This window comes from Notamacropus eugenii, chromosome 3 (genome assembly GCF_028372415.1).
Source record: "Notamacropus eugenii isolate mMacEug1 chromosome 3, mMacEug1.pri_v2, whole genome shotgun sequence".
Lineage (NCBI taxonomy): Eukaryota > Metazoa > Chordata > Mammalia > Diprotodontia > Macropodidae > Notamacropus > Notamacropus eugenii.
The window spans coordinates 489,040,023-489,180,324 of NC_092874.1; the positions used below are offsets into that span (position 1 = coordinate 489,040,023).

General features: G+C 50.6%; 3 protein-coding genes and 1 long non-coding RNA gene across 10 annotated transcripts in view; 2 read left to right on the forward strand and 2 right to left on the reverse strand.

The window, feature by feature from the left end:
- Window positions 1-10,475: 10,475 nt before the first annotated feature.
- Window positions 10,476-37,668, reverse strand: HEPACAM2 (HEPACAM family member 2). Of its 2 annotated transcripts, XM_072599299.1 has the most exons (9): window positions 37,474-37,668; window positions 29,527-29,883; window positions 28,679-28,963; window positions 21,733-22,026; window positions 14,361-14,480; window positions 14,228-14,252; window positions 14,095-14,132; window positions 11,144-11,217; window positions 10,476-10,686 (listed from the first exon to the last, which is right to left on the reverse strand). In XM_072599299.1, exons 1-9 carry the CDS (start codon window positions 37,559-37,561, stop codon window positions 10,570-10,572), a joined length of 1,398 nt encoding a protein of 465 aa, XP_072455400.1. In that variant the 5' UTR covers window positions 37,562-37,668; the 3' UTR covers window positions 10,476-10,569. The 2 variants fall into 2 exon arrangements, with proteins under 2 accessions (XP_072455400.1, XP_072455399.1); XM_072599298.1 differs by lacking the exon at window positions 37,474-37,668 and having other exon boundaries at window positions 29,527-30,031.
- Window positions 30,394-34,380, forward strand: LOC140497843 (uncharacterized). 2 transcript variants are annotated; one of them, XR_011964865.1, is made up of 3 exons: window positions 30,395-30,483; window positions 30,979-31,114; window positions 33,411-34,380. It is a non-coding gene; the product is annotated as an uncharacterized lncRNA (long non-coding RNA). The 2 variants fall into 2 exon arrangements; XR_011964866.1 differs by lacking the exon at window positions 30,979-31,114 and having other exon boundaries at window positions 30,394-30,483.
- A 4,187-nt stretch (window positions 37,669-41,855) lies between the features above and the next one.
- On the forward strand, window positions 41,856-96,311 carry VPS50 (VPS50 subunit of EARP/GARPII complex). 5 transcript variants are annotated; one of them, XM_072599300.1, is made up of 28 exons: window positions 41,856-42,051; window positions 42,353-42,421; window positions 47,007-47,129; window positions 50,190-50,261; window positions 51,083-51,136; window positions 51,893-51,963; window positions 52,389-52,506; window positions 52,584-52,619; window positions 53,278-53,360; window positions 56,509-56,551; window positions 57,673-57,771; window positions 57,915-58,055; window positions 69,582-69,714; window positions 72,374-72,465; window positions 75,110-75,204; window positions 78,373-78,471; window positions 78,841-78,931; window positions 79,137-79,316; window positions 79,618-79,736; window positions 80,193-80,299; window positions 84,310-84,431; window positions 85,047-85,127; window positions 90,478-90,626; window positions 91,414-91,510; window positions 91,956-92,114; window positions 93,131-93,252; window positions 93,971-94,160; window positions 95,744-96,311. In XM_072599300.1, exons 1-28 carry the CDS (start codon window positions 42,019-42,021, stop codon window positions 95,861-95,863), a joined length of 2,898 nt encoding a protein of 965 aa, XP_072455401.1. In that variant the 5' UTR covers window positions 41,856-42,018; the 3' UTR covers window positions 95,864-96,311. The 5 variants fall into 5 exon arrangements, 4 of the variants coding, with proteins under 4 accessions (XP_072455401.1, XP_072455402.1, XP_072455404.1 ...); XR_011964867.1 differs by having other exon boundaries at window positions 41,861-42,051; window positions 93,592-94,160; XM_072599301.1 differs by lacking the exon at window positions 57,673-57,771 and having other exon boundaries at window positions 41,883-42,051.
- An 8,476-nt stretch (window positions 96,312-104,787) lies between these two features.
- CALCR (calcitonin receptor) overlaps window positions 104,788-140,302 on the reverse strand; it is a 137,077-nt gene continuing 101,562 nt past the window's right edge. The window contains exons 7-14 of the mRNA XM_072599304.1: window positions 140,202-140,293; window positions 126,672-126,798; window positions 116,599-116,752; window positions 114,797-114,857; window positions 114,644-114,710; window positions 111,338-111,556; window positions 109,919-109,960; window positions 104,788-107,711 (exon numbers count right to left, since the gene is read on the reverse strand). Coding sequence (XP_072455405.1) covers window positions 107,487-107,711; window positions 109,919-109,960; window positions 111,338-111,556; window positions 114,644-114,710; window positions 114,797-114,857; window positions 116,599-116,752; window positions 126,672-126,798; window positions 140,202-140,293 — 987 coding nt within the window. The 3' untranslated portion in view covers window positions 104,788-107,486. The remainder of the gene's footprint in view (window positions 107,712-109,918; window positions 109,961-111,337; window positions 111,557-114,643; window positions 114,711-114,796; window positions 114,858-116,598; window positions 116,753-126,671; window positions 126,799-140,201; window positions 140,294-140,302) is intronic.

Genomic DNA, 140,302 nt, shown 5'->3' on the forward strand with positions numbered 1-140,302 from the left:
GTACATTTTGCATTCGAACAATGTGGCCAGCCCATCGGAGTTGCGCTCTCTGAAGCATAGTTTGAATACTTGGCAGTTCAGCTCAAGCAAGGACTTCAGTGTCTGGTACCTTATCCTGCCAGGTGATCCTCAGAATCTTCCTAAGACAGTTCAAATGGAAGTGATTCAGTTTCCTGGCATGGCGCCAGTAGACTGTCCATGTTTCTCAAGCATGTAACAATGAGGTCAGCACAACAGCTCTGTAGACCTTCAGTTTGGTAGTCACTCTAATACCTCTTCTCTCCCAAACCTTTTTTCGGAGCCTCTCAAACACTGAGCTAGCTCTGGCAATGTGTGCATCAACCTCATTGTCAATGTGTACATCCCTGGAAAGTACACTACCAAGGTAAGTGAACTTATCCATAGCATTCAAAACTTCTCCATTTGTTGTAACTGATGGTTCCACATATGGATGGTGTGGTGGTGGCTGATGGAGCGCCTGTGGGTTTTGTTTTGGTTTTTTTTGGTGTTAATTATTAGGCCAAAATTAGCACAGGAAGCAGAGAATTGATCCATACTTTGTTGCATCTCAGCTTCAGAGGCTGCATTGAGTGCACAATCCTCTGCAAACAGAAAATCATGCACCAACACTCCCTCCACTTTGGTCTTGGCTTGTAACCTTTTCAAATTGAAGAACTTACCATCAGTGTGGTAGTTGACCTTGATGCCATGTTCATCCTTATTGAAAGCATTTGTCAACATGGCTGAAAACATCATGCTAAAAAGCATGAGAGCAAGCACACAACCCTGTTTCACTCCATGGGTGACTGGGAAGCATGAGAGCATTGTCCATTATCCAGAACCCGGGCAAACATGCCAACGTGAAATGGATGTACAGTACTGATGAACTTCTCTGGGCAACCAAATTTTGACATAATTTTCCATAAGCCCTCACGACTAACAGTGTCAAAGGCCTTGGTCAGGTCTGCAAACATTGTGTACAGACCTCTGTTCTGCTCCTGGCATTTCTCCTGGAGTTGTCGGGCAACAAACACCATGTTGACTGTTCCTCATCCCTTTCTGAAGCCACTTACACTCTCAGGTAGATGACCATCCTCCAGGTGAGGGATCAACCTATTAAGGAGGACTCTAGCAAGAATTTTGCCAGCATTGCCTAAGAGACAGACCCCCCCTGTGATTGTCACAGGATGATCTATTCCCCTTACCCTTATAGAGATGGACAGTGGAGGCATCCTTGAACTCCTGAGGGATAACTTCTTTGGGCCATGTAACCTGCAATATTTCAGTCAGCTTTTGTATGAGCAATGGTCCCCCTACCTTGTAAATCTCAGCTGGAATAGAATCAGCACCAGGTGCTTTGCCACATAAAAGGAGCCTAATGGCCCTCAAAACCTCTTCAGTTGGAAGTTCAGCTAAGGAGGGATTGACTTCAACCTGAGGTAAATGGTCAGTGGCCTCAGCATTGATTGATGATGGTCTGTTGAGAACACTATGGAAGTGTTCAGCCCATCTCTCTAGGATCATGTCCTTATCACTCATCAATGTGGCTCCATCAGCACTGAGTAGTTGTGAAGCACCATAGGTTTTTGATCCATAAATAGCTTTCAGGGAATCCTAAAAGTGCTTTGGATCGTTACTCCCAGCATAAAACTGAATTTCATCTGCCTTCTTACTGAGCCAGGAATCCTGCATCTCTCTAAGCTTTGCTTGTTTTTCTTTTGATGGAATTAAATGCTGCCTCCTTAGAGGTGGATGAACTCTCCTGCTGGTAAATCCTATAGAGTTCTTGTTTTTCATTTAGCAGCTTCTGAATTTCCCCATTATTTTCATCAAACCAGTCTTGGTGTTTGCAAATGTTCTGACCCAGATGAGCAAATGCAGTGCTGTGCACCAAATCTCTGAAAGCTGCCGACTCCTTTTCTGCTACACTGTTACCAACTGTGTGTTGGCTCAACTTTCCCTCCAAGTTAGCAACAAATTGTTCACGCTCAGAGAAGAGCTCTAATTTGTTGACATTAATTCTTCTGGTAGTCATTTTGCCTTGGGGGAGGCACTTTTGATGAATGCGAAAATTTAGCTTAGAAAGGATAAGTCTGATCAGTCCAGCACTCTACACCACACGTTGCCTTTGTCACTCTCATATCTTGTCTGGCTCTTCTTACAATCACATACAGCATAGGCATATAGCACAGTCAGTGGCTCTTTAGACCTTCAGTTTGGAAGTTAGTCTAACATCTCTCCCACACTTTCCTTTGGAACTTTCCAAACACTGAACTAGCTCTGGCAATGTGTGCGTTTACCTCTATCAATGTGTTCATCCCTGGAAAGTATATTGCCAAGGTAAGTGAACTTATCTACAACATTCAATATTTCTCCATTTGCTCTAACGGATGGTTATGTATGGCTGGTGGAGCACTTGTGTTTTCTTGGTGTTAATTGTTAGGCCAGAATTAGCATAAGCAGCAGAGAATTGACTCATATTTTGTTCCATCTCACCTTGAGAGACTGCATTGAGTGCATAATTATCCACAAACAAAAAACCATCACCACCACTCCCTTCACTCTGGTCTTGGCTTGTAGCCTTTTCAAATTGAAAAATTTACCATCAGTGTAATAGCTAACCTTGCGGCTGTGTGTATCCTCACTGAAGACATCTGACAACATGGCTGAAGACATTCTAAAAAGCATGAGAGCCAGCACACAGCCTTGTTTCACTCTATTGGTGACTGGGAAAGCGTGAGAACCTTGTCCATTATGTAGAACGTGCTGTCATAAAGTAATTGTACAGTGCTGATGAACTTCTCCAGGCAACCACATTTTGGTGTAATTTTCCTTAAGTTGTTATGTTTGACTATCAAAGACCTGGTCAGGAATACAAACATTGTGTACAGACCTTTGTTCTGCTCCTGGAGTTGTTTGGCAGCAAACACCATATTGACCATTCCTCGGCTCTTTTCTGAAGTCACACTGGCTCTCAGGTAGATGACCATCTTCTAGGTGAAGGTTCTGCCTCTTAAGGAGGACTCTGGCAAAAATCTTGCCAGCAATGACTAAGAGGGAGACACTCCCCCCACCCCACCCCGTGATTGTCACAGAACAATCAGTTTCCCTTTATCTTTGTAGAGATGGACAGTGGAGGCATCCTTGTACTCCTGGGGGTAACCTCCTCTTGCCGTATAACCTGGAAAATTTCAATCAACTTTTGTATGAGCAATGGTCCCCCTACTTTGTAAATCTCAGCTGGAGTAGAATCAGCATCAGGTGCTTTGCCACACAAAAGGAGCCTAATGGTGTTCAAAACATCTTCAGCTGGAACTTCAGCTAGGGAGAGATTGTCTTCAATCTGAGGTAAAGTCAGTGGTTTTAGCATTGATTGATGATGGTCTATTGAGAAGTAGAGTCCGTCTCTAGGATCATGTCCTTGTCACTAATCAAGGTGGCTCCAACAGCACTGAGATGCACCATAGGTCTTTGGCCCATAGTCTTCAGGACATCATAAAAACACTTTGGATCATTACTATCAGGATAAAACTGAATTTCAACTGACTTCTTACTGAGTCAAGAATACTGCATCTCTGTAAGCTTCACTTGTACTTTACTTTTGATGGAATTAAATGCTGCTTTCTTAGAGACAGATGTTCTGTCCTGCTGGTAAACCCTGTGGAGTTCTCATTTTTCGTTTAGCAGCTTCTGAATTTCCCCTGTCATTTTCATCAAACCAGTCTTGATGTTTGCAAGCGTTCTAGCCCAGATGAGCAACTGCAGTGCTGTACACCAAATCTCTGAAAACCACCTATTTCCTTTTCCACTCCACTGTTACCAACTGTGTGTTGACTCCAAGCTAGCAACAAACTATTCCCGCTCAGAGAAATGCTGTAGTCTGTAAACATTAATTCTGGTAGTCATTTTGCCGCTTTTGTTGAATGACAATATTTAGCTTGGAGAGGATAAGTCTGTGATCAGTCCAGCGCTCTGCGCCACACAGTGCCTTTGTCACTCTCACATCTTGTCTGTCTCTTCTTAGAATCACATGGTCCGTTAAATGCCAGTGTTTGCTGTGAGAATGCATCTATGACATCTTATTGTGTTTAGGTAAATGGAAGACATTGTTGGTGATGAGACGAGATGAGATGCACAAGTCTTCAGTAGTAAGTGACTGTTGCTCTTGTTTCTGGCTCCATTTTTCCCAAGAACTGCCTGCCAAGTCTGGTAGTCTGAGCCTACTCTAGCATTTAAATTACCCAGAATTATAAGCTTGTCCTCTTTTGTCCCATTGATGATGAAGGTCTCTAGGTCTTCATGAAATTTTTCTTTGACCTCATCAGGGTTCATCATGGTGGAAGTATAGGCAGTTATGATGATGGTGTGGTGCTTTCCTGCAAGTGGCAATTATATTGTCATGAGCCTGTCATTCACTCCTTTTGGGAGACATACCAGCTTGTTGATGAGATTAGTTTTGATTACAAAACCTATGCTAGCTTCACGGGGCGTCTCTTCACTGCAGTTACTCCAGAAAACCACATATCCAGCTCTAACCTCAGTAATCTGGCCTTCATTTGCCAGCCTTGTTTCACTCAAGGCTGCTGTTTAGATGCGATACTTGCCAGGCTGTCTCAGCAAAAGCTGTTCATCCTTCAGGTCTATCGATTTTATGTTGTCTATGAGTGTGCACACATTCCATATGCCCTGATGGTGAGTGGAATCGTTTTTACAGAGGTTTTTGTACATTTTTTTGTTTTCACTGCAGGGTGGGATCCCTGACTGCTGTGGTAATCAGACCATGGTTGAGTATGCATACTGTTTTAGGGCACGTTTTCTAGTCCCTTCCACACACCAGGTGGTATGCAGTGTGGTCCTTAAAAAGCCACTTGGAAACACAGAAGATTGTCAAATCCCACTGCTGCTTCCAGTGAGAGGACAACCCTATGGCCCAGACTGCCTGTGTGCAGGATTGTGACTACAGCTCCCAGTATATCCTCACCTGCTGCTTCATCACTTGCCTCTCACCACAGGACTTTGAGGTCAGTTTAAGAAAATGGTAAAAAAAAGATTAGGGTGATGTCTTTTGATTCGTGTGGAAATTGGATTTAAGTAAGACAGAGTTGCACAGCAATATCAGCTTCTCTCTTCCAATGTCATTAAAGTCCAGTGGCAGGACAGAGTCAAGATGACTAGTGATAGCTTGAGATGCAGTGGATGACCTTAGCGTCTCCCATGTCTAACCAAGCTCTAAGCACTTCACAGTGTCTGCTTCAGCCACCATCATGACATTTGGAACAAATTCCTCTCATCCGCCCATTCCTCCTGGGGAAGTCTTCATACAATTGGAGTAGATACCTCCCTAACACACCAATGAGTGTGAGACCCGTGTGTGACCCTCAGCCTGGTTTAGCCCATTTGCCAAAACAATGTGTGTGGCCGCTGCATGTGCTACAGCTTCTTGGAGCCGCAGGTGAGAATTAGGTGGATATCAAAGGTGGAAAGCAGCCCTGAAAAGGGCTCAGCAGCCTTCCTATCATAGGTAGTAGTCTTCCTGGAGCACACTATATACTCCAAGACCTACTGAAGGAGACAAGACCAGGGATAAATGGTCAGAGGATGTGGAGAGAAAGTATTCAAAGAAGAAATCTAAGCTCTCGATAGTCATGTGAAAAAAGGGGCTCAGTCACTAATAATTGGAGAAATGGTCATTGAAGTGGTGAGTCCACTATGTGCCAGAAAAGGGACTTGAAGGCAGTCCTTCCCAACACCCAGGATATCTGCTAAAGGATAAAAGCTCCCTCGACTTGTTGGGGAATCCGTGATCACGAAGGAGGTGAGGTATTCCCTCAGTTAGAAAGTAGGAGAAACTAGTTTTGGTTTCAAGCTATCCCTGGGAGGTCTTGTCTGCTCACGCAGCCCCTTCCTTTTCCCACTCCTACTCCCACTGCCAGGTTGGATCCCTGGGGTGCTGGCTGCATTTCTCCTCTGGTTCTAGGAGTAATCACAAAGGCTTGGGATGCCCTGATACAATTGGCTGGAGCCCCCATTCTGGTGTGTTCGCTCCCTCTGTACCAATCTCACTATCATGTATTGGCAATCATCATCCATTCCCTTTTTTTTTTCTTTTACAAAGAGATATTTACTAAGGAGATGATATAGAGAGGCATGTCACTCCTGGGGGGAGCATGAGCACCTTTACCATCAGTATCCCTGACCACTCTGAGTGAATGCCACAGTGCACATCGCCCCACCCGAGGCAGAATACAGGATCTTGTCCAGGTCTGGTCCCTGCTGAGTCAGATCCTCTCTCAGGTAGTTCCTGCTCAGTCAGCTCCGCATCCTCATTTACCAGAGGTGGCAAACAGGGAGACACATGGTCAATGTGGAAATTGTAATCGTGACTTTTCTTTTTTGGAGAGAGGTGTGGAGATAAAAATGGATTTTTGCTAATTAGAAACAAAATTTTAAATGAAGCCTACAGAAATGTGTGTGGTGTGCTTGTGGCTTTGGGTCAGCCACAGAAGACTGGTAGTGCTCTCCACCCAGAGGCTAACAGCAGTGTTTGCCTCACCCCCCAGGAAAGAGACACCCACTGAGCCAGTCAGGGTCTTCCTTAGGCACCCTGAGTCCCAGCTCAGCAGCAAACCAAAAGGCTTTTGTTTACTGGAGCTCAGTGTATGATCTTCCTCCTTTAAAACAGGAACTCCTGGAAGGCAGGTCTTTTTGCCCACTGCCTGGCATGGGGCACGTGGTTAGGTAGCTTTTCACTGATGGTGTTCTGTGTGTGTGTGTGTGTTTGCAAGATCCTGCAAGACCCCATCAGCCTTAGTCCTTTTACCTCATCACTACCCTGTGCCCCTCTGATCTGGAGGGTAGAACCATGAACTCCCAAACCTCCATTCATGAAGGAGGCTCAGGCTAGCCCTTTCTTCATTTCCCACTGACTCCTTTGGATTCTGTTCCCCACCCCCCCACATCAGGCACCTTCTCCCTGCTCCGTCTTCCCCCGTCAGACTGGAAACTCCCTGAGGACAATGTCTAGCTTTCTTTTTGTATTTCTTTTCATGTTCCCAGCACAGCTCCTGGCACATAGGGTGCACCTGATCAATGTTTCTTGAGGAATTGTGTTATTGAAACTCTTTCCCCCATTTTCTCAAAAGCTATCAAGCTCCAATGTCTAAAACCTTAATATTCCATCTGGTTCTTAAAGCTACAGTACCAGTAACTCCACCCTCTGTCTGGACTTTGTGAGACAGATGTTACACACCATTTCCCTGAACTTCAAGTCTTGGTAATGTGTCAAAAGAAGAAATGAGGTTTGTCTAGTATGACTTGCTCTTAGTGAGCACTGTTTGGCTTTCTAAATGTTTACTAACCATTCCTTTAATCATTAATTCTAGAATTTGGCAGGAGTCAAATTCTCTGTGACCATGTGAGTCTACTATGAAAACTGGAAAGAGCCTTGAGATTTCCCTCTCTGAGCTGAATCCTGAGAGATTCAGTTTTCCATGGTTTTCAAAGGTTTCTATTCACTGGGCACTGCAATCACACCAATCAACAGATTTTATGGGCCAGCATCTCTCACCCGGTGTGTGGAGCACCTGATAAGGTAGTTCAGTGACCCTGGCCACTCTTTCCACATCGATCTCTGAACCCTACCTGCCATTTCTGGCCTGCCCTTCGAATCATGGTCACACTCCTTGGAAGAGAAAGCAGGAACAAAGCAAGTGTGTCATTTCACCTTCCGTGTCATTTTCCCGTTCACCCTGAGCCGCCAGCGGAGCATGCCCCGCATGTTAAAAAGTCCATATGCTCGTCTCAGCATGTCTCAAATGTGAGTTTGTCCGAGGCCCTTGATGACCTGGCCTCACTTCCATCTTCTCTCAGTTGGTTAGTAAGCTCCCTATGCAGCCACATCAGTCTCTTTCTAGAACTACCCTTTTCTACCTCGTTAGAATTATGTCTATGTATCTTTATGTGTATTGCGTATGTCGTGTATTTTTAGAATGTATTCCTGAAAGCTACCTACCCCATTTGTGACAACTTCCCTTGTAAAATCTTAAGCCTTGGCACTCTATATTTCCTTTGTATCTAGAAAAGTCAGCTTTGAACACATCTCTCCCATTATCCAGGGTAATGTCCCACTGTGCCCACCTGTCCTTTCCTCTACCATTAATTCTGAGATGAACCAGTCACTTCCTGCCAAGGGTCCCCTCTTTTCTGTTCCAGTGCCCTGGCTCTCCTTGTCAGTGACAATCCCAGTTTTCCTTCAGCTTCCACTCCGGCCCGCATTCCCATCTCTTCCATACCAGAAGCTTTTACTGCACCCTGGGAACCATGGTAGGCTCTGATAGCTGAGGTTTCTTTACATCACTGTTCTCAAGCCTCCCCTTTGCTTCTTGGCCTCCAGTTCCAGACTGAGGTGCTGTGTGCAGTCACACTCTCCTTCCCCTTCCTGGATTCCATTTATGTGTCTTCTCCCATGCTGAACCCATATCCCACAGCCCCCCAGACTCTGGATTAAAATGTCATGAGAAAATGTCTAACAAAATAAAGAAAACTACAGTTCAACAGAAATCATGTTAATTAGTGGTCTGCTAAGTCAGTTTGTGGCCTATAGAATTATTTTGATTGGAGTTTGTCACCCCTGTCCTAGAGGAGAGAAACTGCCTTGCTTACTTGTATTTGCATCCTAAGTGCTTGGCACATGGTAGGCCCATCTACCTATCTATCCATCCATCATCTGTCTTCCAAAGAGTGATCTTATCAGTAAGGTAAGCCATGGATGCTCTGGCTGTCCTGCTTTTGGCAGAGAGAAACTCTACCCATAAGACCTGGGAACTAAAGTCCCTGGTTTCAAATCCTGCCTGTGCCTGCTATGGTTCTGTTTCCTAATCTATAAAAGAAGACGGTTGGTCTCTGACACTCTGGTTGGATAATAGATGTGTCCTGTCACCCAGATTGGTGGTGTTCTCTGAACTCCTCATCTCTTTCCTCCTTCTGTCTATGTGGTCTATAGTCTACTCCCATGACAATGTTACTTCTGCTTCTCCTTTCATGAATCCGAGATTTCTTCTCATGAGTATGAAGCAGCATGGGGGAGATGATGTGGCACTCAGGGCTGTTCAGGAACTCCTATTTGCCCCCTCACCCTTCTCCTGATTCAATTTTTTCAGAGATTTTCCAGTAAAAATGCTCTTTCTCCACTCTGGGAAGAGGCATCAAAGACATGTCATTCCTATTTTTCTTTTTTTAGCTCTGAGCCCCCACCTAGAGACAGAATCCCATCAGTGTTAACTCTGCCTTGATCTCTTGGCTGGGTCTATTTCCCTGTTAGGTGCCCCCTTCTTACTACGTTCCTAATAAGGACACCATTGGTGTGATGTCAATAAAGACAAATCAAACTTTAAAACAACACAACAGAACTTCCCTATGTCCAGAAGAAAAGGCTTCTGGCTCCCATGAAGGAATTCAAAGAAAGGAAGGAGAAGCAGGTTTCCCTTGGGATGTGTCTTCATTGCAAAGTCCTGAGGCCAGATCAGATGTACCAGCCTGACCCTCCAGCCCTTACCAGCATTCCCTATTTCTGGCCAGAAGCTGTGATTTCTAAATTTTAAACAGAGGTCTACAAATGCAAATTCCATTATTAGAAACTTTCTTGACTTCCCCAACTTCCATTCTCTTTAGAAAACATGACTTTTAATTGACCAGGGTGATGAAAACATTGGCTGTGCCCTTGGACATCGGTCTTGGTTTTTTCCACAAGCCTTAGTAATTGCTGGCTATGTTTTCTTGGTTCTCCATGTGAATCGTTGGAAGTAATGAGTGGAGGGCAGAGAAAGAGAGAGTTGTCACTCCAATATTCTCTCAGACAACAGGAGCAGCTTTTGGGGAGTGGAGAGAGAAAGGAAGGAGAAAGAAGAATGTGTGGGGAGGGTAAATGAAGTGGACTTCTAGGAAGGAGGAAGGCTTGACACTAGACCAGGAAGGAGTAAGGGGCTCTCACCCCCCTTGTGTTGGGGCTTGGGGTCCAGGAGCCAGTTCAAGAGGTACTATCCATCTACCTCAGAGTTCCTACCCTAGAAGGACTGCAGATTAAAGCTTTCCTGCCATACAGGATGGTATCTGCAACCTTGGGACAATGAAGTTTCTCCTTCCCACCTAACAGTGATGGTTCCCTGCCCACCATGCTAAAACTCTCAAGTATCTCAAACCAGGAAGAGATTAGCTGTCCACTCCCCTGGCATTTCCAGGCATGGATTACTCAGCACAACTGAGCATCAAAGCAAGGGGAGTGACAGGCATGGTAGCTGTGCCTCCCCCCAGCATAGATGGATGTCTGAGGGGGACAGATGAGTCTGGTCTGTTCCAGGAAGTCCTGTTCAGGAGGATAGAGACATGGGTGTTAAAGTCTAGGGGTGGGGCATATGGCCTCCAGGATCAAGGCCCCAAATACCCCAAAACTGTTTGCACTGGGTCTTCTCCCAATGCCATGGCTGGGATGTACCCCTTGCAAGAAATGATTTCCTGGGGCAGGGGATGGCTGTGGGCTGTGGCTGCTTTTTGTGACTGAACCTTGGCTCCCAGTTACTCTGGACAGCCTTGCTGCTCTTGCCCAGGGACGTGCTGGATAACTTCGTAAATTGTGCCGTGCACCTCCTGCCTGGGGCCCCACTCAGAGTCACACATGGGCCTGCTGGAAATCTAGAAGATAGACCAATAGAGGAAGCATTTATTAATCCCTTAGAATGGGTCAGGCTCAGGCATCATCACACACAGGTAAAGGGCAGATAAGCAGTGGCCCAGCAGGCCATGACCATGCCCAGGGTCTTATTGTGCCAGACACCATTAGGGGCTGCTTGCTAGTCTGGGCTGGCTGCTATGCTCCTGATTATGGCACCTGGGAGCTTTCTGGGGGACATGCCCCCTCAGGGTCTGGGGAAGTCAGCCTTGGCCTGACTCATACTTGGGAGCCTTGTATCCAGGCTGCCCTCAAAGGTGTCGAACACCTGTGCCCGAGCCCAGCTGCAGCTTCTGTTCATTTCCAGGGAGGAGTAAAGGCAGGTAGAATTCCACCCTCCTCCCCACTTTCCTCTGCCCTTCTGATCCCCCCCCCCATATGTACACACACACACACACACACACACACGCATGCACGCACCCTGGGAGCAGTGGAAGGTTCTGGAAAGGCAACAAATTCATAGATCCCAAAGTCAGCCAGGGCATCTTCATGGCCTGAAAGAGATAATGCATCAAGCACTGACTAAGCACCTACTGTGTGCAGGATGCTCCTGCCCTCAATCAGCTTCCATTCTACTGGGGAAGGACCAAGGTGAATGATTGGGGGAAGTGTGAAAATGAGAGCACTCACTATGGCAGATCAGGGAGTCAATGATTAAATGCCTCCTGTGTACCTGGTGCAACCCCTGCCTCTCGATAGGAGGCAGTGGGGAACAGTGGTCAGTGTACTGGACTTAGAATCAGGACCTGGGTTCAAATTCTACCTTTGACACTGACCAACTGCATGACCATCAGTAGCTTCTTTATCTATAAAATGTAGACAGACTCATTGTGAAGATCAGCTGAGGTAATGTATGCCACATACTGTAGAAATGCAAGTTCTCCTCTCCCTTACTCAGGGATACAACCTGCACATCTGTAAAGTCATATAAATGCAAGGTGAATTCTAGGCCAGGGCATTAGCAGCAGGAGAGGGCAAGGGAGGAGTGTGAGCCCTCCAGGTGTGGGGGATGGCAAGTGCAAAAACCCAGCAGTGGGAGATGGCACCTAGTAGGTGAGGAACAGCGAGTCACATGTATAGAAGAGTGATGAGGAATAAAGTGGAAAGGGTAGATTGGGGCCTGTGAACAGGTGATGGTGGCCTGAATGAGGATGGAAAGACTTTAAGCAGCAAATGGCATCTGTGGCTTTGACAGAAAATGAGGACTCTACAAGGCAGAGGTGAGGAGGGCATGCATTCCATGGTTGGTACACAGCATGTGCAAAGGTGTGGAAGTGGGAGTTCAGGGACCAAGACATTTTGACTGGGACCTCGAGTGATTGAAAGAAAATCATGGGAAAATCTGGAAGAAGACAGTGGAGAGCTTCAAAAAGCATACTAAGGTGTTTGTGTTTTATCCTAAAGGGTACGGGAGCTGCTGAAGCTTTCTTGGGAGGGGTACAGTATCAGAACTAAGAAAGGAGAGGAGAGATTGGAGGTGAGAAGGCCATGAGTCCAGAGGAGAGGAGATGGTAGTCACTCCACAAGCTTTGGCCATGAATGGGGGAAAGAGTGGAGGAAGGCTGTGAAAGGATGACTTTGAGCTTTGGACAAGGGGCAGCAGGTCTGAGATGCAAATGAAATCCTCAGGAACTGTCCAGAAGGCAAGTGCTGATGGAGCTGGTGAGAGGTAAGGGCTGGCTATTCATATTACTTGGGACTCCTTTGTGTAATGGTCATAGCTTATGAGGTCACTAAGACTCTCCCAGGGCAGATTGCTGGGGAGATGAGCATGACTCCGTAATGGAGACTGAGCAGCACGGTCATACAGGTAAGAGGAGAATCAGGACAGAACAGGGGGCAGAGGTGGTCAGAAGCCATGGGAGGAGAGACACAAATGGAATGCAGGCCATGGGATCCCATTTAATAGGTTGGGAGAGTCCAGAGGTGGAGGCCAAAGCTCTGCTGGAAGAGGCAGCCAGGGGCCTTTGGGAGGTCAGTGAAAGAGTGGTCCAGAGAGGAAAAGATCTCCTGAGGGTGTCAGGGGTTATGTCAGGAAGGCGGAGGCCTGGGCAGGTAACAGCAGGTGAAGAAACCTCCTGGAAGGAAGAGGAAGGGAAGGACCTGCCAAGAAGGATAGAATGAGTCTAAGCTGGGGATTGCAGAGGGAAGAGCAGGATGAGCTGTGGCCACAGCAGCAGAGAATCATCAGTTAGGGAGAAGGGGAAAGGCTGTTTGCCATGAGGAGAGTCCAGTGGAGATGAAACGATGCATTTGTAGTAAGTTGTGAGTCCAAGGCTGGAGGAAGAAGATGGAGTAACTCAGGGCTGGTGTTTGGCAAGATAAGCTCAGGGACAGGATGAGGGGGAGAGAATGGAGGATGGTGGGTTTGGGTTGGGCAAACTTAGGGTCCTGCCTGGGGGGAGGGGAGCTGGGCCAGAGCAGGGCAAAGGGCTGGGGTTGAGGTGAGGAGCATTAAGGTAGAGGGAGAGATGAAAGGAGAAAAGAGGAAAAGTTCAGAGTCCCTAATGGGAACAGCCATGGTGAGGGTGGCACTGAAGTTCTGACCATCCCTGTGGGTGCCTGGGGTGCAGTGGAGACAAGTCTTGGAACACTGAGAAACTATGGAGTCACCCTTGAGGAGGCACTATTAGTATGCAAGTAGAGACTGAGGGGAGTGAGGACCCAGGCAGGGAGAGTGCCCCAGCAGGGCTTCTGGGACAAATGATGCAGATGGAAGGAGCAAGGGGGAGGGACCCAGGGCTCTCCTCCTCCTCGCTCCTCTGTGTACACATCAGCCAACTCACTCCAGCAGACTAGCTTCCTGAAGGGAGGGGCTGCCTCATTTTTGTCTTTGTACGTCTTGCACACAGTAGGCACTTGATAAATATCAGTCTAATTGGATTGAACTGACTCTGAACATGCCCCCACTTGTTACTGCGCCCTGGGTGAGAAATCCTATGAGACAGGGCGCTGTCCCTCCGCGGGCATCTGCTCACCTGCACACGGGTGCAGCTCAGATGCAAAGAGCCCTCAGAGAGGCTGGGGGCGGAGATGCTTCATGACCCGACACCTCCCACCTCCCATGACTCCTCTTTCCAAGTAGAGACCACCAATACCCGTCAGCCTGACCCTCCTAGAAGACTCAGGAAGCCTCCATCCCCTCCCGAGGCCTGAGTCACAGACAGAGATAGTGCCAGGGAATGGCACAGAGCCTTCTCAAGGGCTGACTGCAGAGGGCAGCTGCCAGCAAGCCCTTTTGCCCTTTCCTCTGAGCCTGGGGCATTTGCTGCAGCCTGTGGGGCCAGAGAATCCTGCAATGGCCCAAGGGAGGCAGCCCCTGGGGCCTGGAACAACTCCAACCATCTGGAGCAGCTGGTGTGGCTGGTCACCTGAAAATGTTTGCGCTTTCCCGTATTCGAATTCTGACCTGAGGAAAAGAAATAGACACGTGTGGGATTTAGTGTCATGGGAAATATTCCCAAGGCACACTTCTGGCCCAAGACACCGTGACCAGGTCCTTACCTGCGTGCGTGCTTCTGGCAGATGACTGCAGCCGGAGCACAGAGACAGAGAGAGACACACAGAGAGAGCTCAGTGAGTCACATTGGCTGCGAGGAGCAAAGGCAGGAAAGTCTTCAAAACAAATGGGACCTACTTTGGCAGGGTCGGCATTTCTTCCACAGGAAAAAGCTGCTCATGGCTGTGATCAGGAACACGGAGATGCCCGTGATGACGGCCAGGGATGACTTCCCTCTGCCGGTGACCTTCTCTAGTCCTGGGGAAAGAGTGGACCTCAGAGGGTCTCTGAGCCCAGGGGCACATTTAGGACAGAGTGAAGGAGCTGTCCCCACTGCTGAGGACTTGGGATGGAGGAGGCGCTCTACCCAACACACTGCCACAAGAGCTTTGGTGTTAGAGTCTCATAACCCTAACCCTGACCCTAACCACTTACCTGCTTATCATTCTGGGTGTCCAAGAGATAATACCAATGGACATGCACTCTCATTGGACAGACAATGGGCCGCCTTCATCCAATTGGTTTTTCTCATGAACATGTTTAGGCCAACCTACTTCGAATGAGGGGACAAGTTTAAGCGTCTGCAGTGTTGCAGGCCTCAACACAAGCAGGACAAGTTAATCAGCTGCCCGAAGCATCTGGAAGCCAGCAGAGGGCTCCACCTGTTGGTGTCCTGGAGGCCTTCAGCAGTCAGTCTGGTGTAGCCTATGGCCCCCTTCTCAGAGTCACATTTTTAAGTGACTGAGTGGAGCACCAGATTGCAGCTAGAGGTTAATGAAAATAAAGATGTAACTGTTTTCCACCCAGGTTCCCAGACTCCCCCTTCTCTGTGGGCTCTTCTACACGAGTGGCTAATGCCTCAGTGAGCCCCGATCCGTTTCATGTTTCTGTGGATCACCAGAGGGCCAGCCAGTCAAACAGTCTCTGTTTGTCTTCCTCAGGACACTACGGTTTGGGGCATATGCACCAGAGACACTTTGCGCACAAGGACTCTGTAGGGAAGCATTGTCCTCCGCTGAGTCACATGCCTTCTGAAAGTCAACAAACCGTGAGCTCTTTTCTCTACATGTTTCAGTCCACTGCATGAATCCCTAGATGTGGTCTGCTCTAGAATCACATGGATGCTTCCTTCTTGTACCTTGGTTAAGCTATGATGGTATCGGGGGGCCCTCACAGAAGTTTTATATACGAAGGGAAAGTAGGTCTGTGATTAGGGAGGTGGGGACCCATTTTTGGTAACAATGAGGTCTGAGATCGCTTCCAAACTTCTGGTAGCCTTCCGTCTTTTAGATATCTTGAGAATGAATCTCTCAATACCCTCAAAATAATGTTGCCTTCTCTACATGGCCCAATGGATAGAGCACTGGGTCTGGTGTTAGGAAGACCCGAGTGCAAATCTGGCTTCAGATACTTACTAGCTGTGTGACCCTGAGCAAGTCACTTTACCTCTGTCTGCCTCATTTTCCTCATCTGCAAAATGTGGATAAGAATAGCGCCTATCTCACAGGGTTGTTGTGAGGATCAGCTGGCCTACTTAGAATCCTACATCCTTAGGCCCATGTAGAACTTTCACAAATTTTCCTGCTGGGACTCTATACATGTCACTGGCCTGAATATTTGACAGGAGCTCTTTGCAGTGTGGAAGGGCACCCCTCTCACCAGGGCAAGAACCAAGTTCTCTCTTTTCTCTTCCTCCTCTCTGTCTCTGTCTCTGTCTCTCTCTCTCTTTCTCTCCCCCTCTCTCCCTCTGTCTCTTTCTCTCTCATATCTCTCCACAGACCCTTGCTGTAAGGGACTTCTGAGGCCATCAGATCTAATCAGCTCATTTTACAGAGGAGGAAATTGAAACCTAGGGAGCCTGGGAGTTGTCCAAGGTCACACAGTTCTCCCCAGGTCCTCTAACTCTTAAGTTCTTGGCCCCAGGGTCTGAGGCACACAGTCCAGAGCAGAGACTTTGAGTGGACTCCTTGTCCTCTTGCTGCCAAAGGCCCTGGGGACACGTCCAATGGCCCAGAGTCGCCTCTGTCAGTGCAGTTGCCCAAGGAACCTTAGCAGGTGTGCTGGGAGTGGGCGGACCTGTGCTGGAGGAAAGCCTTCCTGGGGGCCTATATTGTGCCCTGGGCTCCAAAGGTTTTCCCTTCCCTTCTTTGACTTCTCTTGCCTCCACACTGAGTGTCTACTCCTTTCCTGGCCTTGTGTTGTGGGCCAGTCAGGGCTGCATTACTCTTGGGGTTGATATTGTCCCCAGGGTCCTGAGCTGGGACTGCATGTGGGTCCTTTGGGTTTGGGGAGAGCTCCTTGGCCACTTTAACCTCCTTGGTGTCAGCTTTTCCCTGTGCTAATCTCGTATTTAATTTCCTTGGGACTTGCTTCCACCTGGGTGCATTGGGATGGGTCTTGGGTAGACCAAGTATGTTCCAGGGTCACCACAGGCTGCATGCACAGTGCAGAGCCTCAGGTTTGGAAGGGGTCCTGGCTCTCTACCTCACTATCTCCACCCTCCCTCCCCTGGGGCTTTAGAATAAGCTGTGCCTTTCTCCCCTCCCAAAGTCCCCAGTGCAAACACTCTGTGCCTGACCTTAGTTAAACAAAATTAAATCACCTATGTAAATACAGACAAGTAAGGCTAGGGAGCCTTGCATCCAAGGAAGCCATATGGTGCAGCCTACATTTCTGGGTCACAGGGGAGCTGCTTCCCTCTCCAGATGGTCAGTCAGTCAGTCAACAAGAATTTATCACCCCCAGCCCAGTCAGTGTGAAATCCAGCAGGAGGCGGCAGAGTTCATGGCTGGAGGACACAGCTAACCACATAGGGAGGACCAGAGGATGGCAAACAGCAGCTCTTCCTGGACAACTTGCATGGAGAAGCCCCTCTGAAAATGGAGGAGACCCCCCACCCCCAACCAGGATCTCCAGGATGCTCCACATTCTGTGCAGGTCAGCACAGATTCAGAAGTACTCATCACTGGAAGAGATTTGAGTATGGCAGATGAATCCAAAGCAGGAACAAATGAATATTTCAAAGGCTTGGACTAGCTGAAGACTGGGGTTGTCCAAAGGGCATACTAGGGAAGAGCAATGGACCAAATTAAAGGAAATGTCTCAATGTGTTAAGGCATACAAGACACTGAAATGTGTAGCAGCACAGACAACTTCTCAATCATCTTCAGGAGGGAAATCAAACTCAGTCATCTTCTTTCATCATGGTGGATGCTATCTAGAGGTGAGTCCAATGGAAGAGGGCTTCCCTTGGGGGGATGGGTTTGGTGAGTTTCTCCAGATGCTCCTGGCTGCTGACTGGCCCAAGCACAGGGAGATGAAGGAGCTTCCTGGGTGAGACAAAACCCTAATCATCTACATGGGAAAAACCAAATGGATGATGAAGGTCTGTTGCCCAGACTACAAACTTCTGCTTTGCAGCCAGCACATGTTGTCCCCATGGTGGTCCAGGGGTCTGTGATGGAGAACTGGGCCTACAGGTGAGTCATCAAGGATACCATCCACAGATGCCTTTTCACACTAAGAGTTCCTCAGTGAGCCTGGGTGGCTGCAGACCACAGAATCCCAATGTCTCTGAAGTATCTCAATAGTGGGAGGTCCTGAGGATGGGAAGGAGGCCGGAACAACTCTGTGTAAGCAATGGTGTTTTGGGCAGCTTGACTGGAGTGGGGAGGGGTGGCCTCCTTCACTGAGCCCCAAGGGCAGCCCAGGGACCTCAAGGGAGGCCTCCTGCACCCAGGAAGTCCTCATCAGACTCCCACAGAAGGACAAGGAGGAGCCATGGATGGGGGAGGGCCCTCACCAAGGAGGTCACAAGCCCATGGGCATGTCATGATGTGTGTAGCATCCCACAAAAGGAGCACATGGGGAAGGCCTTCATAAGGCCTACCTGCCCTTTGGAGATGCGAGTAAGAAGGGTCCTCACCAAAGCCTCTGGACTCACCTGGAAGACCTCACTATTCATCTCTCTCTCTCTCTCCCTATCAACTGGAACCCAAGACTCCTCCCCAAAGTCACTGGGATGTGACCAGAGTAGGCTGATGGTCAGAAGGGAGAAGTGTCTCTGGTTACTTGGTTAATGGAAGCCGCCCTCAAGGTCACCTGGATCAACTTGGAGGGAGGAGTTTCAGGACCATGATTCTCCAAGGGCCTGAGCATCCTTCTTACTTGGGGTCACTGAATTTGACCCTGAGGCCTAGGACCATGCTCTGTCTGACTGAATCTTGTTGGCACTGTCCATTTTCCTAATCCACTTTTCTCTGTCGTCCCTCTCTAAGCAGGATGCTTAGATTAGAATAATCTGGGACAATTTATTAATGAGAGGTGGCTAAAGGGTCCTACAGTGCACAAGGCACCCAGCCCAGGAGTTGGGAAGACCCGAGTTCAAATCTGTCCTCAGACACTGACAAGCTGGGTGACCCCTAGCAAGACCCTTCAGTTCTCGCTGCTTCAGTTTCCTCATCTGTAAAATGGGAAACGTAACAATATCAACCTCCAGGATTTTTGTAAGGATCAAATAATACTGGAAGCCCTTCCCCCAGCTCAGCACATAGTAGGTGCTCTATAGATTCTCATTCCCTTCCCTGCCCCCTCCACAACGGAAGGGCCTTGCCGCTCTGTTCTTTGCTCTGTGGATGTTGTTGGTGAAATGGCTCCAGGAGCCTCCGAGCCTCTGCTCCCAGTCCCTCCCATCACACCCACCTGCTGTCCTTGTTTACCATCATCACAGATGGCTGATCTGGGCACAAGTCAAACAGGTTTGCTGGATTTCTCGAAAAGGTGACTGTCTGACGTGAAGGCTGCAATCATCTGGGGTCCTTGGTAATCAGACCTTAATCAAATATTAGGAGCTTGCAGCATCAGGAAAATGCTTTGGCTAAACATTGAAGGAGGATGGACAGGCAAGGGAAACGAGGCCCAGTCCGTAGATTCAGGTCATTTTTCATTCAAAGAAAAGAAAGTCAAGCTAGAATTGACATTTGGGTTATTTTACTACTGATGATGAAAAATCCCCTAAATCCATTAAACACAGAAAACAGAAGGTGTGGAAACAGTTGGGAGGCTTGACAGAGAAAACCCCAGACTTTGGGGAGGCCCTAAGGCATTGCTCTGTCCTAAATAGCCCTCACTGGGCCACTGGAACTCACAGAGAAGAGGCTACAGGACCCATCCGCTGAGCTCTGCTTCTGGCTCCGCATTCTGGGAGAGGGAACAAGTGACAGCATAGCATTCTTTTGTCCTCGTTGGGCTGCATTCCTGACTCTCCTCCAAGACCCTCTGCGATGCTCAGAATCTTCTCCAGCCCTGCATGACCTCACACATTGAAAGCCCCCCACTCCCACCCTGTGCCCCTCTCTGCATGAAGTACTGCATCCAGTTCTGGGCAGTCCCTCCTAGGAAGGAGGTCTTTGATAAGCTGGAGAGTTTGGAAGGAGAGCTGCAGGTGCCATGAAAGGCCCCAAGAACTGGAGGGCTGGTCCTCAAGGGGCCCGTGATTACTGTGTGAAAAGCTCTTACCTAGAGGACCCAAGAAGTCGGCCCTGTTTGGCCCAGAGAAGAGAATCAGAAGCAACAGGGAGAAGGAGAACATCAGCAGTTAAAAAAAAACCAAACACTGCCACCAAGACCAACTGCTCATGGCCAACTCTTGGTGACTCCATTTGGGATTTTCTTGGTAGAGATACTGGAGGGGTTTGCCATTTCCTTTTCCTTGCTCATTTGACAGGTGAAGAAACTGAGGCAAACAGGGTGAAGTGACTCGCCCAGGGTCACATAGGCAGGAAATGTCTGAGGTCAGATTTGAACTCAGGAAGATGAGTGTTCTTGATTCCAGATGCAGTGCTCTGGGCACTTTGGCACCCCCTAGCTGCCCTTCCTAACAGTTACAAGCTCTCCAAAACCAGGATGGGCTGTTTGGTCCCAGGAGCATGGGGGGAGACTGTGGAGAAGTAGGTTTAGGTTTGATATCCAGATGAACTTCCTGCTAAGTAAAGTGTTCTGAAGGGGGAGTGGCTATCTCTAGAGGCAGGGGTCTCCAAGCATCACTTTGGGCCTGGACCAGATGGCCCCTGCGATCCCCTCTAACCTCTGAGATGCAGAAAGACCATCAGGCAATTGTTTAAACATCATGGGGAGTTGAAGAGGGAGCTAGAACTCAGTGAGGGAGAATGTCCCCTGCTATGGGCCCATGAACTCTGCTCCAATCATCTTCAAAACTGGAGAATGCGCTTTGGCAGGGATACTCTGTGAGCATTTGGAGAAGCTGAATCCAGGGCAGGTCATGCCCGCCTAGCCTCATTTTCTTTTAGTAATGTGTCTTCAGCTTGTGGGACCAGGGAAATGCCCAGAGTTTCTTGGGCTGACGTGTTCAGGGAAGACCTTTGGTGTGATGGCTGCCAAGCCCTTTTTGGGGATGCTTTCCACCTTTGGTGTCCACTTGTTCCACCCAACTCTTGGGGCCACCTGTGGCTCCAAGAAACTACAGCATGCACAGTGGCCACACCCCGGTATACTGTTTCAGCAGACCAACCAAATCAGCTTGAGGGAAATCAAAGGGTCTCAAACCCATTGTTGAGTTAGGGGGATGTCTACCCCAAGCATGTGAAGACTTCCTCTGATGGAATGGGTGAATGAGAACAGTTTGTTCCAACGGCCATGAGGGCAGCTGAAGCAGGCAATGTGGAGCGCTTAGAACTTGGTTAGACACCAAAGACGCATCCTGGGCCACTGCCAGCCACCTTGACTCTATCCTGCCACTGGACTATGATGACTCTGGAGGAGAGAGTGAGTCTGACCACTTTGCGCAACTCTGCCTCACTTAAATCCAATTTATGCACTCAAAAGGCATCAGGACGGGAGGAAGAGATGCTCCCCACAAAGTTACCAACCCTGTATGCAGGCCACGGGTGCTAGAGGTATACTTGAGAGATTTTAGCCAAACCTCGGTTTCTCCTGCTGTTCTTGGGGAGAAGATGGAGAGAAGTGGGTGAGAGGACAGTACAAGCAGAGAGATTTGGGATGGGCCACCTGGTGGATCCAAAGAGAAGACATTGCTGAAATGTCACTAGTTGGAACCCACCTGCACATGGATCTTTGTTCATAATAATACATGATTAGGAGAAGGAGCACCTGGTGTAGGAACTGACCCCCTCAGGCCCATTGCAAGGTCCCAGGGAGTTTGTCCTGGGCTTAGTAACTTGCCTGAGCTGCCATGGTGATCCAGTATCAGATATGGGCACTGGGATCTGAGCTCAGGTCTCCCTGACTTCTCCCTAGTGCATGTATAAGAAAGTTTGAAATGGGCTAAGACTGACCCACCAGGACCACACTGCCCGAGCATGCCGTCCTGGGCTTCCAGGCACACGCTGTATCGGAAGGGAGGACATCAGAGTTCAAATCCCCTCCTGCACTTGCTACAGCTCTCGGGGTGCAGAGTAGGAGGTCAGAGTGGCGCCCCCGCATGCGGCTGCCTCCGAGACATTCCTACCTTCTCCAGCCCAGGGGTTCTTACCTAGAGACGTGATGATCACGGTGAAGTGCGCCTCCCCTCTCCGCCCTGTGACATTGTTGTAGGCACAGCACGTGTAATCAGTGCTCCGGCCCAGGCTCTCCGAAGCCACCTCCAGGTGGGGCCCATGCTCGATCACCTGAGTGGAATTGTCGTCCCGCTGAATCCACGAGTAAATGTTGGGGGGATTGGAGTCCGCGGAGCAGTCAAAGCGGACGGCCTCTCCAAGGTCAACAGTGAACACCTCTCCTACTCTCAGGCCTCGGTCCGAATTGACTGTGAGTCCATAAGGCCCATCTGCATTAGAGGAAGAACGGAGGAGAGGCGAGGCTCAGCTTGCCAAGCTTGGGGGCTGCTGGGTAGCAGCATTTGGGGGCCCACAGACAGGGGCTGAGGCACCCACCAGACCACCTCAGCTCACCATTCCCTTCCATTCCCGTCTCCTAGAACATTCATGGTGGAACCCATGAGCTTAGCCTCGTCTGAGTAGCTAGCGCTTCATTGGAGAGCTGACCGAACCACAGGTCAGACAGGCTTGAAATCCAGGCCTCCATGCCAGAGCCCCCAAAGCTGGCACCCAGAACTGGAGCAGGGGGAGGTAAGAACCATCCTGGCTGAGCTCTCTGCCCTGAAAGAGGCTCATCTTGGGACAAATGTCCCCTCCTAAAGAGTGAGGCTAATGGCACACCTTTATGGAGTGCCTACTCTGTGCCAGGCATTATGTTAAGCATTTTACAGATTTGATCTCATTTGATCCTCATGCAAACCCTGAGGGGAGGTTGCTATTACTGTCTCCATTTTACAGTTGAAGAAACTGAGGCAAACTGGGTAAATCACTTACCCAGGGCCACGTAGCTAGTAAGCATCCGAGGCCAGATTTTGGCCTCAGCTATTCCTGGCATCAGGCCCAGAGCTCTGCCCACTGCACTATCTCGTCGGCTGCCTCATGATTACAGGTCTGCTTTCCCCAGTCTTCCCTCCAACCGGCAAGAGCAGCGATATTGCTTGTAAGAGGGCTGGATTTCATCCACAAAAGGTGGTCCCCACGTATTCCCTAAGCTTGAGGCCCTGAGATGAGGGCAAGCATCTAGGGTGCTGAGGTCCTGCTTGCTGCTACTACTTAGCTGTGTGACTTTGGGAAAGTCCTCTCCTCTCCTGCACCTGTTTCCTCACTGGTAAAGTGAGGAGCCAGGCTGGATGACCCTTCTGATGTGCTCTGGCTCTTGGCATGCTGGCTACTCATTCTCGCTGTACCAGGGCGGTTTGTGGAAGAATGAAAGGAAGGCATATCTCACAGTGACTTTATACCAAATCTCACTGTGGACCTGACAAGGGTCTCTCTTTCACACTGTCTTAACTGCAGACCACATGCCAGTTCTCTCAGATCACAGCCCCTGACTCAGTGCAGGAGGACGGAGAAGTTTTGGTGCTGGGGGAGCCACCCAAGGCGTGGGAATTCCAGTCACTGGAGGGAATTACAAGAAGAAAAGGAAAGTCACTGGATAAAAGACGCTGAAGGCCCTCCCTGAACATCCATCCACTTAATATGTCTCTGGCAGCACCCCTTCCCCCATCCCCCATCCCTCTTATTGACCCCTCATCTTTATTGGCTGAAAGCTGCTGGTGAACTGGGGATTAGAAGGCAGAGCCTGGGAGGCTGCTGCCCTCTTTGGACCTGCCACTGTCTGACCTGTTATCCCCTGAATATGATAACACAACAAAACCAAGTCCCCTCTCCAAGGTCAAGGCAGGTCCCCTTTCAGCATCTGTACTGCCACATGCAGACAAATGAGATCACCACAGATGCCAGTGTTAGCAAATGGCTTTAGCCCTCCTGAGGGACTTTGGCTACCTGTTCACAAGTCCGAGCGATGAGCTCAGCTGCTGAACCCAAGAAGGAAAGGAAGATGAGGAGGAGGAGGCCTCACCTCTTGTTCATCCCTAGTATGGCTCCAGAGTGTCCACTGAAACAGTGATATTTGGAGCTTGGATTTCAGGAGAGGAGAGGAAAAGGTGGGGGAGAGGAGGAGAGAGAGAGAGAGAGAGAGAGAGAGAGAGAGAGAGAGAGAGAGGAGAGAGAAGACAGAGGGAGGAGGGAGGAGAGAGAGCAGGAAAAGGGAGAGAAGGATAGAGAAAGGGAGAGGGAAAGAGATTGAGAGAGAAGGAGGGAGAAAGAGGAGAGAGAAAACAGAGGGATGAGGGGAGAAAGAGGACCTGTCTGCAAGTCTTCTCATGGATACTGTCCTCCCTGGGTTTCCATGATCCTCCCCTGCACCTCCCTCTTTCCTTTCTCCTCTCTCTCTCTCTCTCTCTCTCTCTCTCTCTCTCTCTCTCTCTCTCTCTCTCTCTCTCTCTCTCTCTCTCTCTCCCTCCCTCCTCTCTCTCTCCTCTTTGTCTCTTTGTCTTTGTCTCCGTCTCCATCTCCCTTCCACTTCCCTCCTCCCTTTTTGACTGTTCCTTTTCAGTCTCCTTTGATGGCTCATTGCTGCAGTATTTCCACCAAGACTCGGCGCTGGACCCCCTTTACACCTTTGGGGAACACCTTCTGTCTCCCCCATCTGAGGCTTATGACCAAAGTTACATTGAACAAGGGTGTTTCTGTTGGGTTTTCTTCCAGGGAATATTGCCCCACAGTTGCTGGTGGCCTGGGAGAGAGTTTGTGGGAGGAGTGCTTTTGCATAGATCTGGCTGGACTGATTACATGTCTCCCCCACTCCCCCAACTATTTTGTAAGATGATGTCCTCTTGTTTGTGAGCGATGGTAGAAGCTGGCCAGTTTTCCTCTGACCCTTCATGGAGGGGCCCTTTACGTTGGATTAGAAGATTCTCCAAGGAATGAAGGGTGGGAAAACTGTCCCTTCTGGCCAGGAGTTTCGATGCTCTTGGTCACTTCTATTGGTGTGATATTAGGCGTGAATGGGGAGACGCCAATAAATATGGTGAGTTCTCTGTTCACCTTGATGACAGGGCAAGGTGTGGGAGGGTACCTTTCACGCAGGTTGTCATGTGCTTTGCCACCTCGGGAGGGGACATGGGAAAGGACTCCTGTGGCTCCCAAGGACTGACTCCCTCTGTAAAAGTGAGAAGATTGTACTTTTCTCTCGTTTTCCCTATTGGACTTCCAGAACTGAGTGTGACAGCAGAGGTAGAGGAGAGAGTGACTTTCTCCCCTTTCCCTGACAGCTTTCAGCAGAAGCGTGTGACAGAGTACTCCTGTGCCCGGGGGTGGGTGGGTGAGAATACTTCAGGATACTTCCTGAATCCCACTTCCTGTGCAGAGAAGGGGACTTTGAGGATCTTTGATTTTCCAGGCAGGGTTATTTTGGAATCACATCTAGCCTGAGAAGGGAGCTCCCCAAGGAAGCACCAGCTCTGAGAGTTGCTTCGTGGGGGTCCGCCAAGTTCAGAAATTCCTGAGTTTGACTGATGGGTTGGCAAGCTCTCCAGAACTGATCTTTTGTCCCTTTTATCCTTTATTGGAAATATCGGCTATTGGGGCAGGGAGGGGAAAGTGACAGAAAAACCAAAGGGGTCAGTGACAACTAAAAAAATTCTGGAGTCCAAGCACTTGGGCCCTGATCTCTGGGAGGACCAAGATGCTCAACAGTGCACTTGTTGGGAAGCAGAGATGCGTCACTGGAGGGGAGCTCTGTGTTCAGTGAACCAGGCATTGCTGGACACTGGGAGTCTGACTAGAAGGGGAGGCCTTGTTCAGCAGCCCAAGGACATTCACTTTTGGCGGGGAAGGGGATGGACTATTTGAGGGCTTTATGTTTATTTGTGAGCATTTGCTGAGTGCTTAGCATCCCATGCATTTTCTGCAGGGTGAAATGAATGCCACTGCATTCCCATTACTCATACTGAGTGCCTGGGCAAGACGTGGGGACCCTGCTTCCCACATTTGGGAAGCCCTAGATATTAGCTTGGACTAAGCTTTGTTTTGGAGACTTTCCTGGAATAACATTTCAGGATCAGGGCAGAGTAAAAAAAAGAGTCCTCCCCTCAGGAGGAGACCAGTCCAGGCGAATCAGTGGAGTGCCTCGGAGTAACAGATTTAAATATTCATAGTACTAATGCTAGAAATGAAACATTTATATAGTAAAGCCAGAGGTGTCTCCTCCCCTCTTTGTATCCGTCTTCCTCTGATCTCCCACCACCCACAGCGTCATGTGGCACAGAGCTCCTCTGGGTTCATCCGACCCGCTGACTTTCCCATAGTCATCGTCTTCTGCATCAATCCTGAGCTCCTGGGAGTATGTCTGACCCTGTGATGCCAGAGTCACAGTATTTGTCCTGGGGATAAAAAACAAGGCATCTTTCCTTCTTTCTCTTGAGTCAACAAGGTCCGTGCCAGGTTCTGGGCCTTAGAGGGGTCTCTTGCCCAGCTGCTTGGAATCTCTTTCCCTCCCTGCCTTCTCACTGTTGGATGAGGCGCTGTGCCCACGATTCCCCCGCCCCCAGATCTTCTGTAAGAGGATTTCCCATCTGCTCTCCCTGGGGGTGCCCATGTTTGCCACATCTCTCCACATGGTGGAATTCAGCAAGTGTGTGCTGTCCAAAGAGCAGGCCAACTCCAGATTCTCAGGTTCCAGGCTGGGGCAGCTGACTTCCCAATGGAACGTCGATCTAATAGATGCGCTCTCTGTGACCTCCATCTCCCAGATAAGCCTGGGACACTTTTGTCAAAGGGGCCGTCTGCATGGCCCATCCTGTGGGCCTTCTGATCCTTCCCAGCTGTGCCCACCTGGAATGGGATCCTTATCAGTTCCAGTTCCCTTCTATGCCTACTCTCTGTTGGTCCCAGTCACCTTGTTCCCCACATTCCCCTTCCTGGAAGGCCTCAGGTTTCCATTTCTGGGAGGGGGCCTGGTGGGAACAGCACAAGGTTGACCCCGGCCCCATATTTCTGAGGAATGATGACCAAGGACCCTGGCTCGATGCCAGCCCCTGTTCCGGACGTGGGTTGGGGCCTCCTCAGATCCCTGCCCGCAGGCTGCAGGGTTTCCATAAGGCAGATGTTACTGCCTGACACAAGGTGATTAAGACACTCTGTACCTGCCATCTGCTCCCAGCAGGGTGGTGGTGGCTGTGCCCACACAGTCACCAGAGGTTAATGGGAACAGGTGATTTATCAGCCTAGAGCCACAGAGGAAGCAAACATTTCTCTCTGGACAAAGAACTCATTTCTCCGGGAGCTTGTGATCCCCGCAGGGGCTGCCCTCTCCTTGTTAGGCACTTTCATAATCTAAGTAACCACCTCTGCGAAGAGAGAGAGTGCACATGATGCTGAGGTGCCTAAAAATGACCATAAGAAAGAGCCACACTTTAGCCTCTGGACCTTGCAGAGGGAGCCTGGGGCTGGGGGGCCATTCAGTCGCCAATTGGGGGATCCTTCTCCAATCTCGGTCTCACACCAGCCCTGGCCCTCCTGGGCCAGCCTAGCAACCTTGCTGGGAATCTCAGTGTCCTCTGAGAAGACGGATGCAATATATTGGGGAGAAGGCCTGAGGACAGCTCCCTGGCCACCCCAGAGAGCCTGTCCCAGGGAGACCCAGGCCCTCCTGGCCAAGCACCATGCTGACACTACCCTGGTCAGGTATCCCTCAGGGGGAACATGAGGGTGACAAAAGCAGCACATGGAGCCACCATCCATCTATGGGCGTGACTCCCCCCGAGACAGTGACTAGCCATGTGGTGCTGGCTGACTTATATTCTGAGCCTCAACTTCCCCATCTATAAAATGGGCTCACCCTCACAGGGAGCATGGTGGAGAGAGAATTGTCGTCATCACCGTCACTGCCATCACTGTCATCAATTATGGCCTCATGACCCCAGGAGATCCATCTAGAAGTCAGAGCAGCTTTCCCCCAACTGACCTGAGCCCAAGGTTGACCTCTGGTGATGTGGGGGGCAAGAGAGACAGCCCCAAGGAAGCTGCTGATTCTAAGGGGCACTGCTGAGGTGGCCAGACGTGGCCTCCTGGACATCTGGGCAGGCCCTGGGCCTTCTTCCCTCTGCCGCCTCTGGACAGCCCAGTCCATGGGATCCCCTGCCCTCTGTGCCCTATCCAAGAGCTCATGGCACCCCCCTACCCCTGCTACAGAATTCATGCAAACAGAGACCCTGTGGCTCACCTCGCCCTCCCTTCTCATTCGGTCTTGGATGCTCCTTCTAGGCTCCTTTTCCTCTGCCCATACCCTGCCGCAGGCCCTCATCACCTCACGCATGGATGACTGTGATAGCTGCTGTGTGTGGGGGGTAGGGGGGTAGGGGGGGGCTGCCTGCCTCCAGTCTCTCTCCCCTCCATTCAGCCTCCCTTATTCAGTATGAATTGCTGTGGCTCCCTAGGGCCTCCAGGGTCAAATATAAACCCTCTGTTTGATACCTAAAGACCTTTGCCATCTGGCCCCATTCTGCCACTCCCATTTCTCTAGACAAATGATCAGCCTCATGCCCTGAACTCAGCATCCCCTCTTCCCCAGTCCCTGATTTGGTACTAAGTACAGAGCACAATGCTTTGAGAAGCCAGGGCCCAACAGAAAGATGCAGATCGATAGGCTGTGGAAGTCCTAGGGGTCACGGGAGGGAGGTCCAAAGGCACTGAACTTGGGGTCCTAACTTGGGGTATCAAGGTGGGCTTTCTGGAGGAGGGCACCTTGGTGTGCAGTCTGAATGGCTGAGCAGGAATCCAACAGGTGGAGAGGAGAGAGGACCTCCAGGCCCATTTGCCTTTTTTATGGAGGCCAGGAGCTGGACCACCCTGCTCAGAAGATTATGAGACCCAAATTCTAGAGACAGAAGGGAGCTCAGAGGCCAGCAATTCCAACTTCGAATTTTACATAAGAGGAATTTAGAGGGGAGAGCCTGTCTGCAGGCCCCATAGGTGGGAAGGGCCCAGGAAAGCCCAGGGCCTGGTCTCCCTGTACTCCCTTGTGCCACAAACACTTACAGTAGATGGTGGGCACCAGGGCCTCACTGTACATCTCACTGACGGCATTTCTCACCAGGCAGCGGAATTCCCCCAGGTCGGCTTTTGTCACAGGGGCCATGTGGAGGATGCTGTGGTCGAGGGAGAAGCTGTGGGTGGCACTAGCCCGAACTGGCCACTCGTCTTTGAGCCAGTGGTAGGTGACCCGCGTGCCAGCTGCCACTACGCATGTCAGAGTCAGGTTACCCACATTCTCCACAGCCCCAGAGGAAGGCTGGGGGTGCACGGTGGGTTTTGTCACGGGGTCTGCAAGGCCAAGAGAGCAAGTGAGTTCTCCATGAATCTGTCCCTGCTCCTTACTCCTTACTCTTGTCCCTGAGGGGCAAGAGGTCTGTAGCGCTTCTCTGGGGAGATTGCCTTCACTTGGCCACTTTCCTTTGGGGCGCTGACTTTTGGACAGCTGTGGCCAGACTGTGTCCACTCAGTCACACTGACCAACCCCCACAATTCGAGCCAATGACAGGTGCTCAAATGTGGCCTCAGAGGCTTGCTAGCAATGTGACCCAGCCCTGCCTCAGTTTCTTCATCTGTAAAATGAGGACAGTAAGAGCATCTTGGGGAGCACATGAGATCATATGTTAAAGTGTTCAGAATGGCGCCTGTGCGCAGTAGGAGTTCTGCTGCCTGATCCTCAAGGGCCAGGAAGCTGGGGGTAAAGGGACGGGAATAAGGGCAGCCTGGGAGGCTCGGCCAGTCCCCAAGAGGCAGGGGGAGGGGTTTGTGAGCCCCAGGCAGGCCAGGTTCTGGGATTTGAGGGGTAGGGTTAGGCATGACTGGCTGAGCCACAGTGCCCATGGGAAGGCGCTCACCATCCACAGTGATGAGAATCTTCTGATGGGCAGACACAGTCCCATTTCCCTGCACATTCACATTGACCTTGACAATGTAAGTTCCCTCATCGCTGAAATGGAGTGACCGGATGTGCAAGGATGCATTGGGCGGCACCATGGTGAACTTGTGCCGGTACTCCAGATCGGGGACCACGGACCTGTTCACAGAGCCCAGCAGGTATTTGGGAGTTGTCTGAGGCCTCTGGAACAGCCATATGATCTGGACGTCTGAGGCTGGGGCCTGGAAGCTGTAGACCACCGGAAGATAAAGCGCTTGACCTTGGATGCCGTGGACTGTGGCTGAGGGCACGGTCACCATCAGCCCAGAACACATGCCTGGGGAGGAAGGGAAAAGAGGGGCAGCCACTGTGTCGAGGTGGCCTCTGAGCCACAGGGTCAGTCTCTGGCACATGTCTGGCGATGAGGAGGAAAGCCAGGCACATGGCCTCCCTCCATGCAAGTACCCTTGGGAAGGTTGATCCATTGCAATGCCCAGCACCAACCTTCTAAAAATGCAGAAACGTTAGTGAGGAGACCCGCCAGCTTACATCCAGGTGGGGTCAGAGAAGGCCACGGGCTTGTTGACTGGCTGATGGGGAACGCGATTAGGGATCTGGGCATCTGTTTGTTCCAGGGCCAACGCGAATTGGGTTCTTAGCTGTCGACATTACCTGCATCGGACTGGCCTTTCCTAGCTCTAGGACTGTCTTCTGACACCTTCCTCCCTTCCTGGACTCTGGGCTCAGTCTTCCCTCCTGGCTCTTTCCCCATGTCCCAACTCCATTCATTTCCTTTTTTTCCCCTTTAATAGCATTTTCATTTGAAGCGGTCTTAAGTCAGAGCCCAAGGAAAGCTCCTCCCCTCCCCCAAGTCAAGCAACAATCTCACGGAAGTTTGAGGAACTGGAAAAAGCCTTCGTTCCCATCAAAGGAAAAGGTAGGGGATACAAAAATAAGTATTTTAAGAATCACATTTGTACCTAAGCAACACTCTTACCTCCCTCCTATGGAGAGCAGGGACGTGCTTGCCTTTCTTTAGATCTCCAGGGCTAACCCTAACCCTAAATGGCATGCAGTAAGTGCTCAAGAAATGCTTGTTGGCTGACTGAGAGCCTGACTACAGGACACCTTGATGTAGGAAGCAGATGGCAAAGGGCCTGGAATACGGGTCAGAGGAAATTGTGCTTTATCCTGAAGACTAGAGGGAGACCCTGCCGGCCGCCAGCTACTTCCCACCTAAATGTCTGTTGTTTCTCCTAACTCTGCCTCACAGATGCTTTGAGAAGCCAGGCTCCATTGGAAAGATGCAGCCCAACATGCTGTGGGAACCCTAACCCTAACCCTAACCCTAACCCTAACCCTAACCCTAACCCTAACCTTAACCCTAACCCCCCTGGGTGGCGGGTAAGGGACCTACTTCCCTACTTTGCAGAGAAAGTGTTTCTGAGAAGCAGCCTGGGAGAGTGGAAAGATCCCTGGGTCTGGAGGCAGGAGAGCTGGAATCCTCAGTCACGGGCATGGAGACAGGGTGTGGCTGCTGTGCATGCTCTGGCTTCTAGGAGCTGCAGGTGAGAGCCAAAGGTGCACGAGCAGCCCTGAAGGGCTTGGCCTCCCTCACAGCACAGGGGCTGGTCGTCCCTGAACACTCCAGGTATGCTGTATACGTACACTTGCATGCACACAGACACAGACACAAAGACACACACACACACATAGAGACAGACACATACACAGACACACATACAAACACATACTGTATTCATCCTTTGTTGCCGAAGAAGACCATGCCATCAGAGAGATGGTGACATGACTTGCACTTGACTATTTTGAGTGAGGGAGGGCTGTGCAGGTCACCAGCCTCACTTCTCTTCCAGAGCCATCTGGATCCAGTGACCAGATATTCATCAGGATGACCCAAGATGCACTGGGTCATCTTGGGCCTTTTAGGCCAAGGTCTGTGCAGATACTCACTTAGGGTGAGGTAACGCCCATTCATTGAATAGGCCTGTTATACACACAGATAGACATATGCACATACAGACACACAGAGACACACACAAATACAGATACACACATACACAGTCACTCACACAGACACACATACACAGACGTGCACATAGTCACACACAGACACACAAACACACACACACATATAGACACACACAGACACAGACACACATACACAGATACACACATACACAGTCACTCACAGAGACACACACAGACACAGATGTGCACATAGTCACACACAGACACACACACACACACATAGACACACACAGACACAGACACACATAGACACAGACACACACATACACAGTCACTCACACAGACACACACATACACAGACGTGCACAGTCACACACAGACACACAGACACACAGACACAGACACACACAGACACAGACACACACACCCCTCTAGGAGTCGCAGGTGAGAGCTGAGAGGCAAGTGGACGAGCAGCCCTGAAGGGCTCGGCCACCCTCCCACCATCTGAAGGTCTTGGCTCAGTGCAGTGACTGGGGGGGATTGATGCCTTGAGAAGATCACTCTGCGCTCTATTTGTAATGGATTGTTGGAGTCACAAAGTGTGGCTTGTATCCTGGGGTTGGACCACAGAATGTTGTTGGCCTCCTGGGCCCTGCCCTTCTCTGCTGGTCACGCCTCCGCCTACCCCAGTTGGCTGAGCCTCATCATTTACTTGGGGAGAAGGTGTCATGGTCCTTTGTACCAACAGGAAAGACCCCTTAGTAAAAACCACTTAGTCCATCAACATTGGTCCAGGGCCTTCCTGTGCACCAGGCCCCATGCCAAGTGCTGGGGATACAGAAAGAGACAAAAGACAGCCCTTGCCCTCCAGGATCTAATGGGGAGACAAAAAACAGACCTAGACACACAGAGGAACTCTCTGCAGGACCGAGGGGAGGCCTTGGAAAGAAGAGGGCTGGGGGTGGGCTTCCTGTAGGAAGTGGGATTCTAGTTGAGACTTACAGGAAGCCTGGAGGTCGGTTGTTGGATTGAGGAGAGAAAGCGTCCCAGGCCTGGGCAACAGTGGGAGAGAATGCCCAAAGCAGAGAGTTGGAGGGTCTTGTCATGGAACAGCTGGGATCCCTGGAAAGGGAGGAGGGGGCAGGATTATGAGGGCCTTGAATGGCAAAGAAAGCACTGTGGTCGGGACAACTAAATGATTCTCAACTGTTCATTTGTGGGGGAAGCAATCTGGCCTCAAGACAGGGTGATCGCTGACCCCTCGGGGGGCCCCCCTAGAATTCCGAGGGGGCACCCAGGACTCATCTGTGAGAGCGAGAGATCCATGGGCTACAGCCCTCTGAGACCTGAGACTTGGGTGGGACTCCTCCTGTGATTTCTGAGGTAGAGGAAGAGTGGGGACCTGAGAGGTGCCTCCTCAACAGCCCTGCTCATGACCTAATGAGCTGAGCCCTGAGCCAGGAGGGAAGGATAAAAAGGGAAAGGTGAGAAGGAGGGCCCCGGATCCTCTCCAAGAAGAAGCCACTGGCTTCACCCACGGTGCTCCCGGTGCCTGTCCAGTAAAGGACATACTAGTCTCCTGGGCTCATGGCTTTTACATCTCCTCAGACACAAAGAGGCCAGGGGTCAGCAAGGGATAAACGTGTTGAAATTGGGGCAGAGTCCAGCCTTTGCCTGAATGTTAGGAATTTTCCCACTGGGGGCTCTGGGCTACGGTGACTTAGCTACCAACTTTTCATCTCATATGACTCCGGGAAGTAGAAGAGGAAACCTCTGGGCCAGACATTCTGTTGTTCCTAGGCCAGAATATGAGGTGATGGCTGTCCACGGGTGTGGCTCATGTTTGTAAAGGAGGGCTGCTCTGTGCTTACTTAGCAGGGGGCAAATATCTGGCCACTGGACCCAGATGACTCTGGAGGGGCAAGAGAGGCCGGTGACCTTGCACAGCCCTCCCTCACTCGAATCAAAGTCAACTGCAAGTCATGTCATCATCCTGATGTCGGGAAACACCACAACAGCAGGGGGCTGGCTACTGCATTGGATAAAGGACTTGGAATCGGAGAGTCTTGAGTTTAAATTCTGCCTTGGATCCTTCCTAGCTGTGTCACCCTAGGCAAGTCACTTCCCTTCCCTACTGTGTACCCCAGGGCTAATAATCACACCTACCCCCCAGAATGATTGTGTTTCTTCATAACCCTAATAATACGGCCCAGACGTATTCCCTCAGTCTCCAGCTACCCGAAGGGCTGCTGCCAGGTTGGAAGGCAGATGATGGAGACCTCCACCCAGCTCTGCCTCAGTTTGCTTTGGGGATTTGGGAAGGGTCACCACTCGACAAGCCTGGTAGCCTGTGGGCTGAGTGGTGCCCCACTGTTTGGTGCCAGTGATCAGGAAGGGGAGCAGGAAGGGGAAGAGAAGGGGTGTTCTTGAGAGTGGTTCTGAGATTGCCAGGCCTGGAGTCAGGCTCATCTTCCTGAGTTCAAATCTGGCCTCAGACACTTCCTAGTTGTCACTGGGCAAGTCACTTCACCCCATTTGTCTCAGTTTCCTAATCTGTAAAATGAGCTGGAGAGGGAAGTGGCAAACTGCAGTATCTCTGCTAAGACAGTGCCCAATGGGGTCCCAAAGAGGCTGCCAGGACTGAACAACAACTACCACAGGAAGCTCAGGGCTGTATCCAATTACATTTAATTAGATTATAGGTTTTTTCAAAATCTTAAAATAAGAATTCCTTAGATGACCTTTTAAAATGGTGTTTCCAGCAATAAATCAGCAAGTTATCTGCTGGGGTGGATTTTCCCAGGAGTAAAGAATTCCAAGCGCCCAGCTTGGGCACTGCCACTTGCATCCTGGGCACTCTGTATTTTCTCTCTCTGGGGATACCAAGAACCTGGTGCTGGAAGCCCAGAGACAGCGACTGGAAGGGCAGTCTCAGAGGAGCCAATCTGAGGCACGACTTAGGACCCTCCCTCACCTATAGGAGACACAAAGCCCACAGCCAAGGCTGAGGCTGCCGAGTCCCCGGGGGGCCCGCAGGGAGCCGTGCAGCGAGCAGGGCCTTAGGCTCCCCCACAGTCATCGCCCCCAGCATGAAGGGAGACCTGCCTTTGGGCTCCCGCTACAGACTCCGGGCGTGTGCAGAGGCATCCCTAATTGGCCTTGGCTCCCCAGTGATAACCACTTACCTACCCTCTCTAGCCAGGCAGGCAGGGGCCTCCAGCCCCTTTGGATCTCTGCCAGGGCAGGGTGGTGGGGTGGTGAGCCCAGTCAAAGCCTACCCCATGAGGTGGAGCCCAAGTCCTCTGCCCCACGGCCACTTGTTTTCCAGCACAGTTTGGAGAGCCCCTGAAGCCCTGTGTTAATTATAAACACGGTGTGGGGCCCCTCCCAAAGTGACCTCTGGGCACCTGGGGCCCCAAACACTCAGCCCTCTCCTCCCCATCTGTTGACAGAAAACAGACTGGGGTGGGGTGGGGAGAGATGTTCTCAGGAAGCTAAATTGAGACCCTGGAGCTGGGGCTATTAGGGACTTTCCTCCTCCCTCTGTTTGGAAAGAGAAAGCACCTGGAGGCCAGGGGCTGAGGCCCGCACCTCTCCTGTGGGGAGGTGGGGAGGATGAAGGAGGAAGGGTACGGCCCTCACTACCCCTCAGTGCCCCCTACCTTACCCCACCCTGCATCTCATTGTCCCCCACCTCTCGAACCAAGCTGCCCTGTGGGGAGGCCAGCCAGGGTCCTGGGACCCCACATGGTGACTGGGCTGGGGCAGCAGGAGCCTCTAAAGCTGGGGGCTGACCCAGTTCCAGGGACTGCATCAGGGGCTTCTCAGCAGCCCCTTTGACAACCTGACCAGACCAAGCCACCGCAGACCTGTTCCTGGAGGGGGAGGCCAACGGAGACTCAGAGATTGTGATCTTGGGAGGTCCGAAATGTCTGGGGACTCCAGCCTGCGCCCCCTCCCCACTTCCTCTTCAAACAAGTGCACACTCTAGGCACTTAGTGCTTGCTGATGGCTTGACTGAAGTGGGGTATCCTGGGCCTGAGGAGAAGATCTCCAGGCAAAGCCCGGTCCTGGGTTTGGGGGCCTGATGTTGGCATTCTGTGACTCTTGGGAGGTAAACTGCAGGGCCACTTTTCTGTCTGGAAAATGGATGAAGCAGGAAGGGGATTCATGTTCCATCCCTGCTTCTCAGACTTAAGGACTTACTGGCCTGTAGTAGAGTCCAGGCACAGTGTATGGGTTTCATCCAATGCACTTAGTGAGACAGCATTTGTAAAGCCCGCACACAGGCACCAGGCATTTAGTAGGTGCCTAATATGTGCCAATCCCTCCCTCAACCCCTCCTAAGGGACAGGCTCTGTGCTCAGTGATGGATCGGGCTGGGCAGTGGAGTCAAGCAAGGCACACATGGGGTGGACCTTCCTCTCCAAGACTCACAAGGAGGGGAGGAGAGACACGACGCAGACACTGGATCAGAACCCAGCTGTCTATGTGACACAAAGCCAAGAGGCACCTAAAGTGTTTTGGGATCTTCTAGCTAGGGAAATCTAGGAGGCAGTTTTGGCACCCAGCTGCAGCCAAGGTCCAGTCATACACCAGGACATCATCAATGCCCAAGCCCTCCCCGCTGCCTACCTTCCCTACGGTTGTCAAGGACCCTCCACCCTCCGGTGCCTCAGGCTTGACCCCTCAGTATCTCTCATCCCGTTTCCAATATGGTGGCCAGGCCTCTGCAGCATCTCACATACTCCCCCTTGTCATCTAGGACATGGCCACCCCCTGGTGCTGGCCTTCATGTCCTCCCACCTGGACTAGTGCAATAGCCTTGGGGGGAGGGGGCTACCTGCCTCTGGTCTCTCTCCACTCCAATTCATCTTCCATTTAGCCACCAAATTCTGCCCACAGCACACTGCCCATCACCTCACCTCCTATTTCCTCTTCAGCCATCCCTGGTGGCCTCAGGATCAATACAAAGTGCTGCTTGGCATTTGAAGACCTTCATAACCCTTTCCAGTCTTATACCTCACTCCCCAGGGGGCACTCCTCAGTCCCATGACCCTGGCTCCTGGCTGGTGCCCCCTGTGCCTGGAACCTTCCCTTCCCTCTGCCCTCCAACCTCTCTTCGCCCTCCACCCCAAGCTACAGGAAAGCAGGGAGGAGCCCAGGGTCCAGAACCAGGGAAGTGTGGCCACCCCTACCCCGCCTCCCATATCCCCAGTCCCCGATCCTTTCCCTCTAGCCTCCTGCCTGGGCCTAGAGCACTGCTGCCAAATGGGGAGCCTTGGGTACCCCAGAACCCCCAGGGTGGAAAGGCTCTTTCCCTCTCTCAAGAGTTCCAGAAGCTGGACTCCATAAAAGCAAAGCCAAAGCAAAGCCAAAGTTCCTTCAGTCCTGGAAGGAGCGTGGCCAGTGGCCCTGGGTGACCAGGGATGGGCTTTTCTAAGAATGATCTGTGGCCCTGCCAGGGGTGAGGTATGTCAGGGTCCCTCCTAAGCCCCCTGGAAACCGGCCTCAAGGAGTGAGGCCCCGCCTTTCTCAGGGATGACATCTTTGTCCACTTCATTTCCACAATGGGGACCCTGGGGGGCCAAGATGGCCGAGAGCAGCAGGAAGGAAAGGGGAACAAGAGGCTGTTGCTGTCACAGCAGAAGGGGAAGTGAGAGAGACCTTGCTGGGCCCCTCTGGGAAAGAGAACAGGCCCTAAGAAACAGCCTCTTTGCAGTGCAAGGGGCTGCTTCCCCGACTGTGCCCCACCCCAAGACCTGACTGGGGCCGGGCATCCTCCTGCCTCCAGACCCAGGCCCTGTGGCTCACTTCCAGACTGACCCTGGGCTCCAGCCCACTCTATTGACTCCTGAGAGCTGAGACAAGGAGACCAGAGAGGCCAAGGTCCCACCTGAAGCAGTCCAGGAGCAGTCTGCGGGGTGTGGGGGCTTACCTAGAAGAAGGCAGTACAGTTGGCAGGGCAGGATACCCCTCCAGTGCCTGGGTCTCTCAGTGGGCTCCATGCCAGCGGCAGGGCCCATGGAGGCAGGGCCCTGCTCCCGATGGCTCGCTGCTTGGGCTGACAGCTGCCGATTGATTTGTTAGGGAAATAAGCCCTGAGATAATCAGCCCCTCCCTCTGAGATCTGAATATGGCCTGTGTGTATACAAAGGATACAGGGGGAGGGTCGAACACCTGTCAGGTGGGAGGTGCCTGCCTCCCATGCCAGTCCGGGTTGCCCTGGGGCTGGAGGAAGCTGGGCAGCACAGTGGTCAGCCAGCTGGCATGTGTAGGCGGGTGGAGCCCTCCTCCCTGCCCGGCCTGGCCAAGCCCTTCCTCTGGAGGAACCTCAGTTTCCTTCTCTCAGGCCCTCCCAGCTCTTGGGACCCCAGTGTCCACCATCAAGAAAAGCTCGCAGGGGATCCCCATTGGGCCACCTTGTGGTTTTCTGAGTCCCATGGCTCCTGAGGAGGGTGTCAGTCTGCCCTGGGCCCCAGCCGGGGGGCCATGAGGGGCCGGAGGCAGCGGTGCAGGGGCTGGAAGAGAGCCTGGCCTAGGCCCAGGACTGCGGGAGGTTGTGCCTATGGATGGGAGTGTTGGCTGTGCATTCTCTTTAGGTGTCCCAGAGCCTGGCACGTAGGAGGCTCTTGATAAATGGTCATCGGTTGTCTTTGTCAAGGGCACTGCCGGCCTGGTGGGGGGGGGGGGGCTGGATGGTGCTGGGGGGGATGGTTTGTGTGAACACCCCAACCATTTGAAGAGCCTTATTTGTGGGCTCAGTTCCAGGCCTGGGGCTGGGAGACAGTGGATACCCACATCCTGGAAAGGGGACCCGGGCCTTGGGGGCCCAGATCTCTGGCCCAGAAAGTGAGGTCCTGGAAGTGGGTAGTCAGCGTGAGGAGGCCCCTCGGGCCCAGGCCGAGTGGGCAGTGACCTGGGGTGTGTGTGAAGCGCTGTCTGGACAGGACTGTCTGCCCTGGGTGTGTGTGCGTGTGCGAGTGCTCCTGTGTGTGTGTGCCTGTGTGTGCGTGTGCTCCTGTGTGTGTGCCTGTGTGTGTGTGCGTGTGTGTGCACCTGTGTGTCTATGTGTGTGCGTGTGTGTGTCTGTGTGTGTGCTCCTGTGTGTGTGTGCACCTGTGTGTGTGCACCTGTGTGTCTATGTGTGTGCGTGTGTGTGTCTGTGTGTGTGCGTGTGTGTGTCTCTGTGTGCATGTGCTCCTGTGTGTGTGTCTGTGTGTGTGCACCTGTGTGTCTATGTGTGTGCGTGTGTGTGTCTGTGTGTGTGCCTGTGTGTGTCTGTGTGTGTGCGCCCATGTGTGTCTGTGTGTGCGTGTGCTCCTGTGTGTGTGTCTGTGTGTGTGCACCTGTGTGTCTGTGTGTGTGCATGTGTGTCTGTGTGTGTGCTCCTGTGTGTGTGCCTGTGTGTGCGTGTGCTCCTGTGTGTCTGTGTGTGTGTCTGTGTGTGCACCTGTGTGTCTATGTGTGTGCGTGTGTCTATGTGTGCATGTGCTCCTGTGTGTGCGCGTGTGTGTCTGTGTGTGTGTGCCCATGTGTGCCTGTGTGTGCGTGTGCTCCTGTGTGTCTGTGTGTGTGTCTGTGTGTGCGCCCATGTGTGTCTGTGTGTGCGTGTGTGTCTGTGTGTGTGCTCCTGTGTGTGTGCCTGTGTGTGCGTGTGCTCCTGTGTGTCTGTGTGTGTGTCTGTGTGTGCACCTGTGTGTCTATGTGTGTGCGTGTGTCTATGTGTGCATGTGCTCCTGTGTGTGTGCCTGTGTGTGCGCGTGTGTGTCTGTGTGTGTGTGCCCGTGTGTGCCTGTGTGTGCGTGTGCTCCTGTGTGTCTGTGTGTGTGTCTGTGTGTGCGCCCATGTGTGTCTGTGTGTGCGTGTGTGTCTGTGTGTGTGCTCCTGTGTGTGTGCCTGTGTGTCTATGTGTGTGCGTGTGTCTATGTGTGCATGTGCTCCTGTGTGTGTGCCTGTGTGTGCGCGTGTGTGTCTGTGTGTGTGTGCCCATGTGTGCCTGTGTGTGCGTGTGCTCCTGTGTGTCTGTGTGTGTGTCTGTGTGTGCGCCCATGTGTGTCTGTGTGTGCGTGTGTGTCTGTGTGTGTGCTCCTGTGTGTGTGCCTGTGTGTCTATGTGTGTGCGTGTGTCTATGTGTGCATGTGCTCCTGTGTGTGTGCCTGTGTGTGCGCGTGTGTGTCTGTGTGTGTGTGCCCATGTGTGCCTGTGTGTGCGTGTGCTCCTGTGTGTCTGTGTGTGTGTCTGTGTGTGCGCCCATGTGTGTCTGTGTGTGCGTGTGTGTCTGTGTGTGTGCTCCTGTGTGTGTGTGCACCTGTGTGTGTGCACCTGTGTGTCTATGTGTGTGCGTGTGTGTGTCTGTGTGTGTGCGTGTGTGTGTCTCTGTGTGCATGTGCTCCTGTGTGTGTGTCTGTGTGTGTGCACCTGTGTGTCTATGTGTGTGCGTGTGTGTGTCTGTGTGTGTGCCTGTGTGTGCCTGTGTGTGCGCCCATGTGTGTCTGTGTGTGCGTGTGCTCCTGTGTGTGTGTGCCTGTGTGTGTCTGTGTGTGTCTGTGTGTGCGTGTGTGTCTGTGTGTGTGCTCCTGTGTGTGTGCCTGTGTGTGCGTGTGCTCCTGTGTGTCTGTGTGTGTGTCTGTGTGTGCACCTGTGTGTCTATGTGTGTGCGTGTGTCTATGTGTGCATGTGCTCCTGTGTGTGTGCCTGTGTGTGCGCGTGTGTGTCTGTGTGTGTGTGCCCATGTGTGCCTGTGTGTGCGTGTGCTCCTGTGTGTCTGTGTGTGTGTCTGTGTGTGCGCCCATGTGTGTCTGTGTGTGCGTGTGTGTCTGTGTGTGTGCTCCTGTGTGTGTGCCTGTGTGTGCGTGTGCTCCTGTGTGTCTGTGTGTGTGTCTGTGTGTGCACCTGTGTGTCTATGTGTGTGCGTGTGTCTATGTGTGCATGTGCTCCTGTGTGTGTGCCTGTGTGTGCGCGTGTGTGTCTGTGTGTGTGTGCCCATGTGTGCCTGTGTGTGCGTGTGCTCCTGTGTGTCTGTGTGTGTGTCTGTGTGTGCGCCCATGTGTGTCTGTGTGTGCGTGTGTGTCTGTGTGTGTGCTCCTGTGTGTGTGCCTGTGTGTCTATGTGTGTGCGTGTGTCTATGTGTGCATGTGCTCCTGTGTGTGTGCCTGTGTGTGCGCGTGTGTGTCTGTGTGTGTGTGCCCATGTGTGCCTGTGTGTGCGTGTGCTCCTGTGTGTCTGTGTGTGTGTCTGTGTGTGCGCCCATGTGTGTCTGTGTGTGCGTGTGTCTATGTGTGCATGTGCTCCTGTGTGTGTGCCTGTGTGTGCGCGTGTGTGTCTGTGTGTGTGTGCCTGTGTGTGCGCCCATGTGTGTCTGTGTGTGCGTGTGCTCCTGTGTGTGTGTGCCTGTGTGTGTCTGTGTGTGTCTGTGTGTGCGTGTGTGTCTGTGTGTGTGCTCCTGTGTGTGTGCCTGTGTGTGCGTGTGCTCCTGTGTGTCTGTGTGTGTGTCTGTGTGTGCACCTGTGTGTCTATGTGTGTGCGTGTGTCTATGTGTGCATGTGCTCCTGTGTGTGTGTGCCTGTGTGTGTCTGTGTGTGTCTGTGTGTGCGTGTGTGTCTGTGTGTGTGCTCCTGTGTGTGTGCCTGTGTGTGCGTGTGCTCCTGTGTGTCTGTGTGTGTGTCTGTGTGTGCACCTGTGTGTCTATGTGTGTGCGTGTGTCTCTGTGTGCATGTGCTCCTGTGTGTCTGTGTGTGCCCGTGCGCGTGCGCGCCCTTTCGGGTGGGCGGGGCAGGGCGGGGAGGGGTCGCCAACGTGGAGTTGCCCTTTGACCTCCCGGTGACAGTAACCCAGGAGCCCAGGCTCCGGGTTCGAGTGTCCGGGGCTGTCCCCTCGGTGCAGGTCAGACAGGCTCCCCTCACTCCTCACACCTCCAACCCGGCCCCCAGGTGGCGCCCTCCCACACCCAGCCGCACCCCAGGCACGGGGCGTCGCCCCGCCCCCGCCCCGCCCACGGCGCCCTCCGGCCTCGCTCTGCTGTGGTCCCGCCTCTTTTCCCTGGCTCTCCATTCTCCGAACTCTCCGATGCTTATGCCCCGCCCCCACTTCAGGTCGCAGCACTCATACCCTGGCCCCGCCTCCTCCTGGGCCTTATCCTCTTGGCGTAGCCCACGGGCCCCCTCCCCCAACCCTCCGGCTCCTCCCTCCCGGGGGCCCTGGCTTCGCCCCTCCCGTGATGCCTCTTGGGAGTTGTAGTTCGAGCTCGGGAATTACACTTCCGGCTCACGTCCCACGTGCCTGGGTGAGAACTACGCTTCCCAGCATGCCCGCGCCTTCGCTGCGGGTCACGTGAGCGTCCACCATGGCTTCCTGGTGCGGCTCGGGCTGAGGCGGGTGCGGGCCGGACCTGAGTACCCGCCCCAGGTGTCTCCCCCCTCCCCCACCCTGACCTCGGACCGCGGAGCCTCCTCCCTCTCCTTCCCTGCCCCCCGCCCCCACCATGCAGAAGATCAAGTCTCTCATGGCCCGCCAGGTGAGTCGTGGGGGGCGGGGGAGGGTTGGGCGGCGGGTGCGGAGGGGACCGAAGACGGAGGGAGGACCCGCCTGGGCAAAGGCGCGGAGGTCCACGCTGTGGACTCTGCGGGCTTCCGGCCCCGCCCTGGCTCCTGGTCCTCTCAGGGCCTCGCGCTCCAATTTTCCAGGGATGCCAGACCCCGCCTGCCTCAGTTCCCCCCCGGGGCTGCCGCGAGCATGCCCCGGAGGACCCAGACCAAGGGGTGGGGGGGAGCCGCCGCGAGGCCGCAGGTCGGATCGAGCCTCGGTCTTCGTTCCAGGGTCTCAAGAGCCCGCAGGACAGCGTCAGTGACCTGAGCCCGGTGGAGCATCTCCGGCTGCCCAGCAAGGTAACGTCGCGGGGCCCCCGCCCGGGGCACCCTCCCTCGCCCTCTCCCCGGTGGGTGGAGGAACGCGCCCATTGTGCGCCAGGCTCCTTCCCCATGTTAGCAGGGGGGAAGCCTCGGGGCCCTGGGGGAGGCACACGGCCCTGGGACCCTGAGGGTGGAGCCTGGGGGCGGGGCTCGAGCTGGGCTCCCCTTCGTGCCTGCGCCCCACTTTCCCTCTTGGTTGGCTTTAGTTCTGCGTGCGCTGCACGTGTGTGCGCGCGTGTGCTTGTGTGCAGTGCGTTTGTGCGTGTGAGTGCATGTTTGTACATACGTGTGCGTGCGCACATGCACGTGTTTGTACGTGTGTGTGCCCGCACACGTGTGCATGCTTGTGCAGTGTACAGTGTAGATGTGCATGCACATGCGTGCATGTTTGGGCGTGCATGTGTGCAGTGTGCATGTGCATGCACATGTGTGCATGTTTGTGTGTAGTGTGCATGTGCCCGCACATGTGTGCATGTTTGTGTGTAGTGTGCATGTGCGCGCACATGTGTGCATGTTTGTGTGTAGTGTGCATGTGCCCGCACATGTGTGCATGTTTGTGTACATGTACAATGTAGATGCGCATGCACATGTGTGCATGTTTGTGTGTAGTGTGCATGTGCCCGCACATGTGTGCATGTTTGTGTACATGTACAATGTAGATGCACATGCACATGTGTGCATGTTTGGGCGTGCATGTGTGCAGTGTGCATGTGCGTGCACATGTGTGCATGTTTGTGTGTAGTGTGCATGTGCCCGCACATGTGTGCATGTTTGTGCATGTTTGTGTGTAGTGTGCATGTGCCCGCACATGTGTGCATGTTTGTGTGTAGTGTGCATGTGCGCGCACATGTGTGCATGTTTGTGCATGTTTGTGTGTAGTGTGCATGTGCCCGCACATGTGTGCATGTTTGTGTGTAGTGTGCATGTGCGCGCACATGTGTGCATGTTTGTGTGTAGTGTGCATGTGCCCGCACATGTGTGCATGTTTGTGTACATGTACAATGTAGATGCGCATGCACATGTGTGCATGTTTGTGTGTAGTGTGCATGTGCCCGCACATGTGTGCATGTTTGTGTACATGTACAATGTAGATGCACATGCACATGTGTGCATGTTTGGGCGTGCATGTGTGCAGTGTGCATGTGCGTGCACATGTGTGCATGTTTGTGTGTAGTGTGCATGTGCCCGCACATGTGTGCATGTTTGTGCATGTTTGTGTGTAGTGTGCATGTGCCCGCACATGTGTGCATGTTTGTGTGTAGTGTGCATGCGCGCGCACATGTGTGCATGTTTGTGTGTAGTGTGCATGTGCCCGCACATGTGTGCATGTTTGTGTACATGTACAATGTAGATGCGCATGCACATGTGTGCATGTTTGTGTGTAGTGTGCATGTGCCCGCACATGTGTGCATGTTTGTGTACATGTACAATGTAGATGCACATGCACATGTGTGCATGTTTGTGCGTGCACGTGTGCAGTGTGCATGTGCCCGCACATGTGTGCATGCTTGTGCACGTGTACAGTGTAGATGTGCATGCATGTTTGTGCGTGTATGTGTGCGCGTGACTGTGGGCCTCTCACAGCATGGCCCTGAGGCTGGAGTCCTGACAGCAGGCTGGCCATGGACTTCTCCTCTGGACCTTGCTCCCCGGGGGTCCGGACCAGCCCTGGAGCCACCCCAGGGCCGTTGAGAGCCTGGCGGGCCTGGGGCACGGAAGCTTGTCCATGGCCGTTGAGCCCCCTTGGCCCCTTCCTCTGGGGTTGGGAATGGCAAAGGCTCCTCCCCCAGATTTACTGGGGCGGCCTGGTGACAGCGACAGGCCAGCGTGTGTGGCCTCTGCCCGTGTGCTGGTGCGTGTCTGCGCGTGGGCTCTGTCTCTGAGAGCCTGCCCTGACGTGGAGAGTTCTCTGTCTGATCGTCCTTCCTCCTGTCTGTCAGGGAAGAGGAAGGCCGCTGGTGTGTGGGGCACCAGGCCTCGAGTTAGGACGTGGCCTCAGATACTTCCTAGCGGGGTGACCCTGTTTGCCTCAGTTTCCTGATCTGTAAAATGCATCTCTGCCGAGAAACCCCCAAAGAGGGTCACGAGAGTCAGACGTGGCTGAAGTGATGGAACAGTTTTGTGTTTATTTGTGTGTGTTTTCATTGGTGCCTTTGGGTTTTTTATATCAGTTTCCCCAAGTTCTCCCAGAGAACCAGCCAACCAATAGCCTTAGTTGAAAGATTAAAAAAGAAAAGAGAAAAAATAATCACGAGCGCTAGAGGGCGCCACACCTCACGGAGAGCAGGTGCTGGACCCAGGAAACCCCGAGTTCAAATCCAGCCTCATACGCTTACCTACTGGGTTGCTTCACCTTCATCTGCCTCAGTCTTCTCACCTGTAAAATGGGAGTGATAACAGCACTGCCCTTCCAGGGTGTTGTGAGGCTCATGCATGTAAAGCGCTTACCATGTGTCTGGTGCCCAGAATGCGCTCTATAAATGCTTGCCCCCAAACCCCAGCCATGTGCTGGGTGCAAGGTGAAGCCCCAGGTGCGCCGTTCTCTTCATTCTGATGGTTTGGAGCATTTTTCATGTTGCTGTTACGAGTTTACATTTCTATATAACACAATGTATTTTTCCCCAATCCCATGTAAGAACAATTTTGTACGTTTATTTTTTAAATTTTGGATTCCAGATTCTGTCCCCCCTCCCAGAGACAGGGAGCCTTGCCCGTATGTCAGGTGTTTCCACATGATCATCTCCCTTTTGAGAACAGCCCGTGCCTGGCCCATGTACCTGCTAGGTATTGGCTCTCAGTGGGCGGGAGGTTCTAGTCAGTTCTGCGGCCCGCCGAAATCAGAGCTTTCGCAGAGAACTCTGGTCCGAGTTTCTCCCACTTGACGGCTCCCTCTGCTTCTAGATCCTCCCCACGTTTGGTTCCGAGTCCGTCCCCGCAGAGCTGTGGGAGGTTCGGCATCTGAGTATCGTGACGTTCCTGGTACCCATTCTGAATGTCATTTTAAAGGCTGTCATGAGTTTGTTAAAAAGTTAAACTTAGTTTTCAGAAGTGCTCTGAGGATGGAGTTTTGTGATTGGCAGACCCTGGTGGGTTGCGGCAGGAAGACACTGACCTGTGCCTGCCTGCTGCACACAGGGCACCCGCCGTCCAGGAGCTCCCTCCCTAACATCCCTCAGGCTGTGAGCCTCTCCCCTGTGTCCTCATTGAGGGGCTCCTCCTCCAGAGCGCACTGACCATGACCTTCCTCAGTGGCGTTTGACCTAGCCCCATCCAGCCTCGATTGTTCCCTCTGTGCTCTCAGGCACATGTGCCTTCTCACTGTTCCTCACACCTGGTGCACCTCGTCTCCCACCTGTGGTCCTTTGCACCAACAGTGTTCCTCATTCCCAGAAGGCCCTCCTTCCTCTCTTCTGCCTGTTGGAGACCAGCTCTGGAGCCAGGGTGGTGGGAGGCCTTTCCTGTTTGACCTCCCCAGCATGCACACACACATGCACACATGTATACACACATACATGCTGCCACATGCACATACACAAACAGCACATTGATGCACACATGCACCACTTTCTCTGACTTGCATGAACCTGTGCATACTGTCTCCTCAATTAAATTGTGGGGAGCCCTTAGGAGATTCTCTTGGAATTTTGTTCCAGGCATAGTGCTAGGCCTATGGAAGGTCATCATAAGTCCTGGCTGTTCTGTATATCTGTGATTTATTAAATTTCTGTGCCTCCCTATTCCTCTGTTCCTTTGTCACAAAGAGTCTGTTATGCGCACGGAGCAGAATGAATGAGGGCTGTGCAGTGACAACAGTGGCTTTTTAATCGGCCATTTTATTTTTGTGTATTTTAATTAGAGATGACTTAGGCAGAAAGTCTGTGGAGTCTGTTTCCCCAGGGATTTGTGCTGGTGACAAGAGCAGAACTGGGCAGGGAGCCTGCCAGTCTCTGCCACAGGCTTCCTCGCAGCTGGGTCAGAGGCCACCAGGTCACAGCCTTAGAGCTGGCAAGGTCTCCTGGGCCATCAGACTCTTTTCTAGTTGAAGATCCAGATGGGGACATGAATGTGCTGGGTGTGAGACAGAAATGAAGACGAAATTGGCCCTCCCTCTGGGAGCTGCCCTTCTGTTGGGGAGGAAATAGCAGGTGTATAATAAGTGCATGCAGGACATATAGAAAACAAACCCAGGGTGTTCTGGGGCCGGAGGGAGGGACTTGGGGGTCCACCAAGAGGCCGTGTTAGTGTTGCTCATGCAGGGGCCTATGGGGGGTTGCTCATTTTGTACCATTAGAAACAAAGGATGTGACTTGGCAAGCTGGAAAGGGGCTGTATCCAGTGGTCAGTGGGTGGCTGTTGGTGGTGTAAGTGGCCTGTAGCACATGGAGCTAGCCTCTGGGCCAGGCTCCCAAGCTCTAGGGCTTCTGGGGTCACCTGGGTTGACCCGGAGGCCTCTTGGTGTCTGTCATTGAGGGGAGTGAGGGTCGGCCCCTGGAGTGACTCATTGGTTAGTCAGGCTTTGGCTGCGCTTGTGGTCACCCTGGCTTTGTGGTTTTTTTTAAAGGAGGAATCGCGAGAGCTTCGGGAACAGCCCATTGACCCCCAGGCCCAACAAGAAATCATCAACAGCATCGAGGATGTCTACTTCTCGCCCGACTCGTTTGATATTGTGAAGTATGAGATGGAGGTAAGGGCTGTGGCTTCTGCAGGGATGGTGAGGGCAGAGGCCTTCAGGGGGGCCGCAGGGCTCCGGGGCCATACCTGCAGTGGACACTGGTGGGAGGAAGGGTTTCAGTGCTGCTTTGGGGGCAGGGGCGGTGGCAGCTATGGCTCTGACCAAAATCTGAGTTTTCTGACCTGGTGGGGAACCGAAAAAGGACCTGTGAGGAGACCTGGGCCCAGCCATCCATTTTACAAAGGAGGGAGTTTGGTCCAGACTGCTGTTGGCAAGGCAGTCTGCTCAGTGATAGAGGTTCAGTCAGAGGGACAGTACTAGCAGTGGGGGAGTAGAGGGACTGGGAAAGGCCTCCTACAGAAAGTGGGATTTGAAGGAAACCTGGCTGTAGAGGTGAAGGAAGGGAAAGCGTTCTAGGCATGGGGCATAGCCAGTGCAAAGGCATGGAGATGGGAGATGGAGTGAGGAACAGGAAGAAGACCAGTGTAGTTGAATGATAGAATATGTGAAGTACAGTGAGGGGTAAGGAGACTAGAAAGGAAGGAGGGGAACTAGGTAATAAAGGGCTTTGAATGCCAAACAGCATTTTGTATTTGATCCTGGAGGCCATAGGGAGTTTGTTGAGTAGGGAGGAGTGACATGATTAGACCTACATTTTAGAAAAATCACTTTGGTGGCTGAATGGAGCATAGAGTGGAGTGGGGAGAAACTTGAGGCAGACTGTCCTCCACCAAGAGGCTCTTCAGTGCTCCAGAGGAACGGCCGGCTGGAGATGCTCTAGAGATGCTCTAGAGGAGTGGCTGGCCGGAGACGCTGCAGAGGAGCGGCTGGCCAGAGACGCTGCAGAGGAGTGGCTGGCTGGAGATGCTCTAGAGGAGCAGCCGGCCAGAGATGCTGCAGAGCAGCAGCCGGCCAGAGATGCTGCAGAGGAGTAGCCAGCTGGAGACGCTCTAGAGATGCTCTAGAGGAGCAGCCGGCCAGAGATGCTGCAGTGGAGCAGCTGGCCGGAGACGCCCTAGAGATGCTGCAGAGGAGCGGCCGGCCTGGAGATGCCCTAGAGATGCTCTAGAGGAGCGGCCTGCTGGAGAGGCTCTAGAGATGTTCTAGAGGAGCGTCTGGCTGGAGACGCTGCAGAGGAGCGACCGGCCTGGAGACGCTGCAGAGCAGCAGCCGGCCAGAGATGCTGCAGAGGAGTGGCCAGCTGGAGACGCTCTAGAGATGCTCTAGAGGAGCAGCCGGCCAGAGATGCTGCAGTGGAGCAGCTGGCCGGAGACGCCCTAGAGATGCTCCAGAGGAGCGGCCGGCCAGACACGCTGCAGAGGAGCGGCCGGCTGGAGATGCCCTAGAGATGCTCTAGAGGAGTGGCCAGCTGGACACGCTGCAGAGGAGCAGCTGGCCAGAGATGCTCTAGAGATGCTCCAGAGGAGCGGCTGGCCAGACATGCTGCAGAGGAGCAGCTGGCCAGAGATGCTCTAGAGATGCTCCAGAGGAGCGGCTGGCCAGAATGCTGCAGAGGAGTGGCCAGCCTGGAGATGCTGCAGAGGAGCGGCAGCCAGAGATGCCGCGGAGGAGAAATTGAGTAGAGATGCTGCCATGATGAAATTGTCCAAAGACGGTGACTAGGTGAAATCTACCAGAGATACTGTTCCAGTGAAATGAACAGGCCTTGGTACCCTATCAGAAGGGGGTGGGGTAGACCAGGAGGAGTTGACTCAGGATGTTTCCTAGGTTGGGAGCCTGAGGCACTCGGAGGATGGGGATGCCCTCGACAGCAAGGTCAGAGGGTTTATGGGAAAGGTGATGAAGGAATTCCATTGTGTGCTTATCAGGCTTCGCCTTTGGAGAAGGCAGTGTCAGGCAGGAGGCTCAGTCACAAGGGGCAGAGATAGTCTTTGAGGCAGGAAAGGCATTGACTGTTCTCCCAGATTCTTTCTAGGGGTTTGGCAGTGAGTGGTGGAGATCAATGGGATGGCAGCTAAGAAATATCATAGCACAGAGTGCTGGGCCTGGAGTCAGGGAGAGCTGAGTTCAAATTTGGCCTCAGGTACTTCCTAGCTGGGTGACCCTGGGTCATTTAACCTCTAACTGTCCTAGTTTCATCATCGGTACAATGGGATTAATAACAGCACTGATCTCCTAGGGTTGTGATGAGGATCAAGTGAGATAATATTTATCAAGTCTCAGTGTGAGGCCTGGCTTGGGGAGCCTGGCTCTGTAAATGTGAACTATGATGGTAGCAAAGTCAAGGAAAGGTTTTCCAGGGTGGGAGAGGTCCTGGGCTGTTTCTAGCCTGAAAGTTCAGCCCCCAATAGGTTGGGACTGATTAATATAAGTAAGAGAAGGGACGATCATTGGGTCGCTGCTGATGGGGATGGGTCAGGGTGGGCGGATAGGCATTGATAAAGAGCTTAGCCCATCACTCCTGAAGGCAGAAAACTTTGGATGCCTGGGCTCCCTTCATAGCTCAATAATTCTGGTCAGGTCCACCTCCCTGGGCCTCAGTTTCCTTATTTGTAAAGTGAAGGGGCTGGATTCTGAGAGGCCTTTCAGCTTTAAATCTCTGACCCTGAGAATGTAATGGAAAGACCTTAGAATCCACCTAACACTACCTCCTTCCCCCCCCTCCCCATTTTATAGATGAGGAAACTGAGGCTTAGACTGCCCAAGGTCATGGAGTAAGAGTTATCTGTGGTAGAGTTTGAATCTGAGCCTCCCCATTTTAGTGACACCACTGCATGGGGTAATATGGTGTGTGGCCTTGCTTTCTTTTGTTAAAGAACAGGAGACAGGAGAACAGGAGGCATTGGGGCACTGCGGGGCTGGGGTGTCAGCCGCTCAGGATCGAGAGGAACATGAATTTGAAGGAGATTAAGCATGGTGCAAGGGCAGTCAGCAGTGAGAGAAGGCTGATGAGAGACTGAGCAGGGGGCTGGGGAACCTGAGCTAGGCTTGATCCACTGGGGGGGGGGGGCGGGGTGTGCATGCGGTTCATTTGGAAGGCGTACATGGCTCTGCTGACCATTGATCCCCAAACCAACATTGGTTCATCCCCATTGGTGGTTTTGCCCACAGAAGCTTCCTCCTGTCCTCAATTTGCAAGAATTGGAAGCGTACAGAGACAAGCTGAAACAGCAGCAGGCTGCTGTAAGTATAGAGAATGACTGCTGACTTCTGGGGCTGGCCTGGGGGAGATGGGGCAGGCCGAGGTGGGTCATGCTAGGCACAGCTCTGACTTCGGCTTCAGGGAGGGATGGAAAGACTCAGAGTGGTGCCTTTCACCTTGATGCAGCTTCTGCCCTGAACCCTGAGGTGGGCAGGGTTTCATCCAGGCTTCTGGGGTCACTTGTTCCTTGTGTCCAGGGACCTTCTTGGCCATAGTTGGGCCAGCGTGGACCCAGAGTCTAGTCCAGGCGTTTCACCAGAGGGCTGATTTGATGAGGCCAAGGCCTTCATGGCTTTATGCCTCAGTTTCCTCCCCTGTAACATGAGAAGTCTGAACTCCAGGATTTCTCATTTCTAATGGATCCTGGCATTGAGTCCAAGCCGCTGATTTTATAGATGAGGAAACTGAGGCCCAGGGGAGTGCAGTGAGATGTAGAGGCTGAGTGGGGCTTCCTGGGTCTTAGCTTGTTGCTTTCATTGCACCATGGCTCACTTGGTGGGAGCCCTTCTCTCATTCATTGGTCCCCAAATCCTCTGCTGGTGGTCAGGGGGTGGTGGGGCCTGGAAGGAGGAGGGAGGGCCGTTTCCTGACACTGGGCTCCCCTGGTCCTTGGTGGCAGCCATGCATGAGAACAGTCTGGAAAGCCTTTTCAACTTGGCAGGGTGACCTTGGGGAAGGGTCTTGCAGGGTGAGGGTGGCGGTGAGGGGGAGGGTGGGTGTGAAAGAAGAGGCTGGTCTTGTATTGAAAGACTATCCTTGATGTCGGCTCTCCATGTCTGTCTGTCTGTCTTTGCTTGAGCAGGTCTCTAAGAAAGTCGCAGATTTGATCCTTGAAAAGCAGCCAGCTTATGTCAAGGTAGGAGGTCCTTGGAGAACCTTGGGGGCTGGTGGGGGCGGTGCTTCAGGAGTGGGGTCTCCAGGGTGAGACCAAGGTGGGCTGGGTGGGCCTGGGAGGTCCTGGCTTTGCTATCAGCAGGATCAGGCATCCTCTTTTCACTCTGTCTCAGAGTGTTGTGACGGGGAACTTGATGATTCTAGTTCTGAGCTTGTCATGGTGAAAAGATCTTTTTTTATTTTTTTAATTTATTTTATTGATTTGGTTTGAAGGTCTTTAAGCCGTGTCTACGCTGGGGTGTTTTTTCCTGAAAGCTTTAGGGTATGTTTTTTGGTGGCTGCTCCTCCATAAGTACTTGGGCCTGGGCCATCACAGGGCAGTCTGACTCTAAATCCAGAGGGTGAGGCCTCTTGGCTGTCCAGGCCTGGCTGGGCCAGTGGCTGGCAGGGCTCATTTGTCAGGTGGGCCTTGGAGTGGGACTTGGGTCATTTTTTCTTTTCATCAGGGAGGCAGTCCTTAAATTGGAGGCAGCACAGGCTACCTGCCTTCCTCAGACAGTGGGGTCTCCGCTTGTCAGCCTGGAAGGACATGGCCTCCTTGATTAGGAATGTGAATCCTGGGGTTCATGGGGGCCCCATGGGGGCCCCTCATGGGCTGCTGGGTGAGCGGCCATCTTTGAAATTTGCTCAGCATGTTCCTCATGACTGTCGGCCCATTAGAGCTGTTGGCCAGAGAGGAGCCAGAGACAGGCAGTGACCCCCATGTACCTCCCCACAGGAGCTCGAGAGAGTAACCTCTCTGCAGACAGGCCTTCAGCTGGCTACTGTCATCTGCAGCAATGGAAGAAGGTGGGTTGCACTGCTGTAGCTTTACAGGGAGCCTAAGGGTTTCTTGTGTCCTCCTTGGACAGATGCATATCATCTGGGGTCCCTGCTTTAGAGGCCACTTTTTTACAGAGCTGGTCTGGGGTGCACCTAGGAGACTGGGAGCATAGCACAGGCCTTCCTGTTTTCTGGCCTCCTCCATGGCCTTCCCACAGTTACCTCCGGGAGCTTCCTTGGGGCATGCTCCATGTGGCCTACCCCTGGGTCAGGCTGTGTTGCCCCTGGGCTCCGTGGCCCCTCCTGGGCAGTGCCCAGTGCCCATGAACTAGCTCCCTACTTCATGTTGACGGTTGTTTCCTGGGATTGACACTGGTCTCGCTCACATCACAAAGTCTGGAGCTGGGGGCCTGGTTTAGCCTGGCCTATATCTTTGTTCTTTCTTCTTGCAGGCACCTGAATATCGCAAAGGAGGGTTTTACTCAGGCCAGTTTGGGCCTTCTCGCGAACCAGCGGAAGCGCCAGCTGCTGGTTGGCCTGCTGAAGTCCTTGAGGACTATAAAAACACTGGTGGGTCTGGGGGTTCAAGGTGTGGCTGTTGGGCTGCTCTTGGGCCACCATCTCACTACTGCTGTTTGTTTTTGCAGCAAAGAACGGACGTGCGCTTGAGTGAGATGCTGGAGGTCAGTGAGGGTTTTGAGGGTCATAGGACACCACTGAGCCCCTGCCCCCCAATATGTGTGTGGAGTGAGCCCCAGAGCAGAGGTCTCTCCATAGGTGGTCTCTCATTTTCCGCTAGGTGCTGCTGAGAGCCCTCCTCCTGATGGCCTAGTACAAGTCCTTGGGACCTGCCCTGTCTGGCTGCTCATGGCAGCGACAATGCCCATAGCTGGCCCTGGTACCCATGTGACTGGGGAAACTGAGGCACCTACTGAGGGCTGTGCATTTTCATTGTACATTAAGATGAGTTTTTTTGAAGACCTTGGTGGTCTTGTCCTGCAGAACCTGCCTCAGTAGGTGCTGTGGTGGTAGAGACCCTGTTCCCTGGTCACAGAATTGGCTGGGTCACTGCCCCCTCATGGTTATTCCCTAATGTTCTGTCTTCTCAGAAACAAGTCCATGCCCTAGCCTGCCTCATTTTCCCGTTCTGCTTCCCCTTCTGCTCTGGGTCCCCCACAAATAGCCCCCAGACCTGGGGTCATGCTCCCCAGTTGGGACATGCCCCTTCTCCTAGCTAGCACCTGTCCCATGGTGCCTCTGTTCTCTCTCCAACCTCCCTTGTCTCCCCAATGTCTCCCTGTCCCCACACAAATGCTGTGCCTGTGTTTGTTCCTCCCCAAGGAAGAAGATTATCCTGGAGCTATCCAGCTCTGCCTTGAATGTCAGCAGGCAGCCAGCACTTTCCGACATTACAGCTGTATCAGGTATGGGAGCTAGTGGCCCCAAGTGGGCAAGGTGGGTCGTTGGGGCATTTCCACAAGTGTAGAGTGTGTTGGAAAGACCAGGCACCTATACCTACCTCCCCCAAACCCACCCTGTCTGCCATGGTGCCCAAGGAAGGATCTCTTGGAAGAGGCAGCCCTGCCTCTTTCCTTATGGGCAGCATTTTTTTTTTACTGCATTGTAGAGGGTTTTATTTTTTTCCCCCAATTACATGTAAACAGTTTTTTAACATTTTAAAAAAATTTTGAGTTCCAAATTGTCTCTGTTTCAACTCACCCTTTCTCCCCCTTGGGAAGGTAAGCAGTTTGATGTAGGTTGTACAGGTGCAGTCATGCAAAACATATTTCCGTGTTAGTCATGTTGTGGAAAAAAAGCACAGACAAAAAATAAAAAACAAGGAAAATCAAGTAAAGGAGAGGGCAGCTTTGGTCTGCGTGCGGACTCTGTTCCGTCTTTCTCTGGAGGCGATAGTCTCCATCATGAGTCTTTGGGATTGTCCTGGATCATTGTATAGCTAAGGGTAGCTAAGTCATTCACAGTTCTTCATTGAACAACATGTCTGGCACTGTGTCCAACGTTTTCCTGGTCCTGCTTACTGCACTTTGCATCAATGCAAGTAAATCTCTCCTGGTTTTTCTGAAATCACCCTGCTTGCTGTTTCTTCGAGCACAGCGATATTCCAGTACAATCAGATACCACAGCTTGCTGAGCCCTTCCCCCGTTGATGTACACCCCTTTGATTTCTAACTCTTAGCCACCACAAAAAGAGCTACTGTAAATATTTTTGTACATACAGGTCCTTGTCCCTTTTTCTTTTGGTCTTTGGGATACAGACCTAGCAGTACTATTGCTGGACCAAAGGGCATGTACGATTTGATAGCCCTTTGGACATTGTTCCAGATTGCTCTCCAGAATGGTTGGATCAGCTCACCATTCCACCAACAATGCATCAGTGTCCCAGTTTTCCCATGTCCTCTCCAATATTTGATACTTTCATTTTCTGTAATATTCACTCATCTGATAGGAGTGAGGTGGTACCTCAGCGCAGTTTTAATTTGCATCTCTAGTCAATAGTGAGGTAGAGTATTTTTTCATACGACTAGAGATTTGGGTTTCTTCATCTGAAAACTGCTTATTCATATCCTTTGACCATTTGTCAGCTGAGGAATGTAGAGGCAGCATTTTCAGTTCACCAATTGGATCTAGACCTTGAGAAGTGGGAGGGAGCTCAGAGACCACTTGGGACTTCACCTTCATTTGACAGGGGAGGAAACTGAGGTGCCTCGAAAGGCAAAGTTAGAGGCAGGATTTGAATCCTGATCCTCAGACTCCACAGCCTGTACTTTGTTCCACTGGATCTGGACACTTTGACCATTTCATATCTTTCCTGCCAGAAAGTCATTGTCACAGATGAGGTGGCACACTTTTGTTTCCCAACTTGAATCAGATTTTTTTTATCATTTAAAAATGCAACTATCTAGCCCAGTGTTTCATTAGGACTCATTCTGTGAAATGGGGAGTTCAGTTTTGTCTTCATAGTCCCAGCCTGCGGTCTTGTCCAGCAGGGCCCCAGACAAAGGAACGTGGCCCAGTGGCTGCTTTTCCAGGAAAGAGGGTTTGGGGCTTGCTCCCCTGTGCTGAGTTGCTTGCTTCTCTGCCCACACAGACCTTTGGGGGTGCCAACCAGGGGCAGGAGGGAGGGGGGGAGGAGGTCCTGTCTGCTAAATAGAGACTCCTGGCTGGCTACTGTTATCATGCTCACTGTTTTTCGATGAGGGGAACTTGTGGAATGAATGATTTTGGAACTTGGGGAATGAATACCCCAAGATTCTTTGAGAAAGAGTGGGGAAACTTGCTTGTCCTGTGTCCTGTATAGGTACCACTGAGATCTGGCATTTTGCCAAGAGGTACCTCAGTAATTTTAGTGCCTTTCCCAAACTCTAGAAAAGACTTTTGAAGTCATGGTTTGGGGACCTCTGAGATACTCTTCGATCAGTCAATGGATTACTAAGCACCTACTGTGTGCCAGGCCCTTTGCTCAGTGCTGGGGGTAGAGAAAAAGGCATAAACCAGCCATTCTTCTCCAGGAGCAGCAGCATAATGGGGGAGACAGTGTGCAAAATAAGCTACAGATAGGCTGAACAGGAAAGAATTAACAGGAAGGAGGCCCTAGAATTTGGGACAGGGAAGGCTTCCTGGCAGGGGTGGGATTCTGGTGAGGTCACTGGTCAGAGCAGAATGGGGACAGTATGCCAAGCCTAGGGGGCATCCAGACAGAAGGCTCAGAGTAGAGGTGGGGGCCAAGGTCTCCGGACCGAAGAGTGTGTGTACGAAGCCTGGAGGAAGTGGGGGCACTGAGTCATCCAGGGCTTTGGGGTGCCCAGAGGAGCATTTTGGATTTGCTCCTGGAGGCCATAGGGAGCCCCTGGAGCTTGTTGAGGTGGCAGGGCTAGAGTTTGATTGGATTGGGGTGATCAGACCTGCAGTCGGCAGAGAATGAGGGAGGAGACTCCCCACTATGGCTGTGAGGTGATGAGGAACCGTGCCAGGGTGGGGGCAATGTCAGAGGAGAGAAGGAGGAGAATTGGGGGATTGCTCCAGAGGTCACGTTGACAGGCCTTAGCTCTGTCTTAGATCTGGGTGGGGAGGTGACTCCTTAGTTGTGCCCCTAGGGGGAGGAGCTTTCAGAGGGAAAGAGAACGGTTGCTTTGGACACATTGAGGTGAAGGCATCCAGTAGACCTCTGTAGGAGGCTTGCCCAGTCCAGCTCCCTGGACTGTCTCAGAGGTGTGGAAAGTGTCTGCAAGCTTTGACATGAAGGAAGGCACCTCCAATTTCCAGTCTTCCTTCCCTCTCCTCCCCGCACTGAGCTGTCCCCTCTAGGAAGGGCTCAGAGGAGGAAGGATAAAGGTTCAATCCAGCTGCCCCACATGCCAGAACTATCAGGATGGTGGGGTTCAGTCTTCCATGCCTGTGGCATTCCCTAGCCTGTGACTAGGAGCAAGGCAGGGATCTCATGCCTCTGGAGGTGCCACCTTCCCATGTCAGGCAGGGGTCCCATTGTGTCCTTCCTTCCTTGGGAGGGGCTGTGCTGAGCAGAGCTCTGAGATGTCTCCCCTTGTCCAACAGCGAGCTGGACTCCAAGCTGCAGGACACCCTGGAGCAGATTGAGGTGAGGAGGGCCTGGGCTTGGGAGAAGGCCAGAGTGGGGGGTGAAATGGATATGTGGTCAGGGGCCCAGAACCTGGGGGTTGGGGGAGCTGTCCTGGCCTCTGAGTCCTTGCTGTGATCTGTGCTTCTGGGAAGTGGTGCGGCCTCTTGGGTGGGGCTCCCCCTCACCCCCAAGGTGAGCACAACACGATGCAGCGCTGTGTCACCACACAGCAGCACCACACAACAGGCTAGCACAATACAACACAGCCCAACACAACAGTCCAACGTAACGCAGCACAACACAATCCCATACAACCAAATCCAGCACTGTAGAGCTCAGCACAATGCAGCTTGATCTGTTCTAACACAACCCAGCCTTACAGCCTTATAGCATCACACAGCAGCACTGTGGCCCTGGCCAGCCGGACAATTGGAGGCCACAGGGGGGCCACAGGCTTACCCCCTGGGCTTGCCCATGCTCCTTTCCTGACATGTTCAGGGAGGGTGTTGATGGGGGACCTTGACGTTGGCTGGGCTTATGTCCCCTTTGGGAGCTGAGACTGGTCTTCCTGAGGCTGGGGTCTGTTTTGGACCCAAGCACGGAGGACCAGCCCCGCAGTGATCCCTCCCCCCTCCCAGAAAGGCTAATCTGGGAAACGTGTTTGCCACCAGGGCATTTTGCCCTGTCTCCCACTGCAGGAGAGAAACCTGCTTTAAGTGAGAGTTCATGGATGCTCTGAGGCCAGCAGAGCCAGCCCAACTGTGGGAAGTTGTGGCCACAGCTCTCTGTGGCCTCCCCTTGATGCGGCGGGTCCGTTATCAGGGACTGGGCTTTCAGGCCCCTGCAGGCTGTGGGCTCTGGGAGTTACTTAGTTACTAAGAATCTGTCTTCAATGAATTCTGGGCTTTCTGGCCCCAGAAGGGAGCGTAGGGGCTTGCTTGTCTAAGCCATTATTTTACAGAGGGGAGGAAGTAGTTTACCCAAGACCATGCAGCCCAGGATGTGAATTCAGGCAGTAGGGCTCCAGGGCTGGTGGGTCTTTCCTCCTGCTTGGTGTGTCTAAGGCCAGTCCCACTCATCCTGTGGGCATCCCACTGGGTACTTCTTACCAGCCCCTGCTCGTGTGTGCTCCTGTTTAGGAGCAGCTGGACGTGGCACTCTCCAAAATCTGCAAGAACTTTGATGTTGCCCACTACACCAAGGTGCAGCAGGCCTACAGGCTCCTGGGAAAGACGCAGGTGTGTCTGGGGGCTGCCCAGAGCGATGGGTCTATGTGTATGTGCATGTATTTGTGTGTGTGCGCATGTGTGTGCATGCACATGTGCATGCACAGCCTGTGGGCAGCTGGCCAGCCAAATGACATGGTTCTTGTGCCTTGCAGACCGCAATGGACCAGCTGCACATGCACTTTACGCAGGCCATCCACAATACCGTGTTCCAGGTAGTCCTGGGCTACGTGGAGCTGTGCGCAGGCAACACAGACACCAAGTTCCAGAAGCTTCAGTACAAGGACCTCTGCACGGTATGTGGTGATGAGCAGTAAAAGGGGAGCTTGCAGGGAAGGGTATGGTGAGCGAGTGTGAGCTGGGTGGATGAGAGAGGGAGAGAGAAGATGGGAAGTGTGAGCAAAGAGGAGCCTAGTGGCCCGTTTACCTATCCCAGAGCTGGCCCACGAGAAGCCTTTCAAAATCCTTTTCTAGATGCTTGGCAGGGAGAGGAAGGCAGGAGATTGGATAATAGCTAGTGGAGATGCTTTCTAAGGATGGTCAAGAGAGTCAAATGTGTCTGTGGGCCATAGGGCCATAGCCCGGAGATGAGGAAGGGCTGAAGATGTGAGAGTGGGCCTGATTGAGGACCACTGTGCTGAGGAAGAAGGGAGGAGTGGGACCAAGGGCATGGACAGCGGGTCTGGCCTTCACCTGGTGCATGGTCACCTCCTTTTCCAAGCCTGGAACGCTGCTGCTCCCCCAGTGAGTGTGCACCTGGCTCAGGCTTGCTCACCTCTTGTCTGATGGCTGCCTGGACTCCTCTGGGCCGTGGTGGGCAGGCAGATGTGATAAATAAAATTGGATTTCTAAGCCCTGCCTTCCTGCAGGAAACTGAGACAAACTGGGTCAAGTGACTTGACCAGGGTCACACAGCTGGATTCAAACTCAGGTCTTCCTGACTCCCAAATTCTTCAATCTCTGCAACGCTGAGCTTGATGTCATCTGCAGAGAGATGATTATTAAATCCATTGGAGGGCATAGAGTGCAGTAGAAGAGGGTCTAGATGAAAGCCTTGGGGGACATCCATGACCTGAGTGAGGATCCAACCAAGGAGACCAAGAAGGGCAGTCAGAGAGGGAGGAGAACCAGGAGAGAGAGAAAAGGGTGTCCCAAAAACCGAGGGAGAAGAGAGTATTATGGAAGAGGAGTAACCCACGGTATCCAAGGCTGCCGAGAGGTCCAGGAGAAGGAGGACCAAGAAGAGGCCATTGGATTTGGTAATTAAGGGATCACTGGGCACTCTGGGTGGGGGCCAGACTGTAAAGGATTAGGAAGAGTGAGAAGAAAGGGGAGGTGCCTGTTGTAGGCAGTGAGGCATTAATCTATGAAAGGCAGGCGAGATTTGAGGTCATGAGGAGCCAAGGGATCATTTTTTTTATGAGTGGGGGAGCCTCAGTAGGAAGGAACCATCATCTCTAAGGAGGTTGAAAATTGGAGAAAGCAGAAGGGGTGGGTACCAGTGTGCACAGGAGGGGATGGTGGGAAAGGAAGAGGTGCACGTGGCCCTCCAGGTCAGAGATCTCTCCCCTGATCTTCCCTGACCTAGAAGGAAGAGGAGCCTTGTGGTGAGTGTCATGGGTGTTGTGGGAAGCTCTGCTTCATCTCACTCTTAGCTGTGGGTCACCTTTCCCAACCTAGAGAAGTGTTTCATTGTGTGGCTTTCCTAGCAATGGGACAGTTTGGCGGTAGCTCTGCTTTCCCCTCCTGGGTATCTTGTTTTTGTCATTTCTTTGGTAGAAGGAGGCTCTCTTTTGGGATATCACTGGATCATAGGTTATGCACAGTTTTATAGCCCTTTGGGCATAGTTCCAAATTGCTCTCCAGAATGGTTGGATCAGTTCACAGCTCTGCCAACCATGATTAGTGTTCCAGTTTTCCCATATCTTCTCCAACATTTATCATTTTCCTTTTCTGTCATATTCGCCATTCTGATAGGTGGGAGGTGGTGCCTTAGAGTTGTTTTAATTTGCATTTCTCTACAATAGTGATTTGGAGCATTTTTTATGACTATAGATAGCTTTAATCTCATCATCTGAAAACTGTCTGTTCATATCCTTTGACCATTGGGAAATGACTTGTATTCTTATAAATTGGACTCACTTCTCTATGTATTTGAGAAGTGAGGCCATAAAAGACACTTGCTATAAAAATTGTTTCTCATCTCTGCTTTTCTTCTAGTCTTGGTTGTATTAGTTTTGTCTGTGCGAAACCTCTTTAATTTAATATCATCAAAATTAATCATTTTGCCAGTTGTAATTCTGTCTCTTGTTTGATCACAACTTTTCCCCATCTTCATGGATCTGACTGGTAAACTATTCCTTGCTCTCCTAATTTGCTTGTGGTTTCACCCTTTATTTGTAAATCATTTACCCATTTTGACCTTATCTTGATATGGTGTGAGATGTTGGTCTATACCTAATTTTTGCCATACTGTTTTCCAGTTTTCCCAGCAGTTCTTATCAAAATTGAGTTCTTAACCCGGAAGTTGGAGTCTTTAGTTTTGCTCTGGTCATCCAGTACTGTTTCTCACGTACTTGATCTATTCCCCTGATCCACTTATCTGTTTTTTAGCCAGTACCGGATTGTTTTAACGATTATCTCTTTATGATATTGTTTGAGATCCGGTACAGTCAGGCCACTTCCATTCATATTTTTTTCCCCATTAATTCCCTTGACATTCTTGACCTTTTGTTCCTCCAGATGAATTTTGTAATGGTTTTTTTCTAGCTCTGTAAAGCTCTATAAAATAATTTTTTGGTAGCCATTGGTATGGCACTGAATAAGTAAATTAATTTAGGTAGAATTGTCATTTTAATGATCTTGGCTCAGCCTATCCATGAGCAATGAATATTTTCCCAGTTATTTAGATCTGCCTTTATTTGTGTGAAAATTGTTTTTTCATTGTGTTCATACGGTTTCTGGGTTTGTCCTCTTGTAGATTCCCAAGTATTTTATATTGTTTACTGTTATTTTCAATGGAATATCTCTGTCTCTTGCTCCTGGGCTTTGTTGGTTATGCTGATTATTCATGTGGGTTTACTTTATATCCTGCAACTTTGCTCACGTTATTATTTCAGCTAGTTTTTTGTTGATTCTCTATCATTCTCTAAGCACGTCCTCATGTCATCTGGGTAGAGTGAGAGTGTTTTTCCTTACTGTCTATTATATTTTTTCAGTCCTTTTTTCTTCTTTTATTGCTGTAGCGAGCATTTCTAGTACAGTATTGAATAATGGTAGTGATGATGGGCTTATTCCCATTTCAGATAATGCTTGCTGATAGTTTTAGATATTACTTATGCTTTTAAAGAAAGCTCCATTTATTCCTATGCTCTCTAGCGTTTTTAATAGGAATGGGTGCTGTATTTTGTCAGAAGCTTTTTTTGCATCTATCAAAATAATCGTTTGATTTCTGTTGATTTTGCTACTGATATAGTCATTTATACTCATAGTTCTCCTAATATTAAATCCCTGCATTTCCGGTATAAATCTCACCTACTCATAGCGTATGATCCTTGTGATACATTGCTGTAATCTCCTTGCCTAGTATTTTATTGAAATTTTTTGTATCAGTATTCATTAGGGAAATTAATTTAGAGTTTTCTTTTTTTCTGTTTTATCTCTACCTGGTTTTGGTATCAGCCCCATATCTGTGTCATAAAAGAAATTTGGCAGGACTCTGCCTATTTTTCCAAATATTTTACATAGTATTAGAATTAATTGATCTTTAAATGTTTAGTAGAATTCTCTTGTGACTCCATCTGGGCCTGGAAATTTTTCTCTTAGGGAGTTCATTGGTAACTCTTTCCTTTTTTTTTTTTTTTAAATCTGAGATGGGGTTATTTAAGTATTCTGTTTCTTCTTTTAATTTGGGCAATTCATGTTCAGTTTTGCTTAGATTGTCAGATTTATTGACATATAATTGGGCAATAATAATATTTGCTTTAATTTCCTCTTTGTGGTGGTGAATTCACCTTTTTCATCTTTTGATATTGGTAATTTGGTTTTTTCTTTCTTTTTTAAAAATCAAATTAACCAGTGGTTTATCTGATTGTTTTTTTTTTTCATAAGACCAGCTCCTAGTTTTATTTATTAGCTCAATAGTTTTCTTTCAGGTTTATTAATCTCACCTTTAGTTTTAGGATTTCTCATTTGGTGTTTAATTGGGGGTTCTCTTTCTGGTTTTTCTTAGTTGCGTGTCCAGTTCATTGACGTGCTCTTTCTCTATTTTATTGATGTCAGAGTTCAGAGATATAAAATTCCCCTCAGGAGCGCTTGGACTGCGTCCCATCAGTTTTGTTACGTGGTCTCATTGTCGTCATTCTCTTTGATGAAATTGTTGATTGTTTCTGTGTTTTGTTCTTTGACCTGCTCATTCTTTAGGATTAGATTATTCACTTTCCTGTTAACTTTTAATCTATCTTTCCACTGCCCTTTACTGAATGTAACTTTTAGAAAGGGGCCCTTTTATGGAACATGTTCCAAGACTGGAAGCCCAGGGTGGCAAGTGGGTGAGAACTAGCATTTGGAGGAAGATTTGGTCAGTGGAGGAAGGTGGACAGTCTGTCCTCAGCAGCTTCTTTCTTTCTCCTTCAGGATTCCCTCCACTCTCTGTTGGTTGTTCCAAGGTCCTACCATGTTGTTTGTTTATTTGTTTGCACTGAGCCAGGGCCCTTAGTCTGTCTTTGTGACTTCTCCTGGTCCCTGATGAAGACTTGCAGGTGAGCTGAGAACATCATCTGATTAAGAATATGAAAAGCAGACCTGTAACATTTGTCTTTGAGTCTCAGTTTTCCTTCTTTGAGAATGAGAATTGGACTCAGTGACCTGTCTGTGAAGACCCAGCTCTGTGTGCCTGGGAGGCACACATCCATTTCATCCCAATGGACAGTGTTAGACGTGGTTGCCTGATGATGCAGATACCTATGGTGTTTTTTGCTTCCTCTTTCTCAGAATGGAGATATAGCCTTATTGTATGGCTCAGGCTTCTTGTAGGGTTTTGATCCCTGCCTGTGAAAGTGGTCGTGTCTGCTGTTGAGTCTTTGGAGGCTTTGACCTTGCCAGGTGTTCACCACAGCCTTGGAACCTGGAGAAGATAAAAGCCCTGGGTTCTCCTGTGGGTCCCTGTCCTGGTTCTTCTTTCATTTCTCTTCACTCTGGTTTTCCTTGCACATTGAGATGGCCAGGATGTCTTTTGGGGTCTTGACCCAGGCATTGGTCGCTTTCCTAGTTTTTTATAAGTTTGACATTTAAGTAAAACAAAATGACAAAAGCTAGGATTACAAATTGCAGACAGAGCCTCTGTTTCATGTGGTTCTAACCTAGGAATCTTGCTATGAGTATTTTCTGAGATGGAAGATGAATTCCTAGATCTGTCCCTTCTCCCATCTTCTTCCCTGAGACATCAGCCTTAGTATTTATTGTGAGCTCACGCTTCTTAAACCAGAGGGATGCCCATCAACCAGAGAATGGCCAAACAAGCTGTGGTATATGATTGGGATGGAATACATCTGTGCTATAAGAAATGATGAGCAGGATGATTTTAGAAAAACCTGGGAAGACATACATGAACTGATGGAGAGTGAAGTGAGTGTTGTACGTAGTAATAGCAACATGAACAACCGTGAAAGACTCAGTTACACTGATCGTGACTGTGATCTGAGATGATTCCAAAGGACCCATGGTGAAAAATGCTGTCTACCTGCAGAGAGAGAACTAATGGACTCTGAGTGCTGAGTAAAGGGAGCTTTGTTCATTTTCTTGGGGGGGGTGTGTGTGTAGGTTTTCTTTTGCAACCTGGCTACCATGGAAATATTTTTTGCATGACTCTGCATGTGTAGTTGATACATTGTTTTTCTCAAAGGGTGGGGGAGAGAGAGAATTTGGAACTCAAAATTTTAAAAAATGAATATTAATTTTTTTTTTACATATAATTGGGAAGTATTTAATGAAATAAATAGAAATTTATTTAAAAAGCCCTTAGTGCTCTCTACATGCTCCTCCTGAGGGGACTTGGCATCCCCCTGCATTGGTCTGATGAAGGCATGTGGGGAATTAGGACTGGTCAGTCCTGCGGCAGGGAGCTCTTGGGTGGCAGCCCGGAGCGTGGCAGTGGTGCTTGGGGCCTGAAGTTTCATTTTCTGGTCTGTTACTCCATGACAAGTGGAAGAGAGGGAGCTGGCTGTCTGTGACATGTTTGTGCCCTCTCTTGGGATTTATTCCTTGATGAAAGTAGAATTGTGGGGCCTTCCTCTTATCTACCTGAAAGGATGGATGAGGATTAATTAAACTGAATTTATTTGCCTCATCACCATACACTAGACCTTTTAGCTGAGCCAGAGATTCTGAGCTCAGGGAGGTGAGTCCTTTCATGGGGCTGGAGCATCTGCTCAGACCTTGTGTGGGAGCCAGGGCTTGGAGTGATCGAGGCTGGGGCTGATGTTGTACACGTTAACCTTTCTGGGCCTCAGTTTCCCTGTCTCTAAAATGAGGGCCTGGATTAGCTTTTTTCTGAAGTTTCTTAACCCTAAATGAGCTCTTAACTCCTAGTCACTTTTATCAGCTTTTGTGCTGTGTGCACATCCAGGGTGAACAGAATAGGGAGGAAGTCAGTGGTCCCTTAAAGGAGAGATGGTAAGAGGAAGGGAGAAAGTTTCGTCTGAGTAGACAACTTAGAGATTCATTTAGATTAAAAAAATGACATGCTGAAATAAAAAATAAAATAAAAACATGAATATATAGTTCTTTTTTTTAAAATTTATTTATTTAACTTTTAACGTTCATTTTCACAAAATTTTGGGTTCCAAATTTTCTCCCCATTTGTCCCCTCCCCCCACCCCAAAACACCGAGCATTCTAATTGCCCCTATCACTAATCTGCCCTCTTCTATCATCCCTCCCTTCCCTTGTTCCTATCTTCTCTTTTGTCCTGTAGGGCCAGATATCTTTCTATACCCCTTTACCTGTATTTCTTATTTCCTAGTAGCAAGAACAGTACTCAACAGTTGTTCCTAACACTTTGAGTTCCAACTTCTCTTCATCCCTCCCTCCCCACCCATTCCTTTTGGAAGGCAAGCAATTCAATATAGGCCATATCTGTGTGGTTTTGCAAATGACTTCCATAATAGTCCTGTTGTATAAGACTAACTCTATTTCCCTCCATCCTATCCTGCCCCCCATTGCTTCTATTCTCTCTTTTGATCCTGTCCCTCCCCAAGTGTTGACTTCAAATTGCTCCCTCCTCCCATTGCCCTCTCTTCCCTCATCCCCCCCACCCTGCTTATCCCCTTCTCCCCCACTTACCTGTATTGTAAGATAGGTTTTCATACCAAAATGAGTGTGCATTTTATTCCTTCCTTTATTGGAATGTGATGAGAGTAAACTTCATGTTTTTTCTCTCACCTCCCCCCTTTTTTCCTCCATTGAAAAGTCTTTTACTTGCCTCTTTTATGAGATAATTTGCCCCATTCCATTTCTCCCTTTCTTCTCCCAATATATTTCTCACCCCTTAATTTCATTTTTTAAAGATATGATCCCATCCTCTTCAATTCACTCTGTGCTCTGTGTGTGTGTGTGTGTGTGTGTGTGTGTGTGTGTGTGTGTGTAATCCCACCCAGTACCCAGATACTGAAATGTTTCAAGAGTTACAAATATTATCTTTCCACGTAGGAATGTAAACAGTTCAACTTTAGTAAGTCCCTTATGACTTCTCTTTGCTGTTTACCTTTTCATGCTTCTCTTCATTCTTGTGTTTGAAAGTCAAATTTTCTTTTCAGCTCTGGTCTTTTCAACAAGAATGCTTGAAAGTCCTCTATTTCATTGTAATTCCATTTTTTCCCCCTGAAGTATTATACTCAGTTTTGCTGGGTAGGTGATTCTTGGTTTTAGTCCTAGTTCCTTTGACTTCTGGAATATCCTATTCCATGCCCTTCGATCCCTTAATGTAGAGGCTGCTAGATCTTGTGTTATCCTGATTGTATTTCCACAATACTTGAATTGTTTCTTTCTAGCTGCTTGCAGTATTTTCTCCTTGATCTGGGAACTCTGGAATTTGGCCACAATGTTCCTAGGAGTTTCTCTTTTTGGATCTCTTTCAGGCGGTGTTCTGTGGATTCCTTGAATACTTATTTTGCCCTCTGGTTCTAGAATCTCAGGGCAGTTTTCCTTGATAATTTCATGAAAGATGATGTCTAGGCTCTTTTTTTGATCATGGCTTTCAGGTAGTCCCATAATTTTTAAATTGTCTCTCCTGGATCTATTCTCCAGGTCAGTTGTTTTTCCAATGAGATATTTCACATTATCTTCCATTTTTTCATTCTTTTGGTTTTGTTTTGTGATTTCTTGGTTTCTCACAAAGTCATTAGCCTCCATCTGTTCCATTCTAATTTTGAAAGAACTATTTTCTTCAGTGAGCTTCTGAACCTCCTTTTCCATTTGGCTAATTCTGCTTTTGAAAGCATTCTTCTCCTCATTGGCTTTTTGAACCTCCTTTGCCAATTAAGTTAACCTATTTTTCAAGGTGTTATTTTCTTCAGCATTTTTTTGGGTCTCCTTTAGCAGGGTGCTGACCTGCTGTTCATGCTTTGACTGCATGTCTCTCATTTCTCTTCCCAGTTTTTCCTCCACCTCTCTAACTTGAATTTCAATATCGTTTTTGAGCTCTTCCATGGCCTGAGCCCATTGAATAGTTATTCTGGATGTTTGGGATACAGAAGCCTTGACTTCTGTGTCTTTCCCTAATGATAAGCCTTGTTCTTCCTCATCTGAAAGGAAGGGAGGAGATATCTGTTCACCAAGAAAGTAGCCTTCTATGGTCTTATTTTTTTTCCCTTTTCTGGGCATTTTCCCAGCCAGTGACTTGACTTCTGAGTGTCCTCCACACCCACCTTGCCTGCAGATCCGCCCAGCCAGCGCTTGGGGTCTGAGATTCAAATGCTGCTTCCCAGCCTCAGGGCTTTGGGTAGGGGCAGGGCTGCTATTCAGTGTGAGATTAAGTTCAGGTGCTCAGGGGCTCAGTTCCCCGAGGGGGTTTGTGCAGAAGCCTTCAACAATGAATCTGGGCTCCTGCTTGCTTGGGGAGCCCTTGTCCGCTGCTGCCTCCATTGCTGCCTCCTGAGGGGGCCTGAGCCATGGAGACACCCTTGCTCCCCTCTCCGCGAGCCAAAAAGACTCTCTCACTCACCCCTGGCGCCTATGGGTAGAGGGACCTGTGTGGCTGCTGGAGATTCTGTCCCTGAAGCCTGCTCAGATTTGCTTCTCTCAGCACCGTGTGGCCAAGGCAGGGCTGGGCTCCTCTCTGGGTCTGGTGCGGACGGACCTTTGGTATCTGTTTTCAGGGCTCTCTGGAACAGAATTCTCCTCCACTCCATTGTTCTGTGGCTTCCGCTGCTCCAGAATTTGTTGGGAGTTCTTCTTTACAGATATTTTATGGGCTGTGGGTTTGGAGCTAGCATATGTGTGCCTTTCTACTCTGCCATCTTGGCTCTTGAATATATAGTTCTTGAAAAGGTCTGTTAGCCTGTGCGTGGTCTTGGCTGGAATCCCTGCTTCCTGTCTGCTTGTTCCTTCAGCTGCAGGCGTGTGCCATGGAAGCAGTGAGTGGGTGCTTAGGATTTGCTTCCTGTGTTTCTTTTGAAGTCCTAGCAGGGGCTATGTTCTCGGGGAGGCTGGGCTGGGGAGCCACTTCTAGGACCAGTCCTGGACTCTTCCTCTTGCTTGCTCCTTGTGATCCTTTGGCTTATTCTGTACAGACATTGTTGACCGGAGGCAGCCTCATCTTTAGGATGAAGCACTTCCAGGACAGAACCTGTGATGGCATTTGTGGTCCAGGGGTATCAGTCAAGGATATACCCTGCCTGGTCATGAGCTCTCCAGAAGTGTCTGTGTGTTCTAGTGTTTGTGTCACTTTCCTGATTCTGGCTGATTCCCTGCCCAGAACGGGGCCTCACCAGCTCTGAGCTGTGCTTTTCTCATCCCAGAAATGGAGTATTTTTTAAGTGACTTCCACAGATAGCTTCCTCTTCCTCTCCCTTTATTGTGCCAGCGGGGATATTGTGCCAGCCTTCAGGATAAATTTTAAGTGGTAAAAGTTTTCAGTGGTTACACTCATTGTAGATAGTTTTATTTTTCAGCCTGGTTGTGTCTTGTCTGGCATGGGGATCACTCTCTTTGTCCGGAGTCATGCCATCCTCTTTCCTTAGCCAGCCAACTCTGGGTCTTCAGGTGACCCCACCAATTTAGATTACAAGCTAATTTGGAGAAGCGTAGCAGAAGGTGATGCATGAGATCTCCTCTGCAGACCTGGCCCAAGAATATTGTAAATGAAATCAGAAGGGTGAGTGGGCCAAGGTGGGTGAGACGTCCCACGATGCCCTTGGGGTAGTCTCCAGGAATGTCTGGGGTGGCTTGCATCTGTCTGGTGCAGTCTGTTCTTTCTGTCACTTGAAATAGCTGAGGAGATGGAGGCCACGGGATGATTGTTCTCTGACTTCCAGTTCTGGACTCTTTTCTCCACACTTCTTCCAACTGTCTCCCTCTGTCAGCCCTCTGGTGCAGGGACCTCAGGGTTAAAACAGACACCCCTTAGTGTGGCATTTAAGGATTTCCCCTCCTGCCTCTAGCCTACCTGTCCATCCTGATTTCACACTGCTCCCATGTGTTCACGCTGCATCTCAGCAAAGCAGGGTTTGTGGTGGTTCCTTGCACTTAGTTTCCCCACTCTATGCCTGGCATGTGCATACCTTCTTTCAGGGCCCAACTCAGGTGCCGCTTTCCTTTTGGGACATTCGTTCTCAGATTACCTGGGATCAGACCTCTCTACCAGTTTAGTGTCTCTCCCCTAAGCCCCCAGCGTGGAACTGGAGCCTGAGAATGGTTCTGAATGAAGTTGCAGGAGCAGAAATGGTGCCCATGCCCAGATTACCTGTTTTAGCTCAGAAGGCACCTGGTCCCAGGAAGCTGGTGCCACGGATGTTCACCTATTAAAACATCACTGGCCTTTTCTGTAAGAAGTTGCCAAGGCCCAGGCCTCTCAAGAGATACTTGGTTCATTGCTAGACTCACATGGTGGAAGGTGGATCTCCACAGGGTGCTTGTGTAATGTTAATGGAATGGGAAGATCTTTCCTACGTATGTGATCTGACTACTCTGTTGGAGCCAGAGTCACAGGGAGCTTCAGTCACATGGCATGAGTGGAGCAGGAAGAGTGAGAGTGAGGCAGAGCTGAGGAGAGGAGCTAGGAATTTTGTGTAGGGGAGCTTGTTTGTGGGGAGACCTAATGGGGGGAAGACTTGGGGATGTCAGTGCTTCCTGGATTGGTAGTGTGTATAAACTTCTTTGTCACTGTGGTGGAATTTGCTCTCTGGTATCTGAATAAATATTTTGGTTTCATGTTTGAGGAAGAGAGTTATTTATATTTTGCAAATTTATCCTGGAAATACACATGCATATTTTTACACATAGATATCGCATTGGTGTTACAACTTGCTTCAACTCAGTGAACTTTGAGTACCTTGGATTGGAGCCCTTTGGTGCCTCTCTTTTGCCAGCTCTGTAGGAATACTGTGTCCATGGGAGAACCCTTCTGTGTGGTTCTAATGAGAAGCCATAGCTGTGGGGACAGGGTCTGCAGGACCCCAGGGATCCTCTGTAGGATCTGCAGGGCCATCAAAATCCTTAGTGTGCTCTCTGGGGTTCCATAGCATGAATTGTAGGAACCTTCTGCCATGTTGTCTCTCTCCATTCAAGTCTTGCCAGCCTCTCACAGGAGTTTCTTTTCTTCTGCAGCACGTAACAGCAGACAGCTACATTCCATGCCTGGCTGACCTCTGCAAAGCCCTGTGGGAAGTCATGCTCAGCTATTACAGGACCATGGAGTGGCATGAAGCACATGACAGTGAGGACACGACTAGGGTGGCTGGTAGGACCCTCTTGTGGCTCTTCCCTGTGCCCTTGGGTCCTGGACCCCTATGCCTGCCAATCATTGCCTCCCTGCAGAGCCTGGGGAGGTTGGTCTTGCTCTCTGAGCCCCAAGCCAGTTCTCAGGCTGAGGGGCGTTACCATTGTACCAGATGACTGGCAAAACCAGCCACAGTTGTGGCTGCATCTCTCAGAGATGGTAGTGCACTTTCTGAGGGAGCCCCTGGAGGCAGGGTTTGTCCCTGCTCTGCTCAGAGTCCAGGGGTCTGGCTTTGCCTGGAGGTAGATGACTTGCCTGGTGCTGCCTGAATCAGCTGGGTGCTGAAAAAAGACTGCAGTTACCCTTTGACTCTAGGCATGTACTTTTCTTTTTTTCTTTTTTCTCTTTTAATCGCTTCTTCAAAGGTCTTCAGTCAGGTTGTTCTACTCAGGAGACTGCTTTCTCTCCTTCCCCATTCCTGCTTGTTTCCTTTAAATTTGATGTGTTTCTGCACCAAATTCATGTGTGTGTGTGTGTATGTAGGGGGGAGAGTCACCTGATGCCCTGTGTGCCACCCTTTCTTCCATGTTTTTTCACTTCTCACTCATCCCAATTATGAGACGTATTAGACTCCACCTCCAGACCTTCAGAACAAATAAATTCACTCCAGGACTTCTGCTTATCTTCTTTAACTCCTTCAATATTATTTGAAGACATTGTGGTTCTGAGGGCCGCTGGTTTCTTTTCTTCCTGTTAAAATGTTAGCACTACATCGTCCTACAGATCCTTCCAGTTGCTCAACCTCTCCCTGCATCTCTGAACTCTGATGTGTATTTGCATTTCAGAGATCCTAGAAAAGCCTGAAAGTCTTCTATTCTACTCAAGGTCATTTTTTCCCCTGAGGGAACATGCTCAGTTTTGCAGGTTAAATTGTTCTTGCTTATGAGTTCATGTCTTTTATCTTTTGCAACATTATGGTAGCTTAAGCTACCTGGTCACATGTACTGCTGCTTTCTGGATGTTTGCAATATTTTTACTTTAATGTGGGAGTCATAGATTTGAGCTAGGACATTCCTAGGACTTCTTTCTTTTGGGGTTTTCCTTCAGGGGGTCAGGAAATTCTTTCCATATCTACTGTGACCTCTGGTTCTAATAGTTTTGGGTAGTTTTCATTTGTGATTTATGGAGATAGAGTGTCCAGGATTTTGTTCTCATATCTTTTGCTGTCTTGTGGAGTCATTCGTTTTTGTTTCATCTCCTCTAGTTTTCAGGGATTCTGTTTCTTGGGGAAAGTTTATAACTTTCTCTTTTAAGCTCTTTATTTCCAGTCTAGTTCTTTCCTCCAGAGCTTTTATTTCCTGGTGATTCAGCCCAAGGGCACCTTTCTCTGCCCAGATGTCTCTGTGTCTGTCCCTCTCTCTTGCCTCAGTGACCTGGCCCAGGACCCCAGTGATCAGACCCAGGGGCCCCTCTCTTCCACTTGGTTGTTTCTGTCCTTCTCTCTTGTTCTTGCCTCAGTATCCTGGCCCAGGGCCCCTCAACTTGACTGGTGCTTTCACAGCTTTGTGGCCAGTCCTTCCCTTCCCCTTGTCTTCAGTGCCTGCTCTCCGCTCCTTCTGTGGGCCTCTTCTCTCCCTCTGCATTCCTTCCTCTTGCCTGCCGAATGTTGGCTCCCCCATTTCTGCCCTCGGTGCTGCCATGTCTTCCATGCTCCAGCCTCATGCCCGTGGCTTCTATTCTCCTTTTCCCTGGTGCTGGTTGGGCTTCTCCAAGCCCCCTCCCAGCCGATACTCTTGGTCAAGTAAAATCAGTTCTTTCATTGACCATGTCCAGAAATGTGTCTCCTGCACCTCTTTTAGGGGTGGCAGCAGGCTTCCTCACTAGTCTTGTAGAATTGGGGACAATCCTTGAGTTGATCCGATTTCTGGAGTTTTTGTACACAGTGGCTTGTTTTTCCAACATTGTGGTTCTCATGCAAACACTGCATCCACTCATACAGATCTTCCCAGGCATCTCTGAAACGGTCACTTTCATCACTTCTTTCAGTATATTTATATGTCTTCATTTGCTTAGCTGTTCCTTTTCTTTGGTCCCTTTGTGGGTATGTCTCTGGGTCGAAGGGCACACACACTAAGTGCTGATCTGTCCATCCATCCATCCATCTGTCCATACATCTGTCCGTCAGTCCATCCATCCTTTAGTGTGCATTCATTAGGAGCTTCTTATGTGCCAACACTGTAGTAGGAGCTGGAGGTGCCCAAATAAAAGAACAAACAGTAAAAAATGAGATTCAGAGGAAGAGATGTGAGCAGCCTGTGAGGAGGGACTGGGAGAGAAGAGCCACTTGAGAGACAGGGGTGAGAGGGAGGGGTGGAGGGTTGGGTGTGGCCATGGATCAGGGCAGGACTGAGGAGCTGCTGGTGTTGGTGCCAGGGAGTGGGTAGAGCCCCACATGGGCTGGGAACCAGCCTGACTTACCTCCCAGTTATGGTGGGCATCTGAGAATGTGCCCCAAGTACCTTTTCCTTGATGTTTAATCATACGGCTTCTCTGTAGGGGACAACTGGGCCACTGGTGAAAGCCCCAGGAGAGTTATTGTCTGGAAAGAGGAGGGTGTCGTTCTTGGCTCCTGTTGGCACCAACAGGCCAACCTAGGATCTCTCCCATCTTCTTGTTTCAGAAGGGGGTGGCACAACGGGGTCTGAGGAGAGCAATTTTGATCGCAACTACGTGAAGAAGAAGCTTGAACATGGACTGTCGCGAATATGGCAGGTTGGTTCTGCAAGATGGGAGAAGGATCAGTATTGACATTGTGTGCATGTGTGTATGTGTGTGTGTGTGTGTGTGTGTGGGTATATATATATATATATGTGTGTGCACGTGTGTGTGTACTTTGTGCATATGTGCTGTATGTGTGCATGTGGGATCCCTCTGATGGGGGCCCAAGGCCAAGGCTTGCTTGTCTGGTCTCCTCTCTCTGGACAAGTCTTCAGGAGCTTGTGGGCTGGTGTCTGGCAGCCTCTTTGGCATTGGTGGTCACCTCAGCGCTTCCCTGATGGCCCTCATAGAGTTGGAATGGAGGCGGCTGCGCTCTGCTTGGCCCATGCAGACTTGTGTTCTGCCTTTTGGCCTGGCTTCAGGGCCTTTATTGGTCACTGCTGCTTCTTTCTGTGTCCCAGGGTTCGCGCCCCACACTCATTCCCTCAGCATGGCTCAGCTCAGTGTGGCTCAGGCCACCACCCCTCGATAGGATCTCCCTCCAGGCCTTATTCTTGTCCTCGGTCCACCAGGGCCCTCAGACACTGGGGCTGCTGCCTTCCTCAGTTTATTCAACTGTCAAATGGGTGTGATAGTAATAGCACAGAATGTCAAATGAGATACTGATTGTAAAGCACTTAGCATGGGCCAGGCGCGGAGTAGATGCTTTATCTGTGTCAGCTGCGATCACGATTCCTGTCAGCACCATCACATGTGAATGTGCCTTTGGCCGTGTTCTTTTTTCTGCTGCTGCTTCTGCTTCTCCTGTGTGATCTGGAGTCATTGTCACTGGGGTTACCTGCACACATGTTCACATGCACGCACAGGCACACCCACATTTGTACACATGCACAGATGTACAGATGTTCACAAATACACAGACCTGCACTCGCAGATGCATTCTCTCACACGTTCACAAGTGCGTATCTGCATACAGGTGCTTGCAATACACATTCACATGAACATCCATGTGCGCATACAGCCACGTTCACATGTGCACACAGATTTCCATAGGCACACATACATGTGTACCCATTTACATACTTGCATACACATACTCATTCACATATGCACATATGCACACCTATACACACTCACATTTGCACGTAGACTTTTACATGCACACACATTCACATGCATGCACATTTGCATATGCACACTCACTCTTGCACGTGCATACATGTGCTCCCCCATTCACGCACATTCACACATGCATACGGGCACACTCACATACTTGCTTGCTCATACACATTCATGAGCACAGACATTTGCGCATGTGGTATCTCATTCACCTGTGCTTACACACATGCGTGCTCACATTTGCATTGCACACATTTGCATGCGTGCCCATGTCTATATACGTGCTCACATGCATGCACACAGGATGGGACTTGTCCAGCTGGACTCCAGGGCCAGCCAAGACCTGTGGCTGGGAGCTCCCTGACAGATTCCCCCTCTTCAGCTCCCCATGCACCTCCTGTTGGGTGGCTGTAGATTCCATAGCTCTCGCTGGAGGGCTTTGGCCTCTCTTTGCTGGAACAGTTGAAGGTATCTATGGGCCATCGCATCATCAGAGCATCATTCTGAACATTCTACTGAAAGGGAACAGAAATCACTCTGATGGCTTTCGTCCATTCGGCTGCCATCTTGTGTGCGCCTTCTGGAAGGAAGGGCCTCTCTGGCGTGGCTGTCGGAAGCATTTGCTGAGCCTCCATTTTGGGGGCTTTCCCTTCAGACTGTGGTGCCCGCATGGCTTTTGTGACCATCCTTGTGAGCATGGTGAAGATTAGGGGTCGACCTTGGGATAGGCCTTGGGACAGGACAAGAGCCAGGGGCCCTTTGGCTGGACATGAGATGCATGATTCAGAGAGTGACAGCTGGAGAGGACCTGCATGTCCTCAGGTGCCATGAGTGCTGCATTTTTCATTCTGTTTCCCCCAAACATGGCTGTGACTGGTGACCACCATAAATCCTTTCGTGCCTTTGGACGGGCTGTGCTCTCATGAAATTCAGTCATTCGTCAAGGAGGAGTGACTGAATTAGGAACAGAGCTGAAGAAGTGACGTGACTCAGAGATCGCTAAAGCCTGATGACAAGGCATTGTTCCAGTGTCTGAGGGGGAAGTTGGGGGGAGGCTTCTTTGGATTAGGTCATAGAGAACTCCTTTGTAGGAAGAACCTAAGCATCCTCACCTTTCTGATCAGTGTCGATTTTGGGGCGATGTCTCAACTTTCTCCCGTTTGTCATTCTTAATTGTTGAGAAGCAATACACCAGAGGGTTGATTAGCCAGGAGGGCCTAGGCCCACGGCCTGCCTCCTAAGCAGTCTGGTGGCGGGCGTGCCCCTGTCAGGGAGCTCTCAGTACTGCTGGGGGCCTCCAGTACAGATGCCCCACACTGGGGACGTCTCCAGCCTGGGGAAACCATGGGATGCGCCCGTGCACATAAATGCATGGGCATGCATACACGTGTGGAAGTTTCTCATCCATACATGGCCACACATGTGTACATACAAGCACGTGTGTTTGTTTTCTGAGCACACTTAGAAGTATTCTCAGAGAGGCTACCTCTTTTGCAGAGTTTGCAGACTGTTCTGTGTAAGGGCTTGCCCCTGACATCAAGGACTGGCAGCACTAACTGGGAAATGTCTTGTTTTACAGGATGTGCAACTCAAAGTGAAAACCTATCTGTTTGGGACTGACATGTCAACATTCAAGTACGATGACTTTATCTTTGTCTTGGACATAATCAGCAGGTAGAGTTGGGGACTGGATGTGTGCCACTAACTCCATCATGGTCTCTTTCTCCTGATTGAAGGGGATGGCTCTCAAAGCATGCCCAGCCATGAACTGGTGCCACACGGTTCCCCCAGCATGGGGATGGGGGGGTATGGGTCCTTCTCACTTGCTCTTTCCATGGAGGGGAGGCTGTCAGGCTGGACCAGCTGGTTTCCACTGCCCTTTGCTCTTCCTGCCCCCCTAGCCCCTGGAGGACAGCCTCCTTCACACCACTTGTCCCTCAGAATCTCTTGTCTACAGTGTGTCTTAGCCTGCTCATGCTCATGGGGTCCTACTGCACCGTGCTCCTTTGTGGGGAGTGGGGGGGGGGGGGTGTTGCTGTGTCTCTGCATCTATCCTTCAAAGCTTTTCTAGGTCTGCATTGTGTAGGTACATGCACATAGACATGGGCACACATGCACACATAGACACATGCACAGCCAGGAGAGCTGCAAAGGTGCATTTCCCTCCTTTCAGCCTTTGATTCCATGGTGCCATGCTTAGGCCTGTGTCCCACAGAGATGAGAGAAGGGAGAGAAGGATGCCTTTGATCAGATGTGTGTGGTAGCCCAGTGGTAAAGCCCTAGAGATGGAGGGGTTGCCTTCCATGGGGAGTGGCTAATCACATGATGGTCTCTGGTGGTGATGGAGTGATGGAGGGACCAAGGCTGGCCCCTCTGAGGAGGGACTTGGGGTAGACTTGTTCTGAGCTGATACTGAGGGAGAGCACTGTGAGAACAGCCTGCGTGGTGATGCCAACATTGTCATGGCTGACAGCCCGAGAAGACTGCCTCATGGCTAGTCAGGCCACCAGGAAGGAGACGTGTACCACGGCTGTGGCTGTTAGTTCTTCTGGGCTTTGTGTATTGGTACAAGGACCATCTGGGTAGGATTGGGGGGGGACCAGGAGCTAGCCACAGTGATGCCAAAAGAAGGGAAAAAAGGTGGACACTGAAGCATTTAAAAATGTGCAGGAGAGAAAAGAACGTAGCGCAGACAAAGGGGACAGCTCTGAAAGCAACATGAGAATTGATTACAGACTTAGGAGCATTTTGGAATAGTCACGGCTTCAGATGCAGTGTCTGCTTTATTTGGAAATGCTTAACAAAAGTCACATTAAAGAGTGAAGAAGGATCTGCCTCCCTCCTCCTGGCTGTTGTCTGTTCTCAGTGTCCACCTCTGTGGGCCATCTGGAGGGGATGTATGAAGGGCAGGCGTGGAGTTTCCCATACTGCTGCTGGCACAGGGCCTCATCTTGGAGGTTTGCTGTGTGTGGCAGATTACCAGAGCCAGGAGGCTCTTGCCAACTCTAAGGACTTCCTCTTGGCTCACACTCTGTCCCGGGCCTCCTCCTTGTCAGTGGGAATCACATTTGGTCAGTGTGCTTCTCCCTATTTTAGTTTTTGCTTGGCCTTAGTAATTGGAGAGACTTTAAGCCAAGTTATTTCTATCATAACTCTTCAAGTATCTTAAGTGATTTTGGCCCCGCCATGGGAGACTCTTGGGTCCTGAGGACCCTTTGCTGGGATGTCTGAGTCCACCAGATTTGGTGCTTCTTTATCTCAGAGGCCATAATGAAGGCTTTGCAGATGAGTTGGGAAGGTCTGGGTTTTAAAGCAAATAACTAGAATACGGTCACTCACAGTCATGGATTTAATAAAACGCAGTTTGGTTTATTTTTTTAAAAAATTAGAGAAAAATACAAAAATCAGTTTTTCCCTCCTCCTTACTCAAATCCTTGAACGTGTCCCTAAAAATTGTGGCTTGGCTGCCCCCTGGTGGGTGCCCTTCTCAGGAGGTGGTTCTCTGGAGCCCAAGGTGGCTGCTGCATGAATCATCATAGAAGTCATTCTGTAGTTCCATTTGCTCTATGCTGCATCCGTTCGTGTGAGTTTTCCAAGGTTTCTCTGGAACCACCCCTTTCATCACAAACTCTGAGGTTCTGGAAGACATAGATAGAGAAGGAGTGGCAGAAAGACAGGAAGTGACTCAGAAAAGCAGCAGTTCTGGAAGAAGTCGAGAAAGGAAAACTCAGAATCCAGGAGGCTTCCCCAGAACAACTGAAAAGACCCTGACCAGACAGTGTAGGAGCTGGGGGAAGATGCCTTCCAAGAAGTGCTGGAAATCAAGCACAGCTTCCCAAGAGGCCGTGTTGGTGGGGACACCCAAGGGAACGAATTTCAGATCGAGTTCATGGGCCAGAGAGTGTCCCCCAGGCTCTGTCCAACACCCTCTTCTTCTCTGCTGTTGGTGATCTGGGCTTGCACAGACCTCCTCCTCATCTCTCTGCAGAAGACTCTTGGTCCCAACTTCTCTTCTGACCTCTGGTGTCCCGTATTTGACAGCCTTTCCAAAATCTTGAACTCAACATCCAGGAGACATCTTAAAAAGAGATATCTCCAATAGCACATAAAAGAACTCCACATTTCCTCCCCAAGGGAGGGCACTCCATCTTCGCAGGACCCCAGACTCACAACGTGAGAGTCAGCCTGGACTCCACTCAGTTTCACCTCTGAGGCTCCCCCTTCTCTCTTCCTGGTCCTGCCCCCTGGTGCCCCATCACTGCATGCCTGGACTATGGCGATAGCTACTGGGGAGGGGTCTGCCTGCCTCAAGTTTCTCCCCCATCTAGTCCACCCTCCATTCAACCACCAAAGTGATTTTCCTAAAGTGCAGGTCCGGCCACATCACCTACCCCCCTCCCAATGTTTCCTTAGGGTTCTCAGGATCAGATACTTTCCTTCCCACACATACACAGTGGGGTGCTGGCCTGTGGCAGGAGGGTGATCCAGCACCCCAGGCCTCCTGCCTGCTCCATAGACTAGACTCTGCGTCCCTCTCTCCTCACAATCCCAGGCCTTCCCACCTGCTGCACGTAGTTGTCTGTGTGACTGGCCGCTTCTGAGGGGAGGTGCCTCTTCTGCCTTTCTTTGGCTCCCCAGCACTTTGCCCAGGGCCTGGCAAACAGCAGGCACGTACTCATTGTGGTTGTCTGATTATCTAAGGGCTGGGCTTTTTTCTAGGGAATTGTGAGCATCATTGAAGGTTGTGCATGCCTTTCTGACCACTGCACATTTGCTTATTTTGTGGCTGTTTATGAAAAACATGTCTTTCCAAGCTTCCTGAAATCGCTTTTCTTTGGATAGGCTGATGCAAGTGGGTGAAGAGTTTTGTGGCAGCAAGTCTGAAGTCCTACAGGAGTCCATCCGAAAGCAGAGCATCAACTACTTCAAGAATTACCACCGGTGAGCTGGGGCACCCCAGCCCTGGCTTGTGTCTCCTTTTGGTTGTCAGTGATGCTGGAGTCTATTGGGCCGGAGGCTAGCCTGGAGCCATGGGGCTGGGGGAGGCTTGGGGCCAATGGATGGGGGGAGGCCTGGCTTCCATTGGGTCTGACTGGAGCCATGGGGCTGGGGGAGGCTTGGGACCAATGGATGGGGGGAGGCCTGGCTTCCATTGGGTCAGAGGCTGGCCTAGAATCCATTGGGCCGGCCTGGGATCTGTTGGGTCAGAGGCTGTCCTGGGATCCAGTAGGCCAGGGGAGGCTTGGAGTCCACTGCACCCTCCCCATGCCTCCAGCACCACCTTGGCCTCAGCTTCAGGTTCTGTTTCAGAACACGTCTGGATGAGCTGAGGATGTTTCTGGAGAACGAGACGTGGGAGCTGTGCCCGGTCAAGTCCAGTTTCAGCATCTTGCAGCTCCATGTGAGTGTCAACCTGGCGCACGCAGATGGGGGTGCTCTTGTGATTGGGTCATGCGAGCTCACAGAATTGGGGGCACCCAGGTCCTTGGTTTAGCAAGACCCTGTGGGGTCCCTTCGCTCTGATGTGACCCCTGCAGAGAGAGGTGGGTGGGAGGGGCCAGGGAAGGCCAATAGCAGTGGTGACCAAGCTCCAGGTCCTTCCACAGGAATTCAAATTCATGGAGCAGTCCCGGTCCCCATCTGTGTCCCCGAGTAAGCAGCCCGCCTCTGCAGCGTCCTCGGCCGCCCCCACCTTGTTTGAACAATACTGCAGTGGGGGGAACCCCTTTGAGATCCAGGCCAACAGCAAGGATGAGGAAACTGAAGATGTCCTGGCTTCCAATGGGGTATGTGCGGGGCACTGGCCTGAGGTGCCTGTGGCAACCTCCCACCCCCACCCGCTGTGGTGACAGACCAGCCAGTGGTGGGGCCAGGATTCTAATTGGGGGCCTCCTCCCTCCTCCTCTCCCCTTCCTTGCTCTCCCTCCCTCTTTCATCCTTCCCACTGAGCCCTGACCCAGTGGGGCTCCCTGGGCTGGTGGGGAGGTTAGGGTCAGAGTTGGCTTTTGGGGTGGGGAGGAAGCAGCAGGGTATCTCCCAGGAGTGGCCAGAGCTCTCCCTCAGCCTCTACACTCTTTGCCCCCTTAGTATGAGTCAGATGAACCTGAGAAGAGTGCATACCAAGACTATGACAGCGACAGTGATGTCCCCGAGGAGCTGAAGCAAGACTATGTGGATGAGCAGACTGGGGACATCCCTGTGAAGAGGTAACTGGGCCTGGATGCAGATCCTGCCACAGGCACATGTCCTGGCTCTGGGACCCAGGGCTGAGCCCTCTTTCATGAGGCTCTTATTGGGCCAGGGTAAGAGAGTGTGTGTCCAGGGTCTTCCATGTGTAGGATGTGGCTGGGATGAGGGAGCCTCAAGGGGACCCCCCCCCACAAAAAACCAAGCTGCAGAAGCAGAGATCCTCACAAGAGCCCACCAGGCCTGAGATTGCTAGATGGTGTTGCCTCCTGGGCTGCCAGCTTGACATTTGGGTCCCATGGGCTCGTGTCCTGGGGTGTGGATGATTGCTGGTCAGATCTGGCTCTCTAACTGGGATGGTCCTTGTAGAGCCCTTCCTCCCTCCCTCCTCCTTTCTCTCCCTCCCTCCTCCCTTCTCTCCCTTGTCTCCTCTTGCTCTCCTAAGCCCTTCCCTTTCCCTTCTCTCTCTATCTCAGTGTTTCCCGAGAAACACTAAGGAGCCGAAAGAAATCGGATTACAGCCTGAACAAAGTCAATGCTCCGATCCTGACCAACACTACCCTGAACGTCATCCGGCTGGTTGGTGAGTCAGAGTGGGAGGCTGGGGCTGCTGCCCACCCTGACCCTCCTCCTGTGGTGGTCGGGAAGCTCAGGGATGATCCTGAAGAGCTCCAGGGGCCTAGGGGAGGCATCTTGTTGGCCTCGAGTTAGCGATGAGCTGTCTGTCCCACCAGCTGTGGCCCCCTCTTCGTCTTCTGGGGTCCTTCTGAGCATGGTGAGATCAGGTCATGGGTCAAGGGTCTCCCCTGCAGGAGGCCTGTGGCCGGGTGAGAGCCTAACTGTGGGGGTGGCCTCCTAGGGCTCAGTGTGGGCAGCTGGCCAGGCCTTGAGGAGTGGGCATTGCAGCAGTGATCCGTGGTTGTTGACCTGGGCAGGTCAGTGCCCTTGTCTTGTCCCTAACACAGCAGCACAAGGCTGCCACTTTCTGGGTTACCTGCTTGATTTCCAGACCTCAATTCCTTACCCTTGCTGGGTCTCACCCCTTGAGGGGGTGTGCCCTCATTCAAGCCTCTGGGCGCAGATGGACGGCCTTCTCAGGGATGCGGGGGCCTGTGTGGCCCCCAGCTGTTGACAGAGGCTCTGTGAGGCTGAGGGTGATGTTCCTGGTCAGTGTCATCTCCTAGGGGAGGAGTGTAATCTATGCTTGTTGATAGATTGATTGATTGGTTTTATCATTCCAAGGCCAAGAGGGGGTGGTGCATCCTCTCTGCCTCCATGCCTCCAGTGTGGTCCCACAAGGGGGGCTGTCACCCTTCTCTCCCCTGCTTTTTGCTGATGTTTCCAAAGAGTGTCACTGGCTGCTGCTGACCTCGCACCCTGCTGCCATTCCTTGGTCTGCCTTTGTCCACTTCCCCTTGACCCTTTTCTCCCTGGGGTCATCTATTTTTCTCTTTGTACATCAGAGCATCTTGTCAGGGCCTCAGAGTTCAGGACCCCTCCATTCTGTGACCTTGGAAATCCATCCTCCAGAAGTCTGGGGCTTGTGTGACCTTGGGGCCAGCCTTCTTCTCCTGGTTGGTCCCAACATCCCCAAGGCAGACTCAATTCCCAGGCCACTGTTGAAGCGCATGGAGATGCTCTGAATAGGGGAGGCCAGCCCAGCCACCAGACCTCACTACCCCCTTATTACCCAGCCTGGGTCTTTCAGGGGAGAGCAGGACCCACACAGAACTGGGTGAAAGAAAGGCATTTTGGAATGTCAGAGACTGGGACTGTAGAGGTGCTTCTCACCACCTTGGGTGTGAGTCCACCTTGGGTATGGTGGGAACGCTTCTTTGCGTCCTTGCACTTGGCCCTCAGCTGATGAGGACAGCAGAACTGCAGCTCAGTGAGGGAACCTGCTCATGTGTCTGTGGCCCTTGAGGTGGCCCCGTATTGGGCACCTTTGGTCCTTGGTACAAAGTGAGCAGAGGCAAAGCCAGGTCGCCAAAGCCATAGGGCATGCAGGCACATACCCTGTGCGCATACATTCTGTTTTCCGTCATCATACCTCTAATAGCCTGTTTAAAATGAAGCATACTGAAAGGTAACCACAAAGGAGCCCCTGTTTCCTATGCAGACCATAAGGAGACAACAGTTTCTCGTGCTCAGGCATCTCCCACCCAGCCCCCGTTATTCTGATGCCCTGTTGTTGCACTGGAAATGGTATCATCCTAGACACCCCCAGAGCTCCCCAAAGGCCATCTCTGGGCCAGCCTGGCCAGGCCTAGAGCAGCCCCACAGAAATCTGCTTTCTCCATGTCTGTTATAGACCGGGTTTTGTAAACCTTGGGGTTTGGGTGACTTTTGGGCCCAGGTGTGCTTGGGGTCAGGGCCCGAGCCCCTCGGGGTCCCCCAGGCCAACAGGTCTCTGACCAGCAGTGCCTGTCAGTCTGGGGGGAGCAAACTGTGAGCATTGAAGGAGGCGGGAGACAGGATGATAAGCAACTCCGTTTATTCAGCTGAAAGCCAGGGTTTATAAAGGCTGTAACCACAATCACATGCAGGCTGAGCTCATCCCATTACTTCACCATCTCAAGACTATCCCACGTCCTTACTCCCGCAGTAAGTAACGAAGCTTATCTTGTTTCTGAAGCTAGTTTCTGGGTTCCCAGGCCCAGTTGTAACTTTACTGTACAGAACATCAGGTTCCAGGGTCATGGAGAACTCTGCCAGGGTTTGAGTAAGCACAAGTCCCACGGGAACAGGCTTTGCCGCAGCTATGGCCTTGCTCACGGGATTCGCACCCCCCTGGGCCCTCTACACTGGTGGGCAGGTTCCCCAGGCAACCCGTGATCCTTGGGAGCTGGACATAGCAAAAGTCAGGCCTGTTGCTCCTGGGTGGGAGGCCCTCCCTTGGAGTAGGGGGGATGCTGCTGCAGCTCTCAGGCACTGGCTAGCGGGCCAGGGGAAGGTGGATGCCTGAGCATGAGACGCCGTTCCTAAAAGGGACATTTCACCTTAGTTTCTGAGCAGGTGAGGAGAGTGTGTAGAAGGGTGAGAGGAGGCAGCTTCACTGTCTCTGACCTTGGGGTCAGCTCTGTGGAGCCTCTGATGCAGTCCACTTCCTCCTTTCTGCTTTCTCATTCTGGGATCACTTTTGGAAAGGAGCCATTTGAGGAGTCTAGCTCTTGCTGGTGGTGCCCCCTCCCCCTGTCCCAAGGATTTCCATCGTCTGCCAAGCCCTCCTGGCTGGAGGACCCAAGCTCCTCAGGTCCTGCCCTGAAGGAGGGGGTGGGACGTCCTCCCAAGACTTCAGGGCTCCAAGGTCAGGATTTCTCCTTTGTGAGTAGGTAATTTGGGGGTGCTCAGGTCAAGTCAACAGCATTTATTCAGTTTTATTTTTATAAAAATAAGATTTATTGGGGCAGCTAGGTGCGGTGAATAGAGCCCTGGCCTGGAGTCAGGAGGACCTGAGTTCAAATTTGACCTCAGACACTTGACACTAGCTGTGTGATCTTGGGCAAGTCACTTAACCCTGATTGCCTCACCTCTCTCCTCCAAAAAAAAATTATTTTGAAGTTTAAAAAAAGTAAGTTTTTTAATGAACAGAAATCTCTTTTCTTTCCCTGCCACTCCCTCCCCACCCCAGATCCCATAACAGGCAGAATTGAGCAAGACCCGCTCCTTCTTTGGCCGTGTCCAAATGTGTGTCCCATTCTGCACCCAGGGGTCCAGATGCTTGGTCCTGGGCCGCAGGGCCAGAGCCGGTCGTTGCTTAGATCTTGGGGTTCTTGTCCAGACGCACCTCCCCGCCCCTGACTGGTTCTACACCTTTACCCTTCAGTGCTTTATAGAAGTCCCCAACATTCTAGTGTGAGGGGCACTCCTCTGCATCAGGCCAGGCAGTTCTTCCCAGGGCCCTTTGCTCCATCCCATTCAGGGACTACAACTCTGTGACCACTCAGGGGCCTGGGCGTCTTCTCTCTCCAGCTCTCTCCCCTGCTCTACCCATGTAAAATAGGGACACCTGGGCTCCTCCCTGCAGGGTGGTGGTGAGGCTCCTGCATGGCCAAGCACAGAGCAGGCTTCATCGATGCTTGTTTCCTTCCTCCTTGCTGCTGGTTGCACACCTGCCTGCTGGCCCCTATGGCACAGGAGGAGATACATGTTTTTACCACTCTTTTCTCCCACCAGTGGCCCTGGAATCACACTTTTCCCTGGTCCAAGGTCAGAGATTGTATCAGGCCAGTGCAGCAAGGGGCCGTGCTGCCCCAGGCCCTATCACATAGAGGAGGAAACAAGCTTATGGAGGGGGCCTTAACCCAGGCCGTGGGCAGGATCTGCTGTTGGGGGGATGTTCAGAACTGAGTCAGACCTCTCCGTACAGGGAGGCCCCTCAGGGCTCGCCGTCAGAGAGTCCATCTCCCTGTCTTTGTTCTGGGTCGTTGGGCTCTTTGGACTCCCTGGCAGGAGGCTGGTTGTGTCTTCCCACACCTCTTCCAGAGAAAGAGCTCCTCTGGATATGTGGAAAGGTGGCGGCCAGGTCAGTGTGTGGAGGGCCTGGGACCTGGCTCACAGGGGGCCTTGACCACAGCCTGGCTGTCCTTGCAGGGAAATACATGCAGATGATGAACATGCTGAAGCCCATTGCCTTCGACGTGGTCCACTTCATGTCGCAGCTCTTTGACTACTACCTCTATGCTGTCTACACCTTTTTTGGCCGCAATGACTCGGTGAGTCTGGCTGGAACAGGTGGATGATGTGGTGAGCCAGATGTGCCTGTGTGTGTGGGGGAAGGGGGTGGCCAAAGGATGGCAGCCATATCCTCCCAGGGGCTCCCCTCAGATGTGACTCTGGGGGTCCCAGAGAAGGAAGTCAGGAGGAGAAGTGATGTGTGTGCTGTGTCCTTCCTGTGATGCGGATTGGGCCACATGGTGTGTATGTGCATGCATGTGTGCATGTATGCCTGTGAGTGGGAATGTATATGTGGTGTGTGCTCGTGTGTGTGTGTGTGTGTGTGTGTGTGTGTGTGTGTGTGTGTGTGTGTGCATGTGTGTATGATGGTGGTAGCCTCTCTCCCCCCATCTCCCATCCCCCTGGTCAGCCTCACTGTGCCTCCCCCATTCTTCACCCCAGGAGTTCCATTTGTGCATGAGTATGTGTGTGTGTGGAGGAGGGCAGCATGCACACAGGACAGTGGCAGGTGTAGGACCTGTTTGGCAGTGTCCCCTAGTTCAGGGCCTCTTGGGGGTTCCACTGGAGCCTGCCTTCAGAGGGCTGTGTGTGCATCTGTGTGTGTATGCATGTGTGTCTATGTGTGATCAGTGGGACCCTGCTCTCTCTTTCAGCTGGAGTCAACAGGCCTAGGCCTCAGCAGCAGCCGCCTACGGACAACACTGAATCGAATCCAGGAGAGCTTGATTGACCTGGTAAGGGGCCCCAGGAAGCAGTGTCCACTCCCCTACTTGATGTGGGGAAGTGGGCCCTCCACCCATCTCCACAGGATTGGGAGTGGAAGTCAGTTGCTCTGGCAGACTTGCTAAACGCAACCCTCGCCTTAGCCTGGAGAGCCTTGCACCCCCAGGGTGAGCATCACCTGAACTCGAGCTGTCTTTTGGGGGCCTTCTTGAGTGCAATGCTTGCCATGATCATACCTCATGTTGCCAGAGCCCTCAGACTAAGGGAGACCAGGGGTGTTGGGCGACTGTGTCCCCATTTTACAGGTGAGAGATCTGAGGCCCAGGCTGGCAGGACCTAGGAGGAGGAGGAGTGCCGGTGTCCTCCCCACCCTGACTGGTGTTTCTCCCCTGAGATACAGCTTGGCCACGTGTGTCAGGCCAGACCTTGCCTTTGTTTGTATGGGTTGGAGTGGAGTGAGGGCTGGTTGGGTGATGCCCCTTAGATTATGAGGGCCTCTGGAGCTAGAAGCCTCCCTCCCGGACCTCAGTTTCCTTATTTGAGGAGGGTATGCATATGGAGGAGCAGTTAGTATCAGGCCTGGGATAAGGCCCTTGGGGCCAGGGCAGGAAGGGCCCAGAAGGCCACCACGAGGAGCACTTTGCAGTCTTGGGCAGGGTTGTGTTTTCTGGTCACTGTCTACAGCTGGTCAGGGCCTTTGAGGGTATCTCTGCCTCTGGACCCAGTGAGCTATGTGCTTTGGTTCTGGCCCCCCTGCTTACCTGGCACTGCACGTGGTTGGCTGGGCCACTGACTGGAGAGGGATTTCTCTATGTCCATTCTCAGTGTTGCTCCCTGGGTCAGTCCCAGGGAGTAAGCCCCCCCAGCCCCCTGCTGGGCCCTGGGCCTCCTCTTCCTCTTCTGCCTCTAGTGCCTGGCCTGTGGTGGACTGCTGGATTCCTGCTTCTCCCACTGCATCCCCTCCCAGGCTTTCAGGGCCAGACTCCTTCACACCCCTGAGGTATCTCTGAGCAGAGAGGCCTCAGGCTGTGATCTGGGGTGAGGTTGGCCTCTTGTCAAGCCTCCTGTCTAGAGAGCCTGGCCTCAGCAGAACCACAAGTTCCTTCCCCCGTCCCTGACCCTAGTGGACTGTCCCAAGCCTTTGTGCTGGCCACAACTCCGAGTCTTTCAAAGCCATTTGTCTTCTGCTGCCTCCCTGGACATCGCTTCCCAGGGCTCTCTCAGACTGTCCCTTCATCATCCTCTTCCTAGGCCACAGTTTGTTTGTCCAGCACCCTGGACATTCCTGCAGATTCTGCAAAAAGCTGCTCAATTCGGAATCAGTTCAATTCCAAGTGTTTTACACACTTAGATGGGGAAAGAAATCTGTCTTACCCTACAGGAAAATAGGAAGGGGATAAGAGAAGGTGGCAGGGGGAGTGCTGACAGAAGAGAGGGAGGATTGGGGGAGGTCCAAATCAGAAGCAGAACACTTGACTCAAGAGAATCAGATAAATGGGAGAGGGGCTAGGATGGAGAGAAATACACTTATCGTTAACTCTGAAAACATTTTACAGCAAGTTTCTCTGACAAAGGCCTCTCCCTCTGCATTTCTCAAATATGTAGAGAATGGAGTCAAATTTATAGAAATAAGAGCCATGTATGAACAGGCAGTTTTCAGATGAAGTAATCAGAGCTATCTATAGTCATAGGAGAAAGTGCTCTAAATCACTATTTTAGAGAAATGAAAATTTAAATACCTCACACCTATCAGACTGGCTAATATGACAGAAAAGGAAAATGATAAATGCTGGAGAAGATGTGGGAAAATTGGCACACTACTCATGGTTGGTGGAGTTCTGAACTGATCCAACTATTCTGTAGAGCAATTTGAAACTGTGCTCAAAGGGCTATAAAATTGTGCATACCCTTTGATCCAGCAATACCACTGCTAGCCCTGTATCCCAAAGAGATCATGAAAAAGGGAAAAGGAGCCATATGTACAAAAATATAGCAGCTTTTTTTGTGGTGGCAAAGAACTGGAAATGGAATGGATGCCCATCATGGGTGATGGCCGAACAAGTGTTATGTGATTGTGATGGAATGTTATTGTGCTGGAAGAAATGACTAACAAGATGCTCTCAGAAAAACCTGGAAAGACTTACATGAACGGATACAGAATGAAATAAGTAGAACTAAGAGAACATTATGTACAGTAACAGCAATATTATATATGATGATCAACTGTGAATGACTTAGCTCTTCTCAGCAGGGACAATTCTGAAGGACTTATGATGAAAAATGCCTTCCATCTCCAGAGAGAGAACCAATGGGGTCTGAATACAGATCAAAGCACACTTTTTCTTTATTTTTCTGGGATTTTTTTGTCTGTGTTTTCTTTCACAACATGACTAACATGGAATTATCTTTCTTGTGACTGCACATGTATAACCTATATCAAATTGCTTAATGTCTTTTGGAGGAGGGAGGTAAAAAATTTGGAAATCAAAAACTTTTTAAAAAGAATTTTAAAAATTGAGCCTCCTTCTAACCCTCCTGCCTGTCTCACCACTCCTCAGTCTTCTGGGCTAGACCTTCAGCCAGGTATGCTCCCACTGACTTGGGGGTGTCCTCCACAACTGTCCTGGGCTACAAATAGAAATGGAAGCCACCAAAGTGGACAGAAGCATCCCTGCAGGTGTATGTTGACCTAGAAAATCACATTAATGTTAGCTATGTTCTATTGCATTTTTATTTATGTTGTTAAATATTTTGTAATTAATTTTAAACTGGATGCACCTCTGCTCTATACTATTTCTCTTGGTGATCTCATCAGTTCCCGTGGATTCATTTATGCAGATGATTCCCAGGTCAATTTATTCAGCCCTAACCTCTCTGCTGACCTCCTGTCTCACATTTCCAACTGCCTTTCAGATATCTCAAACTGGATGTCCAGTATACATCTTACACTCAATATGTCCAAAATAGACCTCATTATCTTTTCCTGTAAACCTTTCCCTGCTCCTGCTTTCCCTATTACTGTCATGGACACACCCATCCTCCCAGTCCTCTAGGCTCACAACTAGGAGTCATCCTAGACTCCTCACTCTCTTTCACTCCCAGATCCAAGATGGTACCAAGGCCTGTTGATTTCACCTCTGCAGCATCTCTGGTTGATTTCACCTCTGCAGCATCTCTTGCTGATTCCACCTCTGCAGCATCTCTGATCAATTTCACCTCTTCAGCACCTCCTGCTGATTCCACCTCTGCTGCATCTCCTGCTGTTTTCACCTCTGCAGCACCTCTGGTCAATTTCACCTCTGCAACAACTCTTGCTGATTCCACCTCTGAAGCATCTCTGTTCAATTTCGCCTCTTCAGCACCTCCTGCTGATTTCACCTCTGCTGCTTTACCTCTTCAGTATCTCTCTTTGGATGCTGCCACTTCACTGGGGCAGGCACTTATCTCTTCACACCTGGATTGTTGCAATAGTTGCTGGTGGTGAGGTGGAGGTGAATGCCTGCCTACTGTCTCTTCCCTCTCCAGTTCATCTTCCCTTCAGCTACCAAAATGATTTTCCTAAAGTTCAGATCTGACCATGTTACACATATCTCTCCTCAGTCAACTCCAGGGGCTCACTGTAGCCTCTAAGGGCACATACAAATTGGGCTGCTTGTCATTTAAAGTCATTTTTAACCTTAACCCCTTCTAATTCTTTAGTCTCCTTACGCCTTCCTTCCTGACACAGTCTTTCATCCAGTGACTCTAGCGTCTTGGCTTGTCCTTACATAGCACCCTCTATATCCCAACTCTAAGCATATTCTCTGGCTGCCTGGAATGGCCTTCCTCCTCCTCTCCACCTCCTGGCGCCCCCGCTTCGTGGTCCTCCACAGTCTGGGTACCTTCCCACTGAGACTTTCCCCAGTTTGGTAGCCCGCCTGTGACCTATCTGTCCATAGATATTTGCATGACTTTTCCCCTGCTACAGGGAAAGCTCCTCACGGGCAGGGACTGTCTTCTGTCTTTCTTTGTGTCCCCAGGGCTTTGCATGGTTTCAGGCAAACACTAGGTGATTAATAGATGCCTGTGACCTGACTTCCCTTTCTGTAGACTGTGACCTTTCATCCTGAGGCCAGGTTGCCTCCCAGTCTTCTTGTCAATTCTCCCTGGATTCTTGTGGGTTATCAGTATACTTGGACTTACCAAACCCTGCTCCCCTTTTCTCCTTTTTAGGAGATTTCTTTAAAAGCTGAATCTCTTGTCTGGCTCCTCTATTTGTGGAGGTGTTGGAAGGAGTAAGTGCTTGTTGCATTGAGTCTAACATTGATTTGGAGTCAGAGGACCTGAGTTCAAATTCTGGGCTTCCCTGTTACTGAGCAGACAGCAGGCATGACCCTGGAGTTGATGAGGAGGGCTCAGGGCAGCTCAAAGCGTGTGCAGGGCTCATGACTCCCTGAGTCACCACTACCTGTTCTGGGCTTCAAAGCACTCTAGGCAACTGCTTCACCCTCCTCTTGGAGCATGACTTGGGACAGGGTGGGCCCAGGCCATCTACTGTTGGGGTGGGGTTTGGGGGCAGAGGAGTCAGCTTTGAGGTCTCAGAGTGAGACTTTATTGTTGTCCAAATGGTGTGTGTTTAAGAGAACAGATGGACTGGGTTTGTGGTAGTGTTTGATGTGTGAACTAAGTTTATTCGCCAGGGAAACTGTTCCAGACTTTGAATGTCTCTTGCGTTGGGCTCCTGCTCATCACCTCTCCTGGTGCAGTGTGGGTTAAGCAGCAGACCCCTCCCAGGGCTCACCATCTCTGCCTTCTTTCCTTTCCTAACCTAAAAGACCCAGCCCAGGCCAGTCCTGGGCTTTCCCTGGCTCTGCCCTTGACCCCTGGGCCTTCACGTAGGTCCCCCCCTCCTCCTAGGGGCTTGTGGCACTCCTCCTCCTCCAGGAAGCCTTCTTTGATCTCCCTCCCCCCCCCCCCCCCCCCACTTAGTAGGGCCTTCTCTATTTTCACATTCCAATCTTTACTGCTTGGTGTGTTTTGTGTGCCCCCTCCTAACCTGTTTCTGGCATGTGCGTGCATCCTTGTACACACAGACACACACAGACACAGATACAGATACATACACAGACATGTGCGCGTGCGCACACACACACACACACACACGCCTCCCCCCTTCCCCCCCCCCCAGCTGGTGTCTGCCTCAGGGAGTCAGGCATGGTGCTCTCTGCACTGACCCCGGGCCCTTCGTCCTGCATGGCGGCTCCTCAGGAGCATGCTGCTGTTGGGGAATTTTTGGGGACACCTTTGACTCAGGAGGGTCGGGCTGAGACTGTGGCCGGCCAGGGGGGACCCTGACGCATGGTGGGACTTGTCTTCTTTCAGGAGGTTTCCACAGACCCCTCTGGCGCCCTCACAGCGGGTGAGGAGAGGAAGGAGAAGGTGCCGAGCCCACACCTCAGTCACCTCGTGGTCCTGACATCTGGGGACACACTCTATGGACTGGCAGAGAGGGTTGTTGCCACGGAGTCCTTGTAAGTGCCTTGGGAGCTGGCTGGCTGGGCCTCCTTGCCTTGGGGCTCTAAGCCTGCCCTGTTGAGGCAAGGGTCTATTGCTAGGTCCTCCTGGAAGCCCCCCCAACCCCAAACAGACACAGAGACCTTGGCCCATTCTCCTGGCTGCAGTGCTGGCCCCCTTCCCTCTCCACATCCAGGGTCTGGCCCAGTGCATGGGTGAAAAGAATGACTTCCTGGCTGTGTTCCTGGGAGGTTTGTCCTCGGGCATGTGTCAGGGGGCAAACCCCAGAGATGTCTTTGGGCCTAGACTGGACAGGCTGGCATGCAGAGAGTGCAGGCTTCCCCCCACCAGAGGGAGTGCTCTTCTCTCCTCAGGGCAGGGCCTTGGGGCCATCAATGTGGAGAAAAACTCAATCCAAACAGCCAGGCCTGTTTTTAGTTCAGTTTTTCAGATGATGCAGAGAGGGTGCTTACAGGTGGGCGTGGCTGGGTGCTGATTCTTAGAAGCGCACATGGGGAGGGAAAGTCTCCCAGGTGTGGGGAACAGCCAGTGCAAAGGTCTGGAGGGAGGAAACAGATGTCAGGTCCAGGGACAGCCCTTGCCCAGGCCAGCAGAGTGGGGGATTTTTAGGACCCCCCTCAGGGCTTCCTGTCTGGGAATGTGGTCATTTTGCTCCCCATTTAGAGACTGGGTTCTTCCTCCCTCCTTTGTTCTTTCTTCCCTCCTGTCCACCCTTCCCCTTCCCCCTCCCTCTCCCCTCTCTCTCTTCCTCCTCCCCTTCCCCTTCATTCCCCCCGCCCCCAGGGTCTTCCTGGCTGAGCAGTTTGAGTTTTTGCAGCCGCACCTGGATGCGGTGATGCCTGCTGTCAAGAAGCCCTTCCTGCAGCAGTTTTACTCTCAGGTGAAAGGTTCTTTCCTGGATCTCCCACCCCTTGTCTTGGGGAGGGGCATCAGGGAGGTTGTGGCAGCTCACCCTTCTCCCCAAATATAAACAGGATACCCCAAGTCCAGGGTGTCCTGGTGGTTCAGCTGGTGACCCGAGGACAGGAGCCGACCCTTGTGAAGTGGATGATGGGACAACATCAACAGCAGCTACCTGCCAGCCCCTTCCTGACTGTGCCATTGGCAGTCATTGCTGGCAGAGCTTGCTGGTGGTCTCCAATACACATAGCGCCCCTAGGGCTTCCTCTGTGGAGGAGGTTTTCGGCCCCTCTACCCTCTTCCCTGGCCCACAGGAATGGCCTCCAGGCTCACCTGGAGCCCTCTGGGGTGACTGCATGTCTGGGGGGGTTGGTGAAGTCTAGGTGCTTACTGAGCCCTTCTCACTTCTGGGAGCTTGGTCTTAGACGGTGTCGACTGCCAGCGAGCTGCGCAAGCCCATCTACTGGATTGTGGCAGGGAAAGCGATTGACTATGAACAGATGCTTCTCCTGATGGCCAATGTCAAGTGGGATGTGAAGGAGATTATGTCCCAGCACAACGTCTATGTGGACACTTTACTGAAAGTGAGTACTGGGAAGGGGACTTACAATGCCTGGGCTCAGATCCCGGACGGTCATTTTAGAGCTTCCCCTTCGCCTTGTCCTGGAGGCTGAACCAGATGGAGAAGTTCTGACTGAGCCTGCTGTAAGGAGGTGGGGGAGATCCTGGTAGCCCCTGGGGAACGAAACCCAGAGCCTGGGGGCCTGGGGACTGGCCCAGAGTTTGCTTTGTTTTGTGGGGGGAGAAAAGTCTTATTACTTCCTTGGACATGGCTCTACTGAGCGCCAGTTCTGGCCAGCCAGGTAGGGCGTAGCAAAGAAGGGCCCAGGGTCTGCTGGTACCTGGCTCTGCCCCTGGGTGCTGGCCATGTATGTGAAGGGAGTCCAGCATCCAGATAGTGCTTAGATATCCCTCCCTCCCCTCCAATCCTCTCCCCTCCCCTTCACCCTATATCCTCCCTCCCATGGGGGTCAATCTCCAGGGCCTGACTGGGCTCTGTTACTGCTCCTGGGCTGCTCTTGGCTCTGAGAGTTCCTTGCCCTGGATCACTGTCAGTAAGAGTAGGACCCAGAAGGGAGGTGGCCTTGGTGCCCACCACTAGCCCTCCAGCGGCTCCTCAGCCACAGTGTTGGGATTGGGGGCGGGGGTGGTGAAGTTGGGCTTGCTGGGGCAGCCCACCTTTGGTGCCAGACAAAGCCTTGGAAGGCGGACACTTGAGCACCATCCAGTGACAGCCCCAGAGCTCTTTGTTCTTTGGGCCTTGGGCCAGGAAGCAGCTGCCTGGGGGTCCTCTCTTCTCTCCGTTGAAATGGGCTAGCTCACATGTATTAGACCCCACCTCAGGAACAGAAGTGTATGAAAATGTGTTTGAGGTCATTCTCTCAGGAAGAGCCAGAGGTTACACTGGCCCAGCTGTCTGGTGTCACCAAAGGCCACAGGCGGGGATTGGCACCAGCCCTGCCACCATGCTCCTACTCCCCAGGCCAGCCTACCTTTCTGCTCCATGGGGGTTCCAGTGTGGCCTTTGTTGTCTTGTTAGGAGTTTGAGCAGTTTAACCAGCGGCTGACTGAGGTATCAAAGAGGGTCCGAATCCCCCTGCCTGTGTCCAATATACTGTGGGAGCACTGCATCCGCCTGGCCAACAGGACCATCGTGGAGGGGTGAGCAGACTGATTGAAGGGGCCCAAGCAGCGCCCTGGGGTGGGGGCACCAGAGCCCCTCCTGGACCCTCCCCCTGGGAAAACTCCACCTTTGTCCCTGACTTGGGTGAGCCTGGGGCCCCAGAAGTGTTGGATCCTAGACTGTGCTCTGTGTGTGGCTTCCTGAGACCACTGGGGTTCCAGAAGTCTTGGTGCACTCAGCACCTTGAGAATGTTTCCGAGCAACGGCGGGGATCACATCTCATCTTAGGGACCCCCATTGAGTTGGGAACAGTTGTGCAGGATAATGGCACCAACCCCACAAGAAATCCCTGATTCCTCATGCTCTTTCCATGACAGGAGACCTGGTGGTGGCAGAGGGACCCTATGGAGAGAGTGTACTGGAGACCCAGAGCTGTGATCTGCTCCGGTGGAGGGATGGCCCACACTGGAATGACAGGCCCGGGGGGAAACTTAGGAAAAGTCACCTTTCCTAGGCTCCCTAGGGAGCTTCCCAGAAATGCATTAGGAGCAGTAGATTGCCCTCTAGGAGGCTGCTGCCCCCTGTGCCATCCTGGGCACCTGTGAACCCCAGCCATAAGACAGAGAGGCCAGGCCGAGGCTCAGGCAGGGGTCACTGCCAACTCTGGCCAGGAGGATGGGAGTCCTGGGGTGCCATTTCTTCCCTCCCCTGCCCTTCTCCATTACCATCAACACTCCATATCTGTTCTGTTACCAGTTACGCCAATGTGAAAAAGTGCAGCAACGAAGGCCGGGCCTTGATGCAGCTCGACTTCCAGCAGTTCCTCATGAAACTGGAGAAGCTGACGGATGTCAGGCCCATTCCCGACAAAGAGTTTGTGGAGACCTACATCAAAGCCTACTATCTGACCGAGAATGACATGGAGCGCTGGATCAAGGAGCACAGGGTAGAGCGAAGCAGGGCTGGGTGGGCAGTCAGGATAGAGCTGGTGGGAGGGCCAGGAGGGCCAGAGCAGAGTCAGGACGGGGCAGGGTGGTCATGATGGGGCCAGGTGGTCAGGATGGAGCCAGCGGGAGGGCCAGGATGGCCAGAGTGGTCAGCCTTGGGCCCATGCCAATCTGTTACACCAGAGGGCTGACAAGTCAGATGGGAGCCTCTGAGATGCCCCCCAGGGTGGTGCAGCGACTACTCTGGCCTCATGAGCTTGGGTGGAGGTACGGGCACAGCCTCAGAAAACGTAGGCCTGGCCATGTCCCTTGGTGCGTGCAGATGCGGTGGCTCTAGGCTGATTCTGGCTACACGGAAGATTTCTAAGGAGGGGTCTGGGCCCTTCCTCACTGGCCTGCCCTGACCCTTCACCAGTCCTCAGGAATGAGGATGGGAATGACTGACCCACTGACCTAGAACTGCTCCAGCCTCTCTCACCTACTTCTCCTAACCAACACATCTGGGGATTGGTGCTGTTTTTACCCATTTCACAGAACAGAAAACAGGCAGGCAGCAGTGAAAGGACTGGCCTGGGATCTGTATCTGAGGCAGGGCTAGAATGAGGGTCTTCCTGATCCCAAGTCTGGCGGTTTCTGTGTTAGCCTTAAGCTGGGTTCAGTTTTTGTCCCTCTCTGGGAGCGCTGGGGAAAGCTGTTTCTCATCTGAGATGTTCATTGTTTTCTGTCTCTGGACTCTTTCTTATGATGAGCTGCTTGTGGAATGTCTGAGGATGAATTTTCCCAGACTCTGGAAGTGCTTTTTCTTTGCATTGTCCCACTAAGGATGGAAGGCCCTGCATCTTGGGCAGCTCAGTCAGTCCCACTGTGGGCCCACAGACCCTGGCCGGCCTCCTCTTGGGGCCCATGCTGGGGGACTGTGTGTGTCATCCTTTTGGCTGCCAGTGCCAAGGGCACCCTTCCCTGCTCCCAGAATACCCAGGAGAGTGACCTCTGCCTTGGGTGGGAGGAAGTGACCTTCCTCCTTTGGATGGTACTGTTATGGGGGCCCTTTCCCCCTTCTCTATGCACCCCCAATATCGCTAACAGGAGAGGCGTGTTCTCTATCTGAGGTACAGTTTTAGGGCAGACCCCCCCAGACCCCTTTTAGGACACAGAGCGGAGTTAAGGCCTGGCTTGTTTGCTGCCCCACAGAGGGGCCCCTATGTTTTGGAGATATCTGTGCATGCTGGTTCGTTTTGATGCTTAAGCAGTACGTGTCCAGTGAGGATGCTTCCAGATGATGCTTTCCTGGCAGATTCTGTCAGGACAGCCGTCTATTGGGAGGGATGGATGTTCAGATGGTGGCTCCCATCATGTAGGAACCTGGCTTTTGGATCCTGTGGGGACAAACTTCCTCCAAGTCTTTGGGTGTCAGTTGTCCCTTGGAGAAGAGGGTCCTTGGGGAGCCTCAGGGGGAATGCCTGGCACAACCAGACTGGGCTCTCACAGCTCCCGCCCTCAGCCTTTGCTCTAGTCTGACCCAGGGTCCTGGGGCCCATCCTGTCTCTGAAATCTGATGCTTCTGTCCTCTCTCTCGGTCTAGGAGTACTCCTCCAAACAGCTGACCAACCTGGTGAATGTGTGCCTGGGCTCTCACATCAACAAGAAAGCGCGGCAGAAGCTCCTGGCAGCCATAGATGACATTGACCGGCCCAAGAGATAGTGAGCCAGTGGGCGTAGACCTCCCTTCTTCCTCCCTCCTTTCCCTCTTCCCTTCCTCCCTTGTGCTGATCCCCAGCAGGCATCAGGCATCCGGTGCTTTTGGGGACAATACTGGACATGTCCTTTCTGGCCAGAGGGAGGCCCCTTACTTATGCTATGCCCTCAGGGGACTGATACCCTGTGGATGCCCAGTCTCATGGTTGTGCTCCTCCCCTGAAATGATTTCACTTTGTTGTACTATTGTTACGTGGTTTCAGTTGTCTGTTTTGCAGGAGAGCACACAGGAATGCACACTTTCTCTTATCCTCGTGGGCCTGCGGGTCGGCCTGGCGGGGATGGTGGGCTCTCTGATTATGGTGCATGGCGCCCTCTGTGGGCTTGGCTCTCCAGGCTCAGCTGCAGAATGAAAGATGACCAATTATGAGCGCTAATAAATGTTGTACACTGATGCTGCTGCCTCCTGAGGCTCCTTTCCCCATCTTGAGTCTGGGAGAAGCAGATTTGGGTTTGGAGCTGCGTGTTTGTCCTTGCTTGCTTCTACTGGTGGGGAGGCTCAGGGTGCATGAGCTCTCTGGGGTGCTTGACCCCTCATCTTGAGTCTTGCTTGGGTTGCCATTGGCGCCTCTGGGCTGGTAGCCTGCCCCATTAGCTGACCAACTAGACGTATATGTCATATGTGTGTGTGTCTGTGACTCTGGCCTTGGGGCCAGTGTTGAGAGAGGGGGGCCTCAGGCCAACTCTGGATGTCAGCTCACTTCAGGTTCAGAGGGGTCACCATAGAACTGGCTATTTCTCCAGTGTTCTGCTCCAAGGTGAGAGGCAGGTATCTTTCCATTGACCTCTGACCCAGGAGGAGATGGGACATTTGGATTTCAGACTGTCCTCCTGGAATTCCTGCTGTGTGATGGATGAACGTGCTTTCCTTGGGGACTCCCCGATTCCCCTGGAGAGCCTAGTGAGCCTCTGATAGAGGTGGGAAGTGGTGGTGGAGAAGGGATACTGCTTTCCCCCTCCTCTGTCCAGGCTTGTCCTGGGGGTTATGGGCCACAGGGCCTCATTCTCCCTCCTTTCTCAGGTCTCTCCTCCCCACATCCTGGTCTTACACTATCAATCTTCAAGCTCCCCGACTTTCAGTGCCTCCTTCAGCCCTGACTCCTGGTAGGAAGCTGTTCCAGGTTAGAACTGGGCAGGGCTTGGACAGGAAGGGTCCGATGCAGGAGGGATGTTTATGGAGCCTTTGAAGATGGCCAGGGGTGCTCCAGGCAGGATCTCAGGAGAGCCTTCCAGCAACTAGGGGAGGAGGGAACCCTTGATATCTTTATCCCTGTTTTACAGATGAGGACATCAAGGTTGCTCCTCCCCTGTGGTACACAGGGCCTGTGCTGTTCTGGCTTTTTGATTGACTGTCATGATAAATGCTGGCCTGCCACCCACAGTCTGTTGATTCAAGTGAGTGTCCTGTGACCAAGAGGTCAGCAGCTGTTTTGTGGTAGCAAGATTTGATCTGCATTTCTATTCTAAACCTAAATTAGCTTCTCTTGGACTAGGCACACATTCCTTTCTTAAGCTTGAAATGGTTTCTCTATGTATGGTTTGGCCAAGAGAGAAGATTGTGAGCCCTGCATCAGCAGAAGGAGAAGATGAAGGTGGGAAAACCTGCCTGAATTTCTGGACTGATTGTCTGGAGACTAAGTGTCCTGCAAGTGCCCTGGCCCATCATTGGTACTCTGGCCTAAGGTCTCTTCCCAAACAGAGGGACAGGGCTTGTTCTCTGCAGACTGGCCATCATAAGGTGTTTTCCTGGCCTGGTCGTGTGAGGAGGGACACTATGAACTGAGGGAGTTGTGGCGACTTCCAAGTCCCCAGAATCTTCAAGGGAAGTGTGATGTTGCATCTGTGGCTGTCCCTGTAACACTCTTCACATACAGGCCTCTGGGCATGTGCATGTGTCAGAAAGCACAATAGTTCAGGAGCTTTTTCTGCCATACGACTTGAGAACGTAGTTGTACTAGGCAAAAGACATTTTAACAAAAGCCTCGGTGAAATAGGTGATAAGGAAAGTGTCACGCCACCCAGATGATGGGAGGGAAACATCTAGGGAACACTCATGATGGGGCGTGTGTGTCCAGGGTAACTCTCAGCACTAATCCTGCCGAGCCGTTGTTGTGACATCTCCCTCCTCTGGACTAGAGGCCTCTCTTTGCGCTGCTGAATCTTTACAGCTCTCTCCCTTCTTGCTTCTCCCCACCTCCCTTCCTCTTCCTTTCCCTGTCCTTCATTCTCCCTATCCCTCCCCCTTGCCCCTTTCTCCCTCCCACCTCAGTTTTCTGCTCTCTGGTGGGCGTCTCTGCCTGCTGTCATCCTCGGAGCCGCAGCTTCTTTCCCTCAACATGAGGAGTAATTTGTCAGCTCTAGCTTGTCAACACCAGAAATCATCTTTAGCATCCAGTTAACTCGTGCAGTCCTTAGGCATCTGTAAATCTCTCTTGAATGGACTCCTCTCCTACGTTTGGGAATATCTCACTCTATCATAGGAGTTGGGGTCAGACAAATTCCTTTTAAGTCATCATGCCTATGGACGAGAGTTTGACTGCAAGGGAACTGAGGGATGTGGCAGTTGACCCCACCCCTATTTTTTCCCATGCACATCCCAGAGGCTATCCTGGGCAGAGAAGACCCTGAAGGCTGGTAGGTTGTGTTTTACATCCCTGCCAACATTACCATCCCAGGTCTCCCTCTGTCTACTAGACATCGGTTTGAGTCTCATCCATCTGCCATTAGGTTAAGGAGGCAAGTCTTTCCCACCTTGGCCATTCCTGGAGTTGATGGGGGTAGGAGCTCTTCTCTGGTCCCCAGGACTGATCTAGGGTTAGTTTTTAAAAAAAAGCAACAAATCCTCTTGGAGGCACGCGGATGTGTGCCTGCTGGGTGACTTGTCCCTGTTCTATGTAGATCACTGCTGGCTTCTGTCCCCAGCCCATCATGATGTGCAAACATCACCATTGCAATGGTTCCTTCCCAAATTAAGGCTCCAGAGAGGAGAGATATTGTCCGGTAGGAGCAGGCACTCAAAGGTATCAGAGTCTGCAGACAACAAAACTGAGAATTGAGGAAAAGGCTGTTCGATGTGGCAATTGAGGGACAGCCCGTAACTTTGGAGACTGATGCACCTGGAGGCCAGTCAGAGAGGGAAAGAGAAATTGGCAGCACTGTGGAGAAGATTGTTTCAAGTCGTTTTGCTGAGAAAGGGAGGAGAGTGACAGGGTGATACCTTGTCGGGGATGAAGTGGGAGATGAGAGTTTTCTGAGGATGGGGCCTCGTGAGTGTTGGAAAGCAACGAGGACAGAACCAGGGGTTAGAGACTGAGGCGGGGGAGATGATAGAGGAGGTGGTCTGTGAGGGAAGTTGGGGGGGTCAGGGGGGCATGCAGAGAGCTTGACCTGGGCCAGGAGTGGGGCCCCTGTTGTCAGCATGTGGCCTCTGGGGAGCTGGAGAAGCAGCCTGGCCCTACTACTGCACCTATGCCACAGTTACCACGGATCACCCGAGTCCTGTCCAGCAGCTCAACCTTACCATTTTATCAGTGAAAAGAAGAGACTTGAGCCTCTGCTTTTTGGCTGCCCCTCAGGACCTTGGGACGTTAGAGGGGGAGCCCCTGGAGATTAGGGCCAGGCTTGCTTTCTGTCTGTGCCTTCAGCTTTTGGCTTCATTTATTCATTCTTTTGTTCAATCATTCATTCATGTGGCACCCACTCATCGGACATGGCATCATGACTGTCCCCAGTTCTGTTTAGCCAGACTAGAATGGGAGGGGAGGCAGCAGACGAGGGAGTAGTTTAGGATTAGTGTTTGGAAAGTGTTGGGGAAAGGCTCAAGGGTAGAGCTGAGGTGGACCCCTAAGTGTGGCCAGTGGGGAAGTGATGACCTGGGGTGGAGCACGAACAGGGCTAGGATCCTTGGCTGGAGGGCTGTAATCTGAGAAAATGTGGAAGGGGGACCTGGTGGGGGTGGGGAGGCCCATCTTTGTGTGTGGCTGACATGGAAGGGAGACGGAAGTACAGGGCTATCCTGAAGTCTCCTAGTGGGTGACTAGGACTGTGAAACAGGCTCAGGATTCATTGAGAAAAGAAGTCGATTTTCCTAGTGTGGGGGTGGTGGGAAGCAGTAGGGAAAAGCCGGAGAAAATAAGGAAAGTGTGAACTTCAGAAGGGGCAGCTGGGGGCAGGAAGACTTCTGACTCTCCCACTGAGACCTGGGTGTGGCCAGGGGTGTGGTGCCGTTCAGAAGAGGGTGGAAGGGGTGTTTAATGGTGGCACAGGAAGTCCAAGCACATATGAGAAGGGGCAGGCAGACTTGTGGTGGGGCTGGAGGAGATGGGATCCCTGGTGCTACGGAGGGGGGATGGGGTGGATAGAGGTGTGATGACTGTTTAGGGAATGAGTTCTAGGCAGAGTGGTCATGTTCATGGATAGGGCGTGCCACCTGCTTCTTCCTCCTCAGAAGTCCTGAAGGAAATGAATTTTTCTCCTCCTTTTTTGCTGGTGAACCCTAATGTCTTCCCTGCCATGTATGGGACTTTTTTTTAATGTCACTGGGAGATTTCCTGATAACATCTCTCAATGCTCTTTTAGAGAGATTTCCTTGCTAATGATTTCTCGTTGTCTCAGGAAGACAATGGAATCGTCTATTCCCCTGAACACCTGACAGCCTGCTCGGCTTTCACGTTGAAGAATGCTGGGCATTTGAAGACTGAGAGACTTGTCTGGTGTGACTGGGCAGCTGTGGGCGATGTGTCTGAGCCCTGGGCATGGCTCCTAGACTAGAAGCTGCCCTGTACGCTGCTCTGTGCCTAAGTTGGTGTATGGTGTGGATAGCCCAGACGGGTGTAGAGACAATGCCATGTGTCCTGCATGCCCCTTTGGTCCATTTGTGTCATGTTCAACATGGAGAGGGGTTACCTCTGGGTTAGAGCGTTTGAAGGGCAGGTATTGCACTGGGGGTGGGGTCACAGGCAGACCTGGGTTTGATGTCAGGAAGAGGCTCCCATCAGTGAGCCCCACTGGGCCCAGGGGCCTGGGTTGCTGGGGGCTAGGGGTGTGTGTAGACACATGCACTTGGATACACATATGGATGCATTCACTCAAGAGGGCTCCATCTTCTGTCAGATCCTTTGTTACAAACCAGGAGGGACTTTTAAAAAACAAGCAGTTTGGAGGCTGAGACAAGAAGATGGGGGTCTTCCCAGGAACACAAAGGCTAATGTGTCCAGGGAAAAATAATGAAATCTTCCTGTTGAGTGGGAAGGAGGCATCTGCCTGAAGAGGCTGCAGGCCAGAATGACAGGTCAGTTCTCAGGCAGAGAGTGTCCCCATCAACGCAGACAATGTGCTGGGGGCAAAGTGCCCAATTACTGGGCGAGGGAAGATGAGGGAGGGCACAGGTGAGTGCCAGGCAGGGCTTAGGAACTTGGAAGCTATTACATGAGATGAGACAGAGGAAAATGAGGGAGGCCAGCTGACAGGGCCTGGCTAAGAAGTTGATGGGGGCCGGGGGGTGGTAGTGGGGAGTGGGGATGGGGGCCCAGGAAAGGACATGAGTCCCCAGGAAGGTAGGTGGAGCCCAAGCCAAGAGATGATTTTGTGTAACAGGGCGTGTTGAGCTGCCTCTGATGACCTAAAGCCTGAGGAGCCGTCCTAGGCAGGCTGAGTTTGGGACCAGCCCCCGGAGAGGCCCTGCTCCCTGGTTCCAGGCTGGCCTGAAGAGCTTGGGGTCCTTCTTCAGTCTTCCCCCACCCATCGTCAGATGGCCCCCATCTCTAGGCCTTCCATTCCAAAAGGCTGTGGCCAGTGGGCAGCTTCCTCATGACCCAGAAATAAATGTGATTATGAGTTGTGTTTGGATGGTATTGTATTGAGAGAAATGTATTTCTGAAAGGATGGCCGGGGATTCAGAATTAAGAATTTTGGGAAAAGCTGTTGCTACCTTTTGTAGTTCAGTTTGATAAGTATTAAAGGAAAGCCTACTCTGTCTTAGGCACCTTGGGGGGTGCTGGAGACATGTACAGAGCTATGCTTGTCCTCAGGATTTTCTGTTCTCCTGCTCACCTTTGAGCACTGGACCTTTGGATGAAATACAAAGACCTAGCATGGTAGTTCACTCCCAAGGGCTTTTTGGAAAATTGCTTTAGAGCTGGAGACTGTCCCCATGCCTGGCTTCATGACCTGTATCATACAAGATGACCCTGATGACCAAAGCTTTACTGCTGGGAGGCAGAATGTGACTTTTAGACTCTCACAAGTGGTCCCAAGATTGCTGGGACAATTTTAAGTCTACAGGAGAGGAGGCATCATCGCACAGGGAAAAAAGACCGCATTAGTCAGGGGAATGTCTGCATCCACATCGGATGGGATATACCTGAGGTGCAAACCTGCATGGACACACCACAGGGGTTAATGACCAAGCCCAGTTCTCTAGGAGCACAGCAGGCCTGGGGGCCTGCTCGTCATTCCCCTCACCCCTGTGCTCTAGAGAGAGCCCCCAAGTCTCCTCCTGTGCCATCTTTTCACCTCGATTCTCAGCTGTATTTCATCCTTAACTCTGTAGCCAGGAGGAGAAAGTGAAATCTGATGTGGTCAGCAGGGCTGGATGAGGACCCTCGAGCCACAGGTCCAATTGCTAGGTCCTCAAGACTGCTGGCCAATTCCCGAGATTGTTACCACCGCTCATTCTCCACCTCTCCAAGGCCCCAGAGGGTCTGTCCCCCTAAGCCCTTGGAGCAGTGTCTGGCTGCCAAAGGGACCCTCTGACTGCCTTGTGCTCAGATTGACCCTCTGCCAGGGCCCTCTGGCCACTCATTTATGCCAGTTCCAGCACCCAGAGGGGCTGGAAGACCTCTGAGCCTCCTTATAGCTAGAGTCTAGATCTTGTACATTTAGGAGGCTTCTCCTGCCACATTCCTTTCTAATATTTCCCACAAGTGTCATCAGACCAGGAGCTCTTTTCCTTGAGGGAGCTGAGGGAATTCAGACAGCAAGTGGTTAATTGTGGGAATGAAGGGCAGCTCATCAACTGTGGGGCCAGCGCAGGTCCCTTTCTATTCAACTATGGGTCTGCTCCAATGTCTGCCTTGTGAGAAAACTCCAGTTGTGGGGATGGTGAGAAGACGTTATTGTGTTGTTTGAACCTGGCCTTGCATGGCTGGGAGGCCGGACCCCCTCTCCCTGCTATTGCAAGACCCTTAACCAAGGACGAAGGTTATGCTGGTCAGAACCGGGTCAGATGCAAAGATGGACACCAGGAGTTTTCTCGGTTACACATCTCAAGGAACCCATGTGTCTTATCTGAGAACTGACCGCACACTGGTCAGTCAGTTACTGCTTCTCTGTGCCTTTGATTGAATACAGGCACTTGGGGGGCACCTCTTTTTCTGATTCAGGGAATTGCTCCTGCTGACTCTCCCCTCCCATCGTAGTCCCTAATCTTTCCTCCAATTAGAGACCAGATGCCTTAGCTTGTGTCCTAGCTAATTGTTTTGTTTTAATGATCTTGATTATTTTTAACATGTGAAAATCTGTCTCCCTCTGTATTTGGGGTCTGGTGCCACGCTGAGGAAGCACAGTTTTGTCGGGGCAGTTGGCGCACGCTGCTTCATAAATCCACATGCTAGAAGCTCGAAGCCTTGTCTTTCACCCAGCGCACTGAGTCCCATTCTTGGGTTCACTTGGGTTGTTGTGAAGACCCAATGAGTATTTACAGGGTATTCAGCACAGTGGCTAGCACATAGTAGAGGCACAGATACACTCGTTCCCTTCCCTCCATCTTCAGACTGAGTTCTGGAGTGGGATGACTTCCACTTCTAACTTCTCTTGTCCACTCCACTGATCCAGTTTCAGCCGGCAATGAGCAGGTTTAACAATCGCTGCTTTATAACATGGATGGAAGTCTGGGAGGGAGTCTCTCCTTTTTATTTCCTGGAAGATTATAGATAATTGGTTCCTCTGCAGATGCTCTGTCCTCCGCCTCAGCATGGTCTTCCCTGGCAGCTCGCTTCCCAAGCCGGCTCCTGGCTTGACACTCAGGCTTTGCCCTGCAGACCTACAGGCGATGACTCCTGGTGGCCTTGTGCCCATGTGGCTCCCCTGATGCAGGTGCTGTGCCCTGCTCTGGTGAGCTCAGCTTCCAGACCCCTGAACTCTCTGTTGTCATTAGCTCGGCATCTCCCAACCTGGCCCTGCCCTGGAAGCCAAGGCCCCCTCTCTGCTTCCTCTGATGCTGCCCTCCAGACAAGGCTCAGGATTCCCCTCTGACTGTCCTCCCTCATTGGAGTTCTGCCTCTGATGTTTTGTACCTGATAATTAGGGGCATGGATAGGCACTCTGCTCCTCCCCCTCCCCCCAAACTCACTTGCCCTATGATCTTGGTGTGGGCAGGGGTTGGGGCACTAATGGCTGCTTGTTAATAGGAGATATCTTCAGGTCAGGAAGGAGACACTGACTCTACTAGGAGTAGACCTGTGGGAGCGGGATTTGGGACTGGGGGCCTTTTGGGAACATCTCATTTAGATTGGTGACTGTATGGTCCCAATTTTAACCTCTCAATTTATAAGACAATTTTATTCAATAGACACATGTAGTGCTCATCCTCAGTGGCCTTGAGCAACAGTCCCTTGGTTCCCATTTTGGCCCCATTAATCCCTTTTGATGCAGCCTTCCTGTAGCACAGGCCTCTGCCTCAAGAGCAGATCTCACCCCAATCCTCACTAACCCTAATGGGCTGCCCTCTTTCTACCCCACCTCCAAGGGTTAGATGAAAAGTCAACATGGCTGTCTCAGTGACCTTTTGGGGATCATGTCCTCGAGAGGATGAATCCCCTGACTCAATCCCCTGAGAACACATCAGACATCACAACCACCACAAACACAGCATAGGTTGTTGTTTGCTTTATCTAGCACACATACATCCCAGGCACTAGACTTGACCACAGGAATAACCAAAGCTCAGGCATGGTCACAAACACATATAGCTTCTGGACACAAGCAGTAATTGAGGTGGAGGGATGTGGTGCCTAAGGGATGACATGCATTCACCCTTTGCCCCACGAAGGACAAATTCCCATTGGGAAAACTGGCCAATGGAAGGAGTGAGAGAAAGAGAAAAAGGAGTGAGGGTGGAACCCTTCCCATGGACACAGAGGTCTGGATTGTACATCTATAGGCAGGGAGCAGAATTTGTAAACAGTGCACAGGGCACTCCCTGTCCCTGTTGCACCGGTGACCTTTCTCAGGTATCCTATTTTCCCAGGTGTCCACAGGGGGTCAGCTCAGTTTTACTAAAAGCACCAGGAGCACCCAGAGTTCAGCACATGCCACAGCATCAGCATACATTGAAGCAGTCTCACGCCCCCATCTCCCAAAGTTACTAACAAAGTGGGAGTGACACCCAGCATCACACAGAGCCCTGGGGCCTGAGAATATCCTTGTACTGCCCTGCATCCAGTGAGGGAAACACAAGCAGCTCAACTAACTCTGTCCTAAAAGATGGGGTGAATGAAGCAGTAGGTGGTGGAGTTCCATGCAGTTCAGCCCTCAGGGTCCCTCAGCATGCCCATTGAACAGGGATCAGATCACTAGTGGCTAAGTTGGATTGGCTGATTCCTTCCCAGCCCTAGTGATGTCCTGGCTCCTTCAGTTGGCTGGTCCTGCCCCAGCTCATGGTTGGTTACTGAAGGATTGGAAGGACCCAGTAGGTTCTAACCCTGAAATATGTGAGTATTGGCAAACTCTCAGTTTCTTCTAAGCATCAGTGGGCATATCTTGAGCTTAGTGGGGAAGGCAGCTCTTTCCTGTGTGTGAATCTAGGCAGGCAAAAACCAGAGTAAGAGTTCTAGCTACTAAACAATACTTCTGTTTAGCTCCAATGGGAACTGTCCAGTGCTGAATCTTCTGGAGAAGCCTTCTCTCAGAGACTTGCCTTAAGCATGGCCAAAGTCGATGGAGAATCCCATTGTGCCTCTGGTTTGTCAATCACAGGGAAGTCAGACAGAGGCTTTTCTACTAGATGGAGATCACTTTAAATGGCTCCTCCATACTTTAGGAAGATAATTTAGGAGAGTTGCAAAAACCAGCTGCTGTTAGAGGAGGGAGAATTATAAGGTACCACCTTTGGTCACAGTCTTCTAATGCACCTGGGGATCTGGACACAAGGTAGGGATGGAGAACAATGAGTCTAAAATAATGTTCATAGAAGGTGGCAACTCTGGACACAGTCCCTCGCCTCAAGGCAAGCAGGGAGCCTGGAGGCCCATCCATTAATGGAGCATGGCAGCTTTGGGCAAAGTCCTCCACTTCACCTGGGAAGCTGTTCACAAGGCAAAATATGAGCCTGGAGGCTCAGCCATTCAGAGAAGGCTGCAGTTCTGGGATCAGTGCCCTGCCATATTTGGGAAGCTGTTCACAAGGCAAACATAGTGGTTGGAGACCCATTCATTCATGGCAAATGACAACTCTAGGCACAGCCCCTTACCACAAAGCAAACATTGATCCTAGAGTCCCACCCATTGACAGAAGGTAGCTCTGGGCAAGATCCTCCACTACATCTGGGGAGCTGTCCACAGTGAGCATGGAGGTCCCTTCATTCACGGAAGGCTGGAGCTCTGGGTGCAGTATCTTGCCATACCTGGGGAGTTGTCTGCAAAGCAAGCATACATAGAGCTTGGAGACCCATTCATTCCAGAAAGGTGTCAGCTCAGTGAACAGTTCCTTACTACCTTGGGAGTTATCCACAAAGCAAGTACAGAGTTTGGAGGTCCTTCCATTCATGGAAAACTGTGGCTCTGTACACAGTCCCCCAAACCCCACCTGGGGAGCAATGAGATGGACTCTGGAGGCCCAACTTTTCATGGAAGGTGGCATCTCTGGAGGCATTTTTAGGAGGGGGTTAAAATATGTCAATCCAATGAGTTGAGCCAAGTCCTGCCCATTTGTTCCAGCCTGGTATTGACTTGCCAGAAAAGTCTTTGATTCCTAACTCCCATGTGCAGCTCATGTTTGAATGAATGAGGAGATGATGCCTAGCATTGAATGGCATGTTGTAAGGATGGCATCCCACAAACACCAACACAGCCCAGAAGACTAGATCTGCTTAGCTCTGAAACCAGTGTTGTGTTTCCAGAAAGAAAATCTGTGGTCTGGAGCCTCAAGCTGGTGAGCCATGAGAACAGAGACCCATTCTTCAGGGGTGAGTGATGTATGCATGTGGCTCAAGATGGAAGGTGAGCGTGCATCCTGTCTCCCAAACCTCTCACTCATATACACTTTCTGTGAGCTTTGTTCCTGTGGCTGTGACATGATTGTTTCTATATCCTAGATTAATTTTGGGAGAAGTCAGAAACATTGCTGTGTGTTTTTCCATTCTCAGGCCTGTTTCCTGACATGGAACTGGGGACAAAAACATGCTGCTGACTCTTCCCAAACACTCACTCTGGACAGGTGTATCTGCAAGTCAACTGAAATAGTCTTCACATAGCCACTGAACGTGTTCCCAGGTCTGTCAGGAAGAGGACAAGAGAAGAAAAGAGGCAAAAAGAAGACCCTGAAATGACCATCCGAGCCTCCTTTGTAGTCAGTCAAGTGGACGCCTCTCCAGACCTCAGGGCAGTGATCTCAGAGTCCTCCGTGGCAAACTTCCCATTGAGTTGTTCGTTGTGGGAGTCAGGAGAGTAAAGGTAAACAGGGACCTCAGTGAGTGAGGTGGCCGTGTAGGAGGTGGAGCGAGTGGAGCAGCGGTCCCTTCGCCGCTGGCCCCACTGAGTCTTACACTGTGCCCATTGTCTCTTCAGTGCTCCTTGCACCTGGAAAAGAAGGGTTGGGATTAGTGTCACTCAGGTGCATCTCTGAGCCCCCTCTCCACCTTGTAAAGCCTTTCTGGGGGAAAGATAGAGGTGAAAGGAAATGATGCCCTGAGCTCTCTGTGCTGGACCACTGCTTCAAGGAGGAGCCAATGTGTGACTCGTGTGTCCACCACCCCATGGGCCCAGAGGCTGGTGGTTTGCTGCTGCCTCACCTTGATCCCTGAGTGGATGAATGGAGTGACTCTGGATTCCCTGAATCTCACAGTTAATGCCAAGAAGCAAGTCTCAAGGCATGAGTTCAAGGGAGGAAATACATTCCACACCTTGGGGAGGTGTGTGTACCTCAGCTCAACCCATGATTTTACTGTTGACTGAGTTGCCTCTGGGATTCAGCATCCCTGGGGACCAGGGAGTCACAGACGGTCAAGTGACACACCAAGTGCTGCAGAGAGGCCAGTGATAGCAGCAGCAATGGCCCATCTGACTTTACCCCCAGGGACAGGAAGCTTCTCAGATGGCCTATTCCCTGACATTTGTTGAACTGCAATCTACCCCCATCCTCTACTATCCCCAATCCTTTCAGTTGATCTTCACATATTTTCCCTGAAGATGCTGAGAAATCTGTAGCCAGGAGGGGCCTGGGGCCCCTGGAGGCAGGGTGGGGAGGCCACAGACAGGAGCCCTGGAAGTCAAGTGGAGAGCTAGCCAGATCTTCCTTTTCCCTCATGTGGTAAGGCTGCTCAGGGAAGCATTCAAGGTCACTGGGCTGCATTTCTGAAGGGAGCTGGGCTTTGGCCCTGAAGGAAGGATTGGACAGGACCTGGAGATTGGACAAGAGGGCAGTGCTGGTGGCAGCCAAGGATTTGTCCTGGCAGTCACTTTGCAGGTTCCTAACCCTGATGACATCACCAGATCCTGGATCTGGACAGCTCCCTCACTTTCTTCGGGGGAGGCCAATGGAGGTATCCATCTAGCCTGGCCTGGCCTGGCCTGGCCTGTTAGACTGACCCCAGGGGAGACCAGCATTCCATCTTCCCTCAGGAACAGAGGGGATACCAGAGGGGATATCCCATGCTCTGAGCATCTCCTGGGCTATGCAGACCACTCTGGGTGTGCTTCTGTTCCCACAGGAGGGAAACTGGAGATGAAGAATCTTGTCTGTCTGGGATATTAGAAAATAATGCTTCCATGGAAAGAAACATGCCCTATAATAACATGGGGATTTGTCCCAAAGAGGAAGTCAGAGCGGGGATTCCCCTGGGTGTGCATTAATCATTACTTTCTCATGTCTTTCATCATGATATATTATAGACACATGGGTGGAGCAGGGGAGAGAGTGTTGGGCTTGGAGTCATTGAGACCTGAGTTCAAATCCTGCCTTAAACACTGAGTAGCAGTGGGACCCTGAGGCAGCCATTTGGTTGTTGTGAGGATCAAATGAGAAAATGTATTGAAAGCATTTTCCTGCCTTCAGTGTCTCATAAAGCCGGCTAAGATGATGATCAGGAGTGCCGGTGTTGGCTCAGGGCCTCCAGTTCTCAGGACCTCCAGCTCAGTTTCTCTATCTTGTGCTGGGGTAGGGGAGCAGGGGTTGTGACACATGTGCCCCAATGACCTAGATTATGGTGTGGAGTCACATGGCTCCTGGCTCACTTGAGTTCCCCAAACTCAGTTGTCACCTCAGTATCTCCACCTGGGCTTCGAATACATTCCTTCCTCCTCTTCTATTTGGCTTTTGAAGCCCCTTCCTCATTTCCAACCTTATTTCACATTTCCCTTCCCATACCTTCTATTCCAGACAGAAAAAGCTGCTTTGTGCCCCTGTTGTCTGTGAGCTGCTTCCCTGGGCCTCAAGTGCCCCCTTCCCCTTGCCTTGACCTTTCAGAACGCTTCTCTTCTTTAGAGGCTTAGATCCTGCCTCTTCCTTCACTGAATCTTCCCTAGTCCCTGCCTCCTCCTCCTCTTCCCCTCCCAGGCACGAGCACAGTCTCTCCTCCAATTACCTTAGATTTACCTATCTGTTCTCATAGTGTCCCCCAGTAGGATGTAATCTCCTTGAGGGCAGGCACCATCTCCTTCTTGCCTCTGTGTCCCATGCCTAGCACAGCGAGGGACACAGAGGAAGTGCTTCATCACTGTTTGCTGAATTAAATTGAATTTTTCAAGACCTCAGGCCGAGAGCCAGTGGATGGCCAGGAAATGCTCACCTCTCCATTGAAGAAGCAGAAAATAGTCGCGACAAGCAAGCCCTACGTACAAAAACAAGAGAAAAGAAGAAAAAAGGTGAGAAGTGGGGCTGTCCGTGACGGCTGGGTCATTGTATCATTTTAAAGTGATGGGGCAGGGGCTGGTTCTGGCATTAACTAGTTGTGCTGCCTTGGCTAAGTCTTGCGACCTCTCCTGCTCTCTGTTACCTCAATTGCAAAATGGGAGAGACCCTCCATTTGGTGCGCCTTCCAGTTCTAACAGTATCTGGATTTTCATTCAGTGGGACATGGATAACTTGGACAGCCCCTGGAAAACCAAGATGATGAACGAGCTGGGCTTGGTCAGCTCCCTGGATGAGAAGGAAGGGAATGGACCCAGGAGCCATGCTGGGAAGGCACAGAGTTCACTGGGCTCAACGTCAGGAAGAAATCCCAAACTTCCTTTCAATAAAAGGTTATGGGTTTCCTTTCAGGGAACGATTCAAGCAAAAGGTGGATAAGCATTTGTGGGGTATATTATGTGTGTGACTGTGAGTGTGTAAGAGTGTGAGACTCAGTGTGTATATGATTATGAGCGTGTGTATGATTGTGTGTGTGAGACTGTGTATGTTTAGGAGTGTGTGTGTGAGTGTATGTGTGAGTGAGTGTGTAAGTGTGTGTCTCTGTGTGTGTGTGTGTGTGCGCATGTGTGTTCCTGCTCAGCCTGGGCTGGCACCAGACCACCTCCCAGATTCTGTGATTGGGACAGATCTCTAACAGGCTGGTTCCAGGCAGGGTTCAAGGCTGCCTTACTGGAATGGTTAAAGGTTTGATGGTTTGCCCATAGTCACAACAGCTTGGAAGGAGGAGTTTTCAGTGTGACAAGTAAGGTGCTTGGCAGACCTTAAAGTGCCTATATGCCCAGTCGGCCTCCTCCCCCTCCCCCCCTCCCCAATTATTGCTCTGGCTTTTAAACACTGGAAATTATTCGGAGCCTAGCGCTCTTTTGTCCGCACTCTTCTGCATTCCGGCTCTCTCCTTTCTTGAATGTTGGAACTTGTTATGGACTGAGTACATGTCTACACACTCCCCCACTGACCGCCCCAGCCGTGATGAAGGCAGGACATGCCAGAGCTTCTCTGGGAAACAGCCAAGCAATTACTGAGCCCTCCCAGGAGGGATTCTGAGACGCCTTGCATTCGTCTGCTTAACAACCCATTAAGTCCCCGCCCCAGCTTCACAGAGCGTTTGCCGCCTAATGAAATGCTGTGGCCTGGAGTGGCTGAGGGTGGCAGCTACACGCTCTCAATGGCTCCCCTGTAGCACACCGGGAGGGCTGGGGACGGCTCCAAGTTCTAGCCCTCCGAGTCTCGATAGACATCCAGGGCACAGCAGAGGTTCCTGGAGCCCCAGGCCCGGGGCGCACACGCATGTCCCTACCTGGTAGTGCATGAGCACATGCATGACGTAATCATACACTTCTCCTGCCAGCTTGCTCTCGGGCCGCCAGGGGATAACGACGAATTGGATGCCCAGCAGGGGCACGAGGATCAGCGTGGCCCGCACGGCCTTCATGTACATGTTGGACTCGGCGCGGTGGGTGTCGCGGAGCTTGGTCACCAGCACTCGCACGATATTGAGGAGAAAGAAGAAATTCACCTGGAAGGTGCGGTCCTGGGATCAGTGGGAGCCAACCGACCCAGTGGGCTCTCTCGTGCTCTCCTGCATCTCCCGCCGCACCCCCTGCGCCTGCCTGGAGCCCCGAGGGTGCAGATCGGACCTCCTGCCCTTCCTACCTCTCACCCAGGGAGGTCAGCCATCAGCGCAGACGAGGGAGAGCGTGGTCTCAAGTCTGGGGGAGGCCAGAGAGAAGGCCCAGAGCCCAGAGATGGAGGCTCTTGTGGGTAGACCAGCCTTGAGGCCAGTGCCATTGGGTCAAAGAGTATGTGGTGGGGAGTAACATGTAAGAGGACTGGAAGGGGGGGGATGGGTTGTGAGGGCTTTGAAGGCCAGACAGAGCATTTTGTATTGTATCCTAGTGTGGGGATGTGTGTGACATGATCAGACCTGGGCTGCAGTGGCTGAATGGCAAATAGACTGGAGAGGGGCACTGGAGGAAGGCAGACCCCCGCCCCCACAGCACGCTATGGCAATAGGTCAGGTTGGAGGTGATGAGAGCCTGCCTGAGGGTGGGGCAGAGCCAAAGGGGAAAGGGAGCTTACTTGAGAGATGTTGCAGAAATGAGATCAACAGGCCTTGAGAACAGCTTTGGATGTGTGTGTGTGGGGGGGGGTGTGGGGGTGGGGGAGGGGTTGAGGAAAACCAGTGGAGAGCCGGTAGTTCCTTCTGTAGTAATTTAGAAGGGAGGGTGCATTTAGGGGAGACAAGCAGTTCCATTTTGGACACTGAGTGTAAGACGTCCCTTGGACACCTCAGTTCAAGATGTGTGAAAGGCAGATGTGACAAGCCTCAGCATAGAGATGGTCATTAAATCCATGGGAGCTGATGAGCTCCCCTAGGGAAGTAGGGCAGAAGGAGGAGACAAGGGGGCTCAGGACAGAGCCCTGAGGGACACCCATGGTTATAGGATGTGATCTGGAGGATGATCCATCCAAGGAGACAGAATGGGAGAGAACCAGGAGAGAGAGAGTATGCCCCCAGATCTAGAAGAGGGAGGGCATTATCATGGAGGAGAGAGTAACCCACTGTGTTCAAGGTTGCAAAGAGGCTGAGGAGAATGGGGCCTGAGAAAAGGCCATTGGATTTGGTACTTAAGGGATCACTAGTCACTTTGGGTGGAAGGATGAGGTCAGAAGCTGGATTGTAAGGGTCTATAAAGAGGGTGGGAGGGGAGCAAGAGGAGGCCCCAGCCAGGCTAGTGGGCCAGCTAACAAGCCCCCAGGGTACACATTCCAAGCAAAGTCCAGCTCTGCTCTTTCTTATCAGCATCTGAGCACAGGAGCATGGGGGAGGCCCCTGGGAGAGTCCCAGGGTAGTCCCAGGCAGATCCCAGGATCTAGGGATGTTTCCAACAGTTGTGATTGGACAAAGTTGTGGTCAGCAAATAGCCTTTGATGCCCTAACATCTTTCTAGTCAAGTGCTTATCTTCCATCTGAAGAACCCTTTCCTCCCCCATTGGGCACAGACCCTAGATTCCTTACTGAGTCTCAGCTGGCCACCGGCTAACCCTGGAGAAAACCTGTCCTCACTGTCCTGCCCCCCACTGTCACCCTGACATTCTGTGGTCCTGTTAAGGTCATCTAAGACCAGGGGGATTTCAGAGGGAGATTTGTCCAGTTTGATGACACAGAGGAAGGGCATCCTCAGTGCAGGTTGGGTGAGAATGAATGGAGCCAGGGAGTCAACCAGCAGCTACAAGAGAGAGCTGTCCATCCCCGGGGGGATGCTGTCCTACCAGGAGCCTGATGGACCATGCCTCAGGCTCTGTGTGGTGTCCCAGCGCAGAGGGTGGCCGTCCCTCTGGAAGCACCTTGGAGGTGGGGGGCTGGTCTGGGAGCACTGTCAGACCCACTGAGAGCCTCGGCATCTCCTCCCATGCTAGCCTCAGATGGGGACAAAAAAGTCAAATTGGAGCCAGGTAGACCAGAGCTCAGATCTGGCCTCAGCTGTGGAATGATGATGATGCATTTCTACAGTGCTTTGAGATTTGCAAAGCACTTTGTGAATTTTATCTCATCAGATGCTCATAACAACCCGGGGGAGGGGGGGAGGTGCTATTATTATACCCATTTCACAGAGTTAAGACAGGGTCACCCAACTAGAAAATATCTGAGGCTGAATTTGAACTCAGATCTACCTGACTCTGGGCCTGGTGCCCTGTTCACTGCTCCTGCTCCCCACCCCCACCCCCACCCCCGCCATACACAAAAACCCTTACTGGCTGTGTGACCTTGGGTAAGTCCCTTCCCCTCCTCTCACTTCAGTTTCTTTTTCTGTAAAAGGGCAGCTCCTACCTCACACACAAAGGCTGGTGGACTGACCACTTGCTGGGAATGCTCAGGAGGGTTAAGGAAGCCTCTGGTGCATGGACTGAGCTTGCCTGAGGGTCTGGCTGGGATGCTTTCCTGCCCCATCTCCCCTTTGCTGCAAGGGGCTCCCAGGACTTGATCTGTTCTGGAGCTATGGACAAAGTAGACTCTGGCCTAGGATCTTATTGATCAGCCAGGCTGGAGCTGACCACCCTCTGAAGGACTCATGGCCTCAGACCTGCTCCCTGGCCCCTCATTCCCATCTTTCCCTGCAGGCTCCTGCTCCAGAGAGGCTCATCAAGGGAGAGGGGGAAAGGCTATCTCCATAGCTCCACTATGTGCCAGGTGTTTTACAGATGTTATCTCATTTGAACCATCTGACCCAGGCTTAGGTTCCCTCCAGGGAATCTCTGGTGTCTCCCCTTCTTCGGGCTGAACAACAGGATTGGGCCCTTGGGGCTCACAGTTTCCCATGGGGAGGGGTGGAAGGACCAGACTGTCAGTCATCTCTGCAAAACTCACTGCTCCTCAGAGCTGGGCTTCACCACTAGTTCTTTGCAGACCCTTCTCTACTGAGGTCTGTGTGTGCCACTAGGACCTAACCAGGCCAGCCCCCCTTCATGGTCCAGGCAAAGTCTTGATGCTCCTAGGGGACATGCCTGGGGAAGAGAAGCCTTGGGCTGGTTGTATTGACTGGAAGGGACTCAGTGTTATACTAATTAGCCCCGCTAATAAACATAGCCAAGCTGGGCTCACCAGCAGTGCTGCCATGATGGGCGCATGTATGATGTACAGCAGGTGGGTGTCCACACTCATCCAGCAGCTGCCAAGGAAGCACAAAGTCAGTCCAGGTGTCTGGGATAGGAGGAGGCCATGGTGAACAGGGGTCAAGGTCAATAGGACTCTTACTTGTCATTGAAGAACTTGGTTCGGGAGACAGCATGAATGCAGGCTGGGATCAGTGGGAAACCTGGAAAAGAAGGGGACCCAAGGTAGCAGCAACTGTTTGCTAATCACCTGCCAGAAAGAAGGCCCTTCTGCACACATGGGGATTCAAGCACACTTTCTACACTGTGGGCCGTCATCCTTCATGGACATGTGGTGGAAGAGTTCCTTTCCAAATAATATCTCTTCCCTCCAATAGAATATAAGTCCATGGGAAGCAGCCATTAGAAGCCTCAGCTCCTACGCAGGATCTACGTAGGATCTTAGCTTTAGGGTCAGTCAATGCATACCTATTCTGTATGAGGCAAGGCCTAACCACTGGACATAAGACAAATGGGAACAGAGAGTTTCTGTTCGAACAGAGACAACATTGGCAGAGTGGAGTAGTGGACAGAATGCTGGACTTTGAGTCAGGAAGACTTTTGTTTGAATTTGGCCACAAACCCTTCCTAGCTGTATGACTCTGGGAAGTCACCTCAGCTTGGTTGGCCCCAATTTTCTCATCTGTAAAATGGGACTAATATGATTAGTTATGTATGTATTGATAATCATTTAATATCATTTTTGGACTTGAATAAGGGCCAAAACCTAAACTAATCAATCAGACTGCTTTGGTTTGCTCTAAAAATGCCCTTTCTTGTGTCAGCAACTTCAAAGATCCGTTTAGGACAGGGCATCTGCAACCAGAGCAGTGGGATTCTCCTTATCTTGTTTCACAGAGACATATGCTATATGGGAGAACCCAGATATCCTGGAATCATAAATTCCAGCCAACTCTACTTTGTCAATTGTCTCGCCTCACTGTGATTACAACTTATTCAACTAAGAAAATTCCTTTCTCCTGGTAGAGTTAAAAACACTTGGAGACCATAAGTGTGAGGGACACAGTTATGCTGGGGTTGTCCTCAGACAGACTGAAACCTGGTCATCCTCCTAGCAGACAGTCAGAACTTTAGGACCTCCCAGATAAGGAAATACCTGTTATGGTGTGTTGGTGCCTTCTCTGAAACTTATGGTCTTAGAGAGCTTTCTGGGGCAGCCAGAGGGTAGTTGACTTGTTCAGGGTCTCATAGTCAGCAAGTATCAGAAACAAGACAGGGCCAGGACTTCCTGGCTTTAGGGGAACAGTGCTCTGTCCACTTCCTGCTCCTTCTGCTCCATCCCTCTCTTCTTCTCTCTCTGAATCTCCATTTCTCTCTTCTGTCTTTTACTTCCTCCTCCATTTCCCTTCCTCCTTTTCTCTCTATGTCTGTCTGTCTGTCATTCTCTTTCTTTCTCCTTCCAAAATTAAAACAAGGTGATTTTGCGGGGGAGGGCATGAGCATCTGGAGGGATTCTGAAAGGTGGGACTTCAGCTGAGGTCTGAAGGAGAGAGCTAAGAAGTGCCTTCCACCAACATGGGGCCATCTACTTCTACATCTACTTCTACAGCGCCTTGTTCGCTAGACTTGTGGAGGGAAAGTCACATGGGGAGTGGCAGGCAGAGCTGGGATTTGAACCCAGGAACTTGGACTCCAAATCCAGATTTTGTTTCCAGTCCCATGCTGCTTCTCATTAGCTGAGGATAGTAGGTAAGACATATTTTCCACGGTGGAATTTGGATATTGTCTCAAGAGAGGGGGTACATTTTCTGTGTGCTGCTTTGGATGTGTGCTCTTCTTGTAAGCATCAGCCCCCTACTTGAAGTCCCTGCTGTACTCTGTGTGCTTGTCCAGGCCTCAGGAGGCTGCTCTATCAGAAGACCCAGGGGAGGTGGCCATACATACCCCAGCCTAGAAGGTAGTACCAGTGCAGTCTGTGCTCCTCGGCAAACACGGCCACAACGATGAGAGTGTGCAGGTAGATCCCCTCACACAGCATCCAGAAGTAATTGCAGCCCATCATATATTGGTGGAAGAACTGTAAGACCTTGCAGCTCACCTACAGGGGCAAGAGAAGGAGAATATTCAGCTGGAGAGCCCATGAAGACACCCAGCCCCTTGGAACCCATCCTCACCCACTGAAGATTGATCCTTCAGCCTCTTCTTCTTCCAGCATCCCTGATGTTCCATGCAAGTGGAACACTTGCCAAGGGCCTGGAATGTGAAACATGTCTACGAGAAGCCCAGATGTCAGAACTGGGTAATTGACCCTGTCCACTGCATAGAGGGGCCACAGACTCCCTACAGACTGTATGAGCTACAGGACACTCTTACTGCCTATTTGGGTTCGTGACAAAGGTGCCTTCTTTCCCAGATTCTTGTTCATTTGAATGGTGTTCCTGCAGTAGAGTGAGATGCCAGAGGCTTTGGGGGCTTTGGCTACTCTGCCCTACCTTCACTGATACCTCTGTGGGCACTTTTCTTAGGAGTGTTATGATTTTGACATTGGTGTTTGAAAGGTAGGAGGTCTCCATGGCCTCTACTCATGCCCTGGCTTGGAGTTCATCAGAGGGTTCTGATCTATCCTGCCTCCACCTCCACCCCCTGGCTCTTTGCAGTCAATCATTCGTTGACTTGGAGGCCTCTGTGCAACATGAATAGGCTTGACATTTAAGTGCTAAGGCTATACCAGTCAGCACAAGCCCTAGAAGGGTCTGTCATCCTGGACAGGTTCCAAGGATAGACCCCCCCTATTGTGTGAATCTATTTTCCAGGACCAGCCTAGTCAAAACAGAAATCTTTACCACCAGCATACTGGCCACTTTGGGATGAATTCTTTGGTCCTGACAGCCCATGAGGCAGAATGCAAAAGGGTCTTCTGTCCTGTTAGGCCCTGTCTGCTTCTTCAGCCACAGCGCTCATGTGGTAGAAAGTGGGCACACTAACAACCACACAATCTTTAGATCATCTCTAACCCTGAACTAAGCTGTTGGTGACTTAAATGTGAGATTCTTGTCCAACAACCATCAAGTACACTTGTTGCCAGGGGAAATGAATGGCATTCATCTTGACATTCTCAGGGGAAGGATGGCTCATAGGATTTTCTCAGAGGCAAAGAAAGGAGTTGGCAGAATTGACTTCATTGGATCTAAAAGATGACAAGAGACAGCATTGTATGGGGCCCTGCATCATCTATTGCAAGACTCATCATTAGTACTGTAGAAAGACCATCTTGAAGGCAATCATCTATGATGTGTCAGTGCCTGCTACAAAGGAGGGGAAGCAAGTAGGGAAAAATCTATGAAGAATTAGATAAGCACATATTTTAATACTCTAATGTCAATACAAAGGTGAGCACTAGAAAGGATGGGTAGAAAATATTTTGGAAAAGGTGGTCTAGGACAAAAAATGAGAAAAATTAAAGACTTGTAGACTATATATGGACAGTTCAGTCATTTCTCAGTTGTGTCTGACTCTCTGTAACCCCATTTGGAGTTGTTTCTTTGGCAAAGATACTGAAGAGGTTGCCATTTCCTTCTCCAGCTCATTTTACAGATGAGGAAACTGAGGCAGACAAGGTAAAGTGATTTGCCCAGAGTCACACAGCTAGAAAGTGTCTGAGCCTGGATTCGAACTCAGGAAGATAAGTCTTCCTGATTCCAGACCCAACGCTCTATGCCTTATGGTGCCCCCTAGCTGTCCTGGACACTTCATACCCACATATTGCCACTGAACTGGGGTAAAACCTAAAGCCCCCTGTTTTCTCCATATGTCAGTCATTGTCATTGTGGTCATCATTGTTGTTGGCATGTTGGTTATTGCTGTCATCACCGCCATCGTCGTCGTCATCATCACCATTTTCACCATCATCATCTTCATCATTGTCATCGTCATCGTCATCATCATCACCATTTTCACCATCATCTTCATCATTGTCGTTGTCACCATCCTCATCATCCTCATCGTCATCGTCATCATCATCACCGCCATCAGCATTATTACTGTCATCATCGCTGTTGTCAACATTACTGTCATTGTCAATATCATTGTCACTGTTGTCATCATTGTTGTCATCACCATCACCATCATCATCATTGTAATCATCATCATCATCGTCGTCGTCATCATCACCATTTTCACCATCATCTTCATCATCATCGTCATCATCATCATCGTCATCATCACCATTTTCACCATCATTATCTTCATCATTGTCATTGTCATCGTCATCATCATCATCACCATTTTCACCATCATCTTCATCATTGTCGTCATCGTCACCATCCTCATCCTCATCGTCATCATCATCATCATCACTGCCATCAGCATTATTGCTGTCATCATCGCTGTTGGCATGTTGGTTATTGCTGTCATCACTGCCATTGTCGTCGTCATCATCACCATTTTCACCATCACCTTCATCATTGTCGTCGTCGTCACCATCCTCATCATCATCGTCATCGTCATCACCGCCATCAGCATTATTACTGTCATCATCACTGTTGTCAGCATTACCGTCATTGTCAATATCATTGTCACTGTTGTCATCATTGTTGTCATTGTTGTCATCACCATTATCATCATCATCATCGTAATCATCATCATCGTTGTTGTCATCATCATCATCTTCATCATCATTCAAGTTTCAAGATGCCAACTGCCCAAGTAAAGCCTGGTGGAGGTGAAGCCAGACTGCCAATCACCTGGAGAAGATCTGAGGTCTGTAGTGACCTGGAAACTCAGTAAGAATGGAACCCTGGGAAAGCAAAAGTCGTGTTGGGTGAGGGCTGCAGAGGGTCTTAACACTTGGAAGGAAACAACCCCATTGTCTTTCATCCCTGAGTGTTGGTTTCAGTTCTGGAGATACCAATTTAGCAAGAATATTGCTAAGCTGCTGAGCACCCAGGCAAGAGCAGCACCTGGAATGGTGCACAGGGTTCTCAAGTTCACACTACACAAAATACTGGTTGGAGGAAATAGAGAGGCTTCACTGTAGTCACGTTATGGAAGAGAGCTTTGGAACGGACCGAGGGCTAACATTATTTGGCCTCAGTGGGGAGAAACAGAAGCAATGGGCAGGACTGGTAAAGAGGTTAGCTAAGGTGACATTTGGGAAGACTTCCCAAGAATTAGTCTGCTCAAAATGATACGAAAAGAAGAAAATTATGGCTAAGAATAGAACTTTTGGAACAGAAGATGTGATTGACTTCTGGTGATTATTGAATGACTGTCCTAAGATACGCACTTATTTTCAGCATTTCCTAGAAAATTCAGAAATAAGACAGAAGAAACACGAAAGACACTCATTAAAAACCAAAACATAACATTGTGCTCCTCCTGAGTGATAAGACCAAATGGAGCATCCCCGAGGGTAATTAAATAATGACATTGTAAAAATAAATGAGTTAAGGAACAAATCAGAGAAACAACAATTTATTATTATCTGAAAGAGAATGAGAACAAGGAGACAACAGAACAGAATCTGTGGAATGCAGTCAAAGCAATTCTTGGAGGAAATGATGTATTTCTGATTACACATGAACAAATGGGGGAGGGGGAGAACATAATCAATTTAATAGACAATTTAATAGATGAATTAATGAACTTGTTCCCTTCCAGATGACTGTGCCCTAGGACTTGCTCTCCTGATAACTGAGTGAGTCCCTGCCTGAGATCGCCATTTCCTGACGAGCCTTAGTTTTGCTACTTACTTCACTCCCAGCTTACTGTGCTGTGCAGACTCCCCTGCTGTTTGCCTACATACCTTGAATCCTTGCACTGGTGCCCTTTACTTTTCCCCTACTCCCTTATAGCTCTCCTTTTTGTTTTGTCTTTCCATATGTAACCTCCGTGACAGCAGAGGATGTCTTGTATTCTCAGCTCTTGGCACAATGCCTAGCACACAGTAAGCACTAAATAAAAGTACAAATCTTCCCTTCCCTTCCCTTCCCTTCCCTTCCCTTCCCTTCCCTTCCCTTCCCTTCCCTTCCCTCCCCTCCCCTCCCCTCCCTTCCCCTCCCCTCCCCTCTCCTCCCCTCCCCTTCCCTTCCCTTCCCTCCCCTTCCCTTCCCTTCCCTTCCCTTCCCTCCCCTCCCCTCCTCTCCCCTTCCCTCCCCTCCCCTCCCCTCCCCTCCCCTTCCCTTCCCTTCCCTTCCCTTCCCTTCCCTTCCCTTCCCTTCCCTCCCCTTCCCTCCCCTCTCCTCCCCTCCCCTTCCCTTCCTTTCCCTCCCCTTCCCTTCCCTTCCCTTCCCTTCCCTTCCCTTCCCTTCCCTTCCCTTCCCTTCCCTTCCCTTCCCTTCCCTTCCCTTCCCTCCCCTCCCCTCCCCTCCCCTCCCCTTCCCTTCCCTTCCCTTCCCTTCCCTTCCCTTCCCTTCCCTTCCCTTCCCTCCCCTCCCCTTCCCTTCCCTTCCCTTCCTTCCCTTCCCTTTCCTTCCTCTCTCATCAATAACACCAAAATATGTACAAAAGTAAAAATTTTGAGAAATCAAAGGAGGGATAAAAAATTGATAAGAAAAACTATTGAAGTGATAAACAAGATAAATAGCTCTTTGTTTTTAAAGACTTACAAAATATGCAAATTTTTAGCTAATTAGGTAAATAGAAGAGGAAAAACTAAATGATCATTTTCTCAATAATGAAAAAGCAATCCTCACAGCAAATAAAGAGGAAATAGAGAAAATCATTAGACATGATTATGACAATTATATTAAACCATGATACATTTGAAAACCTAAATGAAATACATAATAACTTTGGGAAAAACCCAGAATTTTTCTCCTATTTCCCCCCAAATCCATCCTCATTTCTGTTTGTGGCACCTCCATCCTTCCTACAAACCAGATCTCAGCTCTGACTCTTCTCTCTCCCTCAACCCCTTTACCTTCCCAGTTGCCAAGTCTTATGGATTCTGCGTCCAGCACGTTGCTCATACCCACCCCCTTCTCTCCATTCATCTCACTTTTCTCATAGTGTATATACTGATTGGACCATTTTGGCAGCCTTCTAGGTCACCTTCAGTGTGTCCAGTTCTCCCTTCACACAGATGCCAAGCTGATAGGACTTAAAACGGAGACCTGACTGCTCCAAATTCTTCAGTGGCTCTTCTTGTCCTTGGATGATCTATAAATACTCTCCATAGTCTCATTCCCAACTGCCCTTCTAGTGTCATTTCAAACAGCTACCCTTCCCACACTGTTTAAGTCCAACTGGTCTGCTAGTTCATGGTCCTCCTTCATGCCTGGAGAGCCTCCCTGCCTCACCTCTCACTCACTGAACTGGCCCAGTCCAGGGACCAGCTCTGCATAAAGCCTTCCTTTCTCCTGTTAGTAGCATTCTTGTGCTCATGTAAATACTTTGTATTACTTGGTGTGTACTTTGTATGTACCTTAAATACACTAGGTGCTATTAAACTAATAATGTTTGTTAAATGAAATAAAAAAGTACAAAACCTCAAATTAACAAAAAGAATGAAAAGAATCTAAACCATCCCATCTCAGAAAAAGAAATCAAAGAAGTTCTGAATGAATTCCCAAATACAAGCAATCTCCTGGTCCAGATGCATTTACAAGTCAATTCAATTAAACACTTAAAGAGTAACAAATCCCTATGTCATATAAGCTTCTCACAGAAACAGAGAAAGAATCACTTTCTCAGATTCCTTTTCTGAGACAAATATGATCCTGATGCACAAACTTGGTAGTGAGAGAACAGAGAAAGAAATCTTCAGACTAATGTTACTGATGAATATTGATACTAAAGTAGCACAGAAGTCATTAGCAAAAGGATATGGCTACATGTTAAAAATACTTATTATAAACACATTGCATTGGTAATTTAAGAATGCCCAATACTGATCATGAAACAGTAGAAAGAGTGCTTCATGAGAACATTCTTGATGAGAGAACATAATTTCAAATCTAAGATTACTACTTGTAGAACCTTGAGAAAGTCAGTTAACTTCGCTGGGCCTCAGTTTCCTTATTTGTAAAATTCAGAGTTTATATTAGATAACTTCTAATGTCCCCTCCCAGTTATATGTGTTTGAAATGCTCAAGAAAGCAGCACAGTATTTAATTCTATTACTGACAAGAACAAAAATCATACAACTATATCAATAGATAAAAAGGTTGACAATAGTCAATACTCGTTTATTTCAAATGCAGTCCACCCTCCACTCAGCTGCCACAGTGGTCTTTCTAAAGCACGGATCTGAGCACGTCACTACATTTCTCAAAAACCTCACGGAGCTCCCTAGTACTATCAGAACCCAGTAGAGATTCTCCTGTCTGGCTTGGAAAACCCTCCAAGCTGGCTTCTTTCCTCCTTTCTTGTATGTTACTGTCCTGCCCATGTTGCAGGTGATATTCTGTCTCCCAATTGCCTGCTTTTTCTCCGGCTGTCCTTCACGGCTGGAATCCTTTCCTTTTTTGCTTCTGCCTTTAGATTCCCTGAATTACTTCAGGACTAGGTCAAATCCTGTTTTCTTCAGGAAGCCTTTTTTACTCCGTTCCCTGGGAGATGACATGCCATTCACTCCCATAGTTGTCTTCCCCATCATAATGTGGGCTTTAGTGTTTCCACGAAGGAATTTCTTCCTGCCATTTCTTGGGAAATTTATATGTTTTTCTAACTCCTAAATCCCACTGGAAAAATATGTCAGGAAATTGGATAACTCTCCTGTGAGAATTGAAGGTTAACCAAAAACATTGCTGGTTTGAAGGAATCCACTGACGTGAAGTCAAAAGAAAAAGCAGGAAATGGTGATATACAGAAGATTCGTAAAATCCAGCATTCACATCTCCTAGCAAGGTGAACAGTGCTGCGCAGAATCTTGTTCAAAGGCTAACTTCAGGACTTATTTTGCTTCGAAAATGCGTTATTTCTTGGAACGCTTTCGTAGGATTGGTATAAAGTATGCTGTGTATATGTGTACTTAATATTGATTTTGTTGGCAAGAACAGAAAAGGGCTGCAAACCACTTAGTCTACCCAGCGATCATTGCCGGCATTCTCTATCATTTGACTATTGTTAGAAGGTACAATTCTTTGTAAATATGACTAAACTTAATATTTCTTATTAAACACTGTTTAGATATCCGTAACAGTGAGTAAAGAATGTGAAGAATGGTGGAAAACAAAGGAAGTCAGTCAGCTCGTTGCCTGGTACGTTTTAAATCTTTGTCCTAATATAGTGACTCATAATAATAATCCATGCATTTATTATTAAATATTTTCAGAAACTCTCTGAAATTTTTATTATAACCTTACCACAGAGAAATGATTCATTATTTATTATTATGGCCACTCATTGTTATTTTAAAACGTATAAATAAAATATTATGAAAAAAATAAAATAATATGATTTTGGCAACTCCCAGGAATTCTGATTTCTCGCTCTCAAATCTGGTGAGAACTGAAAGCAGTAGTGAACTCCTTGGGGGGCAGAGGCCATTTTGGGGGCTCTCTCTGTATTCTTTGTGTTTGTGACAATGTCTGCCCCATCGAAAGTGCTTCATAAATGGCTGTGGACTAACTGAAAAAAGGAGTAAAGGACCTTTAAAATGATCAAAGGTATCTGTCTAGAACCAAGAGCTGGAGTTGTTTGCGACGGAGAAACAACCTCTCAACAGTGTCAGGATGAAGCAAAAAACCACCTCCATGTTCTCCATTCTTTTCGAACCCAGTGGATGGCAAGGCTGTCTAGACCAATGAGACAAGCAAAGGAAACTCAGGAGGAAGCATTGGCCCAGAAGGCGCAGAGTTCTCTCTGCGCATTTGCAGAAGCGTAGTGAATGATTCACTTGGAGAATTCTAGAGAATCACCATCCCTGCCCCCTCCTGACACCTGGAATAGCTTCCATAAAGTCCCAGGATACAAAAGGACTCAACCATCCAATCAGCTTTCTGCGCGTTGCAAACAGAAAACACAGGAGGGGAATTTCCCTTTAAATCAACACAATTCATCAACCATCTGACAATGACCTGTCAAGACAGAAGAGACTGCCGTGGGCTGCTCGCCAGACCTTCTCTACCACTGCCCTAACCTGGGGCTGGCTGCCCTTGCTCTCTGCCCTTCCCCTTTCTTCATTTAGAACAGCAGCCCTTGGAGGGCAGGGGCTGTCTTTCCTTCTGCTTGTGTTTGCATCCCCAGTACTTGGTCTAGTGCCAGGCACATGTCCATGTGCGTTCTTGTGGCTGCTGTAGTAAATACAACCACAAACTACCCTTTTGATGTGGAGGAATAAAAGGCCAAAACAGCATGTGAAATAATGGAAAAAAGTCGAAAGGAGTTTGACATGGCAGATCTTAACTCCGTGACCAAGCAGTCATTTCCCATAAACAACAGCTGAGGAAATGACTGAACTAGGTTAGAGAAGCAAGGCCTAGAGATGGACACTACAACAAGCCAGGATTTAGTAAACCCAAGGAGACAAACACTCCATTAGACGAGAAGGTCTGGGAAAGCTGGAAACTACCGGAGTGGCAAAGAACTTGAGATCAGCCTCATACCGGAGGAGCCCAACAGGCAGCTGTGAGGGGCAGTTCTCCCCAGTGCCTGAACCCAAAGGGAGTGTTTATTCAACAAAAGAAATCAAAGTGCAATAAAAAAAAATCACATTTTAAAACTGTCATTATGTGGCCCTCAGGCATCCTTACAGATGAGTTTGACACCACTGTCTCGCTCCATAAACCAGAGTAACTCTCAGATGGATAAACAATCCATAAAATGTTACCACAACAAAATTCTTGGAGAAGAAGGATAGATTTTATTATTTTGTTATTACCTAGAAGGAGGGGAAGATTTTTTTTTTTACCAGACAGGGTAGAAGCAATTATAAAAGATAAGATGAATTCCCTCTCTAATTTATAAGCATCTGTACAGATTAAATCACTAAAAGTAAAATATATGGGAAAAAACCATCCTATAGAATGGGAAAATATTTGCACACACCTTCTCTATAAAGGTCTGAAATAAAAACTCTACAGGGCATTGACACCCATTTGTAAGGGCAGGAACCTTTCTCCAATAGTTATGACCCCAAAATAGGAAGTTTTCAAAAGAGGAAATATCAGCTACCTACAAGAAAACTGCCAACCACCATGTGGAAAACTATTCAATATCTTCACAGAAACACACACATTAAACTAATTTGGATATGTGGACTCATACACATAAAAACAGTAAGGTAAAAATCCAACCCTGGAGGAGCTGTGGGAAGACAGGTAGTTAATTACTGCTGGGTGAAATTTTCAGTCAGTCTAATCATTCAGGTGAACAATGTACAATTACATAAAAAAATTAATAAATTGTTCAAAGCCTTTCAACTAGAGATTATGCTCCAAGGAAGTTGTTAACAGCAAGAAAAGACCCATAGGTGCAAAAACATGAATGGGGGAAGGAATTAAAGACCAGTGGATGAACATCTAACCGACAGCACCTACAATGCAGTATGCAGTTCAAGGACATCACCAGAAAATGTCCATGACTCTCTAATATAGAGCTCACGATGTCCCCTCCCCAATTATACTCTGGCCATACATGTTCTCTAAACAGATGTCTCTCAACATGTGTTTCCTAGGTGCATTCCTTCTCCTACTAATGGTATATCAATGCATGGGAGAGGTTTATGAGAAATGCTCTTTTGACAATTTCCCTCTGTGCCAGTTCATTAAATGCCTTTACTTTGAATTAATTGCATCCTAGGACTGATGTACAAATATAAACACTCTGGTAGGGGCTTAACGGGAATGTGGACTCCCAGAATTTCTTGAATCTGGGGTAGCTTCTCAGGCAGAGCTTTATGAGAGAGGGTAACCCTGATGGTGCACAGGGAAAGTCTTAGTAGGGCAGGCCTTGGCAGGATTTAAAAACTGGAAGCTTCTGTTTGCTGAAGCACACCCCCCTCCCCTCAGGCTCAGGTCTGAGAACTGTTCACAGCAATGTCTCCCAAAGTAAATTCAGGAGCATGCAATGCTTACAGGGTCTCTCTTCACGAGGTCAGGGTTGGGCACCACTGCGATGAGGTGGACAATTGTGAACAGAGAGTTGAGCACGTAGGAGAAGAACAGATTCTTATGCAGCGTGATCCTCTGGCAGCCAAGGCTCCTGAAAGACAGACAACATAGGGGATGCTGAAGTCAGTGCATCCTGGCCCTGTGCTGCCCTGCAGACACAGTTCTCCATGGGCACCTTGAGGGGTCTCTCAGTTCTGAGGATGAAATCTGACCAGCAGAGGGTGCTGAAAAGGAAAGAATTTGGCTTTGGAAACCAGCAGACTCCGATTCAGACCATGGCTTTTTCATTGACTGTGTAGTTCTGGGAAGAATGAAGCGTCTACACGTCTTGAGCCTTTTCTAAGTCTGTGGTGAGGGTCTGTAATGATTGAGCCCCTCCCCCACTCCACCGCAAAGGTCTGATGCCCTGCTGAAATGCACCTGAGCAGCCCAAGTTGTGAGCCCCCAGTCCTGCTTCCTTCAGAGACCAAAGATGAAGAGATAAAGCATTGAACGCAGCCAGAGAAATGTTGAGAAAGGAATCAGGGAACTGGAATGACGAAGTCCCCAGAGCATGAGCACAGTTCATTTTTGGCAGCCAACCTTCTCCTCCTTAGTGTGGGTGTGCATGTGTGTGTGCATGTGGGTGTGCATGTGTGTGTGCATGTGGGTGTGCATGCAAACATGGGCACACCTTCTGTGTCATTGGGCAGATCTAGGTGTAGTGTGATAGCTTGAGTTATCTCTAATTAGAGGCCACATCCCAGAAATGGAACTTCTCTAAAAGAGAAAAATGTCCAGATATATAGCCATTATAGACTATGTGAGCTTTATATGATCTAGGGGTGTGTGTGTGTGTCTCTGTGTGTGTGTGTGTGTGTGTGTGTGTGTGATCCACAGGGTCTGTCTCACACACACAAACACGCATGCCCTAACTACATGAACACACACATATATTCATACTCACATACTGATGCATGGGATAGGGGGCTGGTCTTGAATGGATCCCTCCAACTGCCTGTGTGACCCTGAGTAAGTCACTGTCAGTGCCCCAAACACCTCTTTATGACTCCAAGATCTTCTGGATGCTGAAATGCATCAAACAGGGAGCTTCCACACCTGAACTGACATGCACAGATAAAATCCCGGCTCCATGAGGTTGATATTCAAATTGGTTTGTAGGATTTCTTGACAGTCCTTGAGATCATTGCAAATAAAAGAGGTGATGTGGACACCCCTCCCTTGCACCCTTCTCCCCTGCTAATTCTGGAACCACAAAACCAAACTCAGTCCCCTGCCTCTGATGGCAAGTACTGGGTGTGTATCTTCCTGCCTTCTCTGTGCCCTGGATATCTGACCTCTCAAACAAGGAGGTCAGACACAAAGACCTCTAAGGTTCCTTCGTGTGTGAATTCCCATGATACTATGAACACATCAGGAGAGGTAAGGTAAGGGATTCCTCTACATGTGTGTGTGCATGCACGCATACAAGTGCACACATGTGTTTGAGGTCTGTGAAAAGGTCTGAAGTGGAGGGGATCATCTTCCTAAGGACCAGATACACTTCATCCATCTGGATGGGACATTCTATTTGGGTTAAGCCTCCAGCAATGGTGGAGCAGCTCCCTCCCTCCCTCCACCACCCCAATGAGTTTCTCAGAGATCTCACTATTATGATGTTGGCTTTATGGATAAGGAAACTGAGTCTGTGTGGGATTAAGAGAGTTGCCTTGGGGTCCCCGAGTTAGTGATTAAGGCAGGATTCCAATTCAGATCTTGTCTCCAAGCCCAGAGTTCTAACCACAATTATCTCCTATCTGTGGCCTCCTCAAGCCTGGGTCAGTCATCCTCACGGTGAGGCTGGAAGCCTACTCTGGAAGAAATGAACCTCCTGAGTGGCCTTGCCCTGCTAAACCCACTGCTTGAAGGCAGTCTGAGACTTTGACCTGGTGTCCAGCCCAGACAAGATAGAGACAGCTGGGTTGGGGCCAGAACAGAACACCACTGGCACTTGAGTTGGCCAAGATGGTCAGACATGGGCAAGAATCAGGATTCGGAAGAGGAGCGCCCTTTTAGGCAGCTCTGCTAACTCCTTCTTTCTCCTTTTTCCCACAGGTCCAGTTGCAGGTGGGAGAGCAGGGGTGAAGCACGAAGGGGATGCGCAACCCCCTATATTGAAGCCTGGGCAGTGGCAGAGATGTGAATGTCACATCATGTTTCTAACTAATACACGGAGTTGGCAGGAGCCAGCCTCCTCTTGTGTGGATTGGGAGCCTCAGACCTTAATTCCCCACATAGGAAGGGGCAAGGCTGGGATTTGAGCTCAAGTGTGTGCATTTAGAATTAGGGCTTACCACTGTATCCATGCATTCACATAGAGAGTCCTTTGGACCGTTCTTGGAGGCTTATTTTAACCGTGTCATTTCAGGGATCTTGCCACCCCCTCCAGACTGTTTATGGGGCTGAGCCAATGAGAAGGAAGGAGAAAAAGCCTCCATTCCCATCCACAGATCACACAGGATGGGAGGCAAACTGGGCAGCAAGAATCCAGGATGTGTCTGACTGAGCCAGTCCCTGGCACCCCACGCACAATGGACTTCTCCCTTGGGAAGCCCTTTCCCAGCTCAGACCTGTCAGTGGCTGTTTGGGCTCCAAAGGATTAGAGAGTGAGTGGAAAGACCCAGGTGCAGGGTAAAGGAAAGGAGTGTCCCCTGGTGCACCAGGACCTCGGGAAGGAGGAGCACATGGCAAGGGGGGCGAGGGGGAAGCTGAGAGGCTGCAAACACCCCCACCCATTCTTGAGGCAGAGCACCCCCTTCCAGGGCTGTGGCAGATCTAATGAGACACTAATTGCCAAGTGTTTAGCACAGGCCCGGCATAGAGTAAGTGCTCCAACAGTGTATTGATTATCACTATTGTGGGTAATAGATGGGGCTTCCTGCTGCGCTGTGCTCTGGCCAGGAAGATCATTTCTGGAACCAAAGGCATTTCTTTTTGCACCTCTGCTGCTGAGGCTCCCAAGGCAGCTGGGCAAGCCCCTCCTTCCTCACAAGCGCAGACCAGCTGGAGCTCCTCCTTCCTGGGAAACAAACAGCCATGACCTCACCCTGGGAGCCAGCCCTGCCAGCACCAGCACAAATTGTCAGCATCTGGAGGAAGGCTCAGGATGTCCCGACTCCCACCTCCCTCTAGCTGAGCTCTCTTTCCTGGTCATTCTCACGGATGTCAAGGTCTTTCCACACACATTTTGTTCCCATGAAGTGTAAGCACCTCTCAATGCCAGGCTCCTCCAGAGGACCATGGAGCAAAGTGCTTGGTGAGAGAGCTGGGGGTGGTGACAGCTAGGGCGCACAACACTGTAGTGCTGGGCAAACACTTGCCCTCTGGATCGCTGATAGATGGCATCTGGTGATAAGTTGAGATCTGATGGCAGGCAGTAACCCCCAGCAAACTGGGGCCTTCCACCTTCTCCACTGGAGATAGATGAGGAGCAGTTTTCTTTTCTTTTTCAGTCATGAAAGCTACAGCCACAGATCAGAAGGTACATCTGTCCCTTGAGTGGGGTGATGCCTGCTTCCCACTTTTGATGTGTCCTGCCCATGTAACCTTGGACAAATCTCTTCTCCTCCATGGGCCCCCACGTCTTCACTTGTAATTAGACTAGCTGTCCCTTAAGGTCCCTTCTAGCTTTAGGGTCCTGTAATTCGGTGATGTTTGCCGGTAATGCTGGTTTTGCAGAACAGTGGACATGTCAGCAGCAACATGTAACACACACGATATACAATGGAATGGGTGCTTGGTGTTTTCAGTTGTGTCCCACCCTACATGGCTCCATTTGGGGTTTTCTTGACTGAGATACTGGAGTGGTTTGACATGTCCTTCTCCAGTTCATTTGACAGGAAAGGAACTGAGGCAAATTGGGTGAAGTGACTTGCCCAGGGGTACATCCTGTAAGTGTCTGAGGCCAGATTTGAACTCGGGAAGGTGAGTCTTCCTGACTCTGGCTGGTGCTCTGTGCATATGCTGCCTAACTGCCCTGCAATGCATAGAGGGCCACATGAATTGTAACATATCCGGCCTCATTCCACTAATGTGACAGAATGTTACCACCTTGTGTCTACAATGTAACATGCAGAAATACAGAGTGATCTTTCCCTCCCATTCATGTCCATCACAGACTCAGTGAGAGGCTGCTAGGCATTTTGTGGTCTGGGGAGTGTCAGGTTGGTCTTGTTGGCCAGCACTGCTTGGTGTCCCTGGGATCTTCCCCTCTCCTGTGTCTTCAAGGCCACATGTACCTTGTGAGCACAGCCTAGGAAGGTCTTAGAAACTCTCCCAAATCCCTCAGACCAGGTTTCAAGATGTCATGGGGGGCAAGGAGGGGCAGGGAACCTGAAAGGTCTGACTAAGCAGCCTGGTGTGGTGGGAGGATAGAACCGTGCAATTGGAAGGGATCTCATTCAGAGGCACCTGATCCAACTGGGACCCTAAATGTGCACCTCCTGGATCCCTCCCCCAACAAGTGGTGGGCCTTCCTCCCCTTGAAGGGACCCGGGGAGAGGAGTTCACCCACTTGCCCGCCAGCTAAGTCTTTGGGCTGACTGGTTATTGGAGAGCTTTTCCTCACCCTGATCCTCAGGTTGCTTCTCCCCATGCTCCAATGGCCCCAGCTCTGACCTCTGCCTCCAAGAAAAGCTAGCCCACCACACCTGGAAGTTGGAAGTTGGCTTTTCTGTGCAGGCTGAACATTATTCCTACTTTCTCCTGGGACTCAGATACTAAGATTCCAAGGGACTGGGTGCGTTGGTCAACCATCAAGACTGTTATGAGTGTATTTTGTGCTAAGTACAGACATCTGTCCTCTTCTGGTCACCTGTCCTTAGAAATTGTCTGGCTTTTCAATGCCCTTTCTGGACTGGGATGCCCCAGGCTGACTGAGCCCTCCAGCTGGGCTGCGACCAGGGCAGAGAGCAGGGAACAAGCAACCCTCTTCCCTGGTTCCTCTGTCTAGTACTTCCACGAAAACTCCCAGATCAAAACCTGTGTCTAGCCATGCCTCCCTCACCTTGGATGTGCAAGCCTTTACCCAGTCCACACCAACCCTCATCTCGTTACGTTTGGGTCAGTGTTCTAGGTGGCTGAGCCTCCTCCACATCCCCTGAAGCTGCCTGACTGTGGAGGGTGGGGGTGGGGGGCGGGAGCTGCATTGTTGAAGGCTCTGCAACAAGTATACAACCACTGGGTGGCTCCCCTCCTAGGACAGGGCTTAGAAAAGCTTTGAGTGCATTTCCCCTGGCAGACAAAGGCTACTTTCCGAGATTCAGTCCAACTGAGGGGGGAAAGGTCAGCACTAGCAGAATGGTCACTCAGGGAGGAACCCTGGGTGCACAATGCAGAAATCAAAGGAAAATCCCAAGTGCCCTAAGTCCTGCGTGGCCCCTCGTGCTTCTGGGAGGGGGTGTCAGCATAATGGCAGAAAGGGGGCAGGGAATGCTCAGAATCAGACAGACCAGTGACAACTTTAATCTAACGGGTGGAATTCTAGATGTCCTTGTCCAGGCTCTAGCGGACGGACACACAACTGGAGGAAGGAAATGATGTGCATTGTGGCCTTTTCACTAGAAACAAAATTAGAAGAGAGAAGTGACACAGTGGGAGAGTAAAAGCTCTCACCAGTTCTCCTTGGAGAATCCAGTGTGGGGCCTGGCAGAGCTGGTTTGACTATATTAACAAAGGCAAAAAGAAGCATCACTTCCTGGGACAGGTGGTCAGCCAGAAAGTATGGTCTGGGAATTGACCAAGAAGGTAATTTCAGCGTCAGCGTCAACACCTGGTGCAGAAGAGAGTAATCCTGAAAAGAGCTGGATTGTCTGCTTCCCATGAAATCCACGTCCATGTAATTGACAGGGACTCCCATTTAAGACAGGAGCAGGTGAGGATGAGAAGAACCAGTCTGGCAAATACGGATCAGGAAGGAGGACTCAGGGAGGATGGACTTACGGGGACCAGAAGCATTTCCTTCGTACCTCACGAGGACTCTGATATAAGGATCAGAAGGTACTGGAGGCAGCGCGCCCAACCACACTCACATCCTTTCCCTGAGAAACTGGTATAGTTTGAGTTTAACAGATGGGAAACGGCTTGTTAGTTGTGGGAGCATACCCTGAATGTGCGCAGTGGCTGCGGAAAAACCTGCTCATTTCATAAAAGCTCAAAATTAGTGTAAAGCTAGAAAAAGGATAAACATGAAAAATTAGCATCTCCATCCCCAAACAACTCCATTCCAATCTATTTAAACAAGGTTGATGATGAAAAATGGGATATCGATATGAGTGGATGCACACACAGACTATGGAATGAGCTGGAGAAGGAAATGGTGAACCTCTCCAGTATCTGCCAAGAAAACCCTAAATAGGGTCATGGACAGCCCGACACAACTGATGAATAAAACATTAACTCCATGATGCAAATCAATCACCTTAACAGAGCCCCAAAGACTCTAAAAAAGGACTTTAGTTAAGCCAACACTTGGTTGTTGGCAACCAAAGGCAACACTGGTTAGAATTGAACTTGTGTGTAAACTTTGATGGAGAAAGATGATTGTCTGAGTATTGCCTCATAAAATGGAAACAGCGAAGAGAAAACCACAGTTTAAAGAAAGCTTAGTGCAAGACTCAACTAGGGAAAGCCACCCTAAGGGCACTACAGAATGAAACTGGCAGGAGAACAGGAAACAGGAGAGAAAAGAGCAAATTCCACTCCTCCCCCTGCCCCCACCAAAGACGAAGAAGCCTCCTTGAATCTCAGTCCCAGTCTCTGCCAGCCTCCAGTCCAGCCCAGCTGGCGACGCTTCTCTTTTCAGACACAGCTCACCCCCTCCCTGTTTTGTTTACTCCTCTCTCTGTGGTAGCCTCAACTCATCTTTAGCTCCAGTTCTCCAGACACTCTGACAGCAGAAGCCTCTCTTTTGTACTCGGCCCCATCACTTCGACTTAGTGTTGTCTTCTGTGCATGTCTTAAAAGTCAAAGCTGTGCGAGGAGTCCCTGTTGCTTTCCTGTGTCTTTGAGCAGGGATTCTTCACCTTCTTCGTGTCCTGCCTTGGGCAGCAGGCCAGCGATTTCTTTAAAGTCCTTTCTTGTCAGAATTCGGGTTTTAAACGCTTAAAATAAAATACACAACAAACCATATGTAGTGAAATAAAGATGTCACTTTTCTTTCCATCCAAATTCTCAGGCTTTCTGAAGTCTATCCATGAGCCGTTGTGGGTCTGTGTTCTCTAGATGAGGTGTTCTCCTTGTAAAGCTCCTTAAAATATCCTGGTGCTGCCCCCTTGACCCTGCTGCCCACCTGGCAGTCCTTGGCTGGCTGGCCATGCTAGTGGTCTCCTCCGGCCCACTTGCTGCAAAGATCTCTCAGTGCTGCTCATGCCTTTTCTCTCACTCTGTTTGTATCATGTTTGTCCATCTTTGCTGGCATTTAGCACTGAGTTAAGGGTTTTACAAACATTATCTCACTTGACCCTTAGAACAACCTTAGGAGGTAGGTGTGATTGTTATCCCCATTTTACAGATGAGGAAACAGGCAAACAAGGTTAAATGACTTGCCCAATAAGTGTCTGAGGTCTGATTTGTCTTCGGTCTTCTTGATTTCAGACCTAGCCCTCTATCTCCAGTGCCCCCTGGCTGCCTCACCATTGTGTGTCATCTCCTCCCCTAGACTGTGAACAGGGACCATCTTTTGCTTTCTTTGTATCCCCAGCACTTAGCATAGTGCTTGGCACATAGTAGATATTTAATAAATGCTTGTTGGCTGACTGTGTTCCTTCTGGATAAATGAATCCCTCCCTGAGACATATTTCAGGCAGCCTGCTTTACTTGCTTGCAGCTTATACTTAGTGCATTTGTGTACAGAGATCAGAGGCAGGCTCATTTCTTTGTGTCTTCCCCGAATTTCTAGGCACTCCCTGCTAGGTTCCTGATGCCATGGTTCTGCGAGACTCAGTTCCTGGACATAAAGAGGTAATTTTCTTCTTCCCATTTCATTTCAGAGCAGGAGAGCTGACACTGGAAGCCCTGGAACATAATCTCTCGAGTTATTTGACCTTGGAGCAGTGATTTAGGCTGTGAGCTTCATTTTCCTTATTTATAAAATGAGCGCTTGGATCACGTACTGTCTACAGCCTCTCCTGGCTCTCCGTTCCTTCCTTATTTGAAATGACACTCACTTGGCATTCAGCCACAGATGATTTTAAGGGAGGGTCTGATTCAATAGCTGCATCTTCCAGCCACATTCCAGTCTGAAACTCTCCTGGTTGTGAACATGCGTTGAGATGGATGGTGCCTTGGCTCCTGAGGGTGGAGGGGTGCTGGGCCTCCCTAACCCTAACCCTAACCCCCCTGATGCTGTCATGAGATGGATGGGAAACCCTTGTGGTTCGAGCACTCTGGAGGTAGTGATGGTGGTGCCAAGGGCTAGGCAGCCTTGTTGCTGTGTCCATTTAGGGTTAGTTCTAAGAGCACATCCTGTGCCATTCTTTACCTCTGGGCCCCCAAGTTCTTGTATACAGTAGGCACTTCCAGAAGGCAGCAAGGCAGGACAGTGGTGTGTCCACCCCCAGGTCAAGTCCATTCCACAATGGCAGCTCCCAGTTATGTGAGCTCTGATGTTCCCCTTCAGCTCCAAGGATTACCGGGGGGATTGAGGTCCCCATGGACATTATGGGCTCCTTTTTGTCGCTTTGCAGAATGTTCTGGGCTACTCTTCCGTGTCATGGAGATTTACACTGCTTGAATCCTGTGTGAACATCTTTCTTGAGATGATTAGAATTGATATTTTCCTTCTTTATGTTAGAGAAAAGAAGTTTGAAGTCCTAGGAAACGGTATTTTAACATCTGCGCTGAGTTTGGCAGATCATAGAAATCAGTGTTGTCTCCTGGGGCTGAGAACACTACTCCTCCCTCCTACATAACATAGCATAATTACAGAGATGTTCAGAGCCAGAAAGAAAAGAGGAGAAAAAGGAACAAAGAGAGGCCTCCCTAAGAGTGCCTCAGGGCAGGGGGAGCCTATCTTGAATCACTGCTGGAATCACCAGCCCCATGAGTACATGTGTATGGGGTGGGGTGAGTGGGAGACTTGACATGCTCCCAAAGAACCCTTTTCTCCCCATTCCTCACAAGGGCTGTAGCTTAATACAAGGAAGGTGTAAAATGCTAGTCTCCTTCCATCATTAATGCCAGTCAGTAGCGCCCATCGCAAACATTGCCACCATTCAGCCAGGGACCTCATCCATGTGACCAGCACCTTCCCCAGTCTCAGAGTCAACTCAAATCCACTCAGTTCAATATACACTTAACCACAGAGGGGGCTCTTAACTACTTCACCTTTCACTTGTCACCGATCCATTAGTCCAACCTTTAGTTGGACTGATGGACTGATCAGTTTAGTGACTGATAGGTGCAGAACCCCATGCTCACATGAAGTCTTTGCTTGTGTGGAGCTGAACTCTAGGGGTGGCATTCAATGCTTCTTGGCTTTCATCTTGTGTGTGTGTGTGTGTGTGTGTCTGTGTGTGTGTGTGTGTGTGTGATGTTTAGGTACAAGTCTGCCAAAAATAATCTTTATTCATTTCAACATTAATCTATCCAAACCATTTCTACCCTGGAGAGATGTTTAAACTGGCATCTCTTCCCCATGCCATCCAATCTGACTGTGCTCCAAAATGACTTTAGGTCACCCTTAGTGGAGTTTTTGTTTGTTTATTTTTTAGCTTTCATCTTCCTGAGTGACTCCATCAGGGGACACAGGCGCTTCCAGTGGGCTTTCGCCTAGAAGCAGGAGAGCTGCAGATTGAAGTCGTGGCTCCAGTGCACTCACTCACCCTTGGATTCTTCCAACCCTGATCTCAAACAAAGGTTCTAGGTATGACTGTCCCAAGTCTGCCTTTCATTGAAACATGTTCATTTCTGAGTCTACACACTGGACTCTGGACATAATTGGAATTCTATTGTGACCTGAGAATGTGGGTGATCCCAAAGGTAACAGCATCAGAGACACTCCTTTTGCATCGGTGAGGAAGCTATAGCCGAGAGGGGGTGACCTTCCTTTCCAAGGCTCTGCCTCTGGTGAAGGAAGTGCTGCATGGACCTGCAGCGTGTGGATGCCCAAATAGGAGCAGTCTCCTCTGGCACAGCCCGCCCTTCTCCCCTGATCTTGCTACAGTTCTGAGAGTCCTGGTCATGTGACCTTGCTACAATGGTGTCGCTCTCACCAGTGAAGGACAGGTATTGCCTACTGTTTCTCTCTTGGCACATAATCAATCAATACAAAACAAAAACAGACAATAAATATTTAAACATCAGCCTATCCCAGACTCCTTCAGTCCACAGACCAAAGATGACCAATTCTGAACCCAGGAATTCTAGGAAAGATACAGTTTGAGTTTATCCAGATCCCCATGGCTGCCCCACCTTTGAAGTGAAAACAATGGCATTGACAAGGGAGGCAATACAATGATAACTAAGAATCTTCCCCCGCTCCTCTCTCTTCCTGACCCTCTGTCTCTGAAATTGATTTACGTATGGACGGAACACAAAGATATGAAGTTACCTAGAAAGAGCCAGGGCAGCAGCTCTCAGTGCGGGCTCCGGGCACCCCTGCCTTCGGGCATCCGTGGGGCCAAAAGAGCTTTCACAATAACCCTAAGATATTTGAATGTCTAATACGGTCATTGTCAGTAGGTGCAGCCTGCATAAACAAAAGCTCAATATTTTTTAAGAATGTGAATGAGTGCTGTGACTTACAAGTATCCCAACTGAACCCTGGTGGGTTCAGGAAATGTTTCCATCACCTGACTTTGTTAGTGCAGTGCAGACCCTCTGGAAGGTAAGGGGAGCAGGCTGGATGGAGCCCAGCACGTGGGGCTGGACACCTTGAGTTGGAGTCCTACCAAAGCCTCTTGCAACTTTGTGTGGGTTGGCTGCTCCCCAACCCCTCTGGGCCTCAGTAAAACCAGGAATTGGAACAGGTGAACTGAGAGCTCCCTTTTGTCTCTAAAGCCACCATTCTGTGACTCTAGAAGAGCATTTGTAAAGCTTCCTTGAGCCTCTGAGATCTCTAAGAAGATGAAGACCTCATCTTCTTCTGGTGTTGACTAACGTTGGCCAACAGACTCAGCAAGCACAGAATGGCAGAGTGGGAAGGGGCTGCTCCCTTCAATATCCTAACACATGGCTGAATTCTTCTTCTGTCAGCAGGATGCCAGTGGTGGTGAGCTCAGAGCTTCCAAGGCAGCCTGCGCCTCGATTGCACCGCTCTGATTGCTTTGGGGTATTCTCTTACGTACAGCCCAAATCTGCTTCACTGCAATTGCACTCATTTCTTCCAAAGGCTCTCCAGGAACAAACAGGAAGGTCTAAGACTTCTTGCACAAATATTTGAAGGCAGCTGTCATGTATCCTCTAGACCGAGCACCATCGGTCCCTTTCACCTTCAATCAAGTCTTGCATGACTTGCTTCTGAATCCTCTCCCCATCCTGGCCACTGTCCTCTCTGCTTTCTCCTCCAGTCATGGTCTGACAACAACCAGACTCAAGCATCTTTTGTTCAGGGCACTGGGCTTCTCTCTCTGCAGTGTAGGCTTGTACCACCTGTTTTTGGCTGCCATGCTGCCTGGGGAAGCCCAGTGGGTTCCATATTCCCGAGGCTGGAGGGAGATCAGGATAGGCATGTTTCTATATCCTCAAGGCTGAGCTGTTCCTTGCCTTCTCTGCCCTCTGGGTCACATAGAGAAGAGGAGGAAAAGAAGGCTATTTCTACCACTGTACCTCCTCAGGGACCCCACTTCTCCCCTCCGAGGATTCCAGTTGCAGGTGTGTGGGCTTGGGGAAGTGCTTGAGTGTGTGATCCATCAAAATCACCCCGTGGGTCTTATTCCTGTCCGTCCTAAGGTCTGCAACAAACAGACAAGCTCTTTACCTGAATCTTCCAGGTGTCTCATCCCCCATTTCTCTTTTACCGTACAGGAAATGCCCCTTCGTCCTTCCGGGCCTTCAGAGAAGCCCTTAAAGCTTGAACAACATCCGCAGGCAACTGTGGGCAAAGAGCCAACTTCTTCTTCCCTCTTTCTGCATGACTCTTATAGAGCCTAAATAATAGACTTCAGTGACGGGTTTTTAATAGGAAATATGCGAAAGCCACAATGATCTATTTACTCACTGTAATAAAGTACAGGTGAAAAATGAGCCTCGTTCCCAGATGAGTCCCAAACGAATCACTTTACCTGCGCATTTCACTCCACACTGGTCATGATTATGGAAAATTCTCTCATTGTAATTCGAGTAATTAATCCCCCACATCATTTGCTTCACAAGCTTTTGATTTTCCAAGGCTAATGTCATGAAGGGACCCTTTGCCTCTTTATTTGTCCCTTTATCTGAAACTGGGGACTTTGCAAAATGGAAAACTCTCTCTGATGACCTGTGGGATTCCAAAGCTGTTTGTAAATGAGAATGCCTCTGCGCCTTGTGAAGGCACAGTCTGGCCAGCATGGAGTTGCTTCTAGTGGCTGGGTCTGTGGGAGTTTTTCCCCATGTGCTCTCGCCTCATGCTTGGTGATTTCAGGGAGAGGGGCAAAGAGGCACCCCAAAACCAGCTGGCGTCTCCATCCAGGACATAGACTGCTTTTCTGGACATGTGCAGCCGGGGGGGACCTTCATTACAATCAGGAGAGCAGTATTTTAAATTCACCAAATTCTAGAATCACCAAATCAGATAGACATGCCCATGTACTCATCATTATTTAAAGACTTGTGTTCTTCATTCATGTAAAATGACAAGATTCTCTGAATTCTGTGTTTCTCTCCAGTGAATCTTTTTCTTGGAATCCCTTGGAAGGAACTTGAGCAGCAAGTCAGGCCAAATCCACCCAAAGCATGCCTTCCCTCCCCCAATTTTGGATGCCCCCCCCCCCCAAGCCCTGCCCTCCAGGCGCTGGGGCTACAAGGACTGTCTGCCTTGTCCTCAGGCAGCTTTCTCATCCAGCCTCAACTTGAATCCTGCCCCACCCCCTCTTCCCCAGGCAGTCCCTTCCATGTGGGCACAGCTTTCACCATAGGAAGATTTTTCCTGACACTGAACCTAAATCTTCTTCATTTCATTTCCTTGCCCCCCTTCATTCTGCCCTTTGGGGTCGAGCAGGACAAAGCCAATCCCTCTTTCCCACGGCATCATGGCAGATACTTGAACACAGCTGTCATGCAGCCCCTGCCCAGCCTTCTCCTCCTCAAATTTCATAAGCATCCAGCCAGACCCCATGGGGCAGGCCTGAGCTGCCCCTTCCACTCTGGGCTTCAGCTTACTAAGGTCCTTCCTAGAATGCCTCCTGGTCTCCTCTGCCCTTCGTGGTCATATTGAGGAGAGGAGACAAGGCAGAAGAGGAGGAAAAGAAGGATGAGTTGCCACTATGGCCTCCCCCAACCTTGCCATCCTCCTTCCCAACCCTGGAAAGTACTCACTTGAAATAGAACAAGATTCCAAGAGAGCCAAGGAGGAAGGCAATGGACAGGGCATGTCCCACAATGGCCATGTAATAGAGGATGTATGCCACCTGAAAGAG

Excerpts from the sequence above, each read along its gene's own strand:
- HEPACAM2 (XM_072599298.1), bottom strand. The coding sequence starts at position 30,031 with ATGGATCAACCTTCCCAAGGGTACTTGCATGGAGGGAGGCCATGTGCC. Across the intron at positions 22,027-28,678 it reads CCTGGTGCCCACCATCTACT|ATGGGCCTTATGGACTCACA; the intron begins GTAAGTGTTTGT and ends CCTCTAATGCAG. Across the intron at positions 11,218-14,094 it reads GAAAGCGCAAACATTTTCAG|GCCATGAAGATGCCCTGGCT; the intron begins GTGACCAGCCAC and ends TATCTCTTTCAG.
- VPS50 (XM_072599300.1), top strand. The coding sequence starts at position 42,019 with ATGCAGAAGATCAAGTCTCTCATGGCCCGCCAG. Across the intron at positions 85,128-90,477 it reads AGGAGAGCTTGATTGACCTG|GAGGTTTCCACAGACCCCTC; the intron begins GTAAGGGGCCCC and ends GTCTTCTTTCAG. Across the intron at positions 91,511-91,955 it reads TGCAGCAGTTTTACTCTCAG|ACGGTGTCGACTGCCAGCGA; the intron begins GTGAAAGGTTCT and ends GCTTGGTCTTAG.